This window comes from Hevea brasiliensis, chromosome 9 (assembly GCF_030052815.1).
Source record: "Hevea brasiliensis isolate MT/VB/25A 57/8 chromosome 9, ASM3005281v1, whole genome shotgun sequence".
In the NCBI taxonomy this organism is placed as follows: domain Eukaryota; kingdom Viridiplantae; phylum Streptophyta; class Magnoliopsida; order Malpighiales; family Euphorbiaceae; genus Hevea; species Hevea brasiliensis.
This window is the reverse complement of record NC_079501.1, coordinates 87,933,797-88,061,864: the sequence shown is the minus strand read 5'-3', so window position 1 is coordinate 88,061,864 and position 128,068 is coordinate 87,933,797. Positions and strand designations below refer to the sequence as shown.

The 128,068-nt window shown below is 29.9% G+C and overlaps 7 protein-coding genes and 4 pseudogenes across 9 annotated transcripts; 1 reads left to right on the top strand and 10 right to left on the bottom strand.

Moving 5' to 3' along the window:
• The first annotated feature begins 7,041 nt into the window (after nt 1-7,041).
• LOC110652387 (uncharacterized) lies at nt 7,042-9,532 on the top strand. Its single transcript, XM_058153907.1, has 9 exons — nt 7,042-7,216; nt 7,326-7,421; nt 7,527-7,622; nt 7,729-7,905; nt 8,059-8,297; nt 8,456-8,731; nt 8,800-8,892; nt 8,991-9,107; nt 9,194-9,532. The coding sequence occupies exons 1-5, from the start codon at nt 7,093-7,095 to the stop codon at nt 8,166-8,168; spliced, it is 603 nt and encodes a 200-aa protein (XP_058009890.1). The 5' UTR covers nt 7,042-7,092; the 3' UTR covers nt 8,169-8,297; nt 8,456-8,731; nt 8,800-8,892; nt 8,991-9,107; nt 9,194-9,532.
• Nucleotides 9,533-28,211: 18,679 nt separating this feature from the next.
• On the bottom strand, nt 28,212-30,312 carry LOC110642670 (LEAF RUST 10 DISEASE-RESISTANCE LOCUS RECEPTOR-LIKE PROTEIN KINASE-like 2.5; annotated as a pseudogene).
• A 4,033-nt stretch (nt 30,313-34,345) lies between these two features.
• On the bottom strand, nt 34,346-41,119 carry LOC131182949 (LEAF RUST 10 DISEASE-RESISTANCE LOCUS RECEPTOR-LIKE PROTEIN KINASE-like 2.1). The gene is made up of 3 exons (XM_058152477.1): nt 40,312-41,119; nt 37,065-37,103; nt 34,346-35,460 (listed from the first exon to the last, which is right to left on the bottom strand). The coding sequence occupies exons 1-3, from the start codon at nt 41,105-41,107 to the stop codon at nt 34,346-34,348; spliced, it is 1,950 nt and encodes a 649-aa protein (XP_058008460.1). The 5' UTR covers nt 41,108-41,119.
• Nucleotides 41,120-47,443: 6,324 nt separating this feature from the next.
• On the bottom strand, nt 47,444-49,552 carry LOC110639968 (LEAF RUST 10 DISEASE-RESISTANCE LOCUS RECEPTOR-LIKE PROTEIN KINASE-like 2.5; annotated as a pseudogene).
• Nucleotides 49,553-49,573: 21 nt separating this feature from the next.
• Nucleotides 49,574-53,811, bottom strand: LOC131182948 (LEAF RUST 10 DISEASE-RESISTANCE LOCUS RECEPTOR-LIKE PROTEIN KINASE-like 2.5; annotated as a pseudogene).
• Nucleotides 53,812-57,385: 3,574 nt separating this feature from the next.
• On the bottom strand, nt 57,386-60,613 carry LOC131183283 (PR5-like receptor kinase). Its single transcript, XM_058153903.1, has 2 exons — nt 60,566-60,613; nt 57,386-58,983 (listed from the first exon to the last, which is right to left on the bottom strand). The coding sequence occupies exons 1-2, from the start codon at nt 60,585-60,587 to the stop codon at nt 57,863-57,865; spliced, it is 1,143 nt and encodes a 380-aa protein (XP_058009886.1). The 5' UTR covers nt 60,588-60,613; the 3' UTR covers nt 57,386-57,862.
• A 641-nt stretch (nt 60,614-61,254) lies between these two features.
• Nucleotides 61,255-65,235, bottom strand: LOC131182947 (uncharacterized). Its single transcript, XM_058152476.1, has 4 exons — nt 64,473-65,235; nt 63,932-64,005; nt 62,845-62,901; nt 61,255-62,583 (listed from the first exon to the last, which is right to left on the bottom strand). The coding sequence occupies exons 1-4, from the start codon at nt 65,233-65,235 to the stop codon at nt 61,750-61,752; spliced, it is 1,728 nt and encodes a 575-aa protein (XP_058008459.1). The 3' UTR covers nt 61,255-61,749.
• Nucleotides 65,236-66,101: 866 nt separating this feature from the next.
• Nucleotides 66,102-69,818, bottom strand: LOC110634232 (LEAF RUST 10 DISEASE-RESISTANCE LOCUS RECEPTOR-LIKE PROTEIN KINASE-like 2.1). 2 transcript variants are annotated; one of them, XM_058153905.1, is made up of 2 exons: nt 69,692-69,818; nt 66,102-66,946 (listed from the first exon to the last, which is right to left on the bottom strand). In XM_058153905.1, exon 2 carries the CDS (start codon nt 66,829-66,831, stop codon nt 66,241-66,243), a length of 591 nt encoding a protein of 196 aa, XP_058009888.1. In that variant the 5' UTR covers nt 66,832-66,946; nt 69,692-69,818; the 3' UTR covers nt 66,102-66,240. The 2 variants fall into 2 exon arrangements, with proteins under 2 accessions (XP_058009888.1, XP_058009887.1); XM_058153904.1 differs by lacking the exon at nt 69,692-69,818 and having other exon boundaries at nt 66,102-67,588.
• A 12,684-nt stretch (nt 69,819-82,502) lies between these two features.
• On the bottom strand, nt 82,503-84,079 carry LOC131182946 (LEAF RUST 10 DISEASE-RESISTANCE LOCUS RECEPTOR-LIKE PROTEIN KINASE-like 2.5; annotated as a pseudogene).
• A 389-nt stretch (nt 84,080-84,468) lies between these two features.
• LOC131183282 (PR5-like receptor kinase) lies at nt 84,469-91,694 on the bottom strand. 2 transcript variants are annotated; one of them, XR_009151421.1, is made up of 2 exons: nt 91,461-91,694; nt 84,469-84,744 (listed from the first exon to the last, which is right to left on the bottom strand). XR_009151421.1 is itself a non-coding variant. In XM_058153901.1 (2 exons), exon 2 carries the CDS (start codon nt 89,693-89,695, stop codon nt 88,763-88,765), a length of 933 nt encoding a protein of 310 aa, XP_058009884.1. In that variant the 5' UTR covers nt 89,696-89,883; nt 91,461-91,505; the 3' UTR covers nt 88,607-88,762. The 2 variants fall into 2 exon arrangements, 1 of the variants encoding a protein (XP_058009884.1); XM_058153901.1 differs by lacking the exon at nt 84,469-84,744 and adding an exon at nt 88,607-89,883 and having other exon boundaries at nt 91,461-91,505.
• Nucleotides 91,695-92,676: 982 nt separating this feature from the next.
• LOC110634238 (LEAF RUST 10 DISEASE-RESISTANCE LOCUS RECEPTOR-LIKE PROTEIN KINASE-like 2.7) lies at nt 92,677-101,789 on the bottom strand. Its single transcript, XM_058152473.1, has 4 exons — nt 101,038-101,789; nt 97,968-98,650; nt 96,121-96,852; nt 92,677-93,023 (listed from the first exon to the last, which is right to left on the bottom strand). The coding sequence occupies exons 1-4, from the start codon at nt 101,787-101,789 to the stop codon at nt 92,677-92,679; spliced, it is 2,514 nt and encodes an 837-aa protein (XP_058008456.1).
• Between the last annotated feature and the right edge of the window lie 26,279 nt (nt 101,790-128,068).

Below are 128,068 nucleotides of genomic sequence, written 5' to 3'. Positions count from 1 at the left end.
TCATGGATAATAAATAAATATGGTATGATCATAGACTTTCTAAGGGATTCAATTCTTCTGAGCCACTAAGAATTGAATCAAGGCATTCCTAGGTGCATTTTATTCATTCATATTACAAGAGTTGTTAAAGGAGTACATAATCAACACTTGGTCTTGAATTTCTCCCACTGGTCCCACCAATGCTCTTGACCCCTTGATCTTCTAGCAATCCAATTACATAGTAATCCTTGGCATACCAAGGCGAATTTACAAGAACTAAATAAATGAAATTACAACCCAAAATTATTACAACCTTAATAATACATCCCCAAAAATAAATTAAAATAAATTAATTAATTTACAACCCAAAGAAACATAAAAGAAATAAATCCAATCACATTGGTCTTTTATAGTCCATGATTATCCATCATGCATATCACTATTTAACAATTAAATAAAACATACATACTTAAATTAAATTGAATATCTCATATTCAACTTAAAAATCCAGATTTGAATATGATTTAAACAAATTTAAAAATTCAGATTTGAATCATATTCAAATAAATTTAAAAATTCAGATTTGAATCACATTGAAACAAATTCAAAAATTCAGATTTGAATCACATTCAAACAACTTTAAAAATTCTGATTTGAATCACATTCAAACAACTTTTAAAATTAAGATTTGAATCACATTCAAACAACTTTTAAAATTCAGATTTGAATTACATTCAAACAACTTTAAAAATTCAGATTTGAATCACATTCAAACAATTTTTAAAAATCAGAATTGAATCAAAATTTAATTATGTGATTAAAACTCTAATTAAACAATTTAATTAGACATAAAATAAACATAATTATGAGCATTAGATCATACAACAATTGCACAAACATTGCCCAAACCATGCGCACCATAAGAAGTGCACAAACCATGCGCACATATAGAGTCTTCACCAAGCCGCCACCTTTATCATTACAACCAGCAATGGATCTATCATCTCATGATCAAACCACACAATTAAATCATATAAACAACAATCTAAATGGCAAATATAGTGGCCTTGATACCAATTGAAGGAGCGAAAGTATGAAAAACACATGTTTATATCATTGAATTAAAAATTTTTTTACCTAGGGTCACATGCATCATGCAAGATTCATTTTTATCTATTTGATTTCAATGATAAACTGCATATTAAAACTCTTTTAATATATTTTGGATCTAGATTTGCCATTTAAGATTTTAGAATTAATCAGATTAATTCATTAGAACCCTAGATTAGATCAAGAAGAAGTGCACTAACCTTTTGATGCACTGCCGTGTATTTGGCACCTTTGGGATGCGTCTTTAGGACACCAGATGTTGTCCCTCTAGCTTGTTCACACCAAGATCACCTATGGCAGCCCTTGAACAACTTCTAAAGCTTTTTCTATGAATTAGAAAATCAAGTTTTGCCTTTTGAGAGATTACAGATGTAAACAGGACACTAGAAACAATTTCTAGTATTTTTAATTCAAGAGATTGTTGGCTAATCTCTTTGAATTGATGAGAGATGAAGAAGAAGAGAGGGGAGATGTTCTTTGGGTGGTAGCACCAAAGAAGAACAATAGCCCACACATTTTACTCTTTCATAACAACACTTATATAGCTAGGTCATCACTTAAAACCCTTGCCATATGTCACCCTCTGATTGGTTCTAGGTTTAATTGACCCAATCACATTGTGCCAAGTGTCAAACCTATATTTAATCTTGACTTTAATCATCTTACATGATTAAAAGACATTTGGAAAGCTTATGTGTAGTGCCATATGTCACCATCTCATGGTGCCATATGTCACCATCTCATGGTGCCACATGTCACCCTGTGAAATGACCAAAATACCCCTGTATCTTAATTTTGAGTTCTCAACCCAAATAATTATTTCTCTTCTTCTAATCAATTTATATCAAATATAAATTAATTAATTTCTCATTAATTAAATTCATATTTAAACACTTTAAATATAAATTTAACTTATACTATACATCCAATAACCTAGATTTGGTTTTAAGCCATGCTAAGGACTTTGCAATCTAATTGCAAACCAAACCTATTTAATTAATCAATTAAACTCTTTAATTAATTAATTAAATCATATTTAATTTGGTGATTACTTGTGTATGTGTGTGACTAGGCTCATCACTAATTGACAATGAGACATGATATCAACTCTTAATATCATCAGAACTCTTTCTTACCATAAATGATTTCTCTAAATCATTTTATGCACCTCATAGACCATGGTTAACACCTAGCATAGCATGCCATGGCCACCCAATCAGTAATAAGGTTTACCTTAAATGAACCTATAATCATATGTTACCATGCACTAGAATCTCTCTGTTACAAAATCCCAATTCGAGCTGGAGTCATGGTTTATGTCAAACCCCATTTGCTATGGATATTATGTTCTCTTTTAATTCCAATTCTTGATTAAAAAGATTTTCTCATCATAAACTCTTCTCTGAATAAATCTATCTGTCCTGGCCAGGAACTTGAAACATCAAGAACAATTAAATGAACATAGGATTTTATCCCTATTTACTTAGAGGAACAGATTCCATCTTGATCAACACCTACCTCCATATATAACTAGTAGGAGCCAACACATGCCCATATACCCATACACAGTACAAGTATGAAAGCAGTATCAAACTCAAACCACCTATATACAAGATAACTGTGCTATCTTAAGTCTAAAGATTATATGCACTGATATGATTTATGACAATGCATTGACAAGAGTAAACTCCATGTGTTTGTCATAAGTGTCACTGGTTCGGCCTACTTATTATGTATAAGTGTTTATCATGTTTGTTATATGGTATGAGACTCACCATTCCATCTTATTTACATCTCATATAAATAACTTGGGAACAAATATGATTACAATCTTTCTGGATAAGTCATGTCCTTATTGTGAAGTATCCTCGATTGTGAACCTATTTATGATACTTTGTGTTAGAAATACTATCACTCATATTCTTAACAACTTAAGAATAGAATTTCTAACAAAATATCAATGGACATTTTTTATTACACATAAATATATTATGTAAATGGAAAAGTGAAAATGCCTTTTATTAATAAAATATATATAAGATACATACTAAATGATATGCTCTAGGGCATACTATTAACAAGAAACTATAATGATCATCAAAGGAAAGACGAAAGATAATTTGAAGAGCTGTTATGATTTGGTGAGTATGGGCATTAGACATGAGCTTCACCCAATTGTGAATGGAAATAATGTTTGTGTCCCAATGGCACAATATGTGCTTTCTAATCATGAAAAGGAAGTCTTATATAAGATGTTGGCTAATCTGAAGACTCCATATGGTTATTTGTCAAAAATATCCGGGTGTGTTAATGTAAAGGAACGTAAGATTTCTGGAATGAAAAGTCATAATTGCCATGTATTCATACAATGACTTCTTCCTCTTGCAATTCGAGGTTTCCTTCCTAAAAATATTGCTGAGCCACTTATTCAGTTAAGTGCCTTCTTTCGAGATATATGCAGTAAGAGTTTAGATAGTTCCCAATTGGATGACATCGAGAAGCAAATTGTCTTGACATTATGCATATTAGAGATGATTTTTCCTCCATCTTTTTTTGACATTATGGTGCATTTAGTTGTACACTTACCAGGTGAGGCCAAGATTGCTGGACCTATTCAATACAGATGGATGTACCCAATTGAGAGATATTTGCATAAATTAAAATTATATGTTCAGAATAAGGCAAAGCCAAAAGGATCAACTGCTGAAGCTTACATTGCTGATGAGTGCTTAACTTTCTGTTCAAGATATTTGATAGGAATTGACACCATCTTTAATCAGCTCCCACGAAATGATGATGGCTTTGATCAGAATGGTTGCAATGATGGGTTGGGAATTTTTAGAAGATCTGGGCGACCATTAGGAAGAGGTGAGTATCACTTGCTCACTGATGATTGGAAGCAGAAGGCACATCTTTACATTCTTAATAACTGTGAAGAAGTTTGGCCTTATGTTGAGTAAGTATCACTTTTTTTACATGAACAAAATCTTATAATCCTAATATTATCCTATTTGATTTCTTATAAAATAAACGTTGTTATAGGAAATATAAAGTTTCATTGCCTAATATGAGTCATCGGGAATTGATGAGATGTTATAATTTAGAATTCCCAAACTGGTTCTTTAATCATGTATGTGAACTTATCCAATATGCTTGATTTTAATGAGGTTATTACTTTATTCATATAATTCAATATAAATAACTATATATCCACATGATTTGATGATAAACTTCTAGGTGGTTGAGTTACATCCGCAAGGAGCAATTTCTGATGACTTACTCCATTTAGCTGAAGGTCTTTTAACACACTACAAGTGTTATATTGGTTATATTGTGAATGGGTTTTGCTTTCATACTTTAGATCGTCAGAAAATCAGACAAAGTCAAAACTCTGGTGTCATGTCTAGGGGTGATGTGGCCCAACCGCAAGTGCACGGGTCGTACAAGTAATACAGTAAAGATATCATTCCCACGAGGAGTTGTGTTAATGATTGAATTTTTGATATAAAAAGTTGACTAAATTGAACTAATTTCAAAATTAAAACAATAGATTGAATGGGTATTGGAGTATGAAATCTATATCTGCAAAATGAATAATCTATCTAACAATGTATTAACTAAACTAAAATTTCATCAAATTGAAATAAGCAAGTTCAAATATGGCAAGATTTAAAATGGCAAGCAATTAAATTCAATTGAAAATTAGCAATGATAAAAAGGCGATTCCGGAGTTCGGGATTTCATATTCGAGCTATTTTGGGATTTTAAATTGATTATCCAATCTCGTAGAACTTACGGGTTTTAAGGAGATTAATTCTTAAATCCTTTGAATACCCTTTCGAGTGGGACAAAGAGTGCCTTAATCAATCTAATCCTACTTTCGTGGACTTAGAGTTAATTAAGACCCATTAAGTTCTTTAATTAATCTGTGAATCCTCTTAATCCTTAGCCTATTTCTAAGTCCAAGTTAATTAAGTCCAATTTCTTGATTATCTATCACAGGGCCTTCTCCTTTCGGTGCTTCAACCATGGATTAAGAACATCACTTAATGGGATCCTACACTAAGCATGTCATTAAGCACACAAGAAATGAATAAAACTCATTAAGACCACAAAATATGGATTACCCAATCAAAATCCACAAAATATCTCAAATATTACAACCCTTACTCCAGAATCAAAGTAAAACTACTCACTATCCATAATGTTTACAAGAAAATCTGAGTTTATATGAAAATGAGCTTTAATCTAAGCTAAGAAACAAGAAATTAAACAATAGAAATGTAGGAAAAATGTAAGGAAGGAAAGAAATCTGCAAATCTTGGTTGAAAATGGTGTGGAAGGTGAAAGTGACTCTTCAAATTCTGCCTCTCCTCTCCCTTTTCTTTTCTGCTCCTTTTCGCCCCTTCTAAAATTGGAAATGAGACTATTTATAGCATTTTTCTGACATGGAGCCCTAAAATGGTGTGTTCTAGGAGGAATTATCTGAGAGAATCTTCTGCCAGCTCATTAATGAAACCTTTATGGGACTGCATAAGTGGACTGCATAAGTTATGCAGTCCCTTATGCAGTTTTCGGCTGGTTCTGGTTCACTTATGCAAAACTGCATGACTTGGTACATAGGTTATGCACAATTCCGTGAGAGTGCATAAGGGAGGCGTGAATGTGCATAAGCTATGCAGTCTCCTTATGCACATTTCGGCAGGTATTGGAACAGTGATTTTTCTCCTTATGCAGATCTGCATAACTTATGCAGCAAGTTATGCATAATTTGGTCAATGCATATTTCAGCTTGAAAACTTATTTTTGACATCTATGGCTGTAGAAGTCACTCCTCAATGGTAAAATTTCTCTTCAGTCCTTCAAAAATACCATTTTTCCTACAAAACAAAGTAAAAATTACAAATTAATCCAAAATCGACAATTATGAAAAACTAACTAATTAACTAATGAAATTAGCTAAAAATAACTAATAATAAAATAAAATGGCTATGAAATTAGACCTAAATGACTATGCAAAATGTATGCATCAAGGGGTGACAATAATTCTCCTGACAAAGAGTATTATGGAACTTTGATGGATGTGTGGGAGCTACAATACTCAGCAAGGAATCAATTTTCATTATTTAAATGTGAATGGTTTGATGTGCGACATAAAGAGACTGGTTACATATTAGATAATTACTCAATCACAAGTGTCAAAGCCAATGCTCGATTAAGTACAGAGGAGCCTTTTATTTTGGCTTGTCAAGCTGAGCAAGTCTTTTATGATGAGGATCCAAAAAATCCAAATTGGCTTGTTGTAATGAAAACTCATCCTTGAGATCTTTATAACATGCCTATTGAATTACAGGATGATGTTTGTGAAATTGCTGATGATAATGAGGTTTACCAAGAAGAGGAAAATGACATGCATGGTCATCCAATAAGACCGTTAGATAATGATGGTGATATTGTTGACTTGAATAGGGTTGATGTTGATCCTGAAGAAGTTCCTATTCAAACAGCTCAAGAAATTCAAGAACGAATTGAACAAAATGATGAGGAACATAATCAAGAAGAAAATATAGATGTTAGTGAAGATGAATTTGGAGATGATAATAATGAATTTGAAGAAGAAGATGATGATGATTAAAGGTGGTTTTAAATATATATATTTTTTTAATTTTGACATACTCTTCCTATTGTATCTATTTATTTATCAGGTATAATTTGATATATTGACACATTGTTGATTTTTTTTTATTAAGTTTGTTAATGTTTGTTCATATTTTAATTTGTTTAGGTGATGGCAAGTGTAAGTAAACGTAAGAAGAATAATAGGAAGATGCCGCCTGGGTTGAAAAGTTGCATATCTTCTGCTCATGGTGATTCGTCTGAAGAAACCCTTCCACCCTCCCAATTAGAAAATTTGTCTAACTTTGTTACACCTAAAGGTATTTATTTGAATATTTGAATTATTTAGCTTTGAATGGTAATGTTATAATTTATTAGAAAATTGTGATGTTTTTTTTTCTAATTTTAGATGGATGGAGACAAGTTTCAAGGTCTAACCCTGTTTGCAAGCTCACTAGTGTTAACAGTATTGTTCGCATTCAGAGACAATCTTCTCCTACATCTAATATTGGTATATTTACATCTATTACAATTATAATTCTTATAAGTGCAAGCTTACACTTGAAAAAGTTATAAGTTATAAATACTAAGTAACCGATTTTATTTTTTTTTATATTTAGGTAAAAAAAGACAACTTTTTAGAGCAAACTCTAATCATGCACCACCTACCATTACTGATGCTCCATCACTATCTTCTCCTCCTCTATCAATTATCGGTATAATTTCGTATTTTACTTATAAATAAGTGTCGAATTTTTGCTTTAGAAATTTGGAATTATGATAGTTATATAACCAAATTCTTTTCTTATGATATGATGTAGAGGAAAGCAGGCAATCTTTAAGAACTAACATTGAAAATGATCTAGTTGGTGTCAGTAATGCTCCTTCATTATCTTCACCTGCTTCAAATGTTGTTGGTATGATTCTATACATTTTAACTAAATTTCAATAAAAGTTTTATTTTAATAATTTTGAAGTATAATAGGTATGCATATGAATGCTTTTGTTATTTTATAATTTTAGAGGAACGAAGACGATCTTTGAGGGCTCACATTGATAATGAGTCATTTGGTGCTATTAATGATCGCTCACAATCTTCGCTTCCTCCAACTTCTGCTAGTGGAGTCAATAATCAGTCTGATAGAAATCCTTGTCAACCTGAGATTGAGACAAGTGGAAGAAGTTCAATGAATTTTGGAGGTAATTTTCACACACTTTTATAAGCTAAGAGATTGATAAAAGTATTAGAAGTTCACCAAATCTTGCTAATTTATTGGATTAATCTTTTTGCTCATACACATTTGATGAGTTGTGTATATTGGATGATTTTTTTTTTTTTAGTTCTTCCATTAGGACGTTTGGCTAGTGGTAGGGGATTATACAAAGGCATTGATCTTGATAAGTTGACAAATGGAAAGAAAGACAAGTTGATTATCTTCATACCGCCAGGAAAATATTTTTAACCAATTGGTGAACATGAAAGAAAGTTGGCATCATGGTTAGGATATTGTGCAAGATCTTGTGGTCCACCTAAGGAGCCTTGGAATGCTATTGAAGCTCAATATCGTACTCTTTTATGGAGTATGATTCAGGTTAACTTCATATGCTTTTTTAGAGTTTCTTGTTTGAAAAAAATCATTTTATCCTTTAAATCATATCACATTATATTTTATTATATTATATGTTAAATTGCCAAATAAGATGAATACATGATATTGCATAATTAAGAATCAATTTTTAAACTTTATAGGATTACTTTGATGTAAGTCCTGAGAGTCCAGAAAAATGGAAGAAGCTTGAGGAAATGCAAAAGGTGAAGCCTGACACGGCTGAGATAAAAAAAGCTAAGTTTGAATTCTATTATTTCTATGAGATGAAAATATTATATCACAAATGGAAATGCAAGCTACACCTTAAGTATTTGAAGTACTGAAGTGATGATGAACGACTGCAACATGTTCCTGAAGGATTGACTGTGGATACTTGGAAGGAAATGTTCAAAGTTTTTGCTAATGAGGACTTTCAGGTACTTTTTAATTACTTTTTCTATTATGATAAAAAATAAATATTTTTTTTAATATCAATATCATGTAGGCCTTATGTTCCACCAATACAAATAATCGTGCTAGTCAAAGAATTATTGCTTCAACTGGTCCCACTCCATTTGCGCAAGTAGAGTATGATATGGTAAACTATATAAAAAAAAAACTATTTACTCATAGTTATTTCTTTTCTTTAGTTATATTATGTTATATAATGCATGGTTAATATAATTAATACTATAGATGGATGAGGAGATTGGTGAAGTACCGTATGCTTCTGAAGTCTGGATGGCTACATATGGGTTCTTGGATGAGCAAGGCCAAACACAATGGCATGATTCAGAATCATCAAGGATATATGTAAGTATTTTGACTATGAAATTATTAATATTTTTAGATTATATTTATATATTAAATATTCACATATTTAATATTATATTTTATAGGAAGAGATGCAAAGGATTGAGAAACAACCAACAAATGATAATGAGACTGGTCCTACTCCCGATGATGTCTTAAAAGAGGTGTTTGGCGTTAGTTCTGGCTATGTCCGTGGTAAAGGATTAGGATACAAAGCAAGCACTAGAGGAATGGCATGTGGTTCTAGAAATGAGGAATTAAATGAATTGAGAGATGAGGTAGCAAGGTTGAATGCTCGTTTGAAGGAGCAAGAACAACGCAATAATGAGATAGCACAACTAAATGCTCGACTCAAGGAACAAGAAGAACGCAATTTGGAGTTTTTTTAAAAAGATTTGAGAGTGTGATAGGATAGAAATCATTAGAAAGTCAGGATATGACAATAGTAAGTACGTTTTAGATATATTTAATTTCATGAATTTGGAAAAACTACTTTTTGAATGACCTTTTATTTAAATCTATTGTAGGATTGACAGATCGAGTAATGAAGGCTTGCATACTAGCAATGAAGTTGAATTACAGTTTGAAGACTACTATTATCATAGGAGTTTTATTTTGAATATTATCAAGTATGAACAAATTAGGAATAAAAGTAGGTAGATTCAAGTTTATTTGCATACTAGCTACATACACTTAAAAATTATTGTTATATCATACTTTAAAACTTATGTTGCCCTTTATTGTTGAATATTAATTTTATCATATAGTTGTTTTAAATTAAATATAAAATTTACGAGTATCAATATTTTTAACAATTATAAATGTAATATCCCAATATTAAAAGCAACTTTATAGGGGACAAAATATGAGGATATGAGGACGAAAATTATCCCTATTCAATTTTTATCAGGGGACGACTGTTCTCCCTTTAATAGTAAGGGATGACTGTGGTCTCCATAATTGAGGACAAGTGTTGTCCCCTTTAAATAGGGATGAATGTCGTCCCCTTTTGACAGCGGGACAATTATGGTCCCCCTTGAGTTTGATTCAAAACTAGGGACAAGCATCATCCCCCTTTTATAGGGGACGATTATGATCCCCCTTGAGTTTGGACAATGGGGACGACATTCATCCCCATATAAGGGGACGACAATCCCATATTAGGGACGACTATTGTCCCCATATTGGGGACGACTATCGTCTCTTTTTTCAGGGACGGCATTATGATTTGTCATCCCCTATAGAATAGGGTACTGAGGTAAAGAGGACAATAGGTGGGGACGATTAATGTCGTCCCCTATACCTTTGGGGATGATTATTCATAGTTTTGGGGACAATTTTATGTGTACCCTATACTCACTTTTTTTGTAGTGTTTCTTACCAACTTAGAATAACTATATATAAGGGTAATTATTTAAAATTAATTTTTTAAATTATATAGTATAAAGTTTTATGAGTACACAAAAAAAGGTTTTGATTGGAATAGATTTAATTTAATTATGATAATGTTAATATTTTTTTAATTATAAATTCAACAATACACAATTGCAAATTACATAAGATTAAGTATTGAAAATTTTACAAATAAAAATATAATTTTATAATTATAGATCTTATATAAACAAAGAAAACAAAGAAACACATGCATTTCAATACGTCTTTTGGTTTTTAAATAACAATAGAATTTATGATATTAATAAAAATATTTATATTTCAAATGTATATTATAATGTTAATATTTTCCCATAAATGATAAAACTATTTATAATTTTACGTAGATTAAATTTGATAAAATTTTGTCTTTATTATTCTCTATATATTTTTTTATTAATAATTAAATTTCTATTTAGATTAAAAACTATTACTAATATACCCATTAAATAAATCCAAAATTATAAAACCATTCTTTTTCGGTTGAATTTTTTGTGATAGCAAATTTCTCAATTTATATATGTTTTTATTATTATTGTCTATAATCAATCTATCATGAACTCAAAGCACAAACTATATTGTATGACTCACCTATTAAATATATGAATCTCATATGACTGTGTCTTGAATCCATGATAAACTGGGTTTAGGCAAAAATTTTTCCACATTTTTAAGTATCATATCATTTGTAATTATAATTCTTTTTTGTTGGTCCTTTATAAGTTATTCAAGATTTTTTTTTTATTAATAATCATGGTGTACGTTTAGATTGAAAATTAATTTTATTAGAATAAGAATTATATAATTTTATTACTTATGGTTAGTATGTGTTCCTCGATAATATTGATTTAAATCATATAGTTGGTGAAATCATTTAAATTTATACGATATATAATTTAAATTTTAAATATATAATTGAAATTGAAATTTTATAAAAATTTATATATCTTGTTTAGGAAAAAAATTGTTTTTATTGGATTATAATGGAAGCATGTCACTAAAAAAAATTTCGGATTAGCAACCAACCGAATCAGTTGTTAATCCATAAAAATCTATTTCTAATCAATTCAGAAACCGATTCAGACGGTTGCAATAAATTTAATTGCAAATAGCAACGGATAACTAAATTAATTACTAAATTAATTAAATTTTTTAAAAATAAAACTTTTAGTAAAAATTTATCGCTATCGATATTGCTACCAATACATATCAATTACAAAAAAATTTAATGTCTTTACTTTTATAATTTTACAATTATTTTGTAAATTAGTTGTTATTTGTAACTAATTTAATAACTAAAAAGATGGTTGTTAATTTAAAAAAATTAAAAAAAAAATTAAAATTCAAAATAACAAATAAAAATTCACATAAATAAATTTTTCTAAAAATTTTTAATGAAAAATTAGTACTAAAAATTAATATAAAAATATTTAAAAAATTACTAATTATAACTATTAACAAATATACTAACAAAAAATTAATGGGGTTCAAGCTTAAGCATGAAGAATTGATGATAGAAGACACCCAAGATTTCAAGGAATGTAATGGTTGATGAACTTTGAGCTAAGGTGGAGATTGTTATCTTAATGACCCATATTCCTTGTAGGAATTGGAGAAATATTTTCCTAATTAGAGTTTGTTAAATATTCCTTATTAGGATGGATGATTATTTTCTATATTATATAGAATACCCATTATAATATTATTCTTAAATTGAGTTGAATTTGTCACGACCCAACCTATGGATCAGACCGGCACTAGGACCTGGGCCAGCCTAAAGCCCCCGAGGCCCGTAATAAGCCTAATTATTCCTCAACCCATGACTAGGCTCACAATTTAGGCTCAATATGCATATAAAATAATTTAAATTAAACTGTTAAAATTTTCTTTTGGGCCAACTTAGCCCAATAATTATCAGAAACTAAAATTAGGGGAGCCCAGCTCAACCCTGTTACATCATCTACAAACTATTTAAAACTCATAAAAATTTTTCATTTATTAATATAAAAACTTAAATTCATGCAGTCCCTAACAGGATTAATGCTATTACTAGTACATGTGGAGTCCTAAATTACAAATTTAGAGAATAATAATACAATTAAGTAATCTTTTCATAACCTGCGAGGAAAGGGACAGGTTATTCTGAAAAATGTATCCTTATGTAACCTGGAAAAATATGGTGAACAGGAATGAGCGTTCAACTCAGAGAGTAAAATATCAATTTTAACCATAATCTCTATAGCTATCTAAAGCTAATGCACCTTGTGGAGTGAAATGCAACATCGTCACAAATTTCATATAAATCACATCAAAAAGGCAATTTAGAGCACTCACACACCCGATAAGGTCAAACAATACATATATGGGAGCTGATCCCCTATACAGCCCTCTTAATCTAAACTGTGCCAGCGAAGAACTCAAGCTCGGACTTCCACTTAATAAACCAAATCGGGGTCCCAACGAAAAACTCAAGCCGTGTCTACCCCGAAGGACCGGGTCCCAGCGAAGATCTCAAGCCATGTCTACCCGTCCTGTCTATAGCGAACACTATACCACACGCACGCCAACGCACGCACACTGCTCCAAATTACCACAACAACATCCATGGCACTTTAACAATTATGAATGCAATATAAAAATGTGCCTAGTATTTAACTACATAAATACAGATTTATAAGTGATGCATGGGCATACTTGAACATATAATAATATCAAAATTACAATTAAAATTAATATTTTACTCACAGTACACCGATGACTATTGTGGCTCTGGATGCAGGAAAATAGCTGACATCGATCATCTAATAATTAAACTATAAATTTATTAGTACTAAGTTAAGATAAAACTCTAAAGAGGCAACAGATAGCCTAATTTATGCCAGAAATCCGACAGAGTTTCCCCTATACCTGGGACCTACCCAACCTGCAAAAAGGCTCAAATAACACTTCTAAATTCAACTTATATCTCATCATCATTATATGGCCCCTCCTAGGCCCTCCAAACCAAGCAATACTCAAAATCTTAAATATTACGTTTTAGTCCCTATAATTGACATTTTGCAAAAATCCACTCAAACAAGCTCTAAAAATTCTAAAATTTCGCCCCGCGGTCCTTAATAAAGTTATAAAGCTATCGCAAAAGTAATGGTAATTTTCTGATCACCTATGAATATTTTATTCAAGAATATTACTCAATAACAGCTAACATATTCTTAATTCAACCCAATTTAATATTCACATATTTAAACCTCCATCCTCAAGCTTAAACCAATCATATAAAATTTAAATATCTTAATTACAAATAATCTTATATGCCCATATGCTAAAAATCTAACCTAAATCCATCTATATTTTTCAAAAATATTCTACAATCACTCAAAAATTCAACAAACACCATAGAATATCTCCAAATAATTTTACTTTCATCATATATTTTTCTTAGAATTTTTCTCCAATTTTTTCTGTTTAAGAAACACTATATTTATGCTCCACAGACAGAGAAATAATGAAATAGTCTTACCCGAAGTTTATCTGTGTCTCAAAAATTCCAAAAATTTATGAGGAAGCCTCTGAAAATTGAATCATCTCCAAAGCCCACCGGAGCCATCGCGCACAGTAGCCGGCCGTCGGTCGCCGGCGACATTTGCCGGATCTGATCATACCATCATGTTCCTCTCCTCTCCCTCAGTCCATAGGTGGTCTCGGATCGTCAATCCAACGGTCGGATCGTCGGAAATCCCATCGGAAAGTCAAAGAAAAGCCAATTTTCTCCCTCCTCGCCGGCGCCGGAAACGGCCACCAAATCCGGCGAGGCTGGTCTCATCTGAAAGGGCTCACTCTTAGGAGTCTATAGCCGTTGGAATCACTCCAATCGGACGTCGGGATCGCCGGATACAAGCATTCAAAGTTTGGGACCCTTTTTTCTTTTTTCTCTCTCTCTCTCTCTCTCTCTCCACTGTTGGCCGGATTCTGGGCTATTGCCATCGCTTGGGAGGTCGTCGGCCGGGTGGGGCGCCACTTGGGAGGTCGCGCGGCCGGTCACCTGAGAAGGAAAGAAGAAGAAGAGAGGGGAGGGGAGGAGAGGAGAGGAGAGAAATTTGGGGGGGGGGGTGGGGGAGGCCTCCCGATTTTGTTTTGAAAAAAAAAAAATATATATATATATATATATATATATATATATTTAACTGGCAGTGACAGTGGAAATCCACTGTCACACGCCAAGTCCCATCCCCCTTTCCCCTTTTTTTTTTGTTGTTACATTCTTCCCCCCTTAAGAAAAATTCGTCCTCGAATTTTCGAATAAATAAGAAATAAGGAAAAGAAGATTATTAGAATAAGTGCAATCATTACTCCTCAAACTATGCAGAGATTAGTAAAACATTTACTTTTCAAACTCCTCGTATATTATATATGATATTCTACTGCTCTCTGATTCTACTATAATGTCCTATTTGTCATCATCTCTTTCTAGAGGGCTTTTATCTTGTAAATATTCATTGACCATTTTTCTGACATTTCAAGTATTCGCTATACCTCACTGCTTTTAACTTGATGTCTTATAACTTCAATCAACTTTGGCGCTTACCTCACTTTTATTACGACCTAACGTGTCTCTTGGTGACTTCAGTCCTCATTCCTTTGTTTCAATAATCTTTGTTTCCCCAATGACATACCTTATGTTCCTTATTCCATGGTATCCTATGAGTAGCTTTCCTGTAGCACCTAATCTAGGCATCTTGTTCGAGATCTTCACTCTTCTTATGACCTCAGTGGTCAATCCTATAAATCTTCTCACTCCCATGATACTTCAAATTTTTAATCTCTTTTGTGTCATTACTAAGGTACTTAGACCAACCTCTGTCCATCTTATGTAACTAGTCAGGTAGAGTCTCCTCCAAGGGCCAAGTGTATCATTTATCAACATTGGAAAGTGAACTGGGTCTCTCCTTCTAGGTAACAAAAGTGTTTATATTCCCTGACAACTCAATCCATGCGACTTTATCAATTCTCACTCCTCCTCTGGAATGAGAATATCTAGACTTTTTCCTAAAGCTTCTTAGTATGTAGCCTACTTCTGACACATTGGCACTTAGATCGAGGCTCTACTACTTCTTTAATCTATCATCTCATAATAACTTGTTTTAAACATCTCTTAGTGTGTTCCTAGCATACCTATTCCTTCTTATCCTTATCATTATAACTAGCTCTACCGAGCTTTCTTCCTGTCCTTTGGATCTTATCCACTTCCTTTTTCCTATTTCTGGTATTGTTGATATCTTTTCAACCTGCTGTACTTATTCATTAATCTTAGTCCTATTTCACCCTTACACCTTTTTCCTTCAAGGATGTCCATCCCATCATCAATTTTAATTTTCATTTTATTTCTTAGTCTTATCTTGATTACTAGTTCCATTACTTCAGAAATTCTAACCTTACGGTTTACTCCTACCAGCACATTCTTCACCTTTTGTAACACTTATAATTAACCATAGAAAATTCTTTTTGTATTCCCTTTCCCAACTTAACTATCAGAACATTATCATTCCCCACCAGCCTCAGTAGGAAATTGCTCATCCTGGATGGATAGGAGCCCTTGAAACTATAAGTTCCATCTGAACTAACACGGCCGTGGGAAATGTGTGTCACGCCTTAATTCTAAACAAAATACTTAATGTGTTCATTCTCCTTAATATAATCACATATATTGCCTATAGCTTTCCAAACTTTAGCCTCAACTTTTCCCATTAGTAACAATTTCATCTATTGAAACTCATCTATAAATAGTACTTCCTCTAGCTCATAGTTTAAAATGGTTGCAAGCCTTAGTAGCTAACTCAATTTAACTCCTGTCATTACTCTGATCGTCCTTTCATACTAAACACTAGGTATGCACTTACTGTCATTCTCATATCAGGAAATTGTGTATGAATCGGTGCCTACCAAACTCTCAAATAACTAGGTCTCCTTGACTCAGTTTCTGTTCCTTATATAACGCTCTAGAATCAAAAGCACGAGCTAATCTTGAAAAGAAAGAAAAATATCCTCTTATATTCAACTACGCCCGATTATCCATATAATAACGTTTAACCTATGTTCCTTGGTCTTTCTCTTCAATTTTCATCATCTCCTAGCACAATTGTACTCTACCTGTAAGGTATCATCTGCATGAACCCTTTACCGTACCATTGTCCTTCCTGACATATTATTTTATAATTTATTAACTTTAGTTATACTCGACCTATGATTCATATTTATCATCGCTTATATTGTGCCCTTAACTTTTGTTGAATCCTGAAAGATTTCTCTCACTAATAGATTCTTCTAGCACTAATTCCACTCTTATCTATGGTCATTAATTTGATCCTTGAACTTTCTAGTGATTTATAACCACCCATACTTGTCACTTTTCGTTCTACCCCTACTGTTGTTCTATCGTTATTGCTTCACTGCAAAGTGATTCTGTTGATCACACTAAAAATGTTTGCCTGACATTCACAACAAACCTCTAACTACCTTCTCACTATCTTAAAGGTCTAACCTAAAGCCTATGTGTTATTATCTATAATTCTTTCCACTCATCATACCTATTTGATCCCTTAGATTGACTTTTATTCAACTTACTACTTACTAACTTCTTTTTCTCTATCTAATTAGATAGTCCGCAATACCATCGCACACTTTTTAGCTTTTACTCATTATTATTATATTCCTCGCCTAATCTTCTTGATACTATTCACAAGTTAAAAGAATCTTGTCCCATTGCTATTCACTTCACTTTAGGAATAGGGAATAGATAGAGTATGATCCAATCATGAAACTCCAAGCTCTATATTTTAGCCCCTGGCACTACCTCAACTACATCATGCTATGAGTATCACATTACCAGATTCCACACCTCCATCACTATCCTCACTAATGTGATCCCATTTTATCCTTGTCATTCACCTTGCCAAGAATAACACTTAGCTTACCCTATATCTTAACTTTGTTCCTTTTATTATGCGCCCTTCAGATTGTCCTTTCATTTATTTCCTTTGTCTTACCCAAAATAGAACTTGACTATTCTATCCCTGGTTCCATTCTTCTTCCTAACATGACAGCTGTACCTGCTAACTATATCTTTCAGAGTCTCTACCACGTTATCACATATTTGTGCTACTCAGCTTTGGTCCTTTGACCACTTTAGCTAGTACTTCCACTGGCATTTAGATTATATTGCATCTGCAATCAATTATCCAAATTTTCATTCTACACTTTCTCTATCTACTGGCCTTATGTGATTTATCTTCGCTAATTTATTACTCTTAACACTATTATAATTAGATTATACTACTGTTTGAACAATATGAAGTCAGAAAGGAACTCAGGAAATTACAGTCATACTTTTATTGTATGATCTCTATTCTTATCCTTTAGCTTACATAATACCCTTACTACCTCGAGAACTGATTTTGCAGTAATTTTATTTATTTGTTATTATTATTATTATTATTATTATTATTATTATTATTATTATTATTCCATGTTTACTCAATTAGCCAAAACTTAAGATTCTGGGCACCCAAACCCGTCATCCAATTCAAAGGATTTACATCCATCATGATCTGATTATATATGATTCCTATAATGGAACTTGTATCAATCTCCAGAATACCCGAGCCAACTACTCTCTACCACACTCTACAGTCCCATCTGGGGCACTATTTTGTCAGTCACCATTATTAGTAATAACTTTCGATCCCTTCTGGAAAGATAGGACTATACCCTAGCTTACTGCAACAAAGGTACTACATTTACCACCTTGCCAAAACCATGTCAAGTTAATGACTCTTGTATCATATCATACCTCTATAAATCATCAATTCATAGTTTCGACCTTCTCTAGGTAGTAGGGTTGTACTTTACACCTTACTGATACCCATAAGGTATACTATTCTCACTAAGCTGTAAGCAAAACATCTGTTGTACTACAAAAATGATCCAAAATTCCATACTGAAGACTAGATGATCTCACTCTATAGGTGTCACCTTTACTTTGCAACTGATCCGAAACCTCTGGTCTGATGGCAACTCTTGATGTAACTCTAGCTCATGCTAGGGTAACTGAGTCACTGACTCTAGTTATCACCCAACTGTGACCTTTCATTATTCTAACTCTAGACCCCTAACCAGGAGTTCCCAAGTCCGCTACAGATATAGAACTCTGTTCTGGCATAACTGTACCAAAACAGAAGCCATCCGCAAACACCCACATTATGGAGCACCACGGGGATGCACGCAGCTCTACACAATAATCTCATGTCGGTACTGTTATCTGTAGCTTACAGAGCAGACATCGAGAACATTGTATAGTTACTACGATACATCCTGATCGACTAGGTCTCCCAATTTCTTATCTCTCTTGAATATTCTCTTATCACGAACTTATTCTGACTGGGTCATCCATTGATGACTGCCAGCAGTGGTATCCTCATCCTTATCTAGGGCAACTGTACTTTCAAGACTCACCTTTATGTGCTCGTGCCTTGCACGAAATGGGCACACCATTTAAACCCATACAGATAGAAACATAGCATTTCTTGGAGTACGTATCCTCATGACAGGCCTCAACATGTCTGCTAACTCTATTTCACATTTCTATGTACTCCACGAAAATCAAGACACTAACTGAGGCACTTTTATATTTCCCGAGGTATAACGCAGAATCTAGAAACAAAGAATTACAGAAAAGACAAAACAGAATCCTATACTCTGCATGTAACATCCTAACAAGACTCCTTTTTACACTCCCAATTATATTATTTCCCATGAATCTAGAGCCTAAGCTCTGATACCAACTTTGTCATGACCCAACCTATGGATCGGACCGGCACTAGGACCTGGGCCAGCCTAAAGCCTCCGAGGCCCGTAGTAAGCCTAATTATTCCTCAACCCATGACTAGGCTCACAATTTAGGCCCAATATGCATATAAAATAATTTAAATTAAACTGTTAAAATTTTCTTTCGGGCCAACTTAGCCCAATAATTATCAGAAACTAAAATTAGGGGAGCCCAGCTCAACCCTGTTACATCATCTATAAACTATTTAAAATTCATAAAAAATTTTTATTTATTAATATAAACACTTAAATTCATGCAGTCCCTGACAGGATTAATTCTATTACTAGTACATGCGGAGTCCTAAATTACAAATTTAGAGAATAATAATACAATTAAGTAATCTTTTCATAACCTACGAGGAAAGGGACAGGTTATTCTGAAAAATGTCTCCTCCTGTAGCCTGGAAAAATATGGTGAACAGGAGTGAGCGTTCAACTCAGAGAGTAAAATATCAATTTAACCATAATCTCTATAGCTATCTAAAGCTAATGCACCCTATGGAGTGAAATGCAACATCGTCACAAATTTCATATAAATTACATCAAAAAGGCAATTTGGAGCACTCACACACCCGATAAGGTCAAACAATACATATATGGGGGTTGATCTCCTATACAGCCCTCTTAATCCAAACTGTGCCAGCGAAGAACTCAAGCTTGGACTTCCACTTAATAAACCAAATCGGGGTCCCAGCGAAGAACTCAAGCCGTGTCTACCCCGAAGGACCGGGTCCCAGCGAAGATCTCAAGCCGTGTCTACCCGTCCTGTCCATAGCCAACACTATACCACACGCACGCCAACGCACGCACACTGCTCCAAATTACCACAACAACATCCATGGCACTTTAACAATTATGAATGCAATATAAAATGTGCCTAGTATTTAACTACATAAATACAGATTTATAAGTGATGCATGGGCATACTTGAACATATAATAATATCAAAATTACAATTAAAATTAATATTTTACTCACAGTACACCGATGACTATTGTGGCTGCTGGATGCAGGAAAATAGCTGGCATCGATCACCTAATAATTAAACTATAAATTTATTAGTACTAAGTTAAGATAAAACTCTAAAGAGGCAACAGATAGCCTAATTTATGCCGGAAATCCGACAGAGTTTCCCCTATACCTGGGACCTACCCAACCTGCAAAAAGGCTCAAATAACACTTCTAAATTCAACTCATATCTCATCATCATTATATGGCCCCTCCTAGGCCCTCCAAACCAAGCAATACTCAAAATCTTAAATATTACGTTTTAGTCCCTATAATTGACATTTTACAAAAATCCACTCAAACAAGCTCTAAAAATTCTAAAATTTCGCCTCGCGGTCCTTAATAAAGTTATAAAGCTATTGCAAAAGTAATGGTAGTTTTCTGATCACCTATGAATATTTTATTCAAGAATATTACTCAATAACAGCTAACATATTCTTAATTCAACCCAATTCAATATTCACATATTTAAACCTCCATCCTCAAGCTTCAACCAATCATATAAATTTAAATATCTTAATTACAAATAATCTTATATGCCCATATGCTAAAAATCTAACCTAAATCCATCTATATTTTTCAAAAATATTCTACAATCACTTAAAAATTCAACAAACACCATAGAATATCTCCAAATAATTTTACTTTCATCATATATTTTTCTTAGAATTTTTCTCCAATTTTTTCTGTTTAAGAAACACTATATTTATGCTCCACAGACAGAGAAATAATGAAAATAGTCTTACCCGAAGTTTATCTGTGTCTCAAAAATTTCAAAAATTTATGAGGAAGCCTCTGAAAGTTGAATCATCTCCAAAGCCCACCGGAGCCACCGTGCACAGTAGCCGACCGTCGGTCGCCGGCGACATTTGCCGGATCTGATCATACCATCATGTTCCTCTCCTCTCCCTCAGTCCATAGGTGGTCTCGGATCGTCAATCCAATGGTCGGATCGTCGGAAATCTCGTCGGAAAGTTAAAAAAAAGCCGATTTTCTCTCTCCTCGCCGGCGCCGGAAACAGCCACCAAATCCGGCGAGGCTGGTCTCATCTGAAAGGGCTCGCTCTTAGGAGTCCATAGCCGTTGGAATCACTCCAATCGGACGTCGGGATCGCCGGATACAAGCATTCAAAGTTTGGGACCCTTTTTTCTTTTTTCTCTCTCTCTCTCTCTCTCCACTGTTGGCCGGATTCCGGGCTGTTGCCATCGCTTGGGAGGTCGCTGGCCGGGTGGGGCGCCGCTTGGGAGGTCGCGCGGCCGGTCACCGGAGAAGGAAAGAAGAAGAAGAGAGGGGAGGGGAGGAGAGGAGAGGAGAGAAATTTGGGAAGGGGGGGGGGAGGCCTCCCGATTTTGTTTTGAAAATATATATATATATATATATATATTTTTTTTTTTTTTTAACTGGCAGTGACAGTGGAAATCCACTGTCACACGCCAAGTCCCATCCCCCTTTCCCCTTTTTTTTTTTTTTTTGTTGTTACAGAATTCTTAATTAGATTAAGACTGAAGGGACTAAACTATGGATATGAGTATTGTAAAGATGTTTTTGGCTTTTGCCCATGGAAGGAAAGCCATCGGCCCAAGGTGCAAAATTGCATAGAATTTAAGAGGAAGGAATTCTTGTGCATTGATAAGAAGGCTATTGCCTATATATTTAAAGACACTTCGTGATGTATAATGTAGTTAAAGTAATAAGATATTAGGTTATATTTAGAGAAAATTAAAAAAGACTAATTAATGTATTTACTATGAGTAGTTTGATGTGAGGGATGTAAGGGTTCTCTTTTATGTAATTGGGTTAAATGGTAGATAATTTTGAGCTTGTAATTGTATGAATTATTTAAAAATTGTGGAATATTGTATGCTCATGGAAGTAGTTCTATTTTGAGAAGGAATCATGTAAATATTGTTATTGTAGTATGATTGTTTTTTTTTTTTTTTTTTTTTTTTTTTATAGTTTACACTTTTTTACAATTCGTAACAAAAATTAATAAAAGAGCTAGACATTATTTGAATACAAAAATAGAATAGAATTACAATTAATAGTTTAATCCAAATCAAAATAGGATTATATAAATTAAAATAGAATTAGAATTAACGGTTTAATTCAAATTTGTATTGATTAAAGCTCTTTTTCTAAAACAATAATTGAATACGAAGTAAAATGGGATTAGAATAAATATCATTATTAAAATATAATCTAAGAATACAATATAAATAGAAAATATGAATGAGGAGAGAAAAATAAGATAAATTAAATTAAATATAACAAAAAAGAAAGAGAAAGAAGAAAAATAGTAATAAATTTTATAATTTTATATATGTATAAATATAAAGGTTATATATGTGCTTTTGATTTTAGGATTTGGATTACAAAATTATAAAATTGAATTTTTGTTATGCATTGATTTTTTTTAAATAGGATTAAAATTCTAATTTTCTATTAATTATATTGTTTGCCTTCTTATTCTTACTTTAATACATAATAGTTTTTAAAATATATGCGTTGCACATGTATCCAAAAATTTATCATTTGTAATTATTTTTACTTATATATGAAAAATAAAAAACACTAAACTAGATAACTCAATTTTGTATTTTTGTTAAAATGATTTTATTTATCTAACTCAAATAGTATATAACCAAAAAAAAAGAATATATATTTTTTTAATTTTTAACTCAAGTATATATATATATATATATATATATATATAATATTAACAACATCATAGTAATTTTATCAAGTCATAAAAATATAAAAATTATAAATAATAAAAGCCATAAAAATAAAATTTTCTTAATAAAGCTAATAAAAAATTATAAGAAATAGTTTTAAATTTTCTTTATTTCTCAATTATAGTATAGTTTGAATCTCATATCTATATTAGAAAATTAAATTTAAATTCTCAATATATTTTTATGACTTTTGCCATTTAACTTACATATAAAATAATGATCATATATGGTTAATCTAAATTCTATATATTTTTGGTGTTTTGGTTGATGAGAAAAAAAAAAAAGGAAAATTTGAATTCCTTTCTGTGTTTAATTGAAGTAAAGGATTTTTTTTAATACTTTTTCCAATAAATTAGTCTTTTGAAACACATGCATCAAATTTATAACATGTAATTATTATATGTACAATATTAAATATTAAATTTAATTATTTAAATTAAATTTTAATATTAATTATTTAATTTTATAAATTTAAATAATTGTTAATTTAAGGTTTTTATTAAAATTAAAATCAATCATTATATATTTTATGAAGATATTTTTATGAAAATTTATGTGACGGTTAATCTAAATTTTTTACCTATACTAATTATTAAGTCAAATGCAAAATAAAATAATTAAAAAATTTGTGTGTATATTAGATCTTAAAAAAATTGAATAAATAAAAATGCAATTTAAAAATTAAAATGACCTATCAATATGTGAGTTGCTTATAATGTTAGATTCTTCTAAACTCTTTTTCTAGGGAAAATAAATTTGATTTACTTATTATATTATGATTTTTTAGTAATTTAAAGTTTTTTTATTGAAATTTTATTATTTAGATTAACATAAAAGAGGATTATTTATAAATCTAGATTAACATAAAAGAAAATTATTTATAAAATTATAAACCATTATAAGAATACGATTTTATGAGAATTTTATCTAAATAAATTGAGAGTGTATCATTCAAATAAGAAATTATAAATCTGTGAATGAGTAAGAGATAATGTAAGATTTATTACGAAAATTTTATAATTAAAATACAATTTCATAATTTTAGATTTTTTGCGAATATAATTATAGTTTATTATTTATTTTTCTTGTGTATATATATAAAAAAATAAAAGTTGAAAAATTAAACCTAAAACATATTTTCGCCCTGATCAAGAGCTTATGTCCAACAATTGTTAATATTATTATAAGTAAATAGTATATCATATGCTATTCAACATATAATTTTTTTTAAGTGAATCACGGCTATTTTCTAACCCATTAAATTAGAGATCCATTATAAGGTAAAAACAAAATCTTTTACCATTCGTACCAATCTCGTTAAATTATATATTCATTTTTATTATCATTGTTGATTTTTTTTTTAATAATCATTTGTTTTAAAGTAGACTATCCATTTGTTGGTCATTTTATTAGTTATCACTCTTTATATATATATATATATATATTATTAATAAATCCCTTAATACGTTGTTAGGCTACAATATTTATCTTGATTTCTTGGTACTTGCGAGATGATTAAGAAGATATAAAAACAATGTACCCATAAAAAAATATCTTTATTTCTAGTATCTCTAACTCATTCATTTTCATTTTCATGTTGTTTATATATATATATATATATATAACAAAATAAATGTGGCTCTAGTTTTTCCTAAGACGAACAAACAGCTAGGGCTTCGAAGAGAGTTTGTTTAACTAATCTAATTATGGTAGAATATTTTTGAGGTGCGAATCAATAAGATATATTTTTATTTATCAATAATATATTCATTTTATTTAAACATAGGTAAACCTTAACTCTTTGGATCTAATCTAAAAGTCGACTTGTGAGTCAGAAGTGCTCAGTTAGTATATAAGTTAGATTGATATTAGGTATTCAAGTGATATGAGATTTTTGTTTCACAAGCCCTTCACCCTCCCTCTTGCAAAGAATCTGAGCTCTAGTATTACTTAAACCTTTGAGCCTAACCTAAAAGCTAACTTGTGAGTTAGAAGTGCTCAGTTAATATATAAGCCAGACTGGCATCAGGTGCTCAAGCGATGTGAGATTTTTGCTCCACACGCCCTTGTTAATATATTTCACTTTCCAGTTTTTTAATATTTAGAATTTTTTTTTAGAAAAATTAAAATCAGTCCCATTAGTAAAAAAATTTAAAATTTGAACTTTTTATTATTGTTGTCAATTCTTTTTATTTTTCAAAATTTTAGTATGATTTTAAATGTTTTTTCTTGTTTAGTTTATGGTCAAAATTGAAATAAATAACTGTCAAAATTATGCTGTAACTGATGCGAATCAATTTTGAATGCGTGCCAGAATAAAGTAATAATCAAAATTGCCAAAAATAAAATGACTTGCCATAATTAAAAATGTTAAAAAAAATGTTTTTACCATTAAGCCTTTTAAATTACGTAGAGTTGTGGAGTGTCATACATACTACATATTAATTATTAATAAATTTGATCATTTTATAAATTCATCAATTTTAGGGTTTCTTTTAGTTAATTATTTTTATAAAAATGATCAAGTTGTTCTAAAAACATGAAACTTACGATTTTGTTTCAAAAAATAAATTTCTGATTTTAATTAATTATTTTTTTATAAAAATTGATTTTTTTAAACATGAAACTTACAATTTTTAACTTTTTTTTATAAAATTTTATTTTGGATTACAATAAAACTTAATTAAATAGAATTCTAAATTAAAATATAAAATTGAAAATTAATTTAAATAATAAAAATTAATACACCTGCGAAAATATAAAAATTTAAGAATATTCTATTCCTTCACAAGTTCGACTCCCTATATATATATATATATATATATATATATATATATATATATATATATATATATATATATATATATATATATATATATATATATAAACTTAATTTTTAAAAGCACTATCTTTGCATTAGATTCTTGCAGTGCAATGTCCTGGATTAATTCACCAAGAGTTGATAGGCCTTGGAGGCTTTAGAATATTTTGTTGTGAAAATCAAAGGGTTGATGACAAAAGAAGATAAACTAAAGCTGAAAAAATGGAGAGAAAAAATAGAGTTGAAATTTCAGTAAAATGTTCTCACTTGAAATATTTTAAGCTTTGTTGCTTTTATGGCAACTCAAACCAATAGTAGATTGTCCTAATTTTCTTCCAGACCCTAAAATAGGGAGCGCCACTAATTTCTATCAACCTTTGATTACAACTTTTCATAACAAAAGATAAATTACATTTGATAATTTAACTTTATTTCAAGTAAAAATTTTAACAACTCCAACTTTTCTCTTTAATGAGATTTTTGCTAGAGTTACAAATTTTCATCTTGGAGCATTAATTCTTCAATTTTCTGATTTGATTGATTGTCTCAGAGCACATCTCTCTAATTTTGCTGAGTTATTTTACTTTAATGAAGCACATCTTTCCAGATCTTTTTCTTTAGTGCTTTGAAATTTGTTGTCGATTCCTCCCTTTTGCTTCTTTATTTAAGCAATAATGGGGTTGTCCGGAAGTGATGTTGGCTCATAGCTCTTCTCAACTATCTTCCATAGATTATATGCTATGAGAAAAGCTTTTATTGAATACTAAAGGCGTTGGAAGTGAAACATTTGTAGCCATGCTTTAATAACAAGAATAAACTCTAATTAGGTTCTCTAAGATCAATAATAATCTGATATCATGTTGTGAAAATCGAAGGGTTGAAGCTAGAAAAATGGAGAGAAAAAAAAAAAAGATTTCAGCAAAATGTTCTCACAAGAAATATTTCATTAAGCTTTGTTGCTTATAGAGTAACCCAAATCAATAATAGACTGTACATTAGTCAACAACTAACCTAATTTTCTTCTAAAAACCATTCCCTAAAATGGATGGCATCACTATTTTATACCAACATTTGATTGTAGCTTTTCATAACAAAAGATAATTATATATGCTAATCTAACTGTAGTTCAAGTAAAAAATTTCAACAATTCCAACAAAATTTTAATGATATAGGCCCCATTCAACAACAACTTTGAAGGTAGTGTTAGTCAAAACACTACCTCTCTTATTTATATTATTTGATGGCATAATGTTTGTACTAGCTTTTAGAGATTGAGGGAGTGATTCACGAAAATTTACCCCTCATAACTTTCAGAGGTTAAGGGAGCGTATTGATTAGGGACAATAAGATAATACTATTTTTTTTTATATTTAACAACTAATTCAACAACTATTTTTACCAAATACTTATGCTTTAAATCATTGTATAAATAACTAACCACTAATAACTAATATTTAATAATTAATAACTAGTAAAATAGCTAACATCTACTAAAATAAGTAACAGCTAATATTGTTAAATAGGGCATAGAAAACATTAGGATCAGCTTCTTGTTCCTATTTTTAGTCACTTTTTAAGGGAGATCTATCTTGTTGCTAATAGTCTTTCCAAACAAGGGGTGGTTAGACAATCTAATTTTGTTGCACGATTAGATTGATTGATGCATCACATTATTGTCATCTTTTCTTTAGCCTTTCAATCATTATTATTCAATAAATTGTGGTATTGGTCGATCTTTTGCTAGGTCTCGTACAAGGTTGATATTTAATTTGATGATGTGTTTATATTGTCTACTAAGTCTTTAGATTTGTTTCAGCTATTTTATATTTTTTAAAGGAAACCTTAATATGGTTTCAAAAGCTACTTACTAGGGTAGTTTATCTCAATTTTGTGTTAGCTAGTTATTTTTTTTTTCAATCAATATTTTGTAAGTCCAAAATCTAGTTATTCTTTTTAATAAAAATAATTTCAAATAAAAGATAAATACCATACAAATTTTCAAATTGAGAAAGTTCAACTAAATTATTGGGTCATTTCCTCCCAAACATGTCTAATTAATGCACACACAAAAAAAAAAAAGAAGGCTTTTCAACACTATGTCATTGATGTGGTAAAAGAGGATGATGGAGATCTTGGAGGGGAAGATAAAAAATGCTTTGGTGGGATGTTTACGGCTTCTGTGCTAATTTTTAGCATTTCTATCACCTTACTCATGGATGGTCTCTTTGATGGAATTGTTTAGTTGCATCACAGGCCAATTATTGTCAATTTCCTAACAATTCCATTCTCTTCAATAGAAATCTCATCATACAATCTAGATTTATTGCCTTGCTCAAGTCGTCTATAAATCCAATGTGGAAAATATTTCTCACTTGTATGTTTTGTTCCAACATCTTCCTCTCTACCTCCACCCATGTCTAAAACCATCATACCATAGCTATAAACATCAGATTTCGATGAAACTCTGCCAAAGTTTTTGCTGAACACTTCCAGAGCTATATATCCAATAGTTCCTCTAGTCTCTAACATGGATACAATACTATCCTTTCTAGTGCATAATTTTGCAAGCCCCAAATTAAAAATTTTAGGATAGAAATTTTCATCAAGAAGAATGTTGTGCGGCTTTATGTCAAAATTCACAATCCTTGTGTTGCACCCATGGTGTAAGTACTCAAGTCCTTGAGCTATTCCTATTTTGGTGCATTGTTTCCCTTCCCAAATGATGATCACCACTCTTTAAAGGACTTCTGTAGCATATGAACTTTTCAAGAGATCCATTTGGCATAAACTCATATATTAGAGCTCTTTTCAGACCCTCAAAACAAAAACCCAAGAGGGTGACAACATTAATATGAGAAGTTCTACTAATTCTGGCAACCTCATTGATGAATTATTGTCCTTCTCCTTTAGATGCATTCAAGACTTTCACTGCTGCAAGACAACCATCAAATAACTTTCCTTTGTATACGCTGCCGTAACCTCCTTGGCAAAGTTTATATTTGAACTAATTTATCATTTTCTTCACTTCTGAAAAGCTATACCTGTTATAGCTTGAGGTCCATGGTTTTTGAGAAAGGCCTCGAGATCTTAATTACTCTTTATGATCTTCTGTAAGGAAATATTTGATGAAATTGATGGGATCTTCTTAAAACAAAAAATGAATGCACAGGTGATTAAAATTCCAACTACTTCAAGAGTTATGTCAGTTGTCAATTGCAATTAATTGGAAATGAATTAGGTCGCTAGGTAGGGCAGGTTATTATAGAAAACCTTACAATTATTAGCTATTTTCTTAACTACTTAAAATTTATTGAAATATTGATAAATTAATTTCCAACTTAGAATTTAAAGTAAAATTTCCTGATTCAAAGATAATTGAGCAAGAAAATTTATTATAATATTTTGATTTGTTGAATTGAAAAATAAAATTATGGAAAAAGTTTTAGCATTACTATTTGATGGTTTAAATAAGATATATAAATGTGGTCATTAAGCATATCATCCTCCTAGTTTTGCATATATAAATTGAGTCACACTTCTTAATTTCTTTTTTTTTAAATAAGTTTAATTTAAAATTAAAATAAAGTGGCAAATTTATATTAAAAAATAATAATTTTAAAGAAATAGCCATTTGAAACATTTTTGTTTCTAACTTAGGGACATGTTTGGAAATTAAAATAAAAATGAATTTAACTCAACTGAATATCTATTTGGTCCATAACAAGTTTAGAATTTTTAAAATTCAATTTTTTTAATAAATAAATAAATAAATTATTTTAAAAAGTAAATTCATATAAATGTGATATGATATTTTTTAAAAATTTAACTTATTTAATGAATTTTTTTATATTAAAAATTTTAAATGCTCTTATCTAAATCATATTTTTTTATAAATAAAAATAAACTAAAATTAGAACATAAATATATTTAATTTAGTTTTTAATTATTTTAAGTAATATAATTTAAATAAATTTTAACTATCATTTTAAAATTTATCCTAAAATGATTAATTTGAATTATTTTTAATTGAATTAAATTGAATTGAATTTTTAGCATAAAAATCATTCTAAATGTTAAAAAAAAAAAAAAAAAGTAAGCATCATACCAATAACAACCTTCAGAGGCAACTCAATCGACCGTTGCCTACAACAAGACAAGATAAATCATAGAATTTAAGCTTCCTGACATCAATCTCACGGTAATGCTTTATGCATAGATCGACCCCATCTAAAATTTATTTATTTATTTATTGTTGACGACTCTTAGGCTGAAAAGTGTGTTAAATTAATGCATGCTACCCTCCTTGAAGATTCCAAGCTGCTTCTCCCATAGACTGTTGACAAGTTCAAAGTAAACGTGGAACTTAAACAAGGCTATCATCTAAGCTGTTGTCTATGTATAAGCTTAGATTAATTGTACTTTTAAATCAAACTAAAAATTATATGTAAAATCATTGAAATGAAAAAAAAATTATAATTTAAATTTTCATATACTAATGTTAAAAGAATTCTTTTGAAATTCTTAGGGGTCATTGCTTCATGTTCCAGAAAAAGCCAAGAAAAAGCGAAGATGAGAATGCGTTATGGTCTAATCAAAATATGCACTGCCCCTGCTCTTATTACCTAATTAACAATATGTCCACGATTTACCATACGCTAGTAGTTCTTCACAAACAACAATAAAACATATGGTTTGTGTTTACATCACAATTTAATTTTAATTTTTTTAAGCTTCAGTTAATTAATGGTCTGAATATTAAATTAAATTATCAATTTAATGTGATCAAGCTCATAGTTCAAGCTGACAGAAGACCAACAGTCAATGAATATTAATTATGTGGAGTTAGTCCAATTAAATAATTATCTGTATAAATGGGTGTTATTTATTCAATATCTAAAAATATCTACTGGATAAGCATGGAAGTAGAGTAGTGGGCAAGTGGAGAAAGTAGTGTGGGTGGGTGGTTGTGGGAGTTGTGGGTGGATACAAGTGGTTGTTGCAAGTTGTGAAAGTGAAGTAGTGGTGAGAAGAAAGTGACTACTAGTGGAGAAGGTGGTAACCACCCAACTTGGTTACCAAGCAAGATTTTTCTATAAATTGACATACTGGGCAGGAGAAAAACACACACAACCAATTAATCAATATCTGACAGACATAATGTCTTAACTCAAATTTTCTCTAGTTCAACAATCTTTACATTTTTAATTAGTTTTTTATTTTTTCAGCTAAGCAATCAGTCTTTTGTGTTTTAATTCTAGTGATCAATTTACATTTTTCTTAAACATATTTCCATTCTTATAAGTAGTTTTTTCAATTTTTAATGCAAATTACAGCTTTCTTATCCATATTTCCTTTCAAGCAATTAGTCCATTAAATTTTCTATGTTCAATTTACTTTTCAAGCAATGATTTAATTTCCTGTCAAGTGATTATTTACTTTTCATGTACATATTTATTTTTCTAAGCGATCAATTTACTTTTCTATAAAACAATCAATTTACGTTTTTAATGCACAAATATACTTTTCCTGCAAAGTGTTCAATTTAATTTTCCAATGAACATATTTAATTTTCAATCAAGTGCTCAATTTACTTTTCTAACGCAACATTTACATTTTTCACAATGATCAATTTTACTTTTCAAGCACACTTTTACTTTTCAATGCATAAGCCTCCTATCAAGTTTTCTCAAGCAATTAAGTTCTTATCCATTCTCATAAAAGCTAAATGACTAGATATCCTAACGAAGCGCATCCTAGTGGAGTTAGGTAAACTAAGGGAAGATTGGGTCCTTTCTTTCCTGTTAATCATTATGTTTAGAAGTCAGACTGATGCACATTTATTTCACATTGGGATCATACGCATCCCTATCACACTCTTATCTAGTTCACAAGTGAGTAAAGGCCATACGTGTTTTTAAAATGTGTAAATTGAGTAGAATCAATTTCATAAAGAAGTAGCGATTTGGCATGCCTGCTGCACTCATTTCATATAAGCATTTTAGAGTAGTTTTGTATCCATTTTGCTCTTATATTTTAGTATATTTTATATATTTAGCTTTATTTTAGCTTATTTGTTAACTTTAATTACTTTATATTTGATTTTTATAATTTTGCTATTTTTTATAGGTTTTTGTGGCAAATTGAGGGTCAATGAGTGCATTAGGAAGTGGTTTGAAGAAATTTAGAGTTCCCTAAGCATGGAAGAAAGTTGAAGAAATCAAGCCTTGAAAGATCAAGTTAGCCGAAATTTGCTTGAGACTTTGCTTATGATGCTGCTCAGGGTATGTCATATTACTTAACCTTAAGCCACAAGTCAAGCACAGCTTAAATCCTATACATTTAAGCTTTCATCCCAAAACCTACCGAGAATTTCTTGAGATCCTGCTCAGGGTAAGTAGCAGTGCTTAAGGTACAACACAGGTCAAGTTGAAAATTAAGCATGATCAGAAAAACTCATTTTATTCCAAACTTGCCGAGATTTACTGAGAGTCTGCTTAACCTTAAGCAGACAGTGTAACCACAGGTCGAAAATTGCTGAAGGAGTTGCTTAGGGTAAGCAGTACCCTAAGCAGACTGTCCAAAACGTGAACAACTCTGCTGACTTGGATATTTCTACACCTCATTTTCTATCCACTTCTTGGCTCTCATATATTTTTAGGGCAACTTTTGGGACCATATAAAAGGATCATTTTCTAGTTTTTGCCATAAGAGGAAACAATAAGAAACAAAAGGAAAGAAAATTTACAAATATAGAGAGGGAGGAGAACGCCATCATTTCTGAGGAAGAGGAGCTGCAGCAACTATCTCTGGAAGCTCCAGAAATCAGAGTTTTGGGATCTTCTACCTGAGTTTTTCTAGTTTTAGTTCTCTCATCAATTTCTCTTGTAAATACCAACATGAGTGAGTAAACTCTTTGGATTTCAGAGTTGGGAAATATGCTTTAGATTAATTTGTGAATTTGGACTGGTTATTTCCATATTTTATATAAATATGAGTTTTGATTCCTTTCTAGTGTGCTTGATTTACTTGCCTAATGTTGGTATCCATTGGGTATTGAAGGACCGAAATGTGAAGGACCGAAATGTGAAGGTCATTGATAGATAATCAAGGATTAGAACTTAAAATTACCTAGATTTAGAAATAAACTAGGGTTTTAAGAGGAATTAATGATTGGTTACAAAACTTAATGAGTTTTAAAGTAATAAAATATCATACGAAAGTAGGTTTGGTTATTTTAGAACACACTTTGGTTTACTTGAAAAAGATATCAAATGAATTTAGAATCAATCACCTTCAAACTCTATTTTCCCTTAAATTTGGAATACCCAAGACAAATCCCAATTAATTTATGCATAAACCCCCAACTTTGAAATCATTTTTATCATAATTAGACTTTGATTTAAATTACCCGTTATTAATTTAGTTCAATTATATCTAGATTTAGAATTTATTTGCTTGCTCTTTACCCATTTCAATTAGATTCATCAATTTACTTTGCTCATTTATATTTGCCATTTATTCTTCAATCATTAGCCCAAATAAGCGCTTCATTCATAGTTTAGTACTCAAACAACAAATCCTTGTGGGAACGATACTTGACTTATCACTCTATTACTTGGTACAACCCATATACTTGTGGATACACGCATCAAGTTTTTGGCGCCATTACCGGGGATTTGATTTTTGTTTGATATTGAACGATTGTTTGTTTGGTTAATTTGGGCATTTTATTTTATTTTTAATTTCTTTTACCATCTTACTTTGAAATTTTGGTTAGTTGTTTTTCAGGTACTTTTATTTTATGAGAAGGACAAAAAGTAAAGAAATTAATTTATTCTTTAATCCAGAAATAGAAAAGACAGCAAGAGCTTTAAGAGCAGAAGCTAAGAGGAGAAAAGATGAATTTAAAGCTCAAGAACAATAAGAAAGAGCACAAGAGTAAGGGCAACTACAAGAAGAAATAGCCAACAATAGTAACAATTGTTCTGTGAAGGATCACGCCTATCCTAACATTGGGGATTTCATGCCAAGTATCACAAGACCAAGAGTAGAAGCTAATAATTTTAAATTGAAGCTTGCACTGTGTCAGATGGTACAACAATAATAATTTGGGGAAAGTCCAGGTGAAAGTCCACATATGCATCTAGCACACTTTCTTGAGATCAGTGACATGTTGAAGATAAATAGAGTTTTTGATGATGCAATTTGACTCAGGTTATTCCCTTTCTCTTTGAAGGACCATACAAAAAAAAGATAAATACCATACAAATTTTCAAATTGAGAAAGTTTAACTCAATTTGTTGGGTCACTTCCTCCTAAACATGTCTAATTAATGCACCAAAAAGAAAAAAAAAATTTTTTCATCACTTTGTCATTGATATGGTAAAAGTGGTTGATGGAGACCTTGGAGGGGAAGATAAAAACTGCTTTGGTGGGATGTTTAAGGCTTTTATGCTACCTTTTAGCATTTCTATCACCTTACTCATGGATGGTCTCTCTGATGGAATTATTTGGATGCACCACAAGCCAATTATTGTCAATTTCCTAATAATTTCATTCTCTTCAATGGAAATCTCACCACACAATTTGGATTTATTGCCTTGCTCAAGTTGTCTATAAATCCAATGTGGAAAATATTTCTCACTCGTATGATCTGTTCCAACATCTTCCTCTCTGCCTCCAACCATGTCTAAAACCATCATACCGTAGCTATAAACATCAGATTTGGATGAAACTCCACCAAAGTTTCTACTGAACACTTCCGGAGCTATATACCCAATAGTTCCTCTAGCCTCTAGCATGGATATAATACTATCCTTTCTGGTGCATAATTTTGCAAGCCCAAAATCAGAAATTTTGGGACAAAAATTTTCATCAAGAAGAATGTGAGGCTTTATGTCAAAGTGCACAATCCTTGTGTTGCATCCACGGTGTAAGTACTCAAGTCCTTGAGCTACTCCTATAGCAATTTGGTGCATAGTTTCCCATCCCAAATGTTGATCACTACTCTTCAAAGGACTTTTGTAGCATATGAACTTGTCAAGATATCCATTTGGCATAAACTCAAATATTAGAGCTCTTTTTTGACCCTCAAAACAAAAACCCAAGAGAGTGACAATATTAATATGAGAAGTTCTACTAATGCTGGCAACCTCATTGATGAATTCTTGTCCTTCTCCTTTAGATGCATTTAAGACTTTCACTGCTACAAGACGACCATCAAAAAGCTTTCCTTTGTACACACTGCCATAACCTCCTTGGCCAAGTTTATCTTTGAACAAATTGGTCATTTTCTTCACTTCTGAAAAGCTATACCTGCATACAGCTAAAGGCCCATGGTTTTTAAGAAAGGCCTCGAGATCTTGATTATTCTTTACGATCTTCTGTAAGGAAATTATTGATGAAACTGAAGGAATCTTTTTGAAACAAAAATTGAATGCACAGGCGATTGAAATTCCAACTACTCCAACAGTTATGCCTGCATCCAATTGCAATTAATGGGAGATGTATCATGTAGCTAGGTAGAAGAAGTGATCATAGAAAACCTTACCATTATTAAATTATTAGCTATTTTCTTAACTATTTAAAATTTATTGATTCTTAAATAATGATAATTTAATTTCCAACTTAGAATATTAAAAAAAGAATTTCTTGATTCAAACATAATTGAGGAATGAAAATTGAAATAATACTCAATTTCATTCCTGTACAATTTATTATGGATGTCCAATTTAGCCTTATTTTAGCTTTTTCAATTTAAATTCAAATCAATCCTGCCTTCTTTAATTGAAATTCATACGCCAACTGTTTAAATATTTATTTTTTTTAATATTAAAATATTATTTTATACTTTATAACTGATTTAATTAAAAATAGAAAGCATATTATTTTTATATTTTCACATTACTAATTAAATAAAAATATTCTTTATATATTTTCATATAATTAATTGAAAATAATTATAATTAATTAAAATAAAAAAATACAAGAAATAATATTTTTTGGTCCATATAATTAATTAAAATATAAAATTAAAATCATTATAATAGTTAAAAATTAAAAATAAATTATTTTGTATTTTCATATAATTAGTAAAAGTTAAAAAAGTAAAAATATAAAATAATGAGAAAAGTAATAAATTATAATTAATTAGATAACATTAAAAAATAATTAAGTAATTTATTACCAATAAAAAATATTAAAAAATATGTATAAAAAACTAACTTAAGCTGTGGTGCATGAGTTTTAAATTTTTTATTTTTGAGTTAAATTGAGCTTAAATTTAAAATTTTAAGTTAATTTAAATAAAAAAAATTAAAAGTAAAGTAAAAATTAAAAATATATATAGCAAATAACAACTGTGAAGTCGAGTATTATTCCAAAGAAAATTTGTCATAATATTTGATTTGTTGATTTTAAAAAAAAAATTATCGGAAAATTTTTACCATTATTATTTAATGGTTTGAACAAGATTAATTTTATCGTCATTAAACATATCATCCTCTCTTTTTTTTTTTTGTATAAAAATTGAGTTACACTTCCTACTTTCTTTTTAAATTAGTTTTACTTAAAATTAAAATAAATTAGCAAATTTATATGAAAAAAAATAATAATTAAAAGAAACAGATGATCGAAAAACTTTGGCCTCTAACTTAAGGACATGTTTGGAAATTAAAATAAAAATGAATTTAACTCAATAGAATTCTATTTTGATGAATAAAAAGTTTAAAATTTTTAAAATCAATTCTTTTAGTTAAAAAAATAAAAAAATTATTTAAAAAAAATAAATTCATATGAATATATATATTTTAAGAATTTAATTTGTTTAGTGAAATTTTTTATATGAAAAAATAAAGTACTCTTAAATCGTATTTGTTTATAAATAATAATAATTTAAAATTGGAATTTAGACACATTTATTTTATTTTTAATTATTTTAAGTAATATAATTTAAATAAATTTTATCATTTTAAAATTTGTTTTTTGAATTAAAATTTTTTAAGCAGATTAAATTGAATTGAATAAGCATAAAAATCATTATAAATGGGATTAAAAAAATAATAATAATGGGAAGCATCATACCAATAACAATCTTCTGAATCACATTCGAACCACCGTTGCCTACAACAAAACAGCATACACCGATAAATCATAGAATTTTAAGATATATATATATATATATATATATATATATATATATATATATATATATATATATATGCATGTTGCACTCCTTGAAGATTCCAAGCATTTGGAATTTTCTTCATGAAATGATGGATTTTGCAATCAAATGACTGTATACCTATCACATGTAACAGTGGAATAAATTTATATGAGTATTTTTATAAAAGTTATTAAATTTTAATTTTTTTTATAAAATTTATATAATTTTAATTTAATTTTAAAATTATTGTGAATAAAAATTAAAAATTTTTAGATTAATTTATTAATTTTTTAATTATTTTACAAATAAAATTATATAATTAATGAATATTTTATAAATAAAATTATATAATTAATGAATATTGATGGATAAAAAATGAGAAAAGAGAACGAGGTGAAAACCGAGTGAATAATTAAATACCTTTTATGTATTAAAATTTTTTTAAAAAAATTAATAAAATAAAATAATTTTATTTATAAAATAATTAATAGGCTAATAAGTTAAGTTGAAAACTTTTAATTTATATTTATATTGATTTTTATAAAATCAAATCGAAATTTAATAAATTTTATAAAAAAATTAAAATCAATTTATTTTTATGAAAAAATATATAAAATTCCACAAAGGCCTAGGTTCAGTTGCAGAGAAGTCAACAAAGGCAGATTCCAAGCTCTTTCTCTCATGGACCGTTGACAGGTTCAAATTTCAAAGTACACGTAGAAAGCAAACAAGATATTCAACTCGTATTTTTTCTTAAAAATTTTCTGAATGATAAAATGGGCAGAACTGAAGAAAGTAGACTCTTATGCTAATGAACAGAGCTGATCACAGGCAATAGATTCAAATTTTAACGAAAAAGGAAAGGCAAGGCAAGGCCTAACTGGATTCCTAATGATGGCAATTCATACGCTAATGCTATATGTGCAGTCTAATCAGAATGTGCACTGTTCTTGCTGTTATTACCTAAACATTAAACAATGTGTCCTCAATCTACCATATGCTAATAGTCCTTCCTATCCCTTCGATCACCAACAACAATAAATCATATATGGTTTGATAATTTTATCCATGCCTTTTGGTTTTTCACAAGTGAAGCTGGACATATTAGACAAGTTGGTGTACTAGAAGATACGCAAATTGTTGATGAGAACCTAGTGTACTAGAAGATTTTTGTCAATGACCTTGGCTAGATTTATATTAAAAATAAATTATATTTTAATTTTTTTAATATATTTTTAAAAATTAAATAGCTTATTTGTCTTTAAGAGCTTATTTGATCTAGCTTTAAAAATATGAAACACTTATTTGATTTTGAGTTAATGGTTAAAAAACTATGAAGTTATCTAATTTTGCAATTAAATCCTAAAGTTTGTATAATCATCAATTAAATACTCATGTTTGATTAATGTCTCAAATTGACTTGACCATTAATAAACCGTTAGCATGTGGTACTTGATAAGTAATTGTAATGACATTTGTTTTGACTATTTTGGTTGGGAGTTACACTTTATAAGTTTGTTGATACAATTGATGAAAGAGAATGACTGTTTTTTTTTTTTTTTAGTTGTTTGATACACCATATAATAGCTAGAGAAGAAGCTATTGACACATTTGCTTTAACGAAAAAATTTTCTTAAGGAGAAAATAATAGAGTTTGAGAAAATTAATAATAAATCACTGAGAAATGGATGCAACTTAGTGAATAGTATAATTAAAATGATCTAATAATTTATTATTTATAGAGTAAAGTTGAAGTGTTGATAAAAATAAAAAGTATAACAAAATTTGACTTGTAATTTCTTATTTGTTAAAATAAATTAATAATTTATTGATGGTTGAGTCAATTTGAGATATTAATCAAATGTTAAGATTTAATTGATAATTATGTAAATTTTAAAATTTAATTATAAAAATTGATAAACTTAATGAGCTTTTTTGACAACTAACCTTTTAATTTTTTTTAAAGTTAAAGGGCTTAATTAATGCATCTTACATTCCCTGAAGATTCCAAGTTGTTTCTCTCATAGACTGTTGACAGGTTCAAACTTGAAAGTAAACGTGGAACTTGAGCAAGAGTTTCATCAAAGCTTTTTTTTTTTTCTATGCACAACTTAGAATAATTGTATTATTTAATCAAATTAAAAATTATATATAAACTCATTATAATTAAAAAAAATTATAATTTAACTTTCCATATAATAATGTTAAAAAAATTTTTGAAATTCCTTGGGGTTGTTGCTTCCCCTTGTTCCAGAAAAAGCTTTGTGAGACAGAGATACTAGGTGTGTAGTGCTCACTGCTAATGAAAAAGCGAAGATGTGAATAGGGTTGTAAACAAATTAATCTGATTGTGAGCTGTGTGAAATTCGACTTAAAAGTTTGATTCGGTTCAGTCCATTTAAAAAATGATCAAGTTTAAATTTTATTTTTAGATTCATTTAATAAACGAGTCAAGTTCAAACTTAGTAGTATTCGACTCGTTAAGGCTTGCGAGTCGACTTATTTACAAATTAGCAAGTTAACTCATGAATAGATTCGTTTGTAAAAATATTTATATTAATTATTATATTTCAATATATTATAAATATTTATTATTTTATTTAAAAATATTTTAAAAATAATATATTGTTTAAAATTATGATATAATCAATATATAAAATATATTTATTAAATATAGTTATTTGTAATTTAAATTTAATTTTTTATGAAAATTAAATTTTTTTATAAGAAAGCTAATTAAATTATATAGATCAAATTTCATAGCCATGAACTTAAATTCACTTTGTAAATGAGTCGAGTTACACAATATTCGATTCAAAAAGAAGCTCGGTTTAGCTCAACTCATTTAGAATTCATTTTTTGAAACAAGTCAAGTTTAAACTTATAGATATTCAGCTCGAGTTTGACACGAGTTAAGTTCAAGTTCGACTCAAATTTGAAAAAAATTTGATGAAACAAGTTTAAACCCTTTAAAACTCAGTTCGGCTTGATTGTTTACACCTTTAGATAGAATACGTTATGGTCTATTTCTAATCAGAATATGCACATATGAATCCACATTTTATCTAATTTTGATGATTATGGCTATGCTAATAGTATTCACTAACCCTTCAGGCAGAACGATGAAAACACTTTTTTTATTTAGATGAGTAATGTTATGCGTACCTTTTGCTTTTGGACAATTATAAGGATAGGGTTGGTCACGGCAAAGACAAGTGAAGCGGAAAGTAGAAGAGTTGGTGCCGCATATCCCACCGGAATGCACACATTCAGAGCACAGTGGAATTGTATCAAACATGTACGTTACGTTAAAACCTTCTCTCAAAGCCTTACTTAAAGCTTCCATTCCACCACTAATAAGTTGTTCAACATCCACCTTTGGAACTGGAACTTCTACCCGGATGTTACAATCTGAGGGGTCTTGGTTCCACTTGCTCAAAAGCCAATCAGTTGCATAAAATGCATCTCGTTGTTCGCCATTTACAGTACACGGAATTTTGTATAGAGTCGGTACCTTCGTAACCTCGTTTGAGCAATTGTAGAATAGATTTACGTTTTCAAACTCCGGCACATAACTGAACGGAGTCTCGTTCAGAGTTGTATTAGGAATCTCAGCAACACCAGGAAGACAAATATTTTCCGATAAATCCTTTCGAGAAATGATCATCACTCTTTCGGATTGATACACGAAATTCACATAAAATTCTTGATCTTTTATAGTTATAATAGGGATCGGTCCTTCTCGGCAGCGGAGCTTGAACCCTTGATAACCGCAGATTTCAGGTCGCTCATCGCTCCAGAAAGGATAAGAAAGATTTGACAGGTGTCCACACTGGAATGGTGTGAAGCACTCTCTATACAACCCATCTTCTTCACAATAAGATGTTGGAACAAAGACTAGGAGAAAGAAGAAGGTGATGATGAAGTGTACATGGGGCAGCAGGAAGACATGGGCATCCATTTTTTTTCCTCAGATAAGATGAAGGAGAGAAGAAATGGTAAGTGAAGGGGTTTTTGATGGTAATATATTCTAAAATTAATCTAAAGTATCATTTTTCACTATTATAATATATTTAATGTAAACCAAGTGGCAAGAAATGAGTCCCTTCAGGAATTATGAATTATGCTTAGGAGATAGAGATGGCATTTGATTTGACCAAGACTTTGATGATTTGTTTGGTAGAAAATAACCGCTCAGGTGTCCACACTGGAATGGGGTGAAGCACTGACTATAATACTCATCACCTTCACAATAAGTTGTTGGAACAAAGACTAGGAGGAAGAAGAGGGTGATGATGGAGTGCACTTGGGGCAGCAGGAAGACATGGGCACCCATTTTTTTTAGTAAAAATAAAAATAAGAGGAGATTGTTCAATTCCAACAGAGATTAGCAAGAAAAATGGAGTTTAAATGGAGATAAATTGTAAAAACAATTACTCTCATTTAATTTCAAAAAAAAAAAAACTCTCATTTTTCCAGGAATTGAAAGTGATGGGAAGAAACATTGCTAGTGAACGACAACTCAATTTCACTTTTTTTTTTCCTTCTATAATTACACAAATTACACCTCAATTTAAGAGTATGCAATAATAAAATATTTAAATTATAATTTATAACACTAAATTCACTTATCTTTTATTTAAGTAATATAAAATTTTTAAAGACTTTTAATAGCTAATTTTTAAGTTATTTATGCTAACGTGACATTTATCAAATTAAAAAAATTATAATTTTATCAATTAGTAGCTTCAAGTAAATCGATTTTGTACTCATGTGTCGCTATACACAATTTAAACTAGAATAAGTGAGAGAAAAACTAGGGAGAAATTAGTTTAAAATATTATTTTTAATTAATTATTTTTTTGACAAATATCAAATTAATAAAGAGAAAATAAAATTTTTTTAATCAGGCAAGTAACATGCCAACAAAAATAACTTATATATTTGTGGTCACAAGAGAATTTTATATTATTTAAATTATAAATCAAAATTTAATATTATAAATTAAAATTTAGATATTTTATTATTATATGTTTCTCAATTGAGATATTTTATTATTACATATATCTCAGTGTACGTATCGCGTATATAATGTACCATTAAAAAACTTGCTAAACCCTTGTCTATATGCACTATAAGACAAAAGCATATACATCTTTTCCTCCAAGGTCGCGATTACTATTTCCCTGCAGTGACGTATAAAATTAGCGATACACTAATTGTGCAGATAATTAAATCTAGGGAAAACTTGACCTCTTTCCGCGCCAATATGCAATGAACAGGAATTTTAGGAAGGATATATTTGATATGGAAGGAGACGAAAAAATAAAACAAAAAAAATTTAGTTAATTAATTTAAAATTACTAGAAAATTTATAAGCCACTAAATAATTTTAAATGCCTCAAATAATTTCGCAAAATACTCAGTGACAAATAAAATAAAAGTATAATATTGAGAAAATTTTGAAAAATCATAAAAAAAATTCAAAAATTTTGAAATAAAAGAAAATATTTCCGAATAAAAAATTTGAGGTAATACAATCTCCATCTTGTATATGGTCTGTCCATCGCCAATTTTAGTTTGTCCATATCTCATCTCCAATATGCTGATGACATTTTATTATTAATTTATTAGGCATATGAATCTGAATTTATAAATGTTAATTTGTAAGGCATATGATATTGAAAATAGAGGATTCAGCCCCCTGATCTCATACGAAGCAAGAATTCCTAGAAAGAAAATATAGAGAATTTAAGAATGAAGAGGGAAATAGAAGAGAAATAGAGAGAGAAAAAATATGTAACACCCTAGGCAAATCCCACATCGGCAAAACACGGGAGAGATGCTGGGTTTATAAGATGGAGGTTCCTAACCCCTATTGACGCGTTTTAAAACCGTGAGGGCTTCGGCCCAGAGCGGACAATATCACTAGTGGGCCGGGCCGTTACATTTGTGGTATCAGAGCCGCTCCGCGTGCAACCTTGAACGATGGTGGGGCAAACCTCAGCGAGGACGCTGAGTCCCATAAGGGGGGTGGATTGTAACACTCTAGGCAAATCCCACATCGACAAAACACGGGAGAGATGCTGAGTTCATAAGTTGACAGTTCGTAACTCATAGTGACGCGTTTTAAAACCGTGAGGGCTTCGGCTCAGAGCGGACAATATCACTAGTGGGCCGGGCCATTACATTTGTGGTATCAGAGCCGCTCCGCGTGCAACCTTGAGCGATGGTGGGGCAAACCTCAGCGAGGACGCTGAGTCCCATAAGGAGGGTGGATTGTAACACCCTAGGCAAATCCCACATCGGCAAAACACGGGAGAGATGCTGGGTTTATAAGATAGAGGTTCCTAACCCCTATTGACGCGTTTTAAAACCGTGAGGGCTTCGGCCCAGAGCGGACAATATCACTAGTGGGCCGGGCCATTACATTTGAGGTATCAGAGCCGCTCCGCGTGCAACCTTGAACGATGGTGGGGCAAACCTCAGCGAGGACGCTGAGTCCCATAAGGGGGGTGGATTGTAACACCCTAGGCAAATCCCACATCAACAAAACACGGGAGAGATGCTGGGTTTATAAGTTGATGGTTTGTAACCCTTATTGACGCGTTTTAAAACCGTGAGGGCTTCGGCCCAGAGCGGACAATATCACTAGTGGGCTGGGCCATTACAAAATATCTCAAGTTTTTATTGATATCTTTCATGGCCTTGAGACTACAATCAGGTCTTTTAAGCAATACACAAGTAAAGAATTAACTATATACAAATAAAGAACTAACTAACTACTTTGCTTCATCTAGCACCTAATTCTATTCAAGATTTGACAAACTCTATAATATGTTCAAGCTTAAATACAATTTTAAGTGCTCCTTTCTTCACACTGAGGCTACTATAGCTGGATAACAATATCCACCAGCACCTACATGCTTCTGAAGATTTTGGCAGCTTGCTTGCAGTTGCCCAAACATAGCTGTAAGGACTCCTTTTAAACTTCTAGGCAATCAATAACAACTGTTCAATATAAGTGGACCTTTCTTCTGCCTTGAAGTCCAATTCACACTTATCAGTGCCCTTCAACATGGCTCCCTCATCCTTGTTAACTAGTAAGAAGTTCTCCTGGTTAAGATGATAGTACATCACATTTACGTCTTCTTGTACAACCAGCTCATCAAAATTGAGGTAGTTCAATTCAACTAATGTAAGTGTTAGATTTATGACCAAAAATCCTAGTTGACTTGGAAGACCTTTTCCCAATTTGAGTAGGAGAAATATTCCTTAATAGATTAGAGGTATATTTCCTATGTAGAGTAGAACTCCTATTTAGTGTTATTCCTAAATTGAGTGAGACTTCTAATCAAATTAAGATTAAGGAAATTAACATTATAAATAGTAAAATAGTGAAAAGGTCATTTGGCTTTGCCTATGGAGAGTAGCTTTGTCTATTAAAGAGAGGGGCTTTCAACTCATGGTGTGGGCCTGTTGCCCATTATAAAGAGGGGCTTTGCCAATTGCTGAGGATTTGGCTCTGCCCATTAATGAGGGGCTCTTGCCTATTGCAGTCCTATGAAAGGAAAGACGCTTTGGCCTAAGTTGGGAAAAGAGCATAATCCAATAAGAAGGGATTATAGCCCATTGTAGTTGAAAACACCCTTTGTGGTGCAGTAGTTAAAGTAGTAAATATATTGGGTTATATCTAGAGGAGACCAAGAGGACTAACTAATATTTACTATGAGTAGTTTGATATAAGGGTTCTCTTGGATGTAATTAGGTTAATGGGTAGTCTAGTTTTAAACTTGCAATTGATGATTTATTGTTGATGATAGTGGAAGATAGCATGCTCGTGGATATAGCCCTTTATTAAGAGGGTGAACCATATAATATTAGTGTTTTGTATGTTTACTTTGTTTTTTTATAGTTTACACGCTTTCGCAGTGCACAATAATTGATATCAGAGCACGGGGATGATCTTGGTCAGTTTGGTTGAAGATAGAGCTACTGCGACATGTAGAAAGTTGCACATGCAACAATGGTGATGGTGGAGAGTCAAAATTGAGTGGTGCTCTTGATGCTAAATTAAGAAAGTTGATGCCATAAGATTTTTGGAAGAAAAAATCAAGTTACACCCAAGATGAAGATTGAAAAGGTTGATGATTTGAAGGGTTTAAGCTCAAGTATGGAGATTTGAAGATTGAAGACACCCAATATGAGGTATGTAATAGTTGATAGATTTTGTGTAAAGGTGGAGATTGTTAGATTTATAACTCAAAATCCTAGTTGATCCGGAAGACCTTTTCCCAATTTGTGTGGAAGAAATATTCCTCAATAAGATGGGGATATATTTCCTATATATAGCTCCTAATTAGAGTGGGCCTTCTAATTAGATTAGGATTAAGGAAATTAATATTATAAATAGGAGAATGGTAAAAAGTTTATTTGACTTTGCCCATTGAGATTGGCTTTGCCCATTGAAGAGAGTGACTTTTAGCTCATGGTGTGGGGCTGTCATCCATTATAAAAAGGGGCTTTACCAATTATTGAAGATTTGGCTTTACCAATTATTGAGGATTTGGCTTTGCCCATTAATGAGGGGCTCTTGCCCATTACAATCTTATAAAGGGAATGATGCTTTGGCCTAAGGTGAAGAAAGAGCATAATTTAAGAGGAAGGGATTATAGCCCATTGTTGTTAAAGACACCCTTTTGGGTGTAGTAGTTAAAGTAGTAAATATATTAAGTTATGTCTAGAGGAGATTGAAAGGACTAACTAATATCTTTATTATGTGTAGTTTGATATAAAAGTTCTCTTGAGCGTAATAGGGTTAATGGGTAATATAGCTTTGAGCTTGTAATTAATAACTCCAAACCGATTTCCAATATAGCAGCAACTCAATCATGACTTCAAAGGTAGAAACGTAGAGAGACAGATCTAAAGTATGACCATGTAGAAGACAAAACAATAGAAGCATAGGACCATAGACCCATGACCAACAGCACGCAGTAAGCCCATAGAATAATAACAATTTGAAATATATAACAGCAAACCAAAGAACAATGACAGAGTTAAACCAACACTTTAACAACAAGAGAGGGTAACATTGATAGTAAAACATGATCAAAGATAAGAACAAACCTGACAGCTTAATAGCAGCCAAAGGATCTACAGAGTAACCCAAACTATTATAGAGAGATAAGAGACCTAGATTACTATATTAGACAAAAAACTTCAGCAAGTAAAATTGTCAAGACCAATTGCTTTAAGCGAGTTTTAGGAATTCTTTTTCCAAGCTTTAATCTCTTAACTGATCTGGTCCACCATAAATTCTATCACTTTATCTTCAGGTTCAAAGAAAGAAAGGCCTAACATTTTCTCGACTTTAAATGTTTGTTATTTTTCCTCTACCACATTGAATGGTGGTTCACTTGGTTGAGCCATAGAGAGATTTTTACAAATTTTACAATTGGCATGGCCTATATCACTCTCTGTAGTGACTCTATAAGGACTGGACAGGGAATCCTTAAAGAAGCAAGGGGCACAAGTAGACCTTTTCTTCTACATCTTTGAGAGACCTAGCTTTTTACACCTATGCTTACCCATTTTCTGCAACTTTGGAACAAAGTCAAGAAAGTTATAAATAAACTTCCTTATTCTTCTTTACTTAGAGAACCAAGAAAACTTGATAGCATTATGGGAATAGTGGACCGGGGAGGGCAGAGAAGATTTAACAAAGGGTACCAATGCTAAAGGGTTAGGATCAAGAGGGTAGGAGATATTGATGATGCACTACGAGACTTACTAGGAATGCCTTCAAGCTTTTCCAAGTTAAGAGAAGAGGGGGCTTATCAATGAGGTTTGACACAAGTTCTAAATTTGGCCTTCGTAGGACTATCTAATGAAATGAACTTGCCAAAATGGCTACTAAGCCAAATGAAAGCATGGAGGGGGCCTCCATGAAAATTGATTTAGATTAACCTACTTGATATGGAATGAGAATACTGCCAAGGGTGAACATCCTCAATCCATTTCTAAAGCTAGGCATTTGAATTTGTCAAGAAATTATTCATGATATCTTTACTATCAAAGATTAGCAAAGGCATATTATCTCCACAGGGTTTCACATCAATAAAAAAAATACCCGCTGACATTAACCACGCTTGCAACGATCTAAGGAATGAATGTCTTTGAAATCCCCTATTACCGACTTAGAGAGCCAAGCCTAGTTCGCTTTCTCAATCAAATGTGGTATCTTATAGTTACCAGCTTCCACAACTTAGTGTTATGAATTCATAGATTCTCTTGGACATATGTTAAAGCCAATGTTTGAACCTTGTCTACTATGTAGATTTTTTATCTAGAGGGCCTACTATGCATTTAATTTAGATCATGGTGCTGGAGTTGAATTTCCCTTGTATACTTAGAAATGGATGCTCTAATCTTAAATGACCCTATTTAGATAGTGTCAAAGACAGGGAGAAGATGATATACCACTAACACTGACCTTCGCTCTCTCTTGGTTAGTTTGTTTGGGATATGGGTGTCTTGGATGGCAACAAATTTGGTGAAGGCCTTCTAAGGTCCTTCTACACTAGAGTTAGGTGGAAAATTTTCAAAAAAGATTAAAGGGAATGAGACATGATTTTTAGGTGAGTTTTGGGGTGGCATTAGTTGAACAAGGGCAGCCATTTCTTTTTGTATATTTCTCAGATGGTATAGTTTGCTACTAGTTTTCTATTATATCATATTTTAGTCCTTGATTTTTCTTATCTTGGCCATTGTTTTGATGATGATTCAACTCTTGCATCTTTTCTTTAGCCTTTGAGTTCTTTTGTTATTTGACAAATTGTGGTTTTGATCGATCTTTTACTAAGTGTTGTAGAGGCTAATTTTTTTTTTTTTATATGTTTTTATCTTGATAATGGATCTCGACTCTAGTTTTTTTCCACTTAACACTACAAGTCCTTAGGTTTGTTTAAGCTTATAAAAAAAAGAAGAAGAAAGAAGAAGGAGATGACCTTTAGATGGTATCAAGAGCTATTTACTATGGTAGCTTATGTCATTTTTCTGTTAGCTACTTATCCTTTTCAAAAAAAGTAACTAAATTTAAACAAAAGATAAACATAGTATAAATTTACAAATTGAGAAAGTTTAACTCAATTTACAAATTGAGAAAGTTTAACTCAATTTGTTGTGTCATTTCTTCCCAAACATGTCTAATTAATGCTCTAAAAAGAAAAATATTATTAGTGGTTCAATGTCATTGATATGGTAAAAGAGGATGATAGAGATCTTGGAGGACAATATTAAAAAGGCTTTAGTGGGATGTTTAAGGCTTCTGTGCTTCCTTTCAACATTTCTATCACCTTACTCATGGATGGTCTCTTTGACGAAATTGTTTAAACGCACCACAAGCCAATCATTGTCGATCTCCTAACAATTTCATTCTCGTCAATAGAAATCTCACCATACAATTCAGATTTATTGCCTTGCTCAAGTTGTTTACAAAACCAATGTGGAAAATATTTCTCACTTGTATGATCTATTCCAACATCTTCCTCTCTACCTCCAACCATGTTAAAAACTATCATACTGTAGCTGTAAACATTAGATTTGGATGAAAATCTGCCAAACTTTCTACTGAACATTTTCGAAGTTATATACCCAATAGTTCCTCTAGTCTCTAACATGGATACAATACTATCCTTTCTGATGCATGATTTTGCAAGCCCAAAATCAAAAATTTTGGGACAAAAATTTTCATCAAGAAAGATGTTGTGAGGCTTTATGTCAAAGTGCACAATCCTTGTGTTGCACCCACGGTGTAAGTACTCAAGTCCTTGAGCTATTCTTATAGCAATTTGGTACATAGTTTTCCATCCCAAATGCTTGTCACCACTCTTCTAAGGACTTCTATAGCATATGAACTTGTGAAGAGATTCATTTGGCATAAACTCATAAATTAGAGCTCTTTTCTTAACCTTAAAAGAGAACCCCAAAAGAGTGGCAACATTAATATGAGAAGTTCTACTAATGCTGGCAACCTCATTGATGAAATCTTATCCTTCTCCATTGGATGCATTCAAGACTTTCACTCCTACAAGCGACCATCAAAAAGCTTTCCTTTGTACATGTTCCCATAACCTCCTTGGCCAATTTTATCTTTGAACAAATTGATCATTTTCTTCACTTCTGAAAAACTATGATGTTTTACAACTAGAGGTCTATGGTTTTTGAAAAAGGTCTCGAGATCTTGATTATTCTTTAGGATCTTCTATAAGGAAATTATTGATGAAACTGATGGAATCTTCTTGAAACAACAAATGAATGCACAAATGATTAAAATTCCAACTATTCCAAGGGATAAGCATATAGCCAATTGCAATTAATGGAAGATGAATCTGCTAATCACTTGTTTTTTTATTTATTATTTTTTTAAAATTAAAATAAGTAGGCAACTCTATATTAGAAAAAATAATAATTTTATAAAAATAGCCATTTGAATATTTTTGCCTCTTAACTTTGGGATACATTTGGAAATTAAAGCAAAATCGAATAATTTTAACTCAACTTCTGTTTGATTAATTTGAAAGTTTAAAATTTTTAAAATTTAATTCTTTTAGTTAAAAAATAAATAAATTATTTTAAAAGGAATAAATTCATACAAAAATGATATCATTTTGTAAGAATTTAATTCACTTACACAAATTTAAAATATTTTTATCTAAATTCTATATATATATATATTTGTGTGTGTGTGTGTGTGTGTGTGTGTGTGTGTGTGTATGTTTACATTTTTAAATAATAATAAAGTAAAATTAGAATATAAATTATTAGTGGTTCAACATTATGTCATTGACATAGTAAAAGAGGGTGATGGAGATCTTTGAGGACAGTATAAAAAATGCTTTGGTGGGATGTTTAAGGCTTTTGTGCTTCTTTTTAACATTTCTATCACCTTACTCATGGATGTCTTTTTGACAGAATTGTTTGAACGCACCACAGGCCAATCATTGACAATTTCATAATAATTTCATTCTCATCAATAGAAATCTCACCCAAAAATTCAGATTTATTGCCTTGCTCAAGTTGTTTATAAACCCAATATGGAAAATATTTCTCACTTGTATGATATGCTCCAACATCTTCCTCTCTACCTCTAACCATGCCTAAAAACATCATATTGTAGCTATAAACATTAGATTTGGATGAAATTCCACCAAAATTTTTGCTGAACACTTCTGGAGCTATATATCCAATGGTTCCTCTAGCCTCTAACATGGATACAATACTATCCTTTCTTGTGCATAATTTTGCAAGACCAAAATCTGAAATTTTGGGACAAAAATTGTCATCAAGTAGAATGTTGTGAAGCTTTATGTTAAAATTCACAATGCTTGTGTTGCACCCATGGTGCAAGTACTCAAGTCCTTGGCATAGTTTCCCATCCCAAATGTTTGTCACCACTCTTAAAAGGATTTCTAGAGCATATGAACTAGTCAAAAGATCCATTTGGCATAAACTCATAAATTAAAGCTCTTTTCTTACCCTCAAAAGAGAACTTCAAGAGAGTGACAATATTTATACTAGCTTTTAGACATTGAGGGAGTGATTCACGAAAATTTACCCCTCCTAACTTTCAGAAGTTAAGGGAGCATATTGACTAGGGACAATAAGATAATACTATTTTTTTTTATATATTTAACAACTAATTCAACAACTATTTTTACCAAATACTTATGCTTTAAATCATTGTATAAATAACTAATCACTAACAACTAATATTTAATAATTAATAACTAGTAAAATAGCTAACATCTACTAAAATAAGTAACAGCTAATATCGTTAAATATGGCATAGAAAACATAAGGATCAGCTTCTTGTTCCTATTTTTAGTCACTTTTTAAGGGAGATCTATCTTGTTGCTAATAGTCTTTCTAAACAAGGGGTGGGTAGACAATCTAATTTTGTTGCACGATTAGATTGATTGATGCATCACATTATTGCCATCTTTTCTTTAGCCTTTCAATCATTATTATTCAATAAATTGTGGTATTGGTCGATCTTCTGCTAAGTCTCATACAAGGTTGATATTTAATTTGATGATGTGTTTGTATTGTCTACTAAGTCTTTAGATTTGTTTTAGCTATGTTATATTTTTTAAAGGAAACCTTAATATGGTTTCAAAAGCTACTTACTAGGGTAGCTTATCTCAATTTTGTGTTAGCTAGTTTTTTTTTTTTTTTCAATCAATATTTTGTAAGTCCAAAATCTAGTTATTCTTTTTAATAAAAATAATTTCAAATAAAAGATAAATACCATACAAATTTTCAAATTGAGAAAGTTCAACTAAATTATTGGGTTATTTCCTCCCAAACATGTCTAATTAATGCACACACACGAAAAAAAAAAAAGGCTTTTCAACACTATGTCATTGACGTGGTAAAAGAGGATGATGGAGATCTTGGAGGGGAAGATAAAAAATGCTTTGGTGTGATGTTTAAGGCTTTTGTGCTAACTTTTAGCATTTCTATCACCTTACTCATGGATGGTCTCTTTGATGGAATTGTTTGGTTGCATCACAAGCCAATTATTGTCAATTTCCTAACAATTCCATTATCTTCAATAGAAATCTCACCATACAATCTAGATTTATTGCCTTGCTCAAGTCGTCTATAAACCCAATGTGGAAAATATTTCTCACTTGTATGTTTTGTTCCAACATCTTCCTCTCTACCTCCACCCATGTCTAAAACCATCATACATTTTAATACCAGAGCTATAAACATCAGATTTCGATGAAACTCTGCCAAGTTTTTGCTAAATACTTCCAGAGCTATATATCCAATAGTTCCTCTAGTCTCTAACATGGATACAATACTATCCTTTCTGGTGCATAATTTTGCAAGCCCCAAATCAGAAATTTTAGGATAGAAATTTTCATCAAGAAGAATGTTGTGCGGCTTTATGTCAAATTTCAGAATCCTTGTGTTGCACTCATGGTGTAAGTACTCAAGTCCTTGAGATATATCCTATTTTGGTGCATTGTTTCCCATCCCAAATGATGATCACCACTCTTCAAAGGACTTCTGTAGCATATGAACTTTTCAAGAGATCCATTTGGTATAAACTCATATATTAGAGCTCTTTTCAGACCCTTAAAACAAAAACCCAAGAGGGTGACAACATTAATATGAGAAGTTCTACTAATTCTGGCAACCTCATTGATGAATTATTGTCCTTCTCCTTTAAATGCATTCAAGACTTTCACTACTACAAGACAACCATCAAATAGCTTTCCTTTGCACACGCTGCCATAACCTCCTTGGCCAAGTTTATATTTGAACTAATTTGTCATTTGCTTCACTTCTGAAAAGCTATACTTGTTAAAGCTTGAGGTCCATGGTTTTTGAGAAAGGCCTCGAGATCATAATTACTCTTTATGATCTTCTGTAAGGAAATATTTAATGAAATTGATGGGATCTTCTTAAAACTAAAAATGAATGCACAGGTGATTAAAATTCCAACTACTTCAAGAGTTATGTCAGTAGTCAATTGCAATTAATTGGAAATGAATTAGGTAGCTAGGTAGGGGAGGTTATTATAGAAAACCTTAAAATTATTAGCTATTTTCTTAACTACTTAAAATTTATTGAAATATTGATAAATTATTTCCCAACTTAGAATTTAAAGTAAAATTTCCTGATTCAAAGATAATTGAGAAATAAAATTTATTATAATATTTTGATTTGTTGAATTGAAAAATAAAATTATGGAAAAAGTTTTAGCATTACTATTTGATGGTTTAAATAAGATATATAAATGTGGTCATTAAGCATATCATCCTCCTAGTTTTGCGTATATAAATTGAGTTACACTTCTTAATTTCTTTTTTTTTGAACAAGTTTTATTTAAAATTAAAATAAAGTGGCAAATTTATATTAAAAAATAATAATTTTAAAGAAATAGCCATTTGAAACATTTTTGTTTCTAACTTAGGGACATGTTTGGAAATTAAAATGAAAATGAATTTAACTCAACTGAATATCTATTTGGTCCATAACAAGTTAAAAATTTTTAAATTTTAATTTTTTAATAAATAAATAAACAAATAAATAAATTATTTTAAAAAGTAAATTCATATAAATGTGATATGATATTTTTTAAAAATTTAACTTATTTAATGAATTTTTTTATATTAAAAATTTTAAATGCTCTTATCTAAATCATATTTTTCTATAAATAAAAATAAACTAAAATAAGAACATAAACATATTTAATTTAGTTTTTAATTATTTTAAGTAATATAATTTAAATAAATTTTAACTATCATTTTAAAATTTATTCTAAAATGATTAATTTGAATTATTTTTAATTGAATTAAATTGAATTGAATTTTAAGCATACAAATCATTCTAAATGTTAAAAAAAAGAAGGAAGCATCATACCAATAACAACCTTCAGAGGCAACTCGGTCGACCGTTGCCTACAACAAGACAAGATAAATCATAGAATTTAAGCTTCCTGACATCAACCTCACAGTAATGCTTTATGCATAGATCGACCCCATCTAAAATTTATTTATTTATTTATTGTTGACGACTCTTAGGCTGAAAAGTGTGTTAAATTAATGCATGCTACCCTCCTTGAAGATTCCAAGCTGCTTCTCCCATAGACTCCTGACAAGTTCAAAGCAAACGTGGAACTTAAACAAGGCTATCATCTAAGCTGTTGTCTATGTATAAGCTTAGATTAATTGTACTTTTAAATCAAACTAAAAATTATATGTAAAATCATTGAAATGAAAAAAAAAATTATAATTTAAATTTTTGTATACTAATGTTAAAAGAATTCTTTTGAAATTCTTAGGGGTCATTGTTTCATGTTCTAGAAAAAGCTAAGAAAAAGCGAAGATGAGAATGCGTTATGGTCTAATCAAAATATGCACTGCCCCTGCTCTTATTACCTAATTAACAATATGTCCTCGATTTACCATACGCTAGTAGTTCTTCACAAACAACAATAAAACATATGGTTTGTGTTTACATCACAATTTAATTTTAATTTTTTTAAGCTTCAGTTAATTAATGGTCTGAATATTAAATTAAATTATCAATTTAATGTGATCAAGCTCATAGTTCAAGCTGACAGAAGACCAACAGTCAATGAATATTAATTATGTGGAGTTAGTTCAATTAAATAATTATCCGTATAAATGGGTGTTATTTATTCAGTGTCTAAAAATATCTACTGAAGATAAGCAAGGAAGTAGAGTAGTGGGCAAGTGGAGAAAGTAGTGTGGTTGGGTGGTTGTGGGAGTTGTGGGTGGTTACAAGTGGTTGTTGCAAGTTGTGAAAGTGAAGTAGTGGTGAGAAGAAAGTGACTACTAGTGGAGAAGGTGGTAACCACCCAACTTGGTTACCAAGCAAGATTTTTCTATAAATTGACGTACTGGGCATGAGAAAAACACACACAACCAATTAATCAATACCTGCTAGACACAATGTCTTAACTCAAATTTTCTCTAGTTCAACAATCTTTACATTTTAAGTAGTTTTTTATTTTTTCAGCCAAACAATCGATCTTTTGTGTTTTAATTCAAGTGATCAATTTACATTTTTCTTGCACATATTTCAATTCTTGTAAGCAGTCTTTCAATTTTCAATACAAATTATAGCTTTCTTGTCCATATTTCCTTTCAAGCAATTAGTCCATTTAATTTTCAATGTTCAATTCACTTTTTAAGCAATTATTTAATTTCCTGTCAAGCGATTATTTACTTTTCATGTACAGATTTATTTTTCCAAGCGATCAATTTACTTTTCTGTAAAGCAATCAATTTACGTTTTTAATGCACAAATATATTTTTTCTGCAAAGCGTTCAATTTAATTTTCCAATGAACATATTTAATTTTCAATCAAGTGCTCAATTTACTTTTCTAACGCAACATTTACATTTTTCACAATGATCAATTTACTTTTCAAGCACACTTTTACTTTTCAATGCACAAGCCTCCTATCAAGTTTTCTTAAGCAATTAAGTTCTTATCCATTCTCATAAAAGCTAAACGAGTAGATATCCTAACGAAGCGCATCCTAGTGGAGTTAGGTAAACTAAGGGAAGATTGGGTCCTTTCTTTCCTGTTAATCATTATGTTTAGAAGTCAGACTGGCGCACATTTATTTCACATTGGGATCATACGCATCCCTGGCACACTCGTATCCAGTTCACACGTGAGGAAATGCCATACGTGTTTTTAAAATATGTAAATTGAGTAGAATCAATTTCACAAAGAAGTAGCGATTTGGCATGCCTGTTGCATTTATTTCATATACGCATTTTAGGGTAGTTTTGTATTCATTTTGCCTTTATATTTTAGTATATTTTATATTTTTAGCTTTATTTTAGCTTATTTATTAATTTTAGTTACTTCATATTTGATTTTTATAATTTTGCTATTTTTTATAGGTTTTTGTGGCAAATTAAGGGTCAATGAGTGCATTAGGAAGTTGTTTGAAGAAATTTAGAGTTCCCTAAGCATGGAAGAAAATTGAAGAAATCAAGCCTTGAAAGTTCAAGTTAGCCGAAATTTACTTGAGACTTTGCTTATGATGCTGCTCAGGATATGTCATATTGCTTAACCTTAAGCCGCAAGTCAAGCACAGCTTAAATCCTACACATTCAAGCTTTCATCCCAAAACCTACTGAGAATAGCTTGAGATCCTGCTTAGGGTAAGCAGTAGTGCTTAAGGTGCAACACAAGTCAAGTTGAAAGTTAAGCATGAGCAGAAAAACTTATTTTATTCTAAACCTGCCGAGATTTGCTGAGGGTTTGCTTAACCTTAAGCAGACAGTGCAACCACAGGCCGAAAATTGTTGAAGGAGTTGCTTAGGGTAATCAGTACCCTAAGCAGACTGTCCAAAATGTGAACAACTCTGCTGACTTGGATATTTCTGCATCTCATTTTCTATCCACTCCTTGGCTCTCATCTATTTTTAGGGCAACTTTTGGGACCATATAAAAGGATCATTTTCTAATTTTTGCCACAAGAGAAAACAATAAGAAATAAAAGGAAAGAAAATTTACAAATATAGAGAGGGAGGAGGACGCCATCATTTCTGAGGAAGAGGAGCTGCAGCAACCATCTCTGGAAGCTCCAGAAATAAGAGTTTTGGGTTCTTCTACCTGGGTTTTTCTAGTTTTAGTTCTCTTATCATATTTTTCTTTACTTTTCCATCAATTTTCTTGTAAATACCAACATGAGTGAGTAAACTCTATGGATTTCAGAGTTGGGAAATATGTTTTAGATTAATTTGTGGATTTGGACTGGTTATTTCCATATTTTATATAAATATGAGTTTTGATTCCTTCCTTGTGTGCTTGATTTACTTGCCTGATGTTGGTACCCATTGGGTATTGTGTTAATATTTGATTGAAGGACCAAAAGGTGAAGGTCATTGATAGATAATCAAGGATTGGAACTTAAAACTACCTAGATTTAGAAATAAACTAGGGTTTTAAGAGGAATCAATGATTGGTTACAAAACTTAATGGGTTTTAAAGTAATAAAATATCATACAAAAGTAGGTTTGGTTATTTTAGAATACACTTTGGTTTACTTGAAAAAGATATCAAAGGAATTTAAAATCAATCACCTTCAAACTCTATTTTCCCTTAAATTTGGAATACCCAAGACAAATCTCAATTAATTTATGCATAAACCCCCAACTTTGAAATCATTTTTATCATAATTAGACTTTGATTTAAATTATCCATTATTAATTTAATTCAATTGTATTTAGATTTTGAATTTATTTGCTTGCTCTTTACCCATTTCAATTAGATTCATCAATTTACTTTGCTCATTTACATTTACCATTTATTCTTCAATCATTAGCCCAAATAATCACTTCATTCATAGTTTGGTACTCAAACAACAAATCCTCATGGGAACGATATTTGACTTATCACTCTATTACTTGGTACGACCCGAATACTTGTGGATACACGCATCAAGTTTTTGGTGTCGTTACCGGGGATTTGATTTTTATTTGATATTGAATGATTGTTTGGTTAATTTGCGCATTTTATTTTATTTTTAATTTCTTTTACCATTTTACTTTGAAATTTTGGTTAGTTTGTTTTTCAGGTACTTTTATTTTATGAGAAGGACAAAAAGTGAAGAAATTAATTTATTCCTTGATCTAGAAATAGAAAAGACAGCAAGAGCTTCAAGAGCAGAAGCTAAGAGGAGAAAAACTAAATTTAAAGCTCAACAACAATAAGAAATAGCACAAGAGTAAGGGCAACTATAAGAAGAAATGGCCAACAATAATAACAACTGTTCTGTGAAGGATCACACCTATCCTAACATTGGGGATTTCAAGCCAAGTATCACAAGACCAAGAGTAGAAACTAATAATTTTGAATTGAAGCCTGCACTGTGTCAGATGGTACAACAATTACAAATTGGGGGAAGTCCAAGTGAAAGTCCACATGTGCATCTAGCACACTTTCTTGAGATCAGTGATATGTTGAAGATAAATAGAGTTTCTGATGATGCAATTTGACTCAGGTTATTCCCTTTCTCTTTGAAGGACCATACAAATAAAAGATAAATACCATACAAATTTTCAAATTGAGAAAGTTTAACTCAATTTGTTGGGTCACTTCCTCCTAAACATGTCTAATTAATGCACCAAAAAGAAAAAAAAAAAGTTTTTCAACACTTTGTCATTGATATGGCAAAAGTGGATGATGGAGATCTTGGAGGGGAAGATAAAAAATGCTTTGGTGGGATGTTTAAGGCTTCTATGCTACCTTTTAGCATTTCTATCACCTTACTCACGGATGGTCTCTCTGATGGAATTGTTTGGATGCACCACAGACCAATTATTGTCAATTTCCTAATAATTTCATTCTCTTCAATGGAAATCTCACCACACAATTTGGATTTATTGCCTTGCTCAAGTTGTCTATAAATCCAATGTGGAAAATATTTCTCACTCGTATGATCTGTTCCAACATCTTCCTCTCTGCCTCCAACCATGTCTAAAACCATCATACCATAGCTATAAACATCAGATTTGGATGAAACTCCACCAAAGTTTCTGTTGAACACTTCCGGAGCTATATACCCAATAGTTCCTCTAGCCTCTAGCATGGATATAATACTATCCTTTCTGGTGCATAATTTTGCAAGCCCAAAATCAGAAATTTTGGGACAAAAATTTTCATCAAGGAGAATGTTGTGAGGCTTTATGTCAAAGTGCACAATCCTTGTGTTGCATCCACGGTGTAAGTACTCAAGTCCTTGAGCTATTCCGATAGCAATTTGGTGCATAGTTTCCCACCCCAAATGATGATCACTACTCTTCAAAGGACTTTTGTAGCATATGAACTTGTCAAGAGATCCATTTGGCATAAACTCATATATTAGAGCTCTTTTCTGACCCTCAAAACAAAAACCCAAGAGAGTGACAATATTAATATGAGAAGTTCTACTAATGCTGGCAACCTCATTGATGAATTCTTGTCCTTCTCCTTTAGATGCATTTAAGACTTTCACTGCTACAAGACGACCATCAAAAAGCTTTCCTTTGTACACACTGCCATAACCTCCTTGGCCAAGTTTATCTTTGAACAAATTGGTCATTTTCTTCACTTCTGAAAAGCTATACCTATTTACAGCTAAAGGCCCATGGTTTTTAAGAAAGGCCTCGAGATCTTGATTATTCTTTACGATCTTCTGTAAGGAAATTATTGATGAAACTGAAGGAATCTTTTTGAAACAAAAATTGAATGCACAGGCGGTTAAAATTCCAACTACTCCAACGGTTATGCCTGCAGCCAATTGCAATTAATGAGAGATGTATCATGTAGCTAGGTAGAAGAAGTGATCATAGAAAACCTTACCATTATTAAATTATTAGCTATTTTCTTAACTTTTTGAAATTTATTGATTCTTAAATAATGATAATTTAATTTCCAACTTAGAATTTTAAAAAAAGAATTTCTTGATTCAAACATAATTGAGGAATGAAATTTGAAATAATACTCAATTTCATTCCTGTACAATTTATTACGGATGTCCAATTTAGCCTTATTTTAGCTTTTTCAATTTAAATTCAAATCAATCCTACCTTCTTTAATTGAAATTCACACACCAACTGTTTAAATATTTATTTTTTTTAATATTAAAATATTATTTTATACTTTATAACTGATTTAATTAAAAATAGAAAGTATATTATTTTTATATTTTCACATTACTAATTAAATAAAAATATTCTTTATATATTTTCATATAATTAATTGAAAATAATTATAATTAATTAAAATAAAAAAATACAAGAAATAATATTTTTGGTCCATATAATTAATTAAAATATAAAATTAAAATCATTATAATAGTTAAAAATTAAAAAAAATTTATTTTGTATTTTCATATAATTAGTAAAAGTTAAAAAGGTAAAAATATAAAATAATGTGAAAAGTAATAAATTATAATTAATTAGATAACATTAAAAAATAATTAAGTAATTTATTAACAATAAAAACTATTAAAAAATATGTATAAAAAACTAACTTAAGCTGTAGTGTATGAGTTTTAAATTTTTTATTTTTGAGTTAAATTGAGCTTAAATTTAAATTTTTAAGTTAATTTAAATAAAAAAATTAAAATTAAAGTAAAAATTATAAATATATATAGCAAATAACAACAATGAAGTCGAGTATTATTCCAAAGAAAATTTGTCATAATATTTTGATTTGTTGATTTAAAAAAAAATTATGGGAAAATTTTTACCATTATTATTTAATGGTTTAAACAAGATTAATTTTATTGTCATTAAGCATGTCATCCTCTCATTTTTTGTATAAAAATTGAGTTACACTTCCTACTTTCTTTTTAAATTAGTTTTATTTAAAATAAAAATAAATTAGCAATTTTTATGAAAAAAATAATAATTAAAAGAAACAGAAAATCGAAAAACTTTCGGACATGTTTGGAAATTAAAATAAAAATGAATTTAACTCAACAGAATTCTATTTTGATGAATAAAAAATTTAAAATTTTTAAAATCAATTCTTTTAGTTAGATAAATAAATAAATTATTTAAAAAAAATAAATTCATATAAATATATATATTTTTTAAGAATTTAATTTGTTTAGTGAAAATTTTTATATGAAAAAATAAAGTACTCTTAAATCGTATTTGTTTATAAATAATAATAATTTAAAATTGGAATATAGACACATTTATTTTATTTTTAATTATTTTAAGTAATATAATTTAAATAAATTTTATCATTTTAAAATTTGTTTTTTGAATTAAAATTTTTTAATCCGATTAAATTGAATTGAATAAGCATAAAAATCATTCTAAATTGGATTAAAAAATAATAATAATGGGAAGCATCATACCAATAACAGTCTTCCGAATCATAGTCGAACCACCGTTGCCTACAACAAAACAGCATACACCGATAAATCATAGAATTTTAAGAGATATATATATATATATATATATATATATATATATATATATATATGCACTCCTTGAAGATTCCAAGCATTTGGAATTTTCTTCATGAAATGATGGATTTTGCAATCAAATGACTGTATACTTATCACATGCAACTAACATTGGGACAAATATAAATGAGTATTTTTATAAAAATTATTAAATTTTATTTTTTTTATAAAATTTATTTAATTTTAAAATTATTATGAATAAAAATTTAAAATTTTTAGATTAAATTATTAATTTATTAATTATTTTATAAACAAAATTATTTAATTAATAATTATTAATGGATAAGAAAGTAGAAAAGAGAACGAGTTTAACAGTGAAAATCAAGGGAATTATTAGATATTTTTTATGCATCTTAATTTTTTTAAATAAATAATAGAATAAAATAATTTTATTTTTAAAATAATTAATAGATCAATAAGTTAAGTTTAAAATTTTTAATTTATATTATATTGACATTTATAAAATTAAATTAAAATTTAATAAATTTTACAAAAAAAATTAAAATCAAGTTATTTTTATGAAAATATTTATAAAATTCAACAAAGGGAGAGGTTCAGTTGCAGAGAAGTCAACAAAGGCAGATTCCAAGCTCTTTCTCTCATTGACCGTTGACAGGTTCAAAATTCAAAGTACACGTAGAAAGCAAACAAGATATTCAACTCGTATTTTTTCTTAAAAATTTTCTGAATGATAAAATGAGCAGAACCGAAGAAAGTTGACTCTTGTGCTAATGAACAGAGCTGATCACAGGCAATGGATTCAGATTTTACCGAAAAAGGAAGGGCAAGGCAAGGCCTAACTGGATTCCTAATGATGGCAATTCATACGCTAATGCTATATGTGCAGTCTAATCAGAATGTGCACATTCTGATTTAACCATTGTATTAAAAAAAATGCCTAAATTTGATGATGTTTTAACCATTCAAATGAAATGAAATTTTCCTGAAAGCTACAATTTTAAATATAGGGTTGGTGCAACAACTACTAGAGAGTGACAAGCTCTACTCTTTGAAGAGGTCAAGTGGAAAAAACAAACAGGAAGAATTATAAGCTGATGAACATAAATTGAATTTCATGAAGAGTTACCATCATCACAGGAATTGAGATGAGTCTGATCATGACAAAAACAAACAAATTCGTGATTCTCAAATCCACAGCGGCCACCACTTCTCTCACAACTGCTGCAATTATGCGTGGTCCAATTCAAGAGGAACCCCAGCTTCAAAATCTCAGTATAATCCTTATTGTACAAACTATAAACATCACTACGAGTGTGCAAAGGAGCATTGACGAAGTAGTTGCATGAGTTCAAAGAATAGCTGTAGTTTAACTCCAGTTCTTCAATGTGAAACCCCGCAAAAGAAGAAACAGTAGAATTGGTGGCACAACTTATGGGATATATAGGGTAGTTTGCAGGCTCTGAGGTACAATTGTATAAGAAGGAAAAATCAATATAGCCAGGACTAATATTGAAGGGAGCTAGATCAAGGGTCACATTATGCAAAGGAATTGGACATGTATCCTCCTCATAGACCAAAGAACTAGCTACGAGGAAGGACTGATTGTCATAAAAGATATCTTTAATGATATAATCATCACTGGAGATTCTGAGAACTGGGTATTCTTGGTTACAAGTGATGTTGAAATGTAGGTAGCCACAGAAGGATTCTTGAACGTTAGATAAGAGAAAAGGGTAACTTATATTGGGGCCTTTGCCACAGGATGTTGGTGCACAAGCCTGGAACTTTTGATCTGCTGACAGGGATTCCTCGGCCAAAGTAGTGAAGAAGAAGAAGAAGACAATGAAACAAATGAGAAGAGGTTTGTGAGATATGAAGAAGTAGAGGACCCATCTGGAGTAGAAGAACGAAGAGAAAAGGAGAGAAGCATTTGGAGGTAAGTAAGTCTATCAAGTTTGGTTTTAAGAGGCTAATTGCCAGCAATTATTTTGTTTTGTTTTATGATTAGAGTTTGACAAAGAGGAGAAAAGAGACAAAACTATTGGTTGAAGCAAAAGCAAAGACAACTTCAGAAGCATGGCCGATTTCAAGCACATCTTATGTGGGGACGACCAGACCTTGTGGACCAAAATAATGGCGTGGAATTGCTAGAATAAGGGAGGTAAGTGTTGAAAACTCGGTGTCAGGGTTGGACGGAGGCTACCTACTTCCACGAAGAAGATAAGCGAAATTAACGAACTACAGTGCTCAACATCGTAAGGGCTCTGGATTGCAAAAGGGGAAGAAATTTCAACAGAAATAATGTGACAGTCAGACTGTGACGCAAAACTATTTTTTTTTAGTAAGTTCGTTCAAACTTTCGGTATTGCGATCTGCAAAGCATCCCTAAAACTGTGTATTTGATCACCTCCTTCGAAGTTCTTTATCATATTAACTTTTTGCGTAGGATAACCAGCTGGGTCAATGACGCCGTGCTAGATTTCCTATTTTGAACTGAAATCTTTAGTTTAGATAATTTTTTATTCTGATTAAGATTTATTTATTATTTCCTATTCTATTAATTCATTTTCCTATTCCAATTAAATTTTAATTTAGTTGTTTTCTTATTTTATCTAAAATCCAAACGCTAAGAAAAGAGAAATAATCTTAATAACTTTAAATAACCTAATTAAAAATTTATTAACCAGATTAAAGTAATTATATTTTAGTGAATTTGAAGTTCAAACCTATAAAATTACTAAACCAGATATAAACTTAATTAATCCATCTCTTATGGATTTAAAAGCACAGCCCATAGATAATCTGTTTGCTGCATCATAACGATGTAGTAATAGACAGGTTATAAGTAAGCAGAGAAAATGGAGATGACCATTTATACCTACTATACATATATCCAAAGGATGTAACACAGAGCAGATTAGCATACAAAGAACTTGAAGTTGAAGGAGGCTGCTAGTGTTTCTGAGTGGGGAATTGGTTAGCTGAACCGAAAATGTGGAAAAAGAACCTTTCGTCTTCCATTTGGCAAACATTTTTGCAATCAAAGGACAGGTATACCCTTCAGATGCAAACTTGTTGTCACTTTGTTGGACCTCCATATTTACGGCCTCTTTTATTTTTTTCTTTGTTCCCACGAATTAGGGAACTTCCAACACCGGCCCAAATAGAAAACTTTATGACCGAGGTACGAGGCCCGGCCCTGGAAAGAAGGTGAGGGCTCGATTTTGTGGCAAAAGGTTCAGTTGCAGAGGAGTCAACATAGGCAGATTCCAAGTTCCTTATTTTATCATATACCGTTGACAGGTTCAAAATTGAAAGTAAACGTGGAAAACAAACAAGACGCTCAACTCTTTTTCTCACAAAATTTTCTGAAATATGAAACAATCAAGGGCTTGGACCATGGCAATTGAATTAATTAAGAAAATTATGGGGCTATAAATGGGAAGTTTCCCTTGGTATGCTCAATGGCACATCAAGGTTACTGAGCCAAAGAACAGAAGTGAAGAAAGTTGAGACTGTTATGCTAATGAACAGAGTTGATCACAGGTAATGGATTCAGATTTTATGGAAAAATGGAAAGGAAAGGCATAACTGGCCAGATTTTGAAGTTATGAACTCTTTATCTTCAACCCCTAATGATGGCAATTCATGCGCTAATGCTATATATGTAGTCTAATCAGGATATGTCCTCAACGTACCATATGAATCCACATTTTATCTAATTTTTGTGGATGATTATGGCTATGCTAATAGTATTCACTAACCCTTCAGGTAGAACGATAAATCATATGGTGGAAAACACTTTTTTTATTTAGATGAGTAATGTTATGCGTACCTTTTGCTTTTAGACAAGTGAAGCGGAAAGTAGAAGAGTCGGTGCCGCATATCCCACCCGAATGCACACATTCATAGCACATTGGAATTGTCTCAAACATGTACGTTACGTTAAAACCTTCTCTCAAAGCCTTACTTAAAGCTTCCATTCCACCACTAATAAGTTGTTCAACATCCACCTTTGGAACTGGAACTTCTACCCGGATGTTACAATCTGAGGGGTCTTGGTTCCACTTGTTCAAAAGCCAATCAGTTGCATAAAATGCATCCCGTTGTTCGTCATTTACAGAACACGAAATTTTGTATGGAGTCGGTACCATCGTAGCCTTGTTTGAGCAATTGTAGAATAGGCTTACGTTTTCAAACTCCGGCACATAACTGAATGGAGTCTCGTTCAGAGTTGTATTAAGAATCTCAGCAACACCAGGAGGACAAACATTTTGGGATAAATCCTTTCGAGAAATGATCATCACTCTTTCGGATTGATTCACGAACTTCACATAAAATTCTTGATCATTTATAGTTATAATAGGGGACGGACCTTCTTGGCACCGGAGCCTGAATCCTTGATAACCGCAGATTTCAGGTCGCTCATCGCCCCAGAAAGGATAAGAAAGATTTGGCAGGTTTCCACACTGGAATGGTGTGAAGCACTCTCTATAAAACTCATCTTCTTCACAATAAGATGTTGGAACAAAGACTAAGAGAAAGAAGAAGGTGATGATGAAGTGTACATGGGGCAGCAGGAAGACACGGGCACCCATCTTTTTTTCCTCAGATAAGATGAAGGAGAGAAGAAATGGTAAGAGAAGGGGGTTTTGATGGTAATATGTTGTAAAATAAATCTAAAGTATCTTTTTTCAAAGAAATGAAAGAGATAGGACAAGAAGGCTGCTACGCTTCTTCCTCCCGTCCTATTATAATACATATAATGTAAATCAAGTGGCAAGAAATGAGTCCCTTTGGGAATTATGAATTATGCTTAGGAGATAGAAATGGCATTTAATTTGACCAAGACTTTGATGATTTGTTTGGTAGAAGATAATGGTGGGTCATAGACGCAAAGCAATTCCATAGACTTGTCTTTCCAAAAATTTGACCATTTGATGTTGCCAGGAAAGAGCATTGCTATTGTCCATTGGAGACCATCACTCAAAAAGGACAGAGGCCCAAATGTATATAGTTATGCATAAACTTGCCAGGATTTTTTCCCAGCGTTTTCCTTGTACTTTTATTCTACATAACAACATTTCTGTCTCCATTAAAACACGTCTGAATTTGAAAAGCCAAAATTGCATGTGAGAATCCTCAGCCATATATTGTCTAGTTTTTTAATAGTCCAATTGAATAGTTCAATTCCACAACTCCCACAAGACGTTGGACTTGGTCATCAACGTTGGAAGTTTCATCAGCTGACCCTAAATACATTTCTTTTTCCACTGCTATAGTGCTAATTACGTTGCATGATAAAATCTGACCATGGAGATTAAGGTTCATATAGAGAAAACTTCAAACCAAGATAATGGATTCAACGCGCTGGCCTAGAATTATGGTCGTGTGGAACAAATTAACATTAATTTTCAGCTACCATAGAAAAACTTGCTACCAGGAAAAAAGGCATATAGAAAAATTTAAGGCAAGATGTGAAGCCAAAACCTTAGATTAGTTGAAATTCGAGGGAAATCATTAGACTTCGGATGCAATTGGATTCCTCTTATTAATGTTCACTTCCTATAATTAGTACCTAGAAGCCAACTTGATAGCTAGATTCAAGAGTCAAATGCACACTTACCTGAAGTAGTTTCTCCAGGATTCAACAAGCTTCCTGATGGCATGGGGCTTGGACACGTCCTGGAATAAGCTTGGTCAGGGCAGAAGCAACTGAATTGATTCACAGTCCAATTATATCCACATCTTCCACCTGACCTTAAACAATCTCCACATTGCACTTGATCCAGAATCCACCTAACCTCAAAGCCTTGATTTAGAACTTGGATAACAGTCAACTCTGCTAGCAACAATCCCTGAACAGCCCTCGCCAGGATTGGAATTGCAATACTAATGTTGCAACCCAACAAATATTCATTTCTGGAAACTGTGGGCACCATCAAGTAGGCATCCCGAGGAACGTTATTTATGGGGCAGCTAAATTCGTTAAAAACCAAAGATTCTGGTGATAGTTCACAATTGTAGAACAAGGTGGCATCCACCACATCATTAGAAGTATAATTGAAGAGAGTAAGATTCAAGGTGGTATTGAAGTACTGACGAGGACAAATGCTAGTCAGTAGATCTAGTCTCGCAATCCTCAGGATTTGAGTGTCAGGATTGATTGCAATGACCTGATACTTGAGGGACATGATATCCAAAGTTGCTACTTCTTCCTTGCAATCAATCTTGAAGCCTGGCCTCCCACAGTACTCAGGCTGGTTGTTTCCCCAAAAGGGGTAGCTAATATCAGTGATGTTTCCACAGCTGAAAGGAGCACAGTTGGAGTATAGTTCATTACCATAGACATATCTTGGCAAGGATAATATTGAGAAGAGGAAGGCGATGATCAGAAAAGAGAGAAGGAAAGATTGGATGGAAGAAGTTTTCATCTTGAGAACTTGGAGAGGGAGAGATGTCAAAAGATTTGCATTGGCAAAATAGAGAATTATAGATATTGAGTTCAATGTTCATTAAATTGCGCTACACAGAAGGTGTTGACCCAGCAATGGTGATGAATAGGATATGAGGGAAATGAAGGTTTCAACTTTATATAAATATTGCTTAGAGTGTTTTGCCTAACTTAAGATATTGAATGTTGAAGAAACTCAAACTCACATGCATTGATATGCAAGTAGAGGAAGCATTCAAATCTTAATAACATATAGAACTTGTTTGAAACTAAAATTTTACTAGAAATCTATATGCGAAAAAATTTATTTTTTTTAATTTAAAAAAGTAATATAATTATATAAGAACTGAATTGAATTTTTTTTTTTTATGGTAGAATTTAGGGTTTGAATTTAAAACTCTTTTTTACATTAGTCTAATGAGATGCAATGGTCATGTCATGGCAATTATAACAACAAATAAGTGCTGGAGTGGCCAAGTAATGCATAGGAGAATATGAAAAAATGTTTATAAGTTGGATTGAAATTTTAGACAAAATTTGCATCAAAATAATGTTAATAGTTGGAGGGAAGGAACTATAATTTGACCATTTTATTTTTACTAGAATATTTATATTAAAATTAAAAATTTAAATTATTTTTTAAAAAAGATAAATTACATTTTAGCTCTCAAGTTATGTCATAATTAACACTTTTGTCTATTTATTTTTAAAAGTTAACGATTTAGTCAAATTAAAATACTAAAAAAAACTTAAAAAAATTGTAGCGCGTATTTTTTTTTTCTAAAACAAAAAAAATATATATAAATAGATTAATCACATATTCGACTAAGAATATTATATCTGTTATATTCACATACAAAATTATTAAATGCAACTGAAATATATGATTGTAATATTTCTTATATTTATAAATGAATCTTTTCATAAATTATATAAGATGAATTTTATATTTATATAAATAAAGTAGAAATGTTTCAGTTGTAGCTAATAATTTTCATACTTTTGAAGCCTCTTTTATTATGAATTAAAAAAATCAATAATTAGAGATGGCAATGAATTAAATTTTTTAGAGCACTTGATCTGATTGAATCCTAATAAAATGAATTTAGATAATATATAATCAGATTTAAAATGAGTTTAGATTTAAAAATTAATATTCTAATGAATTCGGTTCGGGTTAAGATTTACGTGTTAAATATCTGTTGCCGAACTCATTTATGTAAATATTTAATTAAATGTAAAATATATATTTTTTATAATAATATTTATAAATTTATATACATTTTATTAAAAAATACAGGAGTTAAATATTTTATTGAATTATTAATTTTAAAATATAAATTATTAGTAAAAAAATAATTTTTATATAAATTATTAATTAAAATATATAAAATTAAGTAAATTCACGTATTTTTTAGATAATAATAATAATCAAATTTAAAATGAATTTAAGGAGTTGAAAATAAATTTCAATTAAATTTAAAATAAATTCAAATTTTAAAAATATTAAGTGTGTGATTTTCTCCGAGGCCTATCTATTGCTATCCCATCAACAATTGAAAAGAAAACCACAGTTCCGCTACCAATCAAGCAAAAATTCAATGGTAATTGTTAAAATTATATATTGTGAAATAATAAAATGTAAATTCTAATTATATATATATATATATATATAATTAAAGTCAAAAGTCAAATTCAATTGTGGAATATCCAAATTAACATCATAATAATAAACAATTAAACTCATATTTTTATTAAACAATATTTATTTTGTTTCAGTCACTAGATTTTCTCGAAAAAAAAAATTATTTAATTAAAAAAATATTGCAGCTTGATAATGATTTTCCTAATATATTTATGGTAAATTAAAAATCAATTCAAATTTAATTAAAATTGTTAGATTTAATTCCATTTGATTTTATATTAAAATTAAATTTATTTTTAAAAAATTTAAATCATTAAATTTAATAAAAATCTAAATTAAATCAAAATTAAATTAAAACTAAAATTAAAATCGAAACATAAATTAAAAGGGTAATTATTACACGTGATCACTCAAATTATGAGTATTTTTATAAAAATAATTTAATTTTAATTATTTTCATAAAACTTATTAAACTTCAATTTAATTTCATAAAAGTTATTATAACTAAAAATTAAAGATATTTATATTAACTTACTGATTTATCAATTATTTTATAAATAAAATAACCTAATTAGCGGTTGTTTATAGAGAAAAAAATGAAAAAGAGAAGGGGTTTGACTATTAAGAGAATAGCTGAATATATTTTATGAATTTTAATTTTTTTTTAAGAAATTAATAAAAATAAGATAATTTTATTTATAAAATATTACATATATTATATTAACTTAGAAATTAATTTTTAATTACAATGACTTTTATTAAATTAAATTGAAATTTAATGAGTTATATAAAAAATTTAAAATTTAATAATTTTTATAAAAATATTTATAAAATTAAATAAAATATTTACCCTATATTAAAGAGAATCTTGCAATCCAAAACTGATGATCATCCAATTGATTAGGTATTTTCTAAATAAAATAAAATAAAAAATAAATATAAAAAATGAGAGTACCTTTGCACCGGTCCCTATGTGCAGTACCATCGCCGCAAAAGCACAGAAACTTCGCCGTAGTCTTATTGTACCCACAGAATCCACCGAAATCTTCACAAACACCACAATACTTAGCTGTCCCCCAATCTAGCATGAGCCCCTTATTCATGGCCCCAGGAAACCCACTAATCAAATCATTTCCTATGATCTCCGTCTTCATCACCGTCACCACCACTTTCTCTTCACACTTTCCAACCCAATCCACGTCATCTATTTGGTTCTGCATCATAATAACGTAGGACTGCAGCTTACCATATCTCAAGCACCCAATGGCAGAGTGGAAAAGAAAATGGGCTAGAACTGCAATTAAAGTAAAAGGTGAGGTTCAAATCTAAATTAGTGTAATCTAGTGGTAGGTTTTGTAAAGTCAGGTTTTGACGTGCCCTGGGGCATGTTTGGCCGGTGGCATCAATATCCACTAAAGTAATGGTATAATATGCGTAGTTTATGTCTTTCACATAATAAGTGTCGTTTGGCAATTTAAACACAGGCTCGCCATTAGAGCATGAAAGACCAAACTCTGGATACCCACAACATAAATCAGAGTTATCATCACCAATATGCCAAAATGGGTATTTAATTGGGATTCCATTGCCACAATCATAGGTGGTACATCTAGGCAAAATTGAAGTATTGTTGTCACAATGAGACTGGATGATGAAGAAGAAAATGAAAGAAGCAAGGAAGAGGAGGACATGCTATGGAGGACCTACGAAGGATCAATTATTGACAAAGATGCCATGGGACCCTTGAGAAGACAACTAGCTGAGTACCTTTGTGAAAACAATAGTTATGTGAAATTACATAAATCTCCTTCATTTCTAAATAATTTTAAGTGTAATTTAGGTGTGATAAAGGTTGAAGGGCAGCTCAAAAAAGGGTAAAATTGAAATTGGTGTACAATTGGAAAAAGATGAGGACATGTACAAAGAAATTTTGTTCTTTGACTGTTCTCTTTGAAATAATTGTTACTTTATTAAAGTTGCTTTCATATTTTCTCATTAATAAATTTTAATTTTATAGTACCGTAAGGGTAAGAATAAATTATGATTCGGTCCTTAAGGTTTGACCAAATTTATAATTTAATTCTTACTGCTAGAATTTTATTAAATTATCATTAATTTAAAAAAAAGTCAAAATTCCCTTATCTTTGTTTCTAATATGAAAATAATTTTGTTATTGAGGTTTTAATTTTTAAGATTTTATTTTATCAACAAATTTAGTCTTTATAATTTTAAAATGAAGATCATATCAAATTAAAAAATTTTAAATTTAAATTATTAAAATATAATTTAATTACTTTAAGGTTTAATTACAAAAACATCCATATATTTTATAAATTAATCCTTAAATATTATAACTATTTATAATTAAGCCCTTCTAATTTTGTAAAATTCTATTTATGTCATTATTATTTTAATAATATATATATATCAATTTATAATATCTTCATATATTATATTATATTATTAAATATAAAAAAAATATGAATATAAATGCAAATTGTTGTTAAAATAAAACTCCAAGGAATAAATTATTTTCAAATTAAAAATAGAGTTAAAAGAATTTTAGTATTTTTACTAAATTTACTGAGGAATTAACCATAATTCTAATGGTGGGAACTAACTTATAGTTTTATTAAAATGTCAAGAACTAAATTGTTTGATTTTAAAACTAATTTGTCAAGGACTAATTTGTAGGTTTAACTAAATTAAAATATCAATGACTAATTTGTAGGTTCAACCAAATCTCAGTAGCTAAATTATTAATAAAATAAAATTTTAGCGACTAAATTATATTTATATTGAAATAAAGTTAATGATATTTTAATTATTTTTATTAAAATTAATGATAATTTAACTGAAATTCTAATGATACGAACGAAATTGCAGGTTTTGTCAAATCTCAATGTCTAAATACTTATTTTAAAAATATAAAAATTAAGTTATAAATTTCATCAAATTTTAACAATTAAATTATAATTTATCTAAAAGTAATTTTTTTTATCGTTAAGTTACGTCAATATTATTAGAGTCATACCAAAATGGGTGACTTTGATAGAATATATGCCTTTATTTAATCTGAATGGAAGCCTTATGAAAAATTTTTTATTTTCTATTAAGTGTGAAGGATGAAAGAAATTTGCATAGGTGTTTACACACAACGGTAAAAGGAGATTTTTGAATTCTTGAAAGTTTGACGAAGCTTTTGATAAAGAAAACATCTTTTGTATACTTTTTCATATTTAAAAATAATGTATTTTTTTTTAGTTTAATGGAGTTAAAATACATATATTAACAATATAGTATCAAAGCTTACTCTACTTTAATATTGGCCATTCATAAATATTTTTACTTATAAATTTTACGCTCCAGATGTTTATACCTAGACGTGAGAGAAGTGTATTGTGCCATTGAATTAGCTTTTAGGCTCCGTTTGTTTCACGAAAAATAATTTATATATAAAAATATTTTTTATGAAAATATTTTCATTATTTGGTTGTAATATTAAATTAATTATATGTATTTATTTCACATAAATATTTTTACATTTTAATAAGATTATTAAAATTTAAAAAATAAAAAATACTTTCTCTTTTAAAAAATAAAAGTCATTTTTCTAAAAAATTACTTATTTTTCCTTTGACTAAGAAAATATTTTTCATTAAATAATTTTCTTTATCTCAAATATCAAAAAATATAGAAAATATTTTCTAAAAAAAATATTTTTATGAAACAAATAAATATGAACTATTTTCTCAACATCTTAATTGACGGTAAACGGAGACCATGACTTTAACAAAAATGAAGACTATCTTAGTCTTTCCTCTTTGATAAAATAATAATAATATTTTAAATAATATTTAATTTACACAAACAATATCTTATTCTAATTTTTAATTTACCCGAAGACTTGGTGCCCATGGCAACTTGGCAAAAGGCATAAAATATAAGCAAACAATGGATTCAATCTGTTGAAATTGAAGCGATGGTTTCAAAGAAAAAGAAAGGATAATATGGAAGATTAAAATATTTAAAAAGAAATGTAGAGATACAAACATATGATCTTCCAAACACAAGTTGATGAAAAGCGTAATTTATATATATATATATATATATATATATATATATTATTTATAGTCCGTATTTTGAGTAAGTATAGTAGTGGTTCATTTCCGTCACTGAATTTGGTGTGTGTTTCTCATCTCTCCTATAAAAAAAAATCTCAGAGTAATACTTTTAAAAATATTTTTTTATATTAATATGACATATTTTAAATAATAATTTTGAAAATACTCTATTACTTCCTTACCAACTTAGAATAACTATATATAAGGGTAATTATTTAAATTTAATTTTTTAAATTATATAGTATAAAGTTTTATGAGTACACGAAAAAAGGTTTTGATTGGAATAGATTTAATTTAATTATGATAATGTTAATATTTTTTTAATTATAAATTCAACCATACACAATTGCAAATTACATAAGATTAAGTATTGAAAATTTTACAAATAAAAATATAATTTTATAATTACAGATCTTATATAAACATATAAATTTAATCATACATTTTTTAATATTTTATAATTTTTTATTATATTTTAAATGTATAGAAAACAAAGAAACACATGCATTTCAATACGTCTTTTGGTTTTTAAATAACAATAGAATTTATGATATTAATAAAAATATTTATATTTCAAATGTATATTATAATGTTAATATTTTCCCATAAATGATAAAACTATTTATAATTTTACGTGGATTAAATTTGATAAAATTTTGTCTTTATTATTCTCTATATATTTTTTTTTATTAATAATTAAATTTCTATTTAGATTAAAAACTATTACTAATATACCCATTAAATAAATCCAAAATTATAAAACCATTCTTTTTCGGTTGAATTTTTTGCGATAGCAAATTTCTCAATTTATATATGTTTTTATTATTATTGTCTATAATCAATCTATCATGAACTCAAAGCACAAACTATATGGTATGACTCACCTATTAAATATATGAATATCATATGACTGTGTCTTGAATCCATGATAAACTGGGTTTAGGCAAAAATTTTTCCACATTTTTAAGTATCATATCATTTGTAATTATAATTCTTTTTTGTTGGTCCTTTATAAGTTATTCAAGATTTTTTTTTATTAATAATCATGGTGTACGTTTAGATTGAAAATTAATTTTATTAGAATAAGAATTATATAATTTTATTACTTATGGTTAGTATGCGTTCCTAGCTTGATAATATTGATTTAAATCATATAGTTGGTGAAATCATTTAAATTTATATGATATATAATTTACATTTTAAATATATAATTGAAATTGAAATTTTATACAAATTTATATATCTTGTTTAGGAAAAAAATTGTTTTTATTGGATTATAATGGAAGCATGTCACTAAAAAAAAATTCGGATTAGCAACCAACCGAATCAGTTGTTAATCCATAAAAATCTATTTCTAATCAATTCAGAAACCGATTCAGACGGTTGCAATAAATTTAATTACAAATAGCAACGGATAACTAAATTGATTACTAAATTAATTAAATTTTTAAAAAATAAAACTTTTAGTAAAAATTTATCGCTATCGATATTGCTACCAATACATAATCAATTACAAAAAATTTAATGTTTTTACTTTTATAATTTTACAATTATTTTGTAAATTAGTTGTTATTTGTAACTAATTTAATAACTAAAAAGATTGTTGTTAATTTAAAAAAATTATAAAAAAAAATTAAAATTCAAAATAACAAATAAAAATTCACATAAATAAATTTTTCAAAAAATTTTTAATGAAAAATTAGTACTAAAAATTAATATAAAAATATTTAAAAAATTACTAATTATAACTATTAACAAATATACTAACAAAAAATTAATGGGGTTCAAGCTTAAGCACGAAGAATTGATGATAGAAGACACCCAAGATTTCAAGAAATGTAATGGTTGATGAACTTTGAGTTAAGGTGGAGATTGTTATCTTAATGACCCATATTCCTTGTAGGAATTGGAGAAATATTTTCCTAATTAGAGTTTGTTAAATATTCCTTATTAGGATGGATGATTATTTTCTATATTATATAGAATATCCATTATAATGTTATTCTTAAATTGAGTTGAATTCTTAATTAGATTAAGACTGAAGGGACTAAACTATGGATATGAGTATTGTAAAGATGTTTTTGGCTTTCGCCCATGGAAGGAAAGCCATCGGCCCAAGGTGCAAAATTGCATATAATTTAAGAAGAAGGAATTCTTGTGCATTGATAAGAAGGCTATTGCCTATATATTTAAAGACACTTCGTGATGTATAATGTAGTTAAAGTAATAAGATATTAGGTTATATTTAGAGAAAAATAAAAAAGACTAATTAATGTATTTACTATAAGTAGTTTGATGTGAGGGATGTGAGGGTTCTCTTTTATGTAATTGGGTTAAATGGTAGATAATTTTAAGCTTGTAATTGTATGAATTATTTAAAAATTGCGGAATATTGTATGCTCATGGAAGTAGTTCTATTTTGAGATGGAATCATGTAAATATTGTTATTGTAGTCTGATTGTTTTGTTTTTTTTTTTAATTTTTTTTATTTTTATATTTTACACTTTTTTACAATTCGTAACAAAAATTAATAAAAGAGCTAGACATTATTTGAATACAAAAATAGAATAGAATTACAATTAATAGTTTAATCCAAATCAAAATAGGATTATATAAATTAAAATAAAATTAGAATTAATGGTTTAATTCAAATTTGTATTGATTAAAGCTCTTTTTCTAAAACAATAATTGAATACGAAGTAAAATGGGATTAGAATAAATATCATTATTAAAATATAATCTAAGAATACAATATAAATAGAAAATATGAATGAAGAGAGAAAAATAAGATAAATTAAATTAAATATAACAAAAAAGAAAGAGAAAGAAGAAAAATAGTAATAAATTTTATAATTTTATATATTTATAAATATAAAGGTTATATATGTGCTTTTGGTTTTAGGATTTGGATTACAAAATTATAAAATTGAATTTTTGTTATGCGTTGATTTTTTTAAATAGGATTAAAATTCTAATTTTCTATTAATTATATTATTTGCTTTCTTATTCTTACTTTAATACATAATAGTTTTTAAAATATATGCGTTGCACATGTATCCAAAAATTTATCATTTGTAATTATTTTTACTTATATATGAAAAATAAAAAACACTAAACTAGATAACTCAATTTTGTATTTTTGTTAAAATGATTTTATTTATCTAACTCAAATAGTATATAACCAAAAAAAAAGAATATATATTTTTTTAATTTTTAACTCAAGTATATATATATATATATATATATATATATATATATATATATATATATATATATATATATATTAATATTAACAACATCATAGTAATTTTATCAAGTCATAAAAATATAAAAATTATAAATAATAAAAGCCATAAAAATAAAATTTTCTTAATAAAGCTAATAAAAAATTATAAGAAATAGTTTTAAATTTTCTTTATTTCTCAATTATAGTATAGTTTGAATCTCATATCTATATTAGAAAATTAAATTTAAATTCTCAATATATTTTTATGACTTTTGCCATTTAACTTACATATAAAATAATGATCATATATGGTTAATCTAAATTCTATATATTTTTGGTGTTTTTGTTGATGAGAAAAAAAAAAAAAGGAAAATTTGAATTCCTTTCTGTGTTTAATTGAAGTAAAGGATTTTTTTTAATACTTTTTCCAATAAATTAGTCTTTTGAAACACATGCATCAAATTTATAACATGTAATTATTATATGTACAATATTAAATATTAAATTTAATTATTTAAATTAAATTTTAATATTAATTATTTAATTTAATTTTAATATTAATTATTTAATTTTATAAATTTAAACAATTGTTAATTTAAGGTTTTTATTAAAATTAAAATCAATCATTATATATTTTATGAAGATATTTTTATGAAAATTTATGTGACGGTTAATCTAAATTTTTTACCTATACTAATTATTAAGTCAAATGCAAAATAAAATAATTAAAAAATTTGTGTGTATATTAGATCTTAAAAAAATTGAATAAATAAAAATGCAATTTAAAAATTAAAATGACCTATCAATATGTGAGTTGCTTATAATGTTAGATTCTTCTAAACTCTTTTTCTAGGGAAAATAAATTTGATTTACTTATTATATTATGATTTTTTAGTAATTTAAAGTTTTTTTATTGAAATTTTATTATTTAGATTAACATAAAAGAGGATTATTTATAAATCTAGATTAACATAAAAGAAAATTATTTATAAAATTATAAACCATTATAAGAATACGATTTTATGAGAATTTTATCTAAATAAATTGAGAGTGTATCATTCAAATAAGAAATTATAAATCTGTGAATGAGTAAGAGATAATGTAAGATTTATTACGAAAATTTTATAATTAAAATACAATTTCATAATTTTAGATTTTTTGCGAATATAATTATAGTTTATTATTTATTTTTCTTGTGTATATATATAAAAAAATAAAAGTTGAAAAATTAAACCTAAAACATATTTTCGCCCTGATCAAGAGCTTATGTCCAACAATTGTTAATATTATTATAAGTAAATAGTATATCATATGCTATTCAACATATAATTTTTTTTAAGTGAATCACGGCTATTTTCTAACCCATTAAATTAGAGATCCATTATAAGGTAAAAACAAAATCTTTTACCATTCGTACCAATCTCGTTAAATTATATATTCATTTTTATTATCATTGTTGATTTTTTTTTTAATAATCATTTGTTTTAAAGTAGACTATCCATTTGTTGGTCATTTTATTAGTTATCACTCTTTATATATATATATATATATATTATTAATAAATCCCTTAATACGTTGTTAGGCTACAATATTTATCTTGATTTCTTGGTACTTGCGAGATGATTAAGAAGATATAAAAACAATGTACCCATAAAAAAATATCTTTATTTCTAGTATCTCTAACTCATTCATTTTCATTTTCATGTTGTTTATATATATATATATATATATATATATATATATATATATATATATATATATATAAAACAAAATAAATGTGGCTCTAGTTTTTCCTAAGACGAACAAACAGCTAGGGCTTCGATGAGAGTTTGTTTAACTAATCTAATTATGGTAGAATATTTTTGAGGTGCGAATCAATAAGATATATTTTTATTTATTAATAATATATTCATTTTATTTAAACATAGGTAAACCTTAACTCTTTGGATCTAATCTAAAAGTTGACTTGTGAGTCAGAAGTATTCAGTTAGTATATAAGTTAGATTGATGTTAGGTATTTAAGTGATATGAGATTTTTGTTTCACAAGCCCTTCACCCTCCCTCTGCAAAGAATCTGAGCTCTAGTATCACTTAAACCTTTGAGCCTAACCTAAAAGCTAACTTGTGAGTTAGAAGTGCTCAGTTAATATATAAGTCAGACTGGCATCAGTTGCTCAAGTGATGTGAGATTTTTGCTCCACACGCCCTTATTAATATATTTCACTTTCCAGTTTTTTAATATTTAGAATTTTTTTTTAGAAAAATTAAAATCAGTCCCATTAGTAAAAAAATTTAAAATTTGAACTTTTTATTATTGTTGTCAATTCTTTTTATTTTTCAAAATTTTAGTATGATTTTAAATGTTTTTTCTTGTTTAGTTTATGGTCAAAATTGAAATAAATAACTGTCAAAATTATGCTGTAACTGATGCGAATCAATTTTGAATGCGTGCCAGAATAAAGTAATAATCAAAATTGCCAAAAATAAAATGACTTGCCATAATTAAAAATGTTAAAAAAAATGTTTTTACCATTAAGCCTTTTAAATTACGTAGAGTTGTGGAGTGTCATACATACTACATATTAATTATTAATAAATTTGATCATTTTATAAATTCATCAATTTTAGGGTTTCTTTTAGTTAATTATTTTTATAAAAATGATCAAGTTGTTCTAAAAACATGAAACTTACGATTTTGTTTCCAAAAATAAATTTCTGATTTTAATTAATTATTTTTTTATAAAAATTGATTTTTTTAAACATGAAACTTACAATTTTTAACTTTTTTTTATAAAATTTTATTTTGGATTACAATAAAACTTAATTAAGTAGAATTCTAAATTAAAATATAAAATTGAAAATTAATTTAAATAATAAAAATTAATAAACCTGCGAATAATATAAAAATTTAAGAATATTCTATTCCTTCACAAGTTCGACTCCTTTTATATATATATATATATATATATATATATATATAAACTTAATTGTTAAAGTTTTAAAATTAAATATATTTGTTCAATGGGCATAAATGACTATTTTGTTATTTCTTAAGGGTTTAAACATTCATTTTTTTTTTAATCCAGAAATGGAGATTAAAAAATGTTGAGGTTTTGGACTTTTTGAGCCATTTTCAAAAGTTTAAGGGTTTAAGTGGTTATTTTAAAAAGTTCAAGAGATTGAGTAGCTCACTTGATTTGATAAGGATTTAGTGACTATTAGCCTATTTATCAAGGGCTTAAAAAATGTCTTTTGTTAAAAATCAATAATTATAATTATGTACGTATGAGTTAATAATTGGCATGCCATTCTATATCACATGTCCACATGGAATCAATGTGTTACTCTTAAATTTCTTAGATAAGAAACGCTAGAGTAAATAGGATGGATCATCAAAAATTGGGCCACCTGGAAGAGATTTGAAGCAATTTTTTTTTTTGAAAAAAAAAATTAGTTATGGTTCTTTTTTTTTTTTTTAAATGTGGATCACAATTTTCTTCTCACTTAGTTGATTTATTTGGTTGTGTAGGAATGATATGATTTTTTTTTAATTTTTTTTATTATTTTTATGGTTCTTCATTAAATTGAGGGAAGTTGTTTTCCATTATTTTCATTCCTGCCTACTTATGGCTTAAGGCTTTTGCAGATTTCTCTTCAATTTTTTCCTTTTCTTTTAGCTGATGGTTTGTGATTTTACGTTCCTTTACGCCATCCTTATCCTTATGTTCAATCTTTTTGGCATGCCCCTCTTGTTGAAACTCAAAAATGGAATACTAATCTAGTTAATTTGTCCCTTTGTATATTTTCATGTTTGTGTGGTACGATGGATTCTAATGATGTCGAAGTATTAGCTATTCATAAATCTCTTAAATTGATAATTTTCATATCAGCTTTGATTTTTAAAAGCACTATCTTTGCATTAGATTCTTGCAGTGCAATGTCCTGGATTAATTCACCAAGGGTTGATAGGCCTTGGAGGCTTTAGAACATTTTGTTGTGAAAATCAAAGGGTTGATGACAAAAGAAGATAAACTAAAGCTGAAAAAATGGAGAGAAAAAATAGAGTTGAAATTTCAGTAAAATGTTCTCACTTGAAATATTTGAAGCTTTGTTGCATTTATGGCAACTCAAACCAATAGTAGATTGTCCTAATTTTCTTCAAGACAACATTCCCTAAAATAGGGGGCACCACTGATTTCTATCAACCTTTGATTACAACTTTTCAAAACAAAAGATAAATTACATTTGATAATTTAACTTTATTTCAAGTAAAAATTTTAACAACTCCAACATTTCTTTTTAATGAGATTTTTGCTAGAGTTACAAATTTTCATTTTGGAGCATTAATTTTTCAATTTTTTGATTTGATTGATTGTCTCGTAGCACATCTCTCTAATTTTGCTGAGTTGTTTTACTTTAATGAAGCACATCTTTCCAGATCTTTTTCTTTAGTGCTTTGAAATTTGTTGTCGATTCTTCCCTTTTGCTTCTTTATTTGAGCAATAATGGGGTTGTCTAGAAGTGAAGTTGGCTCATAGCTCTTCTCAACTATCTTCCATAGATTATATGTTATGAGAAAAGCTTCTATTGAATATTGAAGGCATTGGAAGTGGAACATTTGTAGCCATGCCTTAATAACAAGAATAAACTCTAATTAGGTCCTCCAAGATCAATAATAATCTGATGCCAAGTTGTGAAAATCGAAGGGTTGATAACAAAAGAAGAGAAATTGATGCTAGAAAAATGGAGAGAAAAAAAAATTGAGATTTCAGCAAAATGTTCTCACAAGAAATATTTCATTAAGCTTCGTTACTTCTATAGTAACCCAAATCAATTATAGATTGTACATTAGTCAACAACTAACCTAATTTTCTTCTAATCAATAATAGATTAATTCACCAAGGGTTGATAGGCCATGGAGGCTATAGAATATTTTGTTGTGAAAATCAAAGGGTTGATGACAAAAGAAGATAAACTAAAGTTGAAAAAATGGAGAGAAAAAATAGAGTTGAAATTTCAGTAAAATGTTCTCACTCGAAATATTTTAAGCTTTGTTGCTTTTATAGCAACTCAAACCAATAGTGGATTGCCCTAATTTTCTTCCAGACCCTAAAATAAGGAGCGCCACTAATTTCTATCAACCTTTGATTACAACTTTTCATAACAAAAGATAAATTACATTTGATAATTTAACTTTATTTCAAGTAAAAATTTTAACAACTCCAACATTTCTTTTTAATGAAATTTTTGCTAGAGTTACAAATTTTCATTTTGGAGCATTAATTTTTCAATTTTCTGATTTGATTGATTGTCTCGTAGCACATCTCTCTAATTTTACTGAGTTGTTTTACTTTAATGAAGCACATCTTTCCAGATCTTTTTCTTTAGTGCTTTGAAATTTGTTGTCGATTCTTCCCTTTTGCTTCTTTATTTGAGCAATAATGGGGTTGTCTAGAAGTGATGTTGGCTCATAGCTCTTCTCAACTATCTTCCATAGATTATATGTTATGAGAAAAGCTTCTATTGAATATTGAAGGCGTTGGAAGTGAAACATTTGTAGCCATGCCTTAATAACAAGAATAAACTCTAATTAGGTCCTCCAAGATCAATAATAATCTGATGCCAAGTTGTGAAAATCGAAGGGTTGATAACAAAAGAAGAGAAATTGAAGCTAGAAAAATGGAGAGAAAAAAAAAAAGATTTCAGCAAAATGTTCTCACAAGAAATATTTCATTAAGCTTTGTTGCTTATATAGTAACCCAAATCAATAATAGATTGTACATTAGTCAACAACTAACCTAATTTTCTTCTAAAAACCATTCCCTAAAATGGATAGCATCACTATTTTATACCAACATTTGATTGTAGCTTTTCATAACAAAAGATAATTATATATGCTAATCTAACTGTAGTTCAAGTAAAAAATTTCAACAATTCCAACAAAATTTTAATGATATAGGTCCCATTCGACAATAACTTTGAAGGTAGTGTTAGTCAAAACACTACCTCTCTTATTTATACTATTTGATGGCATAATGTTTGTACTAGCTTTTAGAGATTGAGGGAGTGATTCACGAAAATTTACCCCTCCTAACTTTCAGAGGTTAAGGGAGCGTACTGACTAGGGACAATAAGATAATACTATTTTTTTTTTATATATTTTACAACTAATTCAACAACTGTTTTTATCAAATACTTATGCTTTAAACCATTGTATAAATAACTAACCACTAATAACTAATATTTAATAATTAATAACTAATAAAATAGCTAACTCTAGTTATTCTTTTTAATAAAAATAATTTCAAATAAAAGATAAATACCATACAAATTTTCAAATGAGAAAGTTCAACTAAATTATTGGGTCATTTCCTCCCAAACATGTCTAATTAATGCACAAAAAAAAAAAAGGGTTTTCAACACTTTGTCATTGATGTGGTAAAAGAGGATGATGGAGATCTTGGAGGGGAAGATAAAAAATGCTTTGGTGGGATGTTTAAGGCTTCTGTGCTAACTTTTAGCATTTCTATCACCTTACTCATGGATGGTCTCTTTGATGGAATTGTTTGGTTGCATCACAGGCCAATTATTGTCAATTTCCTAACAATTCCATTCTCTTCAATAGAAATCTCACCATACAATCTGGATTTATTGCCTTGCTCAAGTCGTCTATAAACCCAATGTGAAAAATATTTCTCACTTGTATGTTTTGCTCCAACATCTTCCTCTCTACCTCCACCCATGTCTAAAACCATCATACCATAGCTATAAACATTAGATTTCGATGAAACTCTGAAAAAGTTTTTGCTGAACACTTCCAGAGCTATATATCCAATAGTTCCTCTAGTCTCTAACATGGATACAATACTATCCTTTCTGGTGCATAATTTTGCAAGCCCCAAATCAGAAATTTTAGGATAGAAATTTTCATCAAGAAGAATGTTGTGCAACTTTATGTCAAAATTCACAATCCTTGTGTTGCACCCACGGTGTAAGTACTCAAGTCCTTGAGCTATTCCTATTTTGGTACATTGTTTCCCATCCAAAATGATGATCACCACTCTTCAAAGGACTTCTGTAGCATATGAACTTTTCAAGAGATCCATTTGACATAAACTCATATATTAGAGCTCTTTTCAGACCCTTAAAACAAAAACTCAAAAGGGTGACAACATTAATATGAGAAGTTCTACTAATTCTGGCAACCTCATTGATGAATTATTGTCCTTCTCCTTTAGATGCATTCAAGACTTTCACTGCTACAAGACGACCATCAAATAGCTTTCCTTTGTACACGCTGCCATAACCTCCTTGGCCAAGTTTATATTTGAACTAATTTGTCATTTTCTTCACTTCTGAAAAGCTATACCTGTTATAGCTTGAGGTCCATGGTTTTTGAGAAAGGCCCCGAGATCTTAATTACTCTTTATGATCTTCTGTAAGGAAATATTTGATGAAATTGATGGGATCTTCTTAAAACAAAAAATGAATGCATAGGTGATTAAAATTCCAACTACTTCAAGAGTTATGTCAGTAGTCAATTGCAATTAATTGGAAATGAATTAGGTAGCTAGGTAGGGGAGGTTATTATAGAAAACCTTACAATTATTAGCTATTTTCTTAACTACTTAAAATTTATTGAAATATTGATAAATTAATTTCCAACTTAGAATTTAAAGTAAAATTTCCTGATTCAAAGATAATTGGGAAAGAAAATTTATTATAATTTTTGATTTGTTGAATTGAAAAATAAAATTATGGAAAAAGTTTTAGCATTACTATTTGATGGTTTAAATAAGATATATAAATGTGGTCATTAAGCATATCACCCTCCTAGTTTTGCGTATATAAATTGAGTTACACTACTTAATTTCTTTTTTTTTTTTAAATAAGTTTTATTTAAAATTAAAATAAAGTGGCAAATTTATATTAAAAAATAATAATTTTAAAGAAATAGCCATTTGAAACATTTTTGTTTCTAACTTAGGGACATGTTTGGAAAATAAAATAAAAATGAATTTAACTCAACTGAATATCTATTTGGTCCATAACAAGTTTAAAATTTTTAAAATTCAATTTTTTAATAAATAAATAAATAAATTATTTTAAAAAGTAAATTCATATAAATGTGATATGATATTTTTTAAAAATTTAACTTATTTAATGAATTTTTTTATATTAAAAATTTTAAATGCTCTTATCTAAATCATATTTTTTTTATAAATAAAAATAAACTAAAATTAGAACATAAACATATTTAATTTAGTTTTAATTATTTTAAGTAATATAATTTAAATAAATTTTAACTATCATTTTAAAATTTATTCTAAAATGATTAATTTGAATTATTTTTAATCGAATTAAATTAAATTGAATTTTAAGCATAAAAATCATTCTAAATGTTAAAAAAAAAAAAGGGAAGCATCATACCAATAACAACCTTCAGAGGCAACTCGGTCGACCGTTGCCTACAACAATACAAGATAAATCATAGAATTTAAGCTTCCTGACATCAACCTCACGGTAATGCTTTATGCATAGATCGACCCCATCTAAAATTTATTTATTTATTTATTGTTGACGACCCTTAGGCTGAAAAGTGTGTTAAATTAATGCATGCTACCCTCCTTGAAGATTCCAAGCTGCTTCTCCCATAGACTGTTGACAAGTTCAAAGTAAACGTGGAACTTAAACAAGGCTATCATCTAAGTTGTTGTCTGTGTATAAGCTTAGATTAATTGTACTTTTAAATCAAACTAAAAATTATATGTAAAATCATTGAGATGAAAAAAAAATATAAAATTTAAATTTTCATATACTGATGATAAAAGAATTCTTTTGAAATTCTTAGGGGTCATTGCTTCATGTTCCAGAAAAAGCTAAGAAAAAGCGAAGATGAGAATGCGTTATGGTCTAATCAAAATATGCACTGCCCCTGCTCTTATTACCTAATTAACAATATGTCCTCGATTTACCATACGCTAGTAGTTCTTCACAAACAACAATAAAACATATGGTTTGTGTTTACATCACAATTTAATTTTAATTTTTTTAAGCTTCAATTAATTAATGGTCTGAATATTAAATTAAACTATCAATTTAATGTGATCAAGCTCATAGTTCAAGCTGACAGAAGACCAACAGTCAATGAATGTTAATTATGTGGAGTTAGTCCAATTAAATAATTATCTGTATAAATGGGTGTTATTTATTCAGTGTCTAAAAATATCTGCTGAAGATAAGCATGGAAGTAGAGTAGTGGGCAAGTGGAGAAAGTAGTGTGGGTGGGTGGTTGTGGGAGTTGTGGGTGGTTACAAGTGGTTGTTGCAAGTTGTGAAAGTGAAGTAGTGGTGAGAAGAAAGTGACTACTAGTGGAGAAGGTGGTAACCACCCAACTTGGTTACCAAGCAAGATTTTTCTATAAATTGACGTACTGGGCAGAAGAAAAACACACACAACCAATTAATCAACATCTGACAGACACAATGTCTTAACTCAAATTTTCTCTAGTTCAACAATCTTTACATTTTTAAGTAGTTTTTTATTTTTTCAGCCAAGCAATCAGTCTTTTGTGTTTTAATTCAAGTGATCAATTTACATTTTTCTTAAACATATTTCAATTCTTATAAGTAGTTTTTTCAATTTTTAATGCAAATTACAGCTTTCTTATCCATACTTCCTTTCAAGCAATTAGTCCATTAAATTTTCAATGTTCAATTTACTTTTCAAGCAATGATTTAATTTTCTGTCAAGTGATTATTTACTTTTCATGTACATATTTATTTTTCCAAGCGATCAATTTACTTTTCTGTAAAACAATCAATTTACATTTTTAATGCACAAATATACTTTTCCTGCAAAGCGTTCAATTTAATTTTCTAATGAACATATTTAATTTTCAATCAAGTGCTCAATTTACTTTTCTAACGCAAAATTTACATTTTTCACAATAATCAATTTACTTTTTAAGCATACTTTTACTTTTTAATGCATAAGCCTCCTATCAAGTTTTCTCAAGCAATTAAATTCTTATCCATTCTCATAAAAGCAAAACGAGTAGATATCCTAAAGAAGCGCATCCTAGTGGAGTTAGGTAAACTAAGGAAAGATTGGATCCTTTCTTTCCTGTTTATCATTATGTTTAGAAGTCAGACTAGCGCACATTTATTTCACATTGGGATCATACGCATCCCTGGCACACTTGTATCCAGTTCACACGTGAGGAAAGGCTATACATGTTTTTAAAATGTGTAAATTGAGTAGAATCAATTTCACAAAGAAATAGCGATTTGGCATGCCTGTTGCACTCATTTTATATAGACATTTTAGGGTAGTTTTGTATCAATTTTGCCCTTATATTTTTAGTATATTTTATATTTTTAGCTTTATTTTAGCTTATTTGTTAACTTTAGTTACTTTATATTTGATTTTTATAATTTTGCTATTTTTTATAGGTTTTTGTGGCAAATTGAGGGTCAATGAGTGCATTAGGAAGTGGTTTGAAGAAATTTAGAATTCCCTAAGCATGGAAGAAAGTTGAATAAATCAAGTTTTGAAAAATCAAGTTAGCCGAAATTTGCTTGAGACTTTGCTTATGATGCTGCTCAAGGCATGTCATATTGCTTAACCTTAAGCCGCAAGTCAAGCACAGCTTAAATCCTACACATTCAAGCTTTCATCCCAAAACCTACAGAGAATTGCTTGAGATCCTGCTTAGGGTAAACAGCAGTGCTTAAGGTGCAACACAGGTCAAGCTGAAAGTTAAGCATGAGCAGAAAAACTCATTTTATTCCAAACCCGCCGAGATTTACTGAGGGTCTACTTAACCTTAAGTAGACAGTGCAACCACAGGCCGAAAATTGCTGAAGGAGTTGCTTAGGGTAAGCAGTACCCTAAGCAGACTATCCAAAACGTGAACAACTCTGCTGACTTGGATATTTCTGCACCTCATTTTATATCCACTCCTTGGCTCTCATCTATTTTTAGGGCAACTTTTGGGACCATATAAAAGGATCATTTTCTAGTTTTTGCCATAAGGGGAAACAATAAGAAACAAAAGGAAAGAAAATTTACAAATATAAAGAGGGAGGAGGACGCCATCATTTCTGAGGAAGAGGAGCTGCAGTAACCATCTCTTGAAGCTCCAGAAATCAGAGTTTTGGATTTTTCTACCTGGGTTTTTCTAGTTTTAGTTCTCTTATCATGTTTTTCTTTATTTTTTCATCAATTTCTCTTGTAAATACCAACATGAGTGAGTAAACTCTTTGGATTTCAGAGTTGAAAAATATGTTTTAGATTAATTTGTGGATTTGGACTGGCTATTTCCATATTTTATATAAATATGAGTTTTGATTCCTTCCTTGTGTGCTTTATTTACTTGCCTAATGTTGGTACCCATTGGGTATTGTGTTAATCTTTAATTGAAAGACCGAAATATAAAGGTCATTGATAGATAATCAAGAATTGAAACTTAAAATTATTTAGATTTAGAAATAAACTAGGGTTTTAAAGTAATAAAATATCATACGAAAGTAGGTTTAGTTATTTTAGAACACACTTTGGTTTACTTGAAAAAGATATCAAATGAATTTAGAATCAATCACCTTCAAACTCTATTTTCCCTTAAATTTGGAATGCCCAAGACAAATCCCAATTAATTTATGCATAAACCCCCAACTTTGAAATCATTTTTATCATAATTAGACTTTGATTTAAATTACCCGTTATTAATTTAATTCAATTACATCTAGATTTAGAATTTATTTACTTGCTCTTTACCCATTTCAATTAGATTTATCAATTTACTTTGCTCATTTATATTTACCATTTATTCTTCAATCATTAGCCCAAATAATCACTTCATTCATAGTTTGGTACTCAAATAACAAATTCTCATGGGAACGATACTTGACTTATCACTCTATTACTTGGTATGACCCATATACTTGTGGACACTCGCATCAAGTTTTTGGCGCCGTTACCGGGGATTTAATTTTTGTTTGATATTGAACGATTGTTTGTTTGGTTAATTTGGGCATTTTATTTTATTTTTAATTTCTTTTACCATTTTACTTTGAAATTTTGGTTAGTTTGTTTTTCAAGTACTTTTATTTTATGAGAAGGACAAAAAGTGAAGAAATTAATTTATTTTTTGATCCAGAAATAGAAAAGACAGCAAGAGCTTTAGGAGGAGAAGCTAAGAGGAGAAAAGCTGAATTTAAAGCTCAATAACAACAAGAAAGAGCACAAGAGTAAGGGCAACTACAAGAAAAAATGGCCAACAATAGTAACAACTGTTCTGTGAAGGATCACGCCTATCCTAACATTGGGGATTTCATGCCAAGTATCACAAGACCAAGAGTAGAAGCTAATAATTTAAAATTGAAGCCTGCACTGTGTCAGATGGTACAACAATTATAATTTGCGAAAAGTCCAGGTGAAAGTCCACATATGCATCTAGCACACTTTTTTGAGATCAGTGATATGTTGAAGATAAATAGAGTTTTTTATGATGCAATTTAACTCAGGTTATTCCCTTTCTCTTTGAAGGACCATACAAATAAAAGATAAATACCATACAAATTTTCAAATCGAGAAAGTTTAACTCAATTTGTTGGGTCACTTCCTCCTAACCATGTCTAATTAATACACCAAAAAGAAAAAAAAAAAAAGTTTTTCAACACTTTGTCATTGATATGGTAAAAGTGGATGATGGAGATCTTGGAGGGGAAGATAAAAAATGCTTTGGTGGGATGTTTAAGGCTTCTATGCTACCTTTTAGCATTTCTATCACCTTACTCATGGATGGTCTTTCTGATGGAATTGTTTGGATGCACCACAGGCCAATTATTGTCAATTTCCTAATAATTTCATTCTCTTCAATGGAAATCTCACCACACAATTTGGATTTATTGCCTTGCTCAAGTTGTCTATAAATCCAATGTGGAAAATATTTCTCACTCGTATGATCTGTTCCAAAATCTTCCTCTCTGCCTCCAACCATATCTAAAACCATCATACCGTAGCTATAAACATCAGATTTGGATGAAACTCCACCAAAGTTTCTGCTGAACACTTCCGGAGCTATATACCCAATAGTTCCTCTAGCCTCTAGCATGGATATAATACTATCCTTTTTGGTGCATAATTTTGCAAGCCCAAAATCAGAAATTTTGGGACAAAAATTTTCATCAAGAAGAATGTTGTGAGGCTTTATGTCAAAGTGCACAATCCTTGTGTTGCATCCACGGTGTAAGTATTCAAGTCCTTCAGCTATTCCTATAGAAATTTGGTGCATAGTTTCCCATCCCAAATGATGATCACTACTCTTCAAAGGACTTTTGTAGCATATGAACTTGTCAAGAGATCCATTTGGCATAAACTCATATATTAGAGCTCTTTTCTGACCCTCAAAACAAAAACCCAAGAGAGTGACAATATTAATATGAGAAGTTCTACTAATGCTGGCAACCTCATTGATGAATTCTTGTCCTTCTCCTTTAGATGCATTTAAGACTTTCACTGCTACAAGACGATGATCAAAAAGCTTTCCTTTGTACACACTGCCATAACCTCCTTGGCCAAGTTTATTTTTGAACAAATTGGTCATTTTCTTCACTTCTGAAAAGCTATACCTGTTTACAACTAAAGGCCCATGGTTTTTAAGAAAGGCCTCGAGATCTTGATTATTCTTTACGATCTTCGGTAAGGAAATTATTGATGAAACTGAAGGAATCCTTTTGAAACAAAAATTGAATGCACAGGCGATTAAAATTCCAACTACTCCAACAGTTATGCCTGCAGCCAATTGCAATTAATGGGAGATGTATCATGTAGCTATGTAGAAGAAGTGATCATAGAAAACCTTACCATTATTAAATTATTAGCTATTTTCTTAACTATTTAAAATTTATTGATTCTTAAATAATGATAATTTAATTTCCAACTTAGAATTTTAAAAAAAGAATTTCTTGATTCAAACATAATTGAGGAATGAAAATTGAAATACAATTTATTACGGATGTCCAATTTAGCCTTATTTTAGCTTTTTCAATTTAAATTCAAATCAATCCTGCCTTCTTTAATTGAAATTCACACACCAACTGTTTAAATATTTATTTTTTTTAATATTAAAATATTATTTTATACTTTATAACTGATTTAATTAAAAATAGAAATTATATTATTTTTATATTTTCACATTACTAATTAAATAAAAATATTCTTTATATATTTTCATATAATTAATTGAAAATAATTATAATTAATTAAAATAAAAAAATACAAGAAATAATATTTTTTGGTCCATATAATTAATTAAAATATAAAATTAAAATCATTATAATAGTTAAAAATTAAAAAAAAAAACTATTTTGTATTTTCATATAATTAGTAAAAGTTAAAAAAGTAAAAATATAAAATAATGTGAAAAGTAATAAATTATAATTAATTAGATAACATTAAAAAATAATTAAGTAATTTATTAACAATAAAAAATATTAAAAAATATGTATAAAAAACTAACTTAAGCTGTGGTGCATGAGTTTTAAATTTTTTATTTTTGAGTTAAATTGATCTTAAATTTAAAATTTTAAGTTAATATAAATAAAAAAAATTAAAAGTAAAGTAAAAATTAAAAATATATATAGCAAATAACAACAGTGAAGTCGAGTATCATTCCAAAGAAAATTTGTCATAATATTTGATTTGTTGATTTAAAAAAAATTTATGGGAAAATTTTTACCATTATTATTTAATGGTTTAAACAAGATTAATTTTATTGTCATTAAGCATGTCATCCTCTCATTTTTTGTATAAAAATTGAGTTACACTTCCTACTTTCTTTTTGAATTAGTTTTATTTAAAATTAAAATAAATTAGCAAATTTATATGAAAAAAATAATAATTAAAAGAAACAGATGATCGAAAAACTTTGGCCTCTAACTTAAGGACATGTTTGGAAATTAAAATAAAAATGAATTTAACTCAATAGAATCTATTTTGATGAATAAAAAGTTTAAAATTTTTAAAATCAATTCTTTTAGTTAAAAAAATAAATAAATTATTTAAAAAAAATAAATTCATATAAATATATATATTTTTTAAGAATTTAATTTGTTTAGTGAAATTTTGTATATGAAAAAATAAAGTACTCTTAAATCGTATTTGTTTATAAATATTAATAATTTAAAATTGGAATATAGACACATTTATTTTATTTTTAATTATTTTAAGTAATATAATTTAAATAAATTTAATCGTTTTAAAATTTGTTTTTTGAATTAAAATTTTTTAATCGGATTAAATTGAATTGAATAAGCATAAAAATCATTCTCAATGGGACTAAAAAAAAAAAATAATGGGAAGCATCGTACCAATAACAATCTTCCGATTCACATTCAAACCATCGTTGCCTACAACAAAACAGCATACACCGATAAATCATAGAATTTTAAGATATATATATATATATATATATATATATATATATATATATATATATATATATATATATATATATATATATATATTGCACTCCTTGAAGATTCCAAGCATTTGGAATTTTCTTCATGAAATGATGGATTTTGCAATCAAATGACTGTATACTTATCACATGCAACTAATACTCGGACAAATATAATTGAGTATTTTTATAAAAGTTATTAAATTTTATTTTTTTTTTTTTAAAAATAATTTTTTTAATTTTAAAATTATTATGGATAAAAATTAAAATTTTTTTATTAATTTATTAATTTATCAATTATTTTATAAATAAAATTATTTAATTAATAATTATTGATGGATAAGAAATGAGAAAAGAGAACGAATTTAACAGTGAAAACCTAGAAAATAATTAGATATCTTTTATGCATCTTAATTTTTTTAAATAAATAGTAAAATAAAATAATTTTATTTTTAAAATAATTAATAGGTCAATAAATTAAGTTCAAAATTTTTAATTTTTATTATATTGATATTTATAAAATTAAATTAAAGTTTAATGAATTTTATAAAAAAAATTAAAATCAAGTTATTTTTATGAAAATATTTATAAAATTCAACAAAGGCAGAGGTTCAGTTCAGAGAAGTCAACAAAGGCAGATTCCAAGCTCTCTCTCATTGACCGTTGACAGGTTCAAAATTTAAAGTACATGTAGAAAGCAAACAAGATATTCAACTCGTATTTTTTCTTAAAAATTTTCTGAATGATAAAATGAGCAGAACCGAAGAAAGTTGACTCTTGTGCTAATGAACAGAGCTGATCACAGGCAATGGATTCAGATTTTACCGAAAAAGGAAGGGCAAGGCAAGGCCTAACTGGATTCCTAATGATGGCAATTCATACGCTAATGCTATATGTGCAGTCTAATCAGAATGTGCACATTCTGATTTAACCATTGTATTAAAAAAAATGCCTAAATTTGATGATGTTTTAACCATTCAAATGAAATGAAATTTTCCTGAAAGCTACAATTTTAAATATAGGGTTGGTGCAACAACTACTAGAGAGTGACAAGCTCTACTCTTTGAAGAGGTCAAGTGGAAAAAACAAACAGGAAGAATTATAAGCTGATGAACATAAATTGAATTTCATGAAGAGTTACCATCATCACAGGAATTGAGATGAGTCTGATCATGACAAAAACAAACAAATTCATGATTCTCAAATCCACAGCGGCCACCACTTCTCTCACAACTGCTGCAATTATGCGTGGTCCAATTCAAGAGGAACCCCAGCTTCAAAATCTCAGTATAATCCTTATTGTACAAACTATAAGTATCACTACCAGTGTGCAAAGGAGCATTGACGAAGTAGTTGCATGAGTTCAAAGAATAGCTGCAGTATAACTCCAGTTCGTCAATGTGAAACTCCGCAAAAGAAGAAACAGTAGAATTGGTGGCACAACTTATGGGATATATAGGGTAGTTTGCAGGCTCTGAGGTACAATTGTATAAGAAGGAAAAATCAATATAGCCAGGACTAATATTGAAGGGAGCTAGATCAAGGGTCACATTATGCAAAGGAATTGGACATGTATCCTCCTCATAGACCAAAGCACTAGCTACGAGGAAGGACTGATTGTTATAAAAGATATCTTTAATGATATAATCATCACTGGAGATTCTGAGAACTGGTTATTCTTGCTTACAAGTGATGTTGAAATGTGCATAGCCACAGAAGGATTCTTGAACGTTAGATAAGAGAAAAGGGTAGCTTATATTGGGGCCTTTGCCACAGGATGTTGGTGCACAAGCCTGGAACACTTTTGATCTGCTGACAGGGATTCCTCCGCCAAAGTAGTGAAGAAGAAGAAGAAGACAATGAAACAAATGAGAAGAGGTTTGTGAGATATGAAGAGTAGAGAGGACCCATCTGGAGTAGAAGAACGAAGAGAAAAGGAGAGAAGCATTTGGAGGTAAATAAGTCTATCAAGTTTGGTTTTAAGAGGCTAATTGCCAGCGATTATTTTGTTTTGTTTTATGATTAGAGTTTGACAAAGAGGAGAAAAGAGACAAAACTATTGGTTGAAGCAAAAGCAAAGACAACTTCAGAAGCATGGCCGGTTTCAAGCACATCTTATGTGGGGACGACCAGACCGTGTGGACCAAAATAATGGCGTGGAATTGCTTGAATAAAGGGGTAAGAGGGTGTTTGGTTTAGCTGTTGGGTGTAGCTGATAGCTGATGGACATCCAAATAAATAAATTATAGTGTTTGACAAACTTAAAAAAATAGAGCTGATAGCATAGCTGATGGGCAACTGATATGATACCCATCAACTGCATCCGCTGTTTGGTTTTATTTTTTATTTTAATCATATTATCCTTTTTTTATTTAACTTGAAAATTAATATTATTAATGTTTTTATTTTTTATTTATAATTTTAATATTTTAATTAATATATTTTAATTTTGTTAAAATATTTTTTATTAATAACATAAAATATAAAATATTTATTTATATCTAAAAACTTAAAATTAATTATAAATTTTTCTATTAACAATAATAATTATTTTATTATTTTATCTATATTTTTAAAATTATTTAATTATCTTAAAAAATAATTATTTTCTTATTTCAATAATAAAATAAATGATATAATATAATAGATTAATAATTATATATTTAATTTAATAATAAAATAAATAATATAATATAATAAATTTATAATTTTATATTTATTTAAAAATTAAATAAATTATATGATATATACCTTATTAGTCATTTCACATATCAACAGCAACAGCTAAATATAATTTTACTACACAGTTAACATAAAACAACCATCATTAGTTATCAGCTAACAGTAATAGCTATCAGCTAACAGTTATCAGTTGTATTCAACAGTTAAACCAAACAGCCTCTAAGTGTTGAAAACTCGGTGTCAGGGCGGACGGAGGCTACCTACTTCCACGAAGAAGATAAACGAAATTGACCAACTACAGTGCTCAACATCGTAAGGGCTCTGGATTGCAAAAGGGGAAGAAATTTCAACAGAAATAACGTGACAGTCAGACTGTGACGCAAAACTATTTTTTTTTTCAGTAAGTTCGTTTAAACTTTCGGTATTGCGATCTGCAAAGCATCCCTAAAACTGTGTATTTGATCGCCTCCTTCGAAGTTCTTTATCATATTAACTTTTTGCGTAGGATAACCAGCTTGGTCAATGACGCCGTACTAGATTTCCTATTTTGAACTGAAATCTTTAGTTTAGATAATTTTTTATTCTGATTAAGATTTATTTATTATTTTTTATTCTATTAATTTAGTTATTTTCTTATTTTATCTAAAATTCAAACGCTAAGAAAAGAGAAATAATCTTAATAACTTTAAATAACCTAATTAAAAATTTATTAACCAGATTAAAGTAATTATATTTTAGTGAATTTGAAGTTCAAACCTATAAAATTACTAAACCAGATATAAACTTTAACTAATCCATCTCTTAATGGATTTAAAAGCACAGCCCATAGATAATCTGTTTGCTGCATCATGACGATGTAGTAATAGACAGGTTATAAATAAGCAGAGAAAATGGAGATGACCATTTATACCTACTATACATATATCCAAAGGATGTAACACAGAGCAGATTAGCTTACAAAGAACTTGAAGTTGAAGGAGGCTGCTAGTGTTTCTGAGTGGGGAATTGGTTAGTTGAACCGAAAATGTGGAAAAAGAACCTTTCGTCTTCCATTTGGTAAACATTTTTGCAATCAAAGGACAGGTATACCCTTGAGATGCAAACTGAAGATTGGAGTCCAAGGATATGAAAATGGGGGCCTAAACTTGTTGTCACTTTGTTGGACCTCCATATTTATGGCCTCTTTTATTTTTTTCTTTGTTACCACCAATTAGGGAACTTCCAACACCGGGCCCAAAGAGAAAACTTTATGACCGAGGTACGAGGCCCGGCCCTGGAAAGAAGGTGAGGACTCGATTTTGTGGCAAAAGGTTCAGTTGCAGAGGAGTCAACAAAGGCAGATTCCAAGTCCCTTATTTTATCATAGACCGTTGACAGGTTCAAAATTGAAAGTAAACGTGGAAAGCAAACCAGACGCTCAACTCTTTTTCTCACAAAATTTTCTGAAATATGAAATAATCAAGGCCTTCGACCATGGCAATTGAATTAATTAAGAAAATTATGGGGCTATAAATGGGAAGTTTCCCTTGGTATGCTCAGTGGCACATCAAGGTTACTGAGCCAAAGAGCAGAAGTGAAGAAAGTTGAGACTGTTATGCTAATGAACAGAGTTGATCACAGGTCAAAATGGAAAGGAAAGGCATAACTGGCCAGATTTTGAAGTTATGAACTCTTTATCTTCAACCCCTAATGATGGCAATTCATGCGCTAATGCTATATATGTAGTCTAATCAGGATATGTCCTCAACGTACCATATGAATCCACATTTTATCTAATTTTTGTGGATGATTATGGCTATGCTAATAGTATTCACTAACCCTTCAGGCAGAACGATAAATCATATGGTGGAAAACACTTTTTTTATTTAGATGAGTAATGTTATGCGTACCTTTTGCTTTTGGACAATTATAAGGATAGGGTTGGTCACGGCAAAGACAAGTGAAGCGGAAAGTAGAAGAGTCGGTGCCGCATATCCCACCCAAATGCACACATTCATAGCACATTGAAATTGTCTCAAACATGTACGTTACGTTAAAACCTTCTCTCAAAGCCTTACTTAAAGCTTCCATTCCACCACTAATAAGTTGTTCAACATCCACCTTTGGAACTGGAACTTCTACCCGGATGTTACAATCTGAGGGGTCTTGGTTCCACTTGCTCAAAAGCCAATCAGTTGCATAAAATGCATCCCGTTGTTCGTCATTTGCAGAACACGAAATTTTGTATGGAGTCGGTACCATCGTAGCCTTGTTTGAGCAATTGTAGAATAGGCTTACGTTTTCAAACTCCGGCACATAACTGAATGGAGTCTCGTTCAGATTTGTATTAAGAATCTCAGCAACACCAGGAGGACAAACAGTTTGCGATAAATCCTTTAGAGAAATGATCATCACTCTTTCGGATTGATTCACGAACTTCACATAAAATTCTTGATCATTTATAGTTATAACAGGGAACGGACCTTCTTGGCACCGGAGCCTGAATCCTTGATAACCGCAGATTTCAGGTCGCTTATCGCCCCAGAAAGGATAAGAAAGATTTGGCAGGTTTCCACACTGGAATGGTGTGAAGCACTCTCTATAAAACTCATCTTCTTCACAATAAGATGTTGGAACAAAGACTAAGAGAAAGAAGAAGGTGATGATGAAGTGTACATGGGGCAGCAGGAAGACACAGGCACCCATCTTTTTTTCCTCAGATAAGATGAAGGAGAGAAGAAATGGTAAGAGAAGGGGTTTTGATGGTAATATATTGTAAAATAAATCTAAAGTATCTTTTTTCAAAGAAATGAAAGAGATAAGACAAGAAGGCTGCTACACTTCTTCCTCCCGTCCTATTATAATACATATAATGTAAATCAAGTGGCAAGAAATGAGTCCCTTTGGGAATTATGAATTATGCTTAGGAGATAGAAATGGCATTTAATTTGACCAAGACTTTGATGATTTGTTTGGTAGAAGATAATGGTGGGTCATAGACGCAAAGCAATTCCATAGACTTGTCTTTCCAAAAATTTGACCATTTGATGCTGCCAGGAAAGAGCATTGCTATTGTCCATTGGAGACCATCACTCAAAAAGGACAGAGGCCCAAATGTATATAGTTATGCATAAACTTGCCAGGATTATTTCCCAGCGTTTTCCTTGTACTTTTATTCTACATAACAACATTTCTGTCTCCATTAAAACACGTGTGAATTTGAAAAGCCAAAATTGCATGTGAGAATCCTCAGCCATATATTGTCTAGTTTTTTAATAGTCCAATTGAATAGTTCAATTCCACAAGTCCCACAAGACGTTGGACTTGGTCATCGATCAACGTTGGAAGTTTCATCAGCTGACCCTAAATACATTTCTTTTTCCCCTGCTAGAGTGCTAATTACGTTGCATGATAAAATCTGACCATGGAGATTAAGGTTCATATAGAGAAAACTTCAAACCAAGATAATGGATTCAACGCGCTGGCCTAGAATTATGGTCGTGCGGAACAAATTAACATTAATTTTCAGCTACCATAGAGAAACTTGCTACCAGGAAAAGAGGCATATAGAAATATTTAAGGCAAGATGTCAATTTGGAAAGAAACCCCAGAAGCCAATACCTTAGATTAGTTGAAATTCGAGGGAAATCATTAGACTTCGGATGCAATTGGATTCCTCTTATTAATGTTCACTTCCTATAATTAGTACCTAGGAGCCAACTTGATAGCTAGATTCAAGAGTCAAATGCACACTTACCTGAAGTAGTTTCTCCAGGATTCAACAAGTTTCCTGATGGCATGGGGCTTGGACACGTCCTGGAATAAGCTTGGTCAGGGCAGAAGCAACTGAATTGATTCACAGTCCAATTATATCCACATCTTCCACCTGACCTTAAACAATCTCCACATTGCACTTGATCCAGAATGCACCTAACCTCAAAGCCTTGATTTAGAACTTGGATAACAGTCAACTCTGCTCGCAACAATCCCTGAACAGCCCTCGCCAGGATTGGAATTGCAATACTAATGTTGCAACCCAACAAAAATTCATTTCTGGAAACTGTGGGCACCATCAAGTAGGCATCCCGAGGAACGTTATTTATGGGGCAGCTAAATTCGTTAAAAGCCAAAGCTTCTGGTGATGGTTCACAATTGTAGAACAAGGTGGCATCCACCACATCATTAGAAGTATAATTGAAGAGAGTAAGATTCAAGGTGGTATTGAAGTACTGACGAGGACAAATGCTATTCAGTAGATCTAGTCTCGCAATCCTCAGGATTTGAGTGTCAGGATTGATTGCAATGACCTGATACTTGAGGGACATGATATCCAAAGTTGCTACTTCTTCCTTGCAATAAATCTTGAAGCCAGGCCTCCCACAGTACTCAGGCTGGTTGTTTCCCCAAAAGGGGTAGCTAATATCAGTGATGTTTCCCCAGCTGAAAGGAGCACAGTTGGAGTAGAGTTCATTACCATAGACATATCTTGGCAAGGATAATATTGAGAAGAGGAAGGCGATGATCAGAAAGGAGAGAAGGAAAGATTGGATGGAAGAAGTTTTCATCTTGAGAACTTGGAGAGGGAGAGATGTCAAAAGATTTGCACTGGCAAAATAGAGAATTATAGATATTGAGTTCAATGTTCAGTAAATTGCGCTACACAGAAGGTGTTGACCCAGCAATGGTGATGAATAGGATATGAGGGAAATGAAGGTTTCAACTTTATATAAATATTGCTTAGAGTGTTTTGCCTAACTTTAAAAGTTAACGATTTAGTCAAATTAAAATACTAAAAAAAAGCTTTAAAAAATTGTAGCGTGTATTTTTTTTTTTTTCTAAAACAAAAAAAAAATATATAAATAGATTAATCACATATTCGACTAAGAATATTATATCTCTTATATTTACATACAAAATTATTAAATGCAACTGAAATATATGATTGTAATATTTCTTATATTTATAAATGAATCTTTTCATAAATTATATAAGATTAATTTTATATTTATATAAATAAAGTAGAAATGTTTCAGTTGTAGCTAATAATTTTCATACTTTTGAAGCCCCTTTTATTATGAATTAAAAAAATTAATAATTAGAGATGGCAATGAATTAAATTTTTTAGAGCACTCAATCCGATTGAATCCTAATAAAATAAATTTAGGTAATATATAATCAAATTTAAAATGAGTTTAGATTTGAAAATTAATATTCTAATGAATTCGGTTCGGATTCGGATTTATGTGTTAAATTTTTGTTGCCGAACTCATTTATGTAAATATTTAATTAAATTTAAAATATATATTTTTTATAATAATATTTATAAATTTATATATATTTTATTAAAAAAACAGAAGTTAAATATTTTATAGAATTATTAATTTTAAAATATAAATTATTAGTAAAAATATAATTTTGATATAAATTATTAATTAAAATATATAAAATTAAGTAGATTCACTTATTTTTTAAGATAACAATAACTAAATTTGAAATGAATTTAAGAAATTGAAAATAAATTTGAATTAAATTTAAAATAAATTCAAATTTTAAAAATATTAAGTGTGTGATTTTCTCCGAGGCCTATCTATTGCTATCCCATCAACAATTGAAAAGAAACCCACAGTTCCGCTACCAATCAAGCAAAAATTCAATGGTAATTGTTAAAATTATATATTGTGAAATAATAAAAATGTAAATTCCAATTTTATATATATATATATATATATATATATATATATATATATATATATATATATATATAATGAAAGACAAAAGTCAAATTCAATTGTGGAATATCCAAATTAACATCATAATAATAAACAATTAAACAATATTAATATAATGACATGGCTGCTATTAAACTCATATTTTTATTAAACAATATTTATTTTGTTTCAGTCACTAGATTTTCTCCAAAAAAAAGATAAATTATTTAATTAAAAAAATATTGCAGCTTGATAATGATTTTCCTAATATATTTATGGTACGATTTAATTAGACTCAATTATAGTCTAATTTTTTAATCAAATTAATTTAATTTAAAATTAAAATTATATTAAAATTTATCAAAATTGAATTAATTAAAAATCAATTCAAATTTAATTAAAATTGTTAGATTTAATTCCATTTGATTTTATATTAAAATTAAATTTATTTTTTAAAAATTTAAATCATTAAATTTAATAAAAATCTAAATTAAATCAAAATTAAATTAAAACTAAAATTAAAATCGAAATATAAATTAAAAGGATAATTATTACACGTGATCACTCAAATTATGAGTATTTTTATAAAAATAATTTAATTTTAATTGCTTTCGTAAAACTTATTAAACTTCAATTTAATTTCATAAAAGTCATTATAATTAGAAATGAAAGGTATTTATATTAACTTATTGATATACCAATTATTTTATAAATAAAATAACCTAATTAGCAATTGTTTGTAGAGAATAAAATGAAAAAGAGAAAGGGTTTGACTGTGAAAGGGATAGATGGATATGTTTTATGAATTTTATTTTCTTTTTTAAGAAATTAATAAAAATAAGATAATTTTATTTTTAAAATATTATATATATTATATTAACTTAGGAATTAATTTTTAATTAAGTGACTTTTATTAAATTAAATTGAAATTTAAAGAGTTATATAAAAAAATTAAAATTTGATAATTTTTATAAAAATGTTTATAAAATTAAGTAAGATATTTACCCTAAATTAAAGAGAATCTTGCAATCCGAAACTGATGATCATCCAATTGATTAGGTATTTTCTAAATAAAATAAAATAAATAAATAAATATAAAAAATGAGAGTACCTTTGCACCGGTCCCTTTGTGCAGTACCATCGTTGCAAAAGCACAGAAACTCCGCCGTAGTCTTATTGTACCCACAGAATCCCCCGGAATCTTCACAAACACCACAATACTTAACTGTCCCCCAATCTAGCATGAACCCCTTATTCATGGCCCCACCAAACCCACTAATCAAATCATTTCCTATGATCTCCGTCTTCATCACCGTCACCACCACTTTCTCCTCACACTTTCCAACCCAGTCCACGTCATCTACTTGGTTCTCCATCATAATAACGTAGGACTGCAGCTTACCATATCCCAAGCACCCAATGGGAGAGGGTGGAAAAGAAAATGGGCTAGAAATGCAATTAAAGTAAAAGGTGAGGTTTAAATCTAAATTAGTGTAATCTAGTGGTAGGTTTTGTAAAGTCAGGTTTTGACGTGCCCTGGGGCATGTTTGGCCGGTGGCATCAATATCCACTAGAGTAATGGTATAATCTGTGTAGCTTATGTCTTTCACATAATAAGTGTCGTTTGGCAATGTAAGCACAGGCTCGCCATTAGAGCATGAAAGACCAAACTCTGGATACCCACAACATAAATCAGAGCTATCATCACCAATATGCCAAAATGGGTATTTAATTTTGATTCCATTGCCACAATCATAGGTGGAACATCTAGGCAAAATTGAAGTATTGTTGTCACAATAAGAGTGGATGATGAAGAAGAAAATGAAAGAAGCAAGGAAGAGGAGGCAATGGTGCTGAGGTTTTGAAATCATGGTATAGTGTGCTTAATTTGAATAGAATGGGAAAATGGAGAAGGGTAGGTGGTGGGTTTTATAAGGGACGAAGTTATGTGAAATTACATAAATCTCCTTCATATCTGAATAATTTTAAGTGTAATTTAGGTGTGATAAAGGTTGAAGGGCAGCTCAAAAAGGGGTAAAATTGAAATTGGTTTACAATTGGAAAAAGATGAGGACATGTACAAAGAAATTTTGTTCTTTTGACTGTTCTCTTTGAAATAATTGTTACTTTATTAAAGTTGCTTTAAAATATTAAGAAACGTGTTGCGACCACGTTGCTTTCATATTTTCTCATTAATAAATTTTAATTTTATAGTACCATAAGGATAAGAATAAATTATGATTCCGTCCTCTAAGTTTGACAAAATTTAGAATTTAGTTCTTATTGGTAGAATTTTATTAAGTTATTATTAATTTAAAAAAAAAAGACTAAAATTTTCTTACCTTTCTTTTTAATATGAAAATAATTTAGTTATTAAGGTTTTAATTTTTTAATAATATAATTTTTGAGATTTTATTTTATTAATAAAATTAGTCCTTATAATTTTAAAAATGAAGATCACATTAAATTAAAAAATTTTAAATTTAAATTATTAAAATATAAATTAATTATTTTAAGGTGCTTAAAAATTTTGATTAATTACAAAAACATCCATATATTTTATAAATTGATCCTTAAATATTATAACTATTTATAATTAAGCACTTCTAATTTTGTAAAATTCTATTTATGTCATTATTATTTTAATAATATATATATATATATATATATATATATATATATATATATATATATATATATATCAATTTATAATATCTTCATATATTATATTATATTATTATAAATAAAAAAAGAAAAAAATATGAATATAAATGCAAATTGTTATTAAAATAAAACTCCAAGGAATAAATTGTTTTTAAATTAAAAATAGAGTTAAAAGAATTTTGGTATTTTTACTAAATTTACTGAGGAATTAATCATAATTCTAATAGTAGGAACTAATTTATAGTTTTATTAAAATGTCAAAAACTAAATTGTTTAGTTTTAAAACTAATTTGTCAAGGAATAATTTATAGGTTTAACCAAATCTTAGTAACTAAATTATTAATAAAATAAAATTTTAGAGACTAAATTATATTTATATTGAAAATAAAGTTAATGATATTTTAATTATTTTTATTAAAATTAATGATAATTTAACTCAAATTCTAATGATAAGAACGAAGTTGCAGGTTTTGTAAAATCTCAATGTCTAAATAATTATTTTAAAAATATAAAAATTAAGTTATAAATTTCATCAAATTTCAAGAACTAAATTATAATTTATCCAAAAATAATTTTTTTTTATCGTTAAGGTACGTCAATATTATTAGAGTCATACCAAAATGGGTGACTTTGATAGAATATATGCCTTTATTTAATCTGAATGGAAGCCTTATGAAAAATTTTTTATTTTCTATAAGTGTGAAGGATGAAAGAAAATTTGCATAGGTGTTTACACACAACGGTAAAAGGAGATTTTTGAATTCTTGAAAGTTTGACGAGGCTTTTGATAAAGAAAACATCTTTTGTATACTTGTTCATATTTAAAAATAATGCATTTTCTTTTTAGTTTAATGGAGTTAAAATACATATATTAACAACATAGTATCAAAGCTTACTCTACTTTAATATTGACCATTCATAAATATTTTTACTTATAAACTTTAAGCTTCAGATGTTCATGCCTAAATGTGAGAAAAGTGTACCGTGTCATTGAATTAGCTTTTAGGCTCCATTTGTTTCACGAAAAATAATTTATATATAAAAAATATTTTCTATGAAAATATTTTTCATTATTTAGTTGTAATATTAAATTAATAATATGTATTTATTTCACATAAATATGTTCACATTTTAATAAGATTATTAAAATTTAAAAATAAAAAATAACTTTTTCTTTTAAAAAATAAAAGTCATTTTTCTAAAAAATAACTTATTTTTTCTTTGATTAAGAAAATATTTTTCATTAAATAATTTTCTTGAATATCTCAAATATCAAAAAATATAGAAAATATTTTCTAAAAAAATATTTTTATGAAACAAATAAATATGAACTATTTTCTCAACATCTTAATTGACGGTAAACGGAGACCATGACTTTAACAAAAATGAAGACTATCTTAGTCTTTCCTCTTTGATAAAATAATAATAATATTTTAAATAATATTTAATTACACAAACAATATCTTATTCTAATTTTTAATTTACCCGAAGACTTGGTGCCCATGGTAACTTGGCAAAAGGCATAAAATATAAGCAAACAATGGATTCAATCTGTTGAAATTGAAGCGATGGTTTCAAAGAAAAAGAAAGGATAATATGGAAGATTAAAATATTTAAAAAGAAATGTAGAGATACAAACATATGATCTTCCAAACACAAGTTGATGAAAAGTGTAATATATATATATATATATATATATATATATTTATTTATTTATTTATTTAAATTAATTCTTATGTATTGAGACAAAATTAATTTTGGTAGATTTTAAAAATGCTTTTTATATTAATATGACATATTTTAAATAATAATTTTAAAAATACCCTGTTACTTTCACTAAAAAAAAGTGAGTATAGGGGATAATTTTTGGGGACCAATTTTTTTTATGGTCCTCAAATCATAATTAGTTTATATTATAGGGGACCAATATATTTTTTGTCCCTAATTGAATTACCATTTAGAATTAGGGACGGCTTTTCTATCATAATTAAATATAAAAAAAAAATCTCAAATATAAAAGATAATTATATATTTCGTCCCTAAAGTGTGAGTTAATGGTACAAGTATAGGAGACGATAAAAATTTTTGGAGAATTTTGTGATGGATTTTTTGTGATGGAAAGATTCCGTAAAAAATTAGAGACGGATTTTTGACAAATTATATCATTGGATAGATTTGTGACGGAATATCTGTCACAAATTTTTTTATTATTTTTTTAATATTTTAATTATTGACGAAAAAAATATTCCATCTCTAAGATGTCACAAATTTTTGACAGGCAGATTTATCCGTCAATAATTTGTGACAGAAAAATATTGTCGTCAAAAATTTTGTGACGAAATATATTTTTGTCACAAAATTCTGACGAAAAATAATTTTCTGTCACAAATGTTTGACAGAAAACATAGTTCCGTCACAAAGTTTGTGACAGAATGAATTATTTCATTATAAATTTATGACGAGTTAACTCATCTGTCATAAATTTGTGATGACATTATATATTCTGTTACAAATTTTTGACGAAATTATATTTTTCTTCAAAAATTTGTGATGAAATTATATTTTCTATCACAAATTTGTGACGGATATATTAATCCTCACAAAAGCTCAACCTTAAAATTCTTTTAGATTTATTAAATGAGTGGATAATTTTAGAATATTCACTCATGCTTATCAAAATATTCACTCATGCTTATCAACACTTTTTTATTATGTTGCCAAGTTTTAATTTATTTTTAATTAATTAATTTAATTTACTATTTATTTTTTACATTTATAAATAATTCTAATGTAATAATTCTTTATATATACAATTCAACTTTGTTTAATTTAAAGTTTATAATATTTTATTATTTTATTATTAATAATAATACAAATATTATATCTATACTAAAAACCAATATTTTAGTGTAGTATTTACTGAAGGTATATTATATTATATTATTATTTAATAATATTCCCTAAAGAAATTTATTTTATTTAATGAAATAAACCATTTAAAATCGAAAAATGCAATCTTAATTCAATTTAAATAATTTCTTTAAAGTTAAAAAAAATCAATACAAGCATTTTATTTTTAATTATTTTAAAGTATATAATCAAATAAATTATTTTACTTGATTTGTTAAAAAACTAATCTTAAAGCTTTTTTTATTAAAACAATTAAACTCACAAGCCCCCATAATTATTTTATTAATATCTAATACAATAATTTGCAAAATGCACTTAAAATTTAGAAAAAAAAAACTATCTTTATATTTTTACCTTTTTAATAATTTGGTCCCTCTCTCAACATCAATTTCATCAACTATTATTTCCTTTGGCCCAAATTGAGAAGTAATTGCCCTTAGTATTAGGTAAAATGTCGAAAAACCTAAACCCTCAGCTCCCTCTTATTTCCTTCTCCCGATTCCCTCACTATCTTCACAATTTTTCCTCTCCCTCAGCCCCTCTCGATCAGTCCAGTCAATCTCTTCCTCTGCATTAATCCCCCACCCCTTAATCTCTTTACAACAGAGGTCAGGGTCATGCCATTGCCTACCCCTCAACCTCACCGATACACAAAAGAAAGTTGTTGCTACTACTCATTCTTCCCATATCGCTGAAGAACGAGTCGCCAGTGATTGGGGTTTTAGTTCACAGGTCTTTGGGTTTTCTTTTTTAATTTTTTTTCCAAATATCTAACATCTGGTCGTGATTGAAGATTTTGTTAACATCTCGCTGATAAGGTTAAATCAAGTTTGTGTTTTGGACTTGGTGCCTGCCGATTTATCTATTTCTTAAGTGGTGGTGAGTTGGTTCCCTTTAATTTAGTTGATTGTCTTGATTGTTTATCATATTTTCTAAGGGTTTGCATCGTGAACTTAATAATAATAATAATAATAATAATAATAATAATAATAATAATAATAATAATAATAATAATAATAATAATAATAATAATATCTTTTGTTTTAACAACCTCTGTAATTTGCTTTGAAAAACTTTGTTGGATTAGCCTACATCGACAATTCTTTGTTTTGTTCAAAGTAAAAGCAAGACTAGAAGTGTTGAATTTTTTTTTTAATTTAGTATAATAGCATTGAGTATTGCATGTAAGGCATAAATTCAAGAATTTAAATTTTGATAATTTTATATCAACTCTGAGAGTTAACTTAATTAGTATGTAGATTTAATTTTCCCTTTATTAATCAAAATTTTAATGTTGAGATATGTAAGATCGTAAAGCGCATATTTTCTTTAATTGTAAATTTTTTAATTCAGATGAAGTGATCTATTTTTATTAAATAAAAAAATTAAACTTATATGCGTTCTCTTATGTTCATTGTAGTTGAAATTGATAGCTAGTCATTGATTGTTTGTTGAGCTTTTTGATTAGATATTAAAATTATTTATTGAGCTTTTTTACATAATTATATAATTATATAATTATATAGAATCTCAAAATTATACACAATGAATTGGGATTTATTTTCAATAGAGTCATAATTTTTTTATGATTATTTAATAAATTTTTTTAAATTATTACCGATCAAATATTGTATTCGTCTGTATACTTTAATATTATTTATGTAACACCCTAATTTTTGAAGGAAATATTAAATATGGTTGTTATTAGGAATAGAAATAAAATTTATAAAGTTTTGGGGAGAAAAATTTAATTTGAACTTAGACTTGAAAGAAAAGTTATAGAAGTTTTGGGGTGGAAAATAGGATTTTAAAGTTAGGCAACTTGCTTGGAATTGAAGTTATTTCTTTATTTGTTGTGGTTAGGATACTTGATACAATTTTGAAGTTATTTGATTTCTTATGCATTGAAGTTTAGTCCCCCATTGGGCATAGAATATGCATATGAAAAATAAGTTTTAAGGTGCAAGATAATTTTTTTCCCTACATGCTTTAGTTATCATATTTGTTGTTATCCATTGTTATTTTTAATTGTTAAAGGATATGGCTCCTAATAAGAGTTGGATGGGAATTGAGAATAGAAAGGACCCTAGATATATTCATGGAGTTGAAGGTTTTCTGACATATGCATTTAGGCATGAATCAATAGAAGATGCGATTTCATGTCCTTGCTTAAAATGTAGAAATGTCAATTACAAGCAGAAATTTGAAGTTAGGTACCATTTGTTAAAGCATGGAATTCTCAAATCTTATACCATTTGGTATTTCCATGGAGAGTCTCTAAATGAAGATGTTGACATCAATGATGATCCAATTGTTGATGATCAAGACTTTGATGATGATATGATTGGATTAGTGAATGACATATATGGCGGTTCTAATGTCAACATTGGAACGGATTCTAATGAAGCATCGGTTGGAGAGGAACCTAAAGGGGATGCTGCCATGTTTTACCATCTATTAAGGGAAGCTAAGGAAAAGTTACATCCAGAATGTGAGCTCTCAAAATTGGCTGCTATAGTGAAGTTACTTCACATGAAGAGTTTTCATCGATGGACCAACAAATCATTTGATGATTTGCTTGGTTTATTAAGGGAGCTTATTCCAAATGGAAAGCAAAATTTGCCAAAATCATACAGTAGTGCTTGAAAGTACGTTAGTGGTCTAGGCCTTCACTATGAGAAGTATGATGTTTGTCATAATCATTGTACATTATATTGGGGATCATTTGCCAATGCAACATCATGTCAAATATGTGGGTTATCTAGGTGGAAGTCTGATGAAGGGAAAAGCAAGAGGAAAAAAACTCCATATAAAGTGCTACGATACTTCCCTTTAAACCCAAGGTTGTAAAAGTTGTTTATGTCTAGTCAAGTAGAATCCGATATGCGATGGCATAAGGAAAAAAGGATAAATGATGGAATTATGAGGCACCCTGCTGATAGTCTTGCATGGAAGTCTTTTAATGAACAACATGGCTCATTTGCAAGTGATGCTTGAAATGTTAGACTTGAAGGAACGGAAGCGTGAAAAACACAAGATTATACCATTGAATTCAAAAATTTTCACCTAGGGTCACATGCACCATGCAAGATTTATTTTTATCTATTTGATTTCAATGATAAACAACATATTAAAACTCTTTTAATATGTTTTTGGATCTGTATTTGCCATTTAAGATTTTTAAAATTAATCAGATTAATTTTAGAACCCTAGATTAAATCAAGAACGATTACACTAACCTCTTGATGTCTTTGCCGTGTCTGCGCCTTTGAGATTCGTCTTCAGGACACCAGATGTTGTCCCTCTAGCTTGTCCACACCAAGAACACCTATGGCAGCCCTTGAACAGCCTGTAAAGCTTTTTCTATTAATTAGAAATTCAAGTTCTGCCTTTTAAGAGATTAGAGATGTAAACAGGACACTAGAAACAATTTCTAGCGTTCTTAATTCAAGAGATTGATGGCTAATCTCTTTGAATTGATGAGAGATGAAGAGAAATAGCTGGAGAGGCTCAAAGTGGCGTGACATATGAGAGGAGAGGCTGCTGGTTATGTTTTCTTTTCATAACCACACTTAAATAGCTAGGTTAACACATTAAACCCTAGCCACATGTCACCTTTTGATTAGCTCTAGGTTTAAGTGACCCAATCACATTGTGCCAAGTGTCAAACCTATATTTAATCTTGATTTTAATCATCTTACATGATTAAAAACATTTGGCAAGCTTATGTGTTATGCCATGTGTCACCATCTCATGGTGCCACGTGTCACACTGCAAAATGACCAAAATGCCCCTGTGTCTTAATTTTGAGTTCTTAACCCAAAATAATTATTTTCTTCTTCTAATTAATTTATATCAAATATAAATTAATTAATTAATCTCTATTAATTAATTTCTCATCAATTAAATTCATATTTAAACACTTTAAATATAAATTTAATTTATACTACACATCCAATAATCTAGATTTGGTTTCAAGTCATGCTAGGGACTTTGCAATTTTATTGCAAACCAAATCTATTTAATTAATCAATTAAACTCTTTAATTAATTAATTAAATCATATTTAAATAGGTGATAACTTGTGTATGTGTGTGACTTACTAGGCTCATCACTAATTGGCAATGAGACATGATATCAACTCTTAATATCATCAGAACTCTTTCTTACCATAAATGATTTCTCTAAATCATTTTATGAACCTCATAGACCATGGTTAACACCTAGCATAGCATGCCATGGCCACCCAATTAGTAATAAGATTTACCTTAAATGAACCTATAATCATATGTTACCATGCACTAGAATCTCTCTATTACAAAATCCCAACTCAAGCTGGAGTCATGGTTTATGTCAAACTCCATTTGCTATGAATATTATGTTCTCTTTTAATTCCAGTTCTTGATTAAAAAGATTTTTCTCATCAGAAACTCTTTTCTGAATAAATCTATCTGTCCTGGCCAGAAACTTGAAACATCAAGAACAATTAAATGAACATAGGATTTTATCTCTATTTACTTAGAGGAACAGATTCCTTCTTGATCAACACCTACCTCCATATATAACTAGCAGAGCCAACACATGCCCATATACCCATACATAGTACAAGTATGAAAGCGATATCAAACTCAAACTACCTATATACAAGATAATCTGTGCTATCTCGTGTCTAAAGATTATATGCCGATATGATTTATGACAAAACATTGACAAGAGTAAACTCCATGTGCTTGTCATAAGTGTCACCGTTCGACCTACTTATCATTTATAAGTGCCTATCATGTTTGTTATATGGCATGAGACTCACCATTCCATCTTATTTATATCTCATATAAATAACTTGGGAACAAACATGAATACAATCTTTACGGATAAGTCATGTCCTTATTATGAAGTATCCTCGATTGTGAACCTATGTATGATACTTTGTGCTAGAAATATTTTCACTCATATTCTTAACAACTTAAGAATAATATTTTTAACAAAATATCAATGGACCTTTTCTATTACACATAAATATATTATGTAAACGGAAAAGTGGAAATGCCTTTTATTAATAAAATATATACAAGATACATACTAAATGATATGCTCTAGGGCATACTACTAACAATCTCCCACTAGCACTAGAGCCATTCATTACAATACCTTAGACCCATCTTCTCAAGATGTCGGTCTAATCGAGCTTATGACAAAGGCTTAGTGAATGAATCACCGGATTTTCACCGATGCTATTTTCTGCATGGCTATATTGCCTTGCCCAACTATATCTCCGATAATGTGGTAGTGCCTTTCTATGTGTTTGGATTTTGGGTAAGACCTTAGTTCCTTAGCTCAGTATGATCGCTCCATTGTTGTCACAAAGGTAGTGGAACCGGCGACTCAATGGAAGGAACTACTGTAAGTTCTCACGAACTTCTTTATCCAAATAGCCTTCCTTTGCAAAGATCTCGATGCAAAGAATATACTTAGCCTCGATGAGTGGAATCTGCAATGTGCTCGCTTGGAACTCTTCCAACCGATCGCACCTCCATTACAAATGAACACATATCCAGGTAGACTTTCTATCATCGATATCGATTGGAAATCGTAATCGTATAACCATCCAATTGCAAGTCTCCACCTCCATAAATCAAGAATAAATCCTTAGTTCTTCTTAAGTACTTAAGAATATTCTTGTGACTATCCATGTTCCAAACTGGATTGGATTGATACCGCTAGTTAAACTAACGACATATGCGATATCCGCCTAGTACACAACATTGCATACATTAAACTTCCAATAGCCAAGCATATGGAATCGGCCATCTTATCTCTTTCTTGGTGTCTTTGGAGACATCTCTTTAGAAAGGTGGATACCATGTCTCACTTGGTAACAATCCTCTCTTGGAATCAAGCATGTTAAACCTCTTTAACACCTTTTCCAAGTATAGACTTTGGGATAAACCAATTATTCTTTTCTCTATCTCTATAGATGCAAATCCCAAGAATATAGGTTGCCTCCCTAAGTCTTTCATGGAGAATGTATTTGACAACCATACCTTTATAGTCGTCAACATACTGTATCATTACCCATCAACAAGATGTCATCCACATATAAGATAAGGAAAGTGATAGCACTGTCACTAACCTTCTTATATACACATGGCTCATCCTCATTTTTGATAAAACCAAAAGATTTAATGGCTTCATCAAAACGGATGTTCTAACTCCTCGAAGCTTGTTTCAACCCATAAATGGATCACTTTAGCTTGCATACCTTGGAACCATCTTGGGATTCAAATCCCCTAGGTTGTTCCATGAAAATGTTTTCTTCAATGTATCCATTGAGAAAAGCTGTTTTGACATCCATCTGCCAAATCTCATAATCATAGTATGCAGCTATTGCTAATAAAATCCGAATAGATATAAGCATGGCAAAAGGCTAGAAAGTCTCCTCATAGTCTATTCCTTGCCTTTGGCGAAACCCGTTCGCTACTAGCCTTGCCTTATAGGTCTCTACCTTTCCATCAAAACTAATTTTCTTCTTGAAAACCCATTTGTTCCCTATAGGTACAATACCTTCAGGTGGGTCAACAAGATCCCAAACTTGATTCTTATACATGGAATCAATCTCGGATTTCATAGCATCAATCCATTTTGAAGAGTCTATATCTGATATAGCTTCTTCATAGGTAAGTGGATCATCTCCATGATCTACTTCTTCATGAGTAGACAACTCTTGTTCTTCTTCATGAAGAAAACCATATCTCATCGGTGGGTGAGATACTCGGTTGTTCTACGAGGAACAGCTGTAGATGTTTCATCAACGGGTATAGGTTGACTAGATGGATCTATATCCATCTGATCTGTTGGTTGGTCAGAATTCTCCAATTCTAACTCTATTTGCCTTCCTTTGCCTCCTTCTTGAACAAACTGTTGTTCAAGAAATGTGGCATCTCTACTTATCACAACCTTTGTGAAGTAGGCAAATAAAAATAATATCCAAAACTATCTTTTGGATATCCAACAAATCGACCTTTTCTCGATCCGTCTCCAATTTATCGGTGTTCACTTTTTGATATAAGTCGACAACCCCAAATCTTAACATGCTTAAGACTTGGTTTTCTTCCATGCCATATCTCATAAGGTGTGGAAGAAACCGATTTTGATGGAATCCTATTCAATATACAAAGTCGATTCTAATGCAAATCCCCAAAAGAAGATTGGCATATCAAGATAGCTCATCATACTACGTACCATATCCAATAGGGTACGATTTCTCCTTTCAGATACACCATTCACCGTATGGCGTTCTCGGAGGAGTCACCGAGAAACAATGCCATGCTCTCTCAAGTATTCATCAAATTCAAGACTCAAATATTCACATCCACGATCTTAACTAAGAGCTTTAATATTTTTTCCTGTATGATTATCTACTTCAGATTAAAATTCTTTTAACTTTTCAAAGGATTCATGTTTGTATATCATCAAATACAAATACCCAAACCTTGATTTATCATCAGTAAAGGTAATAAAATAATGAAAACCCCCTCTAGCCATTTCTTTAAATGGACCACATACATCATTATGTATTAGCTCCAAAATATTTTCAGCTCTTAGCCCTTGTCCAACAAAGGGTGATCTAGTCATTTTGCCCTGAAGGCAAGATTCACAAGTTGGAGTAGGCTCAGAGCCCAATGAGGATAGAATCCCCATTTTCTCCAATTTTGCAATCCTATCTTCTGCAACATGACATAACCTTAAGTGCCAAATATATTTTGAACTTGAGTTGGTTTTCACCATGGCATTGTATTCTTTTAGATCACTTGCATTCATTTTGTGTTTGTCATTATTATCCAAATAATAAAGACCATCATTCATATAACCCTAACCAACATATTTATTTCCAAAATAAATATTGCAAACATCATCTGTGAATTGAAATTCATAGCCATTTCTAGTCAAACTAGATATAGAAATGATGTTCTTAAAAGCATCAGGTACATATAAAATATTATCCAAACACAAAACATGTTCAAACATGTAAAAAGATTTAGATCCTATGGCTAAAGCTTCAACAGTTGAGCCATTGCCAATCCGGACTCTAATATCCTGAGAAAGCAAGTCGCCATCGCTTGCTAGTTCCCGCATATCATTAGAAATGTGAGAACTGGCACCAAGATCTAAAACCCAAGCTGTAGATGAACTATAAGTATCATCAGAATCTAAATAACAAGATATGGACATACCTTCCGAAGGTGTATCCTTCTTGTCCTTCAGAGAAGCAAGATACTCTGGGCAGTTCCTTTTCTAGTGCCCATCCTTTTGGCAGTGGAAACACTTTCCTTTGCCTTCATCAGCTTTAGTCTTCCTTTTCTATTTAGCTATTTTCTTGGAAGGACCAGGAATCTGAGGTTTCTTTTTCTTATTGCCTTTCTTCTTGTTGGACTTTCCAGCAGAAGAAGATGCAACCAAAGCTACCTCTTTTCCTTTATTGCCCGGCATATTCTTTTGGGCAATAACCAGCATGTTGAGTAAACCACTAAGGTGCATTCTGTTTAGTCATATGGAAATTTGTCACAAAATTCCCAAAAGACTCGTGAAGGGATGAAGGATCAAATCCGCTGTAGTTGGAAATCCATGTTGAAGTCAAGATGTTCCAACCGCTCAATCACCGAATCATCTTGTGGACATGATCCCCAACATTCTCCCTCGGACATCCTCATACGGAATAACTGTTTAGATATCTCATACCTAGCATTCCCGCTGTGCTCACCATACAACTCTTGTAGGTGAAGGAGGATCTCACTAGCACTCTGCATGTTCTCATGTTGCTTCAGAACTCATTACTCATGGAAGCAAGCATGTAACACTTAGCTCTCATATCATGCTCCTTCCACTTGTCCAAAGTATCATGTTCCTCTTGTGTGGCCTCTGGAGGTAAGGGACCAGGAACATTTGAATATAGAACATATCCTATATGTTCAAGGTTCAGACAAGTTTCAAATTTCTTAGCCAATCGCATGCATTAGGTCCTGTCAACTGTTGTGATCAAGTATGCTTGCAAGGATATTGGATGGTGGTGGTTGTTTTGTGCTCATTTTTATCGTAAAATTAACCGCAGAAAATAACCAGATTAATTAGTAAATGTATCATGTAATTAACCAAAATGATTATGGTCTTTTAATCAAATTGGTCCTCCCACTAACTTAGCGAATCCTACACTTCCAAAGTAGAAAACGGAAATCCTAGTTGGATGGATTTCTAGTGGGTGATTGAATTCTTATAATTCTATTGATCATCCTCTAGTACATCCATTATTGGAATTACAATAAACTATAAGTGAGCAACTCCTTGCCCATCACATCTCATGTGAGGTTCAATCCTTTACTAGCCCCTAATGCTCAAAATCTCGGTACATCCAATATTGACTTATCTTGCATTAGTTAAGTTGATCCCATTGAGCCATAATTATGAATATAATTTTAATGTCCTCAGGTACATCCAATATTGGCCACTAAACCATTTACATATTTACAACATCTCATGCTTAACAATTATTCTTAAGAAAATCTCTTAAATTAATTGCATCTCATGCAACTATTTAAAATTTCTTAAAATAATTGCCCCAATGGAGGGCTTATGTTATAATTACTTTAATTATAGCATTTCCAACTTAATCATTTGTTTGGAAGATTTTATAGCCATCCTAATTACTATTAAGGTCTCACTTTGCACATTATCCATTTAGCATGCATATATCATATAATTGCATACATTCCCATACATCTCATGCATTCATGGATAAGCGATAAATATGGTATGATCATGGACTTTCTAAGGGATTCAATTCTGAGCCACCAAGAATTGAATCAGGGCATTCCTAGGTGCATTTCATTCATTCATTCATTTTACAAGAGTTGCTGAAGGAGTACATAATCAACACTTGATCTTGAATTCCTCCCACTGGTCCCACCAATGCTCTTGACCTCCTTGAACTTCTTGCAATCCAATATTACATAGTAATCCTTGGCATACCAAGGCGAATTTACAAGAACTTAAATAAATGAAATTACAACCCAAAAATATTACAAACTTAATAATACATGCCCAAAATAAATTAAAATAAATTAATTAATTTACAATCCCAAAGAAACATAAAAGAAATAAATCCAATCACATTGGTCTTTTATAGTCCATGATCATCCATCATGCATATCACTATTTAACAATTAAATAAAACATACATTCTTAAATTAAATTGAATATCTCATATTCAACTTAAAATTCCAGATTTGAATATGATTCAAATAAATTTAAAAATTCAGATTTGAATCTCATTCAAACAAATTTAAAAATTCAGATTTAAATCACATTCAAACAACTTCAAAAATTCAGATTTGAATCACATTCAAACATTTTTTAAAAAATCAGATTTGAATCACATTCAAATATTTTTTAAAAAATCAGATCTGAATTTTATTGAATCAATTTTAAAAAATCAGATTTAAATATGATTCAAACAACCTTAAAAATTCAGATTTGAATCACATTCAAATAACTTTTAAAATTCAGATTTGAATCACATTCAAACATTTTTTAAAATTCTGATTTGAATCATAATTTAATTGTGTGATTAAAACAACTAATTAAACACTTTAATTAGTCAAAGAATAGGCCTTAGATCATACAACAATTGCAGAATTAAAAGCCAAACCTTGAACCACCCAAGGAACCATTGTTGCCGCCACCAATGGTGGCTTCACCATGTGTGACGCCACATCTCATGATCCAACCAGCAATGAATCTCTTGATCTCATGATCAAACACACAATTAAATTATATAATCAACAATCTAAATGGCAAATATAGTGGCTCTGATACCAATTGAAGGAACGGAAGCGTGAAAAACACAAGATTATACCATTGAATTCAAAAATTTTCACCTAGGGTCACATGCACCATGCAAGATTTATTTTTATCTATTTGATTTCAATGATAAACAACATATTAAAACTCTTTTAATATGTTTTTGGATCTGTATTTGCCATTTAAGATTTTTAAAATTAATCAGATTAATTTTAGAACCCTAGATTAAATCAAGAACGATTACACTAACCTCTTGATGTGCTGCAGCGTGTCTGCGCCTTTGAGATTCGTCTTCAGGACACCAGATGTTGTCCCTCTAGCTTGTCCACACCAAGAACACCTATGGCAGCCCTTGAACAGCCTGTAAAGCTTTTTCTATTAATTAGAAATTCAAGTTCTGCCTTTTAAGAGATTAGAGATGTAAACAGGACACTAGAAACAATTTCTAGCGTTCTTAATTCAAGAGATTGATGGCTAATCTCTTTGAATTGATGAGAGATGAAGAGAAATAGCTGGAGAGGCTCAAAGTGGCGTGACATATGAGAGGAGAGGCTGCTGGTTATGTTTTCTTTTCATAACCACACTTAAATAGCTAGGTTAACACATTAAACCCTAGCCACATGTCACCCTTTGATTAGCTCTAGGTTTAAGTGACCCAATCACATTGTGCCAAGTGTCAAACCTATATTTAATCTTGATTTTAATCATCTTACATGATTAAAAAACATTTGGCAAGCTTATGTGTTATGCCATGTGTCACCATCTCATGGTGCCACGTGTCACACTGCAAAATGACCAAAATGCCCCTGTGTCTTAATTTTGAGTTCTTAACCCAAAATAATTATTTTCTTCTTCTAATTAATTTATATCAAATATAAATTAATTAATTAATCTCTATTAATTAATTTCTCATCAATTAAATTCATATTTAAACACTTTAAATATAAATTTAATTTATACTACACATCCAATAATCTAGATTTGGTTTCAAGTCATGCTAGGGACTTTGCAATTTTATTGCAAACCAAATCTATTTAATTAATCAATTAAACTCTTTAATTAATTAATTAAATCATATTTAAATAGGTGATAACTTGTGTATGTGTGTGACTTACTAGGCTCATCACTAATTGGCAATGAGACATGATATCAACTCTTAATATCATCAACCATAAATGATTTCTCTAAATCATTTTATGAACCTCATAGACCATAGTTAACACCTAGCTTAGCATGCCATGGCCACCCAATTAGTAATAAGGTTTACCTTAAATGTAACTTTAATCATATGTTACCATGCACTAGAATCTCTCTATTACAAAATCCCAACTCAAGTGAGTCATGGTTTATGTCAAACTCCATTTGCTATGAATATTATGTTCTCTTTTAATTCCAGTTCTTGATTAAAAGATTTTTCTCATCGAAACTCTTTTACGAATAAATCTATCTGTCTGGCCAGAACTTGAAACATCAAGAACAATTAAATGAACATAGGATTTTATCTCTATTTACTTAGAGGAACAGATTCCTTCTTGATCAACACCTACCTCCATATATAACTAGCAGGAGCCAACACATGCCCATATACCCATACATAGTACAAGTATGAAAGCGATCAAACTCAAACTACCTATATACAAGATAACTGTGCTATCTCAGTCTAAAGATTATATGCATCGATATGATTTATGACAAAACATTGACAAGAGTAAACTCCATGTGCTTGTCATAAGTGTCACTGGTTCGGCCTACTTATCATTTATAAGTGCCTATCATGTTTGTTATATGGCATGAGACTCACCATTCCATCTTATTTATATCTCATATAAATAACTTGGGAACAAACATGAATACAATCTTTCTGGATAAGTCATGTCCTTATTATGAAGTATCCTCGATTGTGAACCTATTTATGATACTTTGTGCTAGAAATATTGTCACTCATATTCTTAACAACTTAAGAATAATATTTCTAACAAAATATCAATGGACCTTTTCTATTACACATAAATATATTATGTAAACGGAAAAGTGGAAATGCCTTTTATTAATAAAATATATACAAGATACATACTAAATGATATGCTCTAGGGCATACTACTAACAAGACTCAGATTGGCAACTGATGGTTTCCAGCCTTTTGGAAATATGAGCTCCCAACATAGCATTTGGCCTGTAATTCTTATACCCTATAACTTACCCCCCCTGGATTTGTATGAAGCAGACCAATTTGATAATTTCAATGATTATTCTAGGGGAGCATAGTCCAGGAATGGGTATAGATATTTTTTTGCAGCCTTTAATTGCTGAATTAAAAGAGTTGTGGGAGGTTGGTGTGGAGACTTATGATGCACATAGCAAAAAGAACTTCACATTGCATGCATCCATTATTTGGACAATAAGTGATTTTCAGGGTGGTCAACAAAAGGTTACAAGGCTTGGCCTGCTTGCCATAAATATACTAGTGCAAAACACCTTGCTTGTTCAAAGAAAATGTGCTATATGGATCATAGAAGGTTTTTGCCTCCTAGTCATAAATGGCATAAGGACACTAAGTCCTTCAATGGCTTTAGAGAGACAAGAGCAATTCCAAAACCACTGTCAGGTGATGAGGTGTTAATGGAGCTTGAAACTTTCACTCAAATGACATTTAATAGAGGTATCAAAAGGAAGTATGATGCTTCAAATAGTTTCGAGAATTGGAGGAAGAAGAGTATCTTTTTTCAGTTACCCTATTGGAAGACACTTCTTATTCGGCATAATCTGGATGTGATGCACATTGAAAAAAATGTGTGTGATAATGTGTTAGAAACTATAATGAACATCAAAGGAAAGACGAAAGATAATTTGAATAGTCGTTATGATTTGGTAGTATGGGCATTAGACATGAGCTTCACCCAATTGTGAATGGAAATAATGTTTGTGTCCCAATGGTGTGATATGTGCTTTCTAATCATGAAAAGGAAGTCTTATGTAAGATGTTGGCTAATCTGAATACTCTAGATGGTTATTTGTCAAAAATATCCAGGTGTGTTAATGTAAAGGAACGTAAGATTTTTGGAATGAAAAGTCATGATTGCCATGTATTCATACAAAGACTTCTTCCTCTTGCAATTCGAGGTTTCCTTCCTAAAAATATTGTTGAGCCACTTATTCAGTTAAGTGCCTTATTTCGAGATATATGCAGTAAGAGTTTAGATAGTTATCAATTGGATGACATCGAAAAGCAAATTGTCTTGACATTATGCAAATTAGAGATGATTATTCCTCCATCTTTTTTTGACATTATGGTGCATTTAGTTGTACACTTACCAGGTGAGGCCAAGATTGCTGGACCTGTTCAATACAGATGGATGTACCCAATTGAGAGATATTTGCATAAATTAAAATTATATGTTCGAAATAAGGCAAAGCCAAAAGGATCAATTTCTGAAGCTTACATTGCTGATGAGTGCTTAACTTTCTGTTCAAGATATTTGGTAGGAATTGACACCATCTTTAATAAGCTCCCACGAAATGATGATGGCTTTGATCAGAATGGTTGCAATGATGGGTTGGGAATTTTTAGAAGATCTGGGTGACCATTAGGAAGAGGTGAGTATCACTTGCTCACTGATGATTGGAAGCAGAAAACACATCTTTACATTCTTGATAACTGTGAAGAAGTTTGGCCTTATGTTGAGTAAGTATCATTTTTTTAACATGAACAAAATCTTATAATCCTAATATTATCCTCTTTGATTTCTTACAAAATAAACGTTGTTATAGGAAATATAAAGGTCCATTGCCTAATATGAGTCATCGGGAATTGATGGGACGTTATAATTCAGAATTCCCAAACTGGTTCTTTAATCATGTACGTGAACTTATCCAATATGCTTGATTTTAATGAGGTCATTACTTTATTCATATAATTCAATATAAATAACTATATCCACATGATTTGATGATAAACTTCTAGGTCGTTGAGTTACATGCGCAAGGAGCAATTTCTGATGACTTACTCCATTTAGCTGAAGGTCCTTTAACACGCTACAAGTGTTATACTAGTTATATTGTGAATGGGTTTCGCTTTCATACTTTAGATCGTCAGAAAATCAGACAAAGTCAAAACTCTGGTGTCATGTCTAGGGGTGATAATAATTCTCCTGACAAAGAGTATTATGGAACTTTGATGGATGTGTGGGAGCTACAATACTCAGCAAGGAATCAAATTTCATTATTTAAATGTGAATAGTTTGATGTGCGACATAAAGAGACTAGTTACATAGTAGATAATTACTCAATCACAAGTGTCAAAGCCAATGCTCAATTAAGTACAGAGAAGCTTTTATTTTAGCTTGTCAAGCTGAGCAAGTCTTTTATGTTGAGGATCTAAAAAATCCAAATTGGTTTGTTGTAATGAAAACTCATCCTCGAGATCTTTATAACATGTGACACCCCTTACCTGTCTACAGTATAGCCAAGTAAGATATGTCACACAGTGTACCGGAACACCCTATTTTATTTCAATCATTTTTATTCTTCCTTAATTTATTTTTTTCATAGTTATGAAGTACAATTTGTGAAATATACTTCATTTAAGTCATTTATTGAAATTATAAATTTATTTGAGGTTCTACAAATTTTAAAGAAAATCAGGCAGAGTACCGGCTAAAAATGGAGAAAACAGTTCTTCGGAACCTGTGAAAAACACTTCCAATATGTTTTCAATCATTTCCAAACTCCATTATATCAACAAAGTCTCAATATTTCTCAACAATACTTCCATTTCTCATTCATTCATTTCACATGATATTCATATACAAGTCATAAATAAATACTCAATTTTTCATTTATAAACACAAATTTTCACTATTTACATTAATACCAAAATATATTACATAAGTCTCAATTATACATGAAAAAATAAAAGTTAATTACAAAATACCAAAATGAGACCTAGTGTCCTACCAATGCACTAAAGTCTGTGAGGTGACACAGATACTATGCAGAACTGTGGACGGCCTCACTCAGTCTGTGGTCTACTGGGCTCTCTGTCGGTCTCTCTAGAACCTATGCATGGCAAAAAGCAACGCACTAAGCAATAATGCTTAGTGGTGCCAATAATAGAATAAAAAGAACTAAAAGGAAATAAATATGCAGTAAATGTATTGATGTCTCATGCAGACAAATTTTTTTATAATTATTTGTAATCTTATTTATTTTGTACTTGTTATATTCGTTATTTCATTAAATTTATCAACTTTCATTTTTGGTTGCCCAAGTAACCTATACTGGATGACTGGACTGGATAACGGGTAAACTGACACTAGGTATCAAGTACCTCGGGCCGTCACACCATTGGTCACATATGTATCTCCCAGTGTGCAACAAAACAGCTAATAAGCTATAATAAACATTAGGCACAAGGCCAAGTATCATCACAATGTCAAAATGGCTAAAAGCCATAAAATCACAGAATGGCATAATGCCATGTGCAGTACTACTAACTGAACCTTATTGGCATGCCAACCTATCCAAACCAATCTTACTAGGTGTACTAGGGCATGTTACACTTTTAAATTTTACAATTCTTGAAATTGAAGTTTAAGTGTCATTATTCATTTCACTAGTCAACTAAAATATTAACTTTTGCATAGACAATAGGTACATTAGTTCTAATATTCTCAACATGCCACATTTTGCATTCTAAAGTTGTTAGTATTGGTTGCCAATACCATTTCAAAGCTTAGTGTTAGTTATTCACAATTTTCAGATTTCAAGCACTAAGTTTACTGTTCCATTAGTCATTTGTAAAGTAGGAATTTGGTAAAGTTGTCTTCATGAAAGTTGTTTCTTATTGTGTCTAGTTACATTTCTTTTTTTGAATCACTCAATTTTGAGTTTTTTAGCTTAAGTTATGGCCTAAACACCATAACTGGCCGGATTGCAAATTTTCCAAATTTTCTGGACAGAACCAAATCTATAGTGTTTTGTATACTGACTGCAGGTCAGTTTTTGAACATGTTATGATCAAAATTTGGGTTTAGTTTCTTCATGAAAGTTGTAGTTCTATATCTCAGATTTCTATTGGTAAAATTTTAGGTCAATTGGACCTTTCTACACTGAGTTATGACCAAATGAATAAATACTGTTCATTTGGTCATTTTACCCAGGCAAAATGCAAGTCACCCGGATTAGGGCAATTTTTAGGTCAACTTGGTTTGGTTTTCTGGGCAGGGTTTCTTCACCAAAGTTGTGTTATTATGTGTCTAATTTCATGTTCAATTAGCCTTGCACCAATTGAACCTATACAACTCCATTTATGGCTGCCCAAACCTGCTGGACTCCCACCCAGTCCTGCAGGCCACCAAGGACAGCATGCCTAAGCTCAACTCCAACATCCTTACTCACTTCAATTCCTGCTCACACACATTCAAATGGTCACTAATTGACCATTACAAGGTTAACATACCATTACATGAGCAAACCCTAATGTTGTTCAAGTGTCCACATTTTTTTCAAGTTCACTCATGCATTCCACTTGCATTTCACTTACACAAACATATTTAATCACTCATCTCATACCAAGGGCAGCTCATAACCACTTTGTTATCAAGCAAAATCATCAAACCCTAACTAATCCTAAGCTGCCAAAATTATAAGGGTGCACACACGCACATTTTTATTTTATTTTCTTACATTTTCTACTTATTTCATGCCATTAAACATGAATTAAATCAAAAGTAGTAAGAGTTTGGACACTAACCACTTGGAGTAGAATTTCAAGCTAACAAAACTTCCTTTTCCTTTCCTCTTTTTGCTGCCTAGTAGTGATTTAAGGTGTGAGGATCAAGTTTAGTGAAGAGCTTGAGTGGTTTTATGGTGAGATTTGGTGGGGTGTGAAGTTTTGGTGGAGCTTTAATGGAGGAATGGGTGGAAGGGATAAGGGAGACGGCTGGTCTTTGGTTACGAAAGAAGGCATATTGGTTTTTAGTTATTTCCTTCATTTTATCCTCTTTTAAGTGGTGTTTAATAACTTGTTAAAATTTGATTGGTTAAAGGCATTTTAATTGCATCATGCTTACTTAAGTATGTTGTAATTATTATGTTTTCTTTCATTTTTCTTTTTCTTTTATTTCTACTCATTTTCAATTAAATTTTTAGTAATATTTATTCACATTTCATGTCATAATAATTATTTACTTAACTGGACAAGTCGGCCAAAAATCACCTCTGAAGGCGAAATGACCAAAATGCCCTCCGTTTAGCTTAACAGACTAAAATTGTCTGTATCGATTGAAAAATTTTTCTAAGCATTTTCTTGGCATTCTAATGCCTTAGAAACCTCAATGACTCTTCTTTGGAGTCCCAAAAATTATTTTATGAATTTTCTCTTGGGTCTAGGGCTCCTAGTTGCGAGAACCGTAACTTCCCACTAGGTTACCCATCGCTAGGGCACCGGCTCATTTAACTTGGTTGTATTTTATTTCTAAAATTTTTCCTAAATTTTTCTTATTAATATTTGAGTTAATTTTGGTTCCTCACTTTAGTTTAAATATCTTTCTAGATGTTCTAGCTGTTCGGACCGACACCGATAGAATGTACAGAATTGCTATAGTGAGGGTGTTACATAACATGCCTATTGAATTACAGGATGATGTTTGTGAAATTTCTGATGATAATGAGGTTTACCAAGAAGAGGAAAATGACATGCATGGTCGTCCAATAAGACCGTTAGACAATAATGATGATATTGTTGACTTGAATAGCGTTGATGTTGATCCTGAAGAAGTTCTTATTCAAACAGCTCAAGAAATTCAAGAACGAATTGAACAAAATGATGAGGAACATAATCAAGAAGAAAATATAGATGTTAGTGAAGATGAATTTGGAGATGATAATAATGAATTTGAAGAAGAAGATGATGATGATTAAAGGTGGTTTTAAATATATATATTTTTTTAATTTTAACATACTCTTCCTATTGTATCTATTTATTTATCAGGTATAATTTGATATATTGACACATTGTTGATTTTTTTTTATTAAGTTTGTTAATGTTTGTTCATATTTTAATTTGTTTAGGTGATGGCAAGTATAAGTAAACGTAAGAAGAATGATAGGTAGATGCCACCTGGATTGAAAAGTTGCATATCTTCTGCTCATGGTGATTCATCTGAAGAAACCCTTCCACCCTCCTAATTAGAAAATTTGTCTAACTTTGTTACACCTAAAGGTATTTATTTGAATATTTGAATTATTTACCTTTGAATGGTAATGTTATAATTTATTAGAAAATCGTGATGTTTTTTTTTTTTTTTTTTTTTTTTCTAATTTTAGATGGATGGAGACAAGTTTCAAGGTCTAACCCTGTTTGCAAGCTCACTAGTGTTAACAGTATTGTTCGCATTCAGAGACAATCTTCTCCTACATCTAATATTGGTATATTTACATCTATTACAATTATAATTCTTTTAAGTGCAAGCTTACACTTGGAAAAGTTATAAGTTATAAATACTAAGTAACCGATTTTATTTTTTTTATATTTAGGTAAAAAAAGACAACTTTTTAGAGCAAACTCTAATCATGCACCACCTACCATTACTGATGCTCCATCACTATCTTCTCCTCCTCTATCAATTATCAATATAATTTCGTATTTTACTTATAAATAAGTGTCGGATTTTTTATTTAGAAATTTGAAATTATGATATTTATATAACCAAATTCTTTTCTTATGATATGATGTAGAGGAAAACAGGCAATCTTTAAGAACTAACATTGAAAATGATCTAATTGGTGTCAGTAATGCTCCTTCATTATCTTCACCTGCTTCAAATGTTTTTGGTATGATTCTATACATTTTAACTAAATTTCAATAAAAGTTTTATTTTAATAATTTTGAAGTATAATAGGTATGCATACGAATGCTTTTGTTATTTTATAATTTTAGAGGAACGAAGACGATCTGTGAGGGCTCACATTGATAATGAGTCATTTGGTGCTATTAATGATTGCTCGCAATCTTCGCTTCCTCCAACTTCTACTAGTGGAGTCAATAATCAGTCTGATAGAAATCCTTGTCAACCTGAGATTGAGACAAGTGGAAGAAGTTCAATGAATTTTAGAGGTAATTTTCACACACTTTTATAAGCTAAGAGATTGATAAAAGTATTAGAAGTTCACCAAATCTTGCTAATTTATTGGATTAATCTTTTTGCTCATACACATTTGATGAGTTGTGCATATTGGATGATTTTTTTTTTTTTAGTTCTTCCATTAGGACGTTTGGCTAGTGGTAGGGGATTATACAAAGGCATTGATCTTAATAAGTTGACAAATGGAAAGAAAGACAAGTTGATTATCTTCATACCGCCAGGAAAATATTTTCGACCAATTGGTGAACATGAAAGAAAGTTGGCATCATGGTTAGGATATTGTGCAAGATCTTGTGGTCCACCTAAGAAGCCTTGGAATGCTATTGAATCTCGATATTGTACTCGTTTATGGAGTATGATTCAGGTTAACTTCATATGCTTTTTTAGAGTTTCTTGTTTGAAAAAATTCATTTTATCCTTTAAATCATATCACATTGTATTTTATTATATTATATGCTAAATTGCCAAATAAGATGAATACATGATATTGCATAATTAAGAATCAATTTTTAAACTTTATAGGATTACTTTGATGTATGTCCTGAGAGTCCAGAAAAATGGAAAAAGCTTGAGGAAATGCAAAAGGTGAAGCCTGACATGGCTAAGATAAAAAAAGCTAAGTTTGAATTCTATTGTTTCTTTGAGATGAAAATATTATATCGCAAATGGAAATACAAGCTACACCTTAAGTATTTGAAGTACTCAAGTGATGATGAACGACTGCAACATGTTCCTGAAGGATTGACTGTGGATACTTGGAAGGAAATGTTCAAAGTTTTTGCTAATGAGGACTTTCAGGTACTTTTTAATTACTTTTTCTATTATGATAAAAAAAATAAATATTTTTTTAACATCAATATCATGTAGGCCTTATGTTCCACCAATACAAAAAATCGTGCTAGTCAAAGAAATATTGCTTCAACTAGTCCCACTCCATTTGCGCAAGTAGAGTATGATATGGTAAACTATATATAAAAAAAAAAAACTATTTACTCATAGTTATTTCTTTTCTTTAGTTATATTATGTTATATAATGCATGGTTAATATAATTAATACTATAGATGGATGAGGAGATTGGTGAAGTACTGTATGCTTCTGAAGTCTGGATGGCTACACATGGGTTCTTGGATGAGTAAGGCCAAACACAATGGCATGATCTAGAATCATCAAGGATATATGTAATGTAACACCCCATTTGTATAGCCTGATATATTTCACTGTTCCGGTGACCGGAGTCGGTCCGGACAATTAAGGGGATTAGAACCACACTTAAGACAACTAGATAAACCATAAACACAAATAATTAGTAATGTCCAATTAGTTAAGTATAAACAAGAAAAACAGAACATAAGAAGTTAAATGAGCCGAGAGTCACAGCGATGGGTGACCTTCTTGGGAAGGACTGCGAATTCATTTTAAACTCAAATTTCGAACCGTAAAATGTGACGCTGCGGTCCTTAGGACCCTTATGAACACAGTGGAAAAGAGAAAATCACGAAAAAGAACTGTTAAGTCAGTCAAATAATTAGGTCAGGGAGCCAGAAGAAATATTGAATTATTTGCAAACCGGGTTGAACCGGCGAAGGGCAATTTGGTCAATTGACCCCGAGAGCTGACTCCTGACCTAACTATCAAATAAAATCGGAGAAAAGAAAATTTCAGGATCAAGAATTAAATTAAAGAACTATTGAAAAATTAAAAAAAAAGAAAAAGAATAAAAATGAGACTTATTACATCATGATGATGACATCATATAAGATGTCAAAATTAATTTTAATTTTCCAACCTTTTTGACCAAGTCAAATAGCTAAATAATTACAAAAAAAAAAAAAAAATAAAAGGAAAAGAAAATAGGATTATCACATCACCCAAATGACATCATGCATGACATTAAAAATAAATTCTATTTAATTTAATCTTTGACCAAGTCAATTATGTGGCATAAAAACAAAAATTCAAAAAGATTTTTTCACTTCTTCTTTTTCTTATTCCCGTAGCTCTCTCCTCTCCCTCTCTTCTTATTTTGTTCCACCATTAAAGCTTAGATTTAAGCTTCTTAAACTTCAGATTTCACCCCCTAATCCTTAAGAATAATTATAGAAACCATTAAATTGACCCTCAAGAAGAAGATTTGGAGCAAGAAATTAAAAGAATTTGAAGATTTGAGGGAGATTGAAAAAGCTTCAATTAAGGTAAGTTTCCTCTTTTAATTTGAATTTGAATTGAATTTTTAGTATGAAATTGTGGTTAAACAAGATTTTAATTGCATAAAAACATGAAAAATTTTCATGTAGAGGAACTAAACTGATTTTAGGCCAGCTTGGTTATGAGGATGATTTGCATGAATTGAATGGTTTGAAAGGGGTATATAAACCTTAGTTAGTTGAATGACTATGGTTAAAGGCATGGAATCAAGTAAATGCGAAAATTAGTGTGAATTAGCGTTTGGAGATTAGGGTTTAGGGACCAAAAATGTGAAGAAGTGCTAAATGATGTCTTTGACATAGTTTAAGGAAAGAAATGGCCATTTGTGACCTAATTAAGTGTGTTAGAAGTGTTTGAATTAAAGTCAAATTCGGATT

Bases quoted from the DNA above. Each gene is read 5' to 3' on its own strand.
- LOC110652387 (XM_058153907.1), top strand. From the start codon at position 7,093: ATGTTTTTTTTTCTAATTTTAGATGGATGGAGACAAGTTTCAAGGTCT. The intron at 7,217-7,325 runs GTATATTTACAT...TTTTATATTTAG, and splicing joins TTCTCCTACATCTAATATTG to GTAAAAAAAGACAACTTTTT. The intron at 7,906-8,058 runs GTAATTTTCACA...TTCTTCCATTAG, and splicing joins AAGTTCAATGAATTTTGGAG to GACGTTTGGCTAGTGGTAGG.
- LOC131182949 (XM_058152477.1), bottom strand. From the start codon at position 41,107: ATGGATGCCCATGTCTTCCTGCTGCCCCATGTACACTTCATCATCACC. The intron at 37,104-40,311 runs GTACGCATAACA...GTTTTGTTGTAG, and splicing joins TAATTGTCCAAAAGCAAAAG to GCAACGGTGGTTCGAATGTG. The intron at 35,461-37,064 runs GTATGATGCTTC...AATTGGATGCAG, and splicing joins GATTCAGAAGATTGTTATTG to GCATAACTGTTGGAGTAGTT.
- LOC131183283 (XM_058153903.1), bottom strand. From the start codon at position 60,587: ATGATTCGGAAGACTGTTATTG. The intron at 58,984-60,565 runs GTATGATGCTTC...AATTGGCTGCAG, and splicing joins GATTCGGAAGACTGTTATTG to GCATAACCGTTGGAGTAGTT.
- LOC131182947 (XM_058152476.1), bottom strand. From the start codon at position 65,235: ATGGGTGCCCGTGTCTTCCTGCTGCCCCATGTACACTTCATCATCACC. The intron at 64,006-64,472 runs GTACGCATAACA...TTCATATTTCAG, and splicing joins CACTTGTCTAAAAGCAAAAG to AAAATTTTGTGAGAAAAAGA. The intron at 62,902-63,931 runs GTATATGATAAA...TTTGCAATCCAG, and splicing joins CAATTTTGAACCTGTCAACG to AGCCCTTACGATGTTGAGCA.
- LOC110634232 (XM_058153904.1), bottom strand. From the start codon at position 67,071: ATGAAAACTTCTTCCATCCAATCTTTCCTTCTCTCTTTTCTGATCATC.
- LOC131183282 (XM_058153901.1), bottom strand. From the start codon at position 89,695: ATGACCAATTTGTTCAAAAATAAACTTGGCCAAGGAGGTTATGGCAGT.
- LOC110634238 (XM_058152473.1), bottom strand. From the start codon at position 101,789: ATGATTTCAAAACCTCAGCACCATTGCCTCCTCTTCCTTGCTTCTTTC. The intron at 98,651-101,037 runs GTGCAAAGGTAC...TGCTCCTTTCAG, and splicing joins GGTACTGCACAAAGGGACCG to CTGGGGAAACATCACTGATA. The intron at 96,853-97,967 runs GTAAGTGTGCAT...TCTTTCTCTTAG, and splicing joins TCCTGGAGAAACTACTTCAG to TCTTTGTTCCAACATCTTAT.